A 144179-nucleotide genomic window follows, 5' to 3' on the forward strand; every position below is an offset into this window, starting at 1 on the left:
CTGGTCACATTCACATTGAATGGGATCTGAGCTGCAGTACCCCAGCACGGCCACTACAACGCATACTGAGCTGTCCCTGCATAGAAATGGCGCTGTGGCAGACTTAAAGAGGACCTTTCACCAGGATACATGTATTGAAATAGTTATATTACCTTACAGTGCAGCCCCCAGTGATGTCTTTCTGCTTTATTTTTTTTTTTCAAAGGATCCCCCCTTTTGTCCGCTGTGGTCGCTGTTTGTTTTGGCGCCTCATATGCTAATGAGGCAATTCGGTTCAACTAGGTGAGGACTTGAATTTGTCCTGGGCGCGGTTATCTTCCTGGCTGCGAGCGCATCCAATCAGAGCGCCCCGCTCTTAGCCAGGGAGAAGTCGCTTAAGTTCTTGCGAGATTCGCAAGAACTTGAGCTTTTACACATCCCGAGCCGTGCGCCATCTTGGAGTCCCCGGCGGAGAGCATCGCAGCGGCAGCAGCATCCTGTGGGTAAGTATGAAAAACAACCCTAGAAAACGAGCAACTTGTTCAACCTTTACTAATACTCCCCCTAGGCAAACAAACATGATGTTAGTTTTACAAATTTACCTCCCACCACCCCCTAAGGGACTCCAAGATGGCGCACGGCTCGGGATGTGTAAAAGCTCAAGTTAATCTCGCGAGAACTTGAGCTCCTTCTCCCTGGCTAAGAGCGGGGCGCTCTGATTGGAGGCGCTCACAGCCAGGGAGAAGATAACCGCGCCCAAATTCGAGTCCCCGCCTAGTTGAACCGAATCGCCTCATTAGCATATGGGGCGCCAAAACAAACGGGGACCACAGCGGACAAAAGGGGGGGTCCTTTGAAAAAATATAAAAATAAGCAGAAAGACATCACTGGGGGCCGCACTGTAAGGTAATATAACTATTTCAATACATGTATCCTGGTGAAAGGTCCTCTTTAAACAGCTGATTGGCCAGGGTGCCAGGAGTCAGACCCCCACATATCTGATGACCTTGCCTGAGGATAGGTCATAAATATCTGTGACCCAGTGGACCCTTTTAACCTCGCCTGAGGCAGAGCCTAATAGGCTGCTTCTTAGTAAAGGTACATTCACACAAGGCAGGAAATCTCCATGGTGATCTCACATAGGAGCAGTCAGAACATGGAGGATTAACCACGGCTGGCAGATAAGTGGAGCACAGAGCCGGTGGTGTCACAGTGGAGCAGGGTGACGTCACTCATCACTGCAGACGTCACTGTACAGCTATTTATAGTCTCTACAACTCGGGAACACCAAGCAAACGCAGCTGCCCTCTTCTCGCAGGACGACGAGCGCCCCCTGCTGGAACCTAGTCGGTAATGTCACCTCAGTGTTCAATAACAGCTCATAGCGCTGCAGCATAGGCGAGCGACGGTAATGTCCGGCAGAATACGTGCTGTATATACCGGAACTGTAATCCTGCCCTCCCCGTTTCCCATACGCCGTAGTATATAAAGGACTCGAGGAAAGTGGGCGGAGCCGCATCGTCCGGTCAGACGGCTTGTGGTACATAGGCCTGAGCACCGCACAGGTATACGGCTGCCCTATGTGCGCGCTTCTTATCCGCGTGCCTACCTGTAGTTCTCTGCTCTGCCATTGTGGGGCGCTACAAGCCTTACATAATCATTTACAGCACTGTGAGTTCTCGGTTATGGTTGATTCCACAGGACAGTAGATGCTGCAGATCTGGTTTGCAGTTAGAGGAATGTAAAAAAAAAACAAAAGCCAAGTACAAATGTGTTATTACCAGAGGGAGCAGTTAGATTTATTTTTTTTTGTCAGAAAAAAGGTTTTGCCCTCCTAGAAGCAAAGAAATGATTGGCCGTGAAAGATGGCAGGTAAAACCTGGCGCTTTTCTGTACTGTGATCATGCAGTGTGTTCTGTAGCTACACTGGTAAACCTGGAGCTGTTCTGTACAGTACACCGTATTCTGTAGCTACAATGGTAAACCTGGCGCTGTTCTGTACAGTACACCGTATTCTGTAGCTACACTGGTAAACCGGGCGCTGTTCTGTACAGTACACCGTATTCTGTAGTTACACTGGTAAACCTGGCCCTGTTCTGTACAGTACACTGTATTCTGTAGCTACACTGGTAAACCTGGAGCTGTTCTGTACAGTACACCGTATTCTGTAGCTACAATGGTAAACCTGGCGCTGTTCTGTACAGTACACCGTATTCTGTAGCTACACTGGTAAACCGGGCGCTGTTCTGTACAGTACACCGTATTCTGTAGTTACACTGGTAAACCTGGCCCTGTTCTGTACAGTACACTGTATTCTGTAGCTACACTGGTAAACCTGGAGCTGTTCTGTACAGTACACTGTATTCTGTAGCTACACTGGTAAACCTGGAGCTGTTCTGTACAGTACACCGTATTCTGTAGCTACACTGGTAAACCTGGCGCTGTTCTGTACAGTACACTGTATTCTGTAGTTACACTGGTAAACCTGGAGCTGTTCTGTACAGTACACCGTATTCTGTAGCTACAATGGTAAACCTGGCGCTGTTCTGTACAGTACACCGTATTCTGTAGCTACACTGGTAAACTGGGCGCTGTTCTGTACAGTACACCGTATTCTGTAGTTACACTGGTAAACCTGGCCCTGTTCTGTACAGTACACTGTATTCTGTAGCTACACTGGTAAACCTGGAGCTGTTCTGTACAGTACACTGTATTCTGTAGCTACACTGGTAAACCTGGAGCTGTTCTGTACAGTACACCGTATTCTGTAGCTACACTGGTAAACCTGGCGCTGTTCTGTACAGTACACTGTATTCTGTAGTTACACTGGTAAACCTGGAGCTGTTCTGTACAGTACACCGTATTCTGTAGCTACACTGGTAAACCTGGAGCTGTTCTGTACAGTACACTGTATTCTGTAGTTACACTGGTAAACCTGGCGCTGTTCTGTACAGTACACCGTATTCTGTAGTTACACTGGTAAACCTGGAGCTGTTCTGTACAGTACACCGTATTCTGTAGCTACACTGGTGAACCTGGAACTGTTCTGTACAGTACACTTTATTCTGTAGCTACACTGGTAAACCTGGCGCTGTTCTGTACAGTACACCGTATTCTGTAGCTACACTGGTGAACCTGGAGCTGTTCTGTACAGTACACTGTATTCTGTAGTTACACTGGTAAACCTGGCCCTGTTCTGTACAGTACACCGTATTCTGTAGTTACACTGGTAAACCTGGAGCTGTTCTGTACAGTACACTGTATACCGTAGCTACACTGGTAAACCTGGAGCTGTTCTGTACAGTACACCGTATTCTGTAGCTACACTGGTAAACCTGGCGCTGTTCTGTACAGTACACTGTATTCTGTAGTTACACTGGTAAACCTGGAGCTGTTCTGTACAGTACACCGTATTCTGTAGCTACACTGGTAAACCTGGAGCTGTTCTGTACAGTACACTGTATTCTGTAGCTACACTGGTAAACCTGGAGCTGTTCTGTACAGTACACTGTATTCTGTAGCTACACTGGTAAACCTGGCGCTGTTCTGTACAGTACACCGTATTCTGTAGTTACACTGGTAAACCTGGAGCTGTTCTGTACAGTACACCGTATTCTGTAGCTACACTGGTGAACCTGGAGCTGTTCTGTACAGTACACCGTATTCTGTAGCTACACTGGTAAACCTGGCGCTGTTCTGTACAGTACACCGTATTCTGTAGCTACACTGGTGAACCTGGAGCTGTTCTGTACAGTACACTGTATTCTGTAGCTACACTGGTAAACCTGGCGCTGTTCTGTACCGTGATCATGCACTGTGTTCTGTAGCTACACTGGTAAGGCCCAGTTCACGCTTTAGTTATTTGATCAGTTATTTCCATCAGTTATTGTGAGCCAAACCAGTAGTGAAGCCTAGACAAAGATCAGGTGTAATGGAAAAATCTGCACCTGTTCTGTGTTTTTGACCTGAACCTGGTTTTGGTGCTGTTCTGTAGTGTGAACCGTTTTCTGTAGCTACACTGGTAAACCTGGCACTGTTCTGTACAGTACACCGTTTTCTGTAGCTACAGTGGTAAACCTGGAGCTGTTCTGTACAGTACACCGTTTTCTGTAGCTACACTGGTAAACCTGGCGCTGTTCTGTACAGTACACCGTATTCTGTAGCTACACTGGTAAACCGGGCGCTGTTCTGTACAGTACACCATATTCTGTAGCTACACTGGTAAACCTGGAGCTGTTCTGTACAGTACACCGTATTCTGTAGCTACACTGGTAAACCTAGCGCTGTTCTGTACAGTACACCGTATTCTGTAGTTACACTGGTAAACCTGGCCCTGTTCTGTACAGTACACCGTATTCTGTAGTTACACTGGTAAACCTGGAGCTGTTCTGTACAGTACACTGTATTCTGTAGCTACACTGGTAAACCTGGAGCTGTTCTGTACAGTACACCGTATTCTGTAGCTACACTGGTAAACCTGGCGCTGTTCTGTACAGTACACTGTATTCTGTAGTTACACTGGTAAACCTGGAGCTGTTCTGTACAGTACACCGTATTCTGTAGCTACACTGGTAAACCTGGAGCTGTTCTGTACAGTACACTGTATTCTGTAGCTACACTGGTAAACCTGGCGCTGTTCTGTACAGTACACCGTATTCAGTAGTTACACTGGTAAACCTGGAGCTGTTCTGTACAGTACACCGTATTTTTGTAGCTACACTGGTGAACCTGGAACTGTTCTGTACAGTACACTTTATTCTGTAGCTACACTGGTAAACCTGGCGCTGTTCTGTACAGTACACCGTATTCTGTAGCTACACTGGTGAACCTGGCGCTGTTCTGTACAGTACACTGTATTCTGTAGTTACACTGGTAAACCTGGCCCTGTTCTGTACAGTACACCGTATTCTGTAGTAGGGATCGACCGATTATCGGTTTGGCCGATATTATCGGCCGATATTGAGGATTTTGAACGTTATCGGTATCGGCATCTATTTTGCCGATATACCGATAACGTATTGGGAACACAGAACGCGCTGCTCTCAGCGCGTTCTGTGTTCCCTCCGCAGCACAGGGGAGAAGGAAGCAGTGTCTCCTCCCCCTGTGATGCTGCTGCCGCTGCCTCCAATGACAGGACGGAAGACAAGAGGAGGGGAGGGGCTGTGGCCGCTGCGCCACCAATGAAGATGAGTCTTTCATTAATTCAAATACAGGAGGCGGGAGCTGGCTGCAGAATCACATAGCCGGCTCCCGACCTCTATGAACGACAGCTGCGGTCCGCGGTAGTTAACCTCTTAGGTACCGCGGATCGCAGCTACCGCTCATAGAGGTCGGGAGCCGGCTATGTGATTCTGCAGCCAGCTCCCGCCTCCTGTATGTGAAAGAGAGGTATCTTCATTGGTGGCGCAGTGCGCCCCCCCCCCTCAAGCCCCCTAGTATTAATCATTGGTGGCGCAGTGCGCCCCCCCCAAGCCCCCCAGCATTAAAGGGAATCTGTCACTAGCAATGTTTAAAAATTTTTTTTTCATGGATCCATGTTTAATAAAGTACCTTTTTTCCATCTGTGTTCTTCTTTTCCATGTCAGTCTTGTCCTTTCTTCTAAAAATCGATTCTTAGGATATGCAAATGACGCTGTAAGGAGCCCAGAGGGGCGTTTTTCTTTCTCCACGGTGCCCAGGAACGCCCCTCTGAAGTGCCGTGCCCGCCTAAATATGAAAACTACTAACGCCTCCATGTTTAGCTGAATCGCCTCCCAGAGGCGCGGCTAAGTCCTCAACACCCCCCCCCTCCTCCTCCTCAGCGCCGCGCTCTGCGAACACCCGATCCTCCTCTCGTCGGCGTCCCAAATCCCGCGCAGGCGCAGTGCCGGCGATTGCCTGCGCTCTGATAATACGGCTGAGGGCAACAGCTTCAACATCGTCACTGGGCTCGGCGCATGCCCAGTGACGATGTTGAAGCTGTTGCCCTCAGCCGTATTATCAGAGCGCAGGCAATCGCCGGCACTGCGCCTGCGCGGGATTTGGGACGCCGACGAGAGGAGGATCGGGTGTTCGCAGAGCGCGGCGCTGAGGAGGAGGAGGGGGGGTGTTGAGGACTTAGCCGCGCCTCTGGGAGGCGATTCAGCTAAACATGGAGGCGTTAGTAGTTTTCATATTTAGGCGGGCACGGCACTTCAGAGGGGCGTTCCTGGGCACCGTGGAGAAAGAAAAACGCCCCTCTGGGCTCCTTACAGCTTTATTTGCATATCCTAAGAATCGATTTTTAGAAGAAAGGACAAGACTGACATGGAAAAGAAGAACACAGATGGAAAAAAGGTACTTTATTAAACATGGATCCATGAAAAAAATTTTTTTAAACATTGCTAGTGACAGATTCCCTTTAATCATTGGTGGCGCAGTGCGCCCCCCACCCCAATAGTAAAAACATTGGTGGCGCAGTGCGCCCCCCCCAGTTCTAATCATTGGTGGCAGTGGCCACAGGATCCCCTCTCCCCTGCTCCTCCGATCGGAGCCCCAGCAGTGTAAGCCTGGGGCTCCGATCGGTTACCATGGCAGCCAGGACGCTACTGAAGCCCTGGCTGCCATAGTCAGCTCCATGCTGCTGTGTGCACAGAGCACAGGGCAGCAGGGAGAGTGCGAGATCCTATTCACTCTGATAGAGATCTATCAGGGTGAATGGGACAAGGGTTCTAGTCCCTAAGGGGGCTAAAAGTTAGTAAAAAAAAAAAAACAAAAACACAAAAATATTAAGTATAAATGAAAAAGATTTACAAAAAAAATAAAATAATAATACACGTTAACAATAAACATTAATTTTCAGCAGATTTGTGTAGGAAATTTTTTTTTTTTCCTCAAAAATAAAAATACCCAGAAAATCGGTATAAATTATCGGCTATCGGCCTGAAAGTTGACAAATTATCGGTATCGGTATCGGCCCTAAAAAATCAATATCGGTCGATCCCTATTCTGTAGTTACACTGGTAAACCTGGAGCTGTTCTGTACAGTACACTGTATTCTGTAGCTACACTGGTAAACCTGGAGCTGTTCTGTACAGTACACCGTATTCTGTAGCTACACTGGTAAACCTGGCGCTGTTCTGTACAGTACACTGTATTCTGTAGTTACACTGGTAAACCTGGAGCTGTTCTGTACAGTACACCGTATTCTGTAGTTACACTGGTAAACCTGGAGCTGTTCTGTACAGTACACTGTATTCTGTAGCTACACTGGTAAACCTGGAGCTGTTCTGTACAGTACACTGTATTCTGTAGCTACACTGGTAAACCTGGCGCTGTTCTGTACAGTACATCGTATTCTGTAGTTACACTGGTAAACCTGGAGCTGTTCTGTACAGTACACCGTATTCTGTAGCTACACTGGTGAACCTGGCGCTGTTCTGTACAGTACACCGTATTCTGTAGCTACACTGGTGAACCTGGAGCTGTTCTGTACAGTACACTGTATTCTGTAGCTACACTGGTAAACATGGCGCTGTTCTGTACCGTGATCATGCACTGTGTTCTGTAGCTACACTGGTAAGGCCCAGTTCACACTTTAGTTATTTGATCAGTTATTTCCATCAGTTATTGTGAGCCAAACCAGTAGTGAAGCCTAGACAGAGATCAGGTGTAATGGAAAAATCTGCACCTGTTCTGTGTTTTTGACCTGAACCTGGTTTTGGTGCTGTTCTGTAGTGTGAACCATTTTCTGTAGCTACACTGGTAAACCTGGCACTGTTCTGTACAGTACACCGTTTTCTGTAGCTACAGTGGTAAACCTGGAGCTGTTCTGTACAGTACACCGTATTCTGTAGCTACACTGGTAAACTTGGAGCTGTTCTGTACAGTACACCGTTTTCTGTAGCTACACTGGTAAACCTGGAGCTGTTCTGTACAGTACACCGTATTCTGTAGCTACACTGGTAAACCTGGCGCTGTTCTGTACAGTACACTGTATTCTGTAGTTACACTGGTAAACCTGGCGCTGTTCTGTACAGTACACCGTATTCTGTAGCTACACTGGTAAACCTGGAGCTGTTCTGTACAGTACACCGTATTCTGTAGTTACACTGGTAATCCTGGAGCTGTTCTGTACAGTACACCGTATTCTGTAGTTAAAGTAGGTATGTGTTGGGCGAGCACTCTAACATCAGGCTTTAGCTCAAGCCTGACGTTAGAGTTCTCGCCCAACACATACCTACTTTAGTCATCTCTCTTTTTTGGAGAGGCAGGGTGTCCTCTCAATTGGGTTGGCAGCACCATACTATAGGTAATAGGGAGTGAGCCACCACCACAATAGAATATCACTCTAGTATTCTGTAGTTACACTGGTAAATCTGAAGCTGTTCTGTACAGTACACTGTATTTTCTAGCTACACTGCTAAACCTGGTGCTGTTCTGTAGGGTGCACTGTATTCTGTACCTACACTGGTGAACCTGGAGCTGTTCTGTACAGTACACCGTATTCTGTAGCTACACTGGTAAACCTGGCGCAGTTCTGTACAGTACACTGTATTCTGTAGCTACACAGGTAAACCTGGCGCTGTTCTGTACCGTGATCATGCACTGTGTTCTGTAGCTACACTGGTAAGGCCCAGTTCACACTTTAGTTATTTGATCAGTTATTTACATCAGTTATTGTGAGCCAAACCAGTAGTGAAGCCTAGACAGAGATCAGGTGTAATGGAAAGATCTGCACCTGTTCTGTGTTTTTGACCTGAACCTGGTTTTGGTGCTGTTCTGTAGTGTGAACCGTTTTCTGTAGCTACACTGGTAAACCTGGTGCTGTTCTGTACAGTACACCGTATTCTGTAGCTACACTGGTAAACCTTGAGCTGTTCTGTACAGTACACCGTATTCTGTAGCTACACTGGTAAACCTGGAGCTGTTCTGTAGGGTGCACCGTATTCTGTAGCTACACTGGTAAACCTGGAGCTGTTCTGTACAGTACACCGTATTCTGTAATTACACTGGTAAACCTTGAGCTGTTCTGTAGTGTGCACTGTATTTTGTAGCTACACTCCTAAACCTGGTGCTGTTCTGTAGGGTGCACTGTATTCTGTACCTACACTGGTAAACCTGGAGCTGTTCTGTACAGTACACCGTATTCTGTAGTTAAAGTAGGTATGTGTTGGGCGAGCACTCTAACATCAGGCTTTAGCTCAAGCCTGATGTTAGAGTGCTCGCCCAACACATACCTACTTTAGTCATCTCTCTTTTTTGGAGAGGCAGGGTGTCCTCTCAATTGGGTTGGCAGCTCCATACCATAGGTAATAGGGAGTGAGCCACCACCAACAGAATATCACTCTAGTATTCTGCAGTTACACTGGTGAACCTGGAGCTGTTCTGTACAGTACACTGTATTCTGACACTGGTAAACCTGGCGCTGTTCTGTACAGTACACCGTATTCTGTAGCTACACTGGTAAACCTGGAGCTGTTCTGTACAAGTACACCGTATTCTGCAGCTACACTGGTAAACCTGGAGCTGTTCTGTAGGGTGCACTGTATTCTGTACCTACACTGGTGAACCTGGAGCTGTTCTGTACAGTACACCGTATTCTGACACTGGTAAACCTGGCGCTGTTCTGTACAGTACACCGTATTCTGTAGCTACACTGGTAAACCTGGAGCTGTTCTGTACAAGTACACCGTATTCTGCAGCTACACTGGTAAACCTGGAGCTGTTCTGTACAGTACACCGTAATCTGTAGTTACACTGGTAAACCTTGAGCTGTTCTGTAGTGTGCACTGTATTTTGTAGCTACACTGCTAAACCTGGTGCTGTTCTGTAGGGTGCACTGTATTCTGTACCTACACTGGTAAACCTGGAGCTGTTCTGTACAGTACACCGTATTCTGTAGTTACACTGGTAATCCTGGAGCTGTTCTGTACAGTACACCGTATTCTGTAGTTAAAGTAGGTATGTGTTGGGCGAGCACTCTAACATCAGGCTTTAGCTCAAGCCTGATGTTAGAGTGCTCGCCCAACACATACCTACTTTAGTCATCTCTCTTTTTTTTGGAGAGGCAGGGTGTCCTCTCAATTGGGTTGGCAGCACCATACCATAGGTAATAGGGAGTGAGCCACCACCACAACAGAATATCACTCTAGTATTCTGCAGTTACACTGGTGAACCTGGAGCTGTTCTGTACAGTACACTGTATTTTGTAGCTACACTGCTAAACCTGGTGCTGTTCTGTAGGGTGCACTGTATTCTGTACCTACACTGGTGAACCTGGAGCTGTTCTGTACAGTACACCGTATTCTGTAGCTACACTGGTAAACCTGGAGCTGTTCTGTACAAGTACACCGTATTCTGTAGTTACACTGGTAAACCTGGCGCTGTTCTGTACAGTACACCGTATTCTGCAGCTACACTAGTAAACCTGGAGCTGTTCTGTACAGTACAACGTATTCTGTAGCTACACTGGTAAACCTGGAGCTGTTCTGTACAGTACACCGTATTTTGTAGCTACACTGGTAAACCTGGAGCTGTTCTGTACAGTACACCATATTCTGTAGCTACACTAGTAAACCTGGAGCTGTTCTGTACAGTACACCGTATTCTGCAGCTACACTGGTAAACCTGGCGCTGTTCTGTGCAGTACACCGTATTCTGTAGCTACACTGGTAAACCTGGCGCTGTTCTGTATGATGCTTCGTATTCATATTCTGTAGCTAAGCAGTTTTTTTTTCCGTTATTTCACTCTAGGTATAAAACATATTAGTATTATTCTATATGTTATGATAGTGAATATGCAGATATAAATATGCAACATATAAGTAGTTCATTTTTTAAACTAGAAGATTTCACACAGGAAAATGGGGGTTGTATGTTTTTTCTATTGAACATTTTTTTAGCCCCTTTAGGGAACTTGCACTTCCAGTTCATTGATCGCTGATATAATACAATGCACTACTCCTGTATCGAGATCTACTGTGCCCACCAGGGCCTAACAGGCTCATATTCAGGGAAAGCCTGGGGGTGTTTGTTATGCCCACGACTGCCAGGTATCATGACAAGCCTCTCCCTCTGTAAAGCCACTTATGTGCCACAGTTACTATTGACTGCAGCATCTAACTGGTTATAGTGGACCCTGTGGCTGGCAGTGTGATTGTGACTGGGTCTGTTGTTCTAAGTAACCTAACGAGGCTGCCCAGCTTTTTAACACTTTTTAGTCCTCCCTCCTCTGGACCTGTGGAAGTAAGCCTACTTACCTGCATTCACTGCTCTTCAATCCCTAATTGTAAACTTTCCTCATGGACTGGAGTAAAATTTGTAAGATTTTAGGATTTGAAAGATAAAAACGAATTTTTCAATAAATGTCTTTTGTAGTGACCATGAAGCTGATGTTCTTCAGATTTGGCGTAGTCATCACTCTCAGTCACACAGACACTGAACTCTTGGTGCTTGGATCAAGGGCAGAGATGGGAGCCTGGGACCCGCAGTTTGCCGTACCAATGAAGCCCACACGATGTCCTCTGTCCACTATTGAGCCATCTCTCTGGGTGGGAGAGGTACTATTGGAGGAGCCATTCACTAACAAATTTTGGTTCAAATTTATCAAAAAGGAAGCTGGAGTGTTAATTTGGGAAGGTAATGTATGAAAAGCTCTGGCGAAGTTGCATTGTGCATGCTCAAAGTGTTGTCTGAAAGGGCATCTGTCAGCAGATTTGTACCTATGGAACTGGCTGACCTGTTGGATGTGCACTTGGCAGCTAAAGGCATCTGTGTTGATCCCATGTTCATATGTGATTGCATTGCTGAGCAAAAACATGATGTTTTAATATATGCAAATGAGCCTCTAGGAGCAACGGGGGAGTTGCTGTTACACCTAGAAGCTCTGCTGTCTCTGCAACTGCTGCTTTCTCTGCACTTTGACAGAGCCAAGCAGTAAAAACATAATCACGTCTGCCTGCCCCTGTCAATCAAAGTGGAGAGGACACAGCAGTTGCAAGGAGAGAAGAGCTTCTAGGTGTAACGGCAACGCCCCCATTGCTCCTAGAGGCTCATTTGCATATATTAATCATATTTCTCAGCAATGCGGGCACATACTGTATGAACATGGGACCAATGCAGATGCCTTCAGCTGGCCAGCGCACATACAACAGGTCAGCCAGTTTCATAGGTACAAATATGCTGACAGATGTCCTTTAACCACCTGCCATCTGGGCCATTTGCCCCCTTCCTGACCAGGCCAAATTTTGCAAAACTGACATATCTCACTTTATGTGGTAATAACTTTGGAACGCCTTTATTTATCCAAGTAATTCAGAGATTGTTTTCTCGTGACACATTGTACTTCATGATAGTCATAAATTTGAGTCAAAATATTTCACCTTTATTTCTGAAAATATCCCAAATTTACCCAAAAATTCGAAAAATTCACAATTTTCTAAATTTCAATTTCTCTGCTTTTAAAACAGAAAGTGATACCTCATAAAATGTTTATTATTTACCATTCACCACATGTCTACTTTATGTTGGCATCATTTTGGAAATGTCATTTTATTTTTTTAGGACGTTAGAAGGCTTAGAAGTTTAGAAGCAATTCTTCAAATTTTTAAGAAAATTGCCAAAACCCACTTTTTAAGGACCAGTTCAGGTCTGAAGTCACTTTGTGGGGCCTACATAGTGGATACCCCCATAAATGACCCTATTGTAGAAACCACACCCCTCAAGGTATTCAAAACCGATTTTACTAACTTTGTTAACCCTTTAGGCGTTCCACAAGAATTAAAGGAAAATGGAGATCAAATTTTTAAATTTCACTTTTTTGTCAGATTTTCCATTTTAATCAATTTTTTTCTTTAACACATCGATGGTTAACAGCCAAACAAAACTCAATATTTATTACCCAGATTCTACGGTTTACAGAAACACCCCACATGTGGTCATAAACTGCTGTATGGGCACACGGCAGGGCGCAGAAGAAAAGGAACTCCACATGGTTTTTAGATGCCATGTCCCATTTGAAGCCTCCTGATGCACCCTTACAGTAGAAACTCCCAAGAAGTGACCCCATTTTGGAAACTAGGGGATAAGGTGCCAGTTTTATTAGTACTATTTTTGGGTACATATGATTTTTTGATCATTCATTATAACACTTTATGGGGCAAGGTGACCAAAAAATTTAGCTCAGTTTCTATTTATTTATTTTTACAGCGTTCACCTGCGCGGTTCAGTCAAGTGACATTTTTATAGAGCAGATTGTTACGGACGTGGCGATACCTAATATGTATACTTTTTCTCATTTATTAAAGTTTTACACAATAATAGCATTTTTGAAACAAAAAAAATTATGTTTTAATGTGTCAATGTATTTTTTGAGAGATTTTCTTATGTAGGGGCTCATTTTTTGCGGGATGAGGTGACGGTTTTATTGGTACCATTTTGTGGGACATATGCGTTTTTGATGTTGCACCTTTTGTGATGCAAGGTGACAAAAATAGCTTGTTTTGACAGTTTTTTTTTTATTTATTTTTTTACGGTGTTCACCCGAGGGGTTAGGTCATGTGATATTTTTATAGAGCTGGTTTTTACGGACGCGGCAATACCTAATATGTATACTTTTTTTAATTTGTTTCACTTTAACACAATAATAGCATTTTTGAAACCAAAAAAAAGATGTTTTAGTGTCTCCATGTTCTAAGAGCTATAGTTTTTAAATTTTTTGAGAGATTTTCTTATGTAGGGGCTCATTTTTTGCGGGATGAGGTGACGGTTTTATTGGTACTATTTTGTGGGACATACGCGTTTTTGATCACTTGGTGTTTCACCTTTTGTGATGCAAGGTGACAAAAATTGCTTGTTTTGACACAGTTTTTTTTTTACGGTGTTCACCCGAGGGGTTAGGTCATGTGATATTTTTATAGAGCTGGTTTTTACGGACGCGGCAATACCTAATATGTATACTTTTTTTTATTTTTTCTATTTTTAACTTTTTTTTTTCATTCCTTACTTGGGGACTTTTTTTTTTTATATGTGAAACTTTTTTTATTTTTTTATTTTCAACCTTTTATTTTTTTATTTTACACTTTTCGTCCCCCATAAGGTCATACAAGACCTCTGGGGGACATTTACTTCACTTTTTTTTTTTTTTTTTCACTGTTGATTTCTCCTGTAACTGGGGCTGACATAGTAGCCCCAGTTACAGGACAAATACACCCCTAGAGAGGCTGTACAGCAGCAATCCAGTGCTGTACAGCCTCAGAGCAGGGCTGATCGAGGTCTCTGAGAGACCTCACACAGCCCCTGCACTCTCCGGTCATGGCGGTCACATGACTGCCGGGCCGGAACAGGAAGCGCAGTGAGCGCTGTGTCTGCAGCGATCCAGAAGGCAGGGACACCTGGGCACTGTCCCTGCCTTGTCTTAGGGTTGCCCTGCTGTCACTGACAGCGGGCAACCCGATCAGCAGCTGCACGATTAGCGTGCAGCTGCTATTTCTGAAAGGACGTTTTAAAACGTGCTTTCAGAAATAGAGGTCCACCCATAGGACGTTTATATCCTATGGGCGGACGTAAAGCGGTTAAAGGGAGTCTGTCAGCAGTTTTGTTGATTCAGATTGCAGTGCTTTAGGCTAAGTGTATGAGCAGCTCCACATCTTCTCCCCTCTGCTGAGAATGACGTCTGTAGCACTGCAGCCCCGCCCCTGGTGCACTTGCGGGAGTGGCACCCATGATATTTAAAATTCATTTTTATAGCACTCAGTGGATTAAAAGCAGGCACATGGGTATGTATTACCACGTGTCCCCTGCCCCTACCTATTTCTGTCAGCAGTTTTGCATCAACAAAACTGCTGACAGGCTCTCTTTAAGGCCTCGTGCACACGGCCGTTGTTTTGGTCCGCATCCGAGCCACAGTTTTGGCGGCTCGGATGCGGACCCATTCATTGCTGTCCGCATCCGTTGCTCCGTTCCGTGGTCTGCAAAAAAAATATAACCTGTCCTATTCTTGTCCGCTCTTTGCGGACAAGAATAGGCAGTTATATTAAAGGCTGTCTGTGCGTTAAATTGCGAAACGCACGCGAAACGCCATCCGTGTTTCGCGGATCCGCAATTTGCAGACCGCAAAACACAACGGTTGTGTGCATGTAGCCTAAAGATTAGATATTTTCAAGGCCCAATATGTGAACCTCTTTCACATGAGATTCAGGAGATCTACTTTTTTATCCAAAGGATTAGATGTCATTACAAGAGAGAAGGGATGAACATGGATATGTGAGAATAATTTATTACTATTTGAAGACCACAGTGTAACAAGGTCAATAGAAGATGTAGACCCACAAGCAGATTTGACTTAGGTCTAAACCAGGAAATGGAATCTAAAGGACTCTGAGTTCTTCACCCTTAACTCCCCACTAGGGGGTATAGGCTTCGCCATTAGGAAGCTCTAGATTTCTACATCCAGAGTAGTCTTCATTAACAGGCAGCACCTAGATGGAGAGTAGACACCAGGACAAGGTGCCAGGGTTGTAGTATTCATAGTCTAGGAAGGCATGCTGTGTTCCTTCATAACTAATAGTCAACCAAAGATCAGGAAAGACAGCAGATGGGTAGATGTAGTCAAATATACAAGCTGGGTCTGTAACAGAATAACCAGGAGCAAACATCTTTGCATAAGGCGGGAACCAAATGGACCTTAATTCTCAAACATAGAGCAATGAGATGGTCCTGTATAGAGGCTAGGGCTAGGGGAGAGCACTATTGCTTTATGAAAATGGGAGCCAGAACATGCTTGCAACCCATCAGTATTACCACAATAAAGAACGATATAGCGAAATCATGAAATTTTTCAATTGAGCAATGTATGCAAATAGAATACTTATGAACCTACCCTTTGTACTGTATTATGGCTCTGTAGTTATGGGCTCATTCCTTTCCTTTGTATATGTTAGATAGGCAGCCTGTGTCCATCACTGCTCTGCTGCTTATATTAGAAAAATTTCTCAATGAACTACTTCTCCTTTCACTACCACTCACCTCCTCTCCTTGGTCTGTGTGCTGCTTCTACTTACTGATCAGCTTCTGCTATAACTCTGTGCTGCTGACCTTGTTTCCTTGCCTGGGCAACTTGCTATGTTCTTTGCAGAGGTGTACTGTTTTCCTGTTGTCTGTCCGTGTACTGACCTTTGCCTTTCACCCTCTGCTGCCAGCCCTCACTTTGGACCTGTTTCACAGATTCATACATACTCTGCCTGCCCTGACCTCGGCCTGTTACTTACTACGTGTTCCTTCAGTGCCTTCCACAAGTGTCTGACACCTGTAGGTAAGCTTTTAAGCAAACCAGGGCTACTCAAAGAGGTAGCGGTCTGATGGTTCCTTGCAGCGAAGTCCATAGAGTGTATAGAGGTCGAAGGGTGAATACCAGGGTGTCACCAGGATAATGCTCTTAGGTTTAGCTCAAAGTCAATCCAATCAGTTGACACAGTGGTTCTACACCATACAAAGGTTTTTCCGCTCAGAGCCATACAGAATTTAACCAGAAAATAAATGTGGTGCCATTGGATGCAGTATTATAGAGACATTCTGTCACGGGTGAAGTTGCAGATAGCTGGAACTTATAAATAAACGACCGACTGGCTTTATCCCAAACTAAGTTTGCATATAGGTATATATAAAACCTATAAGAGCTCTCCCTGACTGCTAAGCACATGCAAGGGTCTCAATGGTAGACGATTGCATGCCCACGTACCTAAGACTGTGTGACACCTGAAAATCCTATAATAGCGAGGGGACACGACCACCGGCTCCCTGCACTTAATACGGACGAAGTCAGGGTCACCTGGAATCAAGCCAGCAAGGAAACACAATAAAGGAAAAGACTTATCTGAGCAAACAGCATCAGCAGCCTCCAGCAGTGAACACTTCATCCAGGAAGTAGTATAAACCGCAAAGTGAGGCAAAGTGAGGCAGTATGGGAGGGAATATAAAGGAAGACAATTAGTCTAAATAAGTGACACCTGTCAGAAGGAAAGGAGATAAAGTGAAACCAAAACAAAGAACGTCATACAAGAGGTAGAGAAGAACGTCTGTCAGACCTTCTTACAGAACTGGCGGTGACACATTCTTGTCGGATGCATCTGTTGCAGGGGATGATAGAGTGCCAGGCTGAAGCACCATACAACAAAACACTGAGGGGGTCATTTATCAAACTGGTGTAAAGTAGAAGTGGCCAATCAGATTCCACCTTTCATTTTCTGAATGAGCTGTCAAAAATGAAAGGTGGCATCTGATTGGTTGCTATGGGCAACTAAGCCAGTCTTACTTTACACCAGTTTGATAAATGACCCCATGAGTGCCTAATGCCATGCTGCTTCCATTGATGGTTAAGTTGCTTGTTTAACAGAACATTGTGCTTTTTCTCTAGTTCTTCTATGCGTGCGCTTCCTCTCTGGTGTCAGCCAGCGCATGAACATCCAACTTTAATCTTATTGGACTGTCGGGTCGGTTATGGGCTTCCCATTAGTTACTGGATACTCCCACACACCACCACTAGGGACAGAGTGTAATGTCCTGTATAATCTCTGCTGTCTCTTCCATATAGACATGTGCTGTGAGAACTCTGTAATCCTTGCAACCACCTGTCTGTGTGTTTTCCACAGCTTCCCTTCCTTGACTGTAAACTGACCTACTGCTACTTTTGGCATTAAAAGGTTAATGATATCTTTTCTGACAGCATTGTAAATCCTCCCGCCTCCTCAGTGTCTCAGATTTACAGTATCTTTGATGCCAGAAATCAAAGGAAACCAGAAAGGAGATCAAATAGTGCGATGAGGGGGCCTGCTGCATCCCCTATAGTTACGCCATTGATTATAATCTAAATATATGATGCTCCTAATGTGGAACCCATATGAAAAATGGCAATTTACATGGGTCGATCATTGCCTTGTCTAAACATGCGGCTGATTGCTTACCGTATTTCTTGACCTATCGCATCTTTCATGCACATGTCTGGAGCACCTCGCCCTGTGTGAAAAGTTGGATGAATGATCGTATTACCGATTGTTTGTCCCCTAGTACTGAAAATGCATGTAAATGCAGGTAACAAGTGCTGGTCAACATGATTGATTGGCTCACATTACTGGCCAGAATACCTGTGCGGGTGAAAGGGCACTTAAGGGGCATAATGGAAATTTGTGACTGGGTATTTCTGTTTCGTTTGCAAATGTGTGGTTCATTCTGTGAAGGACATTAATCACTCCGATTCCTGTTCGATTTATAGCGATGAGCGCAAAACCATATCATATACAAGGACATTTTTAGATTCTATTTGCAATTGTGGAAATTCTGTACCTAGTTTTTCCAGTTTTCTTTTTTAAGTGTGATTCATCAACCTGTATGCTTTTTTTATTTACTTACCGTATTTTTCGCCCTATAAGACGCACTTTCCCCCCCCCCAAAAAGTGGGGGGAAAATAGCAGTGCGTCTTATGGGGCGAATGCTGCATTTTTCAGAATTTTAAATGATACGCAGCGCGGCGGGTGTATCAGCTGAGAGGGAGGGGGGGGCTGGGGGCCGGCATCTGCTTTTATAATGACAGCGGGGCCCGTGCAGTGACTGTATTCTACTACACGGGCCCCGCTCACTGTATATAATCTTATCTATAATTGTAGGCATTGTTAATATATAAAAGTTCATGGTTATTCCTAATCTCCTGCTCTTCCTGCCCATCTGCTGATGATTGACAGTTCTCTCCTAGAGAGAAAGGGAGAAAACTAGGTAGAAGACTGTCAGTCATCAGCAGGTGGGCAGGAGAGCAGGAATTCATGAATAACCAGGACTCTTCTCAGGTGGCCGTGACTCTTTTCCAGGCCTAGTCTGCAATATTTGTGATGCTGGTTCTCGGCAACCACTTACTTTTAACTAATAAATGACAGACCACTGAAATCAACTCATCTGTCTCTACTTCATTCTGTCGTTAGTATGGGCAGCATAAAGTTGATGACAGGTTCCCTTTAAAATGAAGCTATCTTAGCAAACCTCATGTTTAACGTGTCCCCTCTTGACCTGTATTGCTTATAACATCACATGTTGTCTACTTTTCATGCATCAAAGCGCTGCATTATTTTGGGATGCTGATTCCCAGAGGCTCTTGAAAATGTGAACATTGGGGTACATTCAAAGGACCATATCATGTTCTATTCTATTTGCGGCATGGTTTCAGAATGCAGACAGCACACAGATAACAACTGTTTTTTTGCGGCTCGATAGAAGTGAAGGAGCAAAACAAGCGGATCAGACACGGACCAAAATACTACTGTCTGAATGAGGCGTGTGAATGTAAAGTATTTAATAAATATTAAAATAAATATTTTGTGGTGATGTGGCCAGTAATAATTGCTGAAAGACGCGTATATCCCACCCAGATACCTCAGCTGGGTGAGATAACTGAAATCCAGAAGGCTGCAGTGGTTTCAGCAAAGTGTAGTTTGCTGAGACAGTTTTGTCTAGATCAGGCATGCTCAACCTGTGGCCCTCCAGCTGTTGAAAAACTACAACTCCCAGCATGCCTGAACAGCCTACAGCTATCAGCCTACAGCAGGGCATTGTGGGAGTTGTAGTTTTACAACAGCTGGAGGGCCGCAGGTTGAGCATGCCTGGTCTAGATGTTGTTCTGGGCTGGATTTCATGTGGACTGGGGGATAGGTTTGGTAGTAGGATCTGCCAGTCTATACCCTTCCACTACATGTATTGTCTTTTGCCGGAGGTGATCGCAGGTGAGGCCTGCTGCTGTAATCACGGAGGGATAAAGCAACCTTCTGTGTATGACTTGGAGAAAGAAAGGCTGAGGAAGCCTGAGAGGCTCTGTGTGGTCTCCGCCAGGAGGCCACAAGGTTTTGTAAAGCCTGAAGTTTGGGGGGCCCAGCGACGCCTAAAGAAAGAGGGTTGCACGGTCAGAGTCGGTTGGACTTCTGGACCATCTACCCCCAAGGGTGCTGGTGTGGTCACAGCCTGGAGGCTGCTGGACCGCATATGGCTGAGGAAGTCCGATCGAATTCTGTGTGTGAACTGCACTCTATAGGTGAGGTAGAGACAACACGTGTATTAGGTAGAGCCAAGACGGGCAGGTGTTTATTTTCGATGTCTGTTTGTGATGGTGCTGAAGTACCAAAATAATGCACCTTTGTCAGAGGAGAAGTCTGTGATTGCGACCCCCTGAGAGAGATCGATCCCTTACAATTTATAAATATTTTATTTATTTATTATATAATTAAAATGTATTCTTGAGGCTTCCTTCACACATGGAGGAAATTTTTTTTATTAGTTTTTATTGAATTTTTTTTATTTTATTTGTAACAATTCGGAACCGGGTTACAAGTATGAGTTAGGGTGCATTCACACGTCCGCAAATGGGTCCGCATCGGTTCCGCAATATCGGGAACGGGTGCGGACCAATTCATTCTCAATGGGGCAGGAATCGATGCATAGAGCACACTATGTGCTATCCGCATTTCCAGAGTGCGGCCCCGAACTTCCGGGCTTGTGGACAAGAATAGGCAGTTCTATGGGGGGTGCAGGCTGGGTGTATTGCGGATCCGCAATACACCACGGACGTGTGAATGGACCCTTAGTGTTGCAAAAAATATAAAAATTGATTTCCATATAAGGTGACTAAGATGAAGAATATATGAAAAGCCTGACACACCAGGCTTACAAAGGAAGCAACTTTTTTCTGATGCATCAATCCATGTATAATGGTTTAATGCCCACACTGTTTCAGAAACAAGCCCATAACTACCAACAGGTCGAGTGTTGGGTCTAAAAACTTCAGAACTTCATAATTCTGGCTTCAAAAAGTCATAAAATCGGGTTTTTCGACTTTTTGAGCTTATTTGTGCAAACATTTTGCAATATTTTGCATTAACAAATCGGGTCTGACTCATGATAAAATTGTGTCAAATTTATGACGAGACATGCACATCCTCCATGCAAGACGGCAGTCTATGAAAAATGTCTTATCAGAGTGAGAAAGGCATAGCAAAAATGTGTATTTTTGGAGAAAGTGACATGTGGCGCTTTTCATCCTGTTATAAACCTTAAAGGGGTATTCTGAGACTTTGTAATTGGTAATATATCCTCTGGAGTGGGGTCTGACACCCGGGACTGCCACCGATCAGCAGTTTGAGAAGGCAGCAGCGCGGGCAGCAGTGCCACAGCCTTCTCTCAGCTTTTCCTAGGCTAGAGTCGACCCGTTCATGGGTCACGTGGCCTAGACGCAGCTCTCTCCCATAGCAGTGAATGGGGCTGAGCATGATACCAAGAACAGCCGCCATACTATGTACGGCACTGTGCTTGGTGAGCACGGAGAAGGCAGCGACGCTTCTCAACAGCTGATCGGTGGTGGTCCCAGGTGTCGGGAGGATAGGTTATCAGTCCTAAAGACTTTCAGATGTACTATAAAATACGAATAGTCTGCATTCGAACAATTTGGCATTATGTGTAATTTTTATTTTTTATTTTTTCCAACTTGAGCAATCATAATGCAGAACTATATGGACTCTTTCACACGGGCGTTGCGGAAAAAGGTGCGGGTGCATGTTCCCGCAACGGGAACATGCACGAATTTTCTGCGCGAGTGCAAAACATTGTAATGCGTTTTGCACTTGTGTGAGAAAAATCGCGCATGTTTGGTACCCAAACCCGAACTTCTTCACAGAAGTTCGGGCTTGGGATCGGTGTTCTGTAGATTGTATTATTATCCCTTATAACATGGTTATAACGGAAAATAATAGCATTCTTAATACAGAATGCATAGTAAAATAGGGGCTGGAGGGGTTAAAAAAAAAAAAAAAAAAAATTTAACTCACCTTAATCCACTTGCTCGCGAAGCCCGGTATCTCTTCTGTCTTCTTTTTTGCTGTGTGCAGGAAAAGGACCTGTGGTGACGTCACTCCGGTCATGACATGGTCCATCACATGATCCATCACCATGGTAAAAGATCATGTGACGGACCATGTGATGACCAGAGTGACGTCACCACAGGTCCTTTTCCTGCTCACAGCAAAAAAGAAGACAGAAGAGAAGCCGGGCTGCGCGAGCAAGTGGATTAAGGGGAGTTTAATTATTTATTTATTTTTTAACCCCTCCAGCGCTATTTTACTATGCATTCTGTATTCACAGAAGTTCGGGCTTGGGATCGGTGTTCTGTAGATTGTATTATTATCCCTTATAACATGGTTATAATGGAAAATAATAGCATTCTTAATACAGAATGCATAGTAAAATAGGGCTGGAGGGGTTAAAAAAATTATAATAATAATAATTTAACTCACCTTAATCCACTTGCTCTTACAGCCCGGTATCTCTTCTGTCTTTTTTTTTTTGCTGTGTGCAGGAAAAGGACCTGTGGTGACGTCACTCCGGTCATCAAATGGTCCATCACATGATCCATCACCATGGTAAAAGATCATGTGACGAACCATGTGATGACCAGAGTGACGTCACCACAGGTCCTTTTCCTGCTCACAGCAAAAAAGAAGACAGAAGAGAAGCCGGGCTGCGCGAGCAAGTGGATTAACCACCTCAACCCCCATGGCTTAAACACCCTGAAAGACCAGGCCACTTTTTACACTTCTGACCTACACTACTTTCACCGTTTATTGCTCGGTCATGCAACTTACCACCCAAATGAATTTTACCTCCTTTTCTTCTCACTAATAGAGCTTTCATTTGGTGGTATTTCATTGCTGCTGACATTTTTACTTTTTTTGTTATTAATCGAAATTTAACGATTTTTTTGCGAAAAAATGACATTTTTCACTTTCAGTTGTAAAATTTTGCAAAAAAAACGAGATCCATATATAAATTTTGCTCTAAATTTATTGTTCTACATGTCTTTGATAAAAAAAAAATGTTTGGGTAAAAAAAAAATGGTTTGGGTAAAAGTTATAGCGTTTACAAACTATGGTACAAAAATGTGAATTTCCGCTTTTTGCAGCAGCTCTGACTTTCTGAGCACCTGTCATGTTTCCTGAGGTTCTACAATGGCCAGACAGTACAAACACCCCACAAATGACCCCATTTCAGAAAGTAGATACCCTAAGGTATTCGCTGATGGGCATAGTGAGTTCATAAAACTTTTTATTTTTTGTCACAAGTTAGCGGAAAATGATGATTTTTATTTATTTTTTCTTACAAAGTCTCATATTCCACTAACTTGTGACAAAAAATAAAAAAATCTAGGAACTCGCCATGCCCCTCACGGAATACCTTGGGGTGTCTTCTTTCCAAAATGGGGTCACTTGTGGGGTAGTTATACTGCCCTGGCATTCTAGGGGCCCAAATGTGTGGTAAGGAGTTTGAAATCAAATTCTGTAAAAAATGACGAGTGAAATCCGAAAGGTGCTCTTTGGAATGTGGGCCCCTTTGCCCACCTAGGCTGCAAAAAAGTGTCACACATCTGGTATCTCCGTATTCAGGAGAAGTTGGGGAATGTGTTTTGGGGTGTCATTTTACATATACCCATGCTGGGTGAGATAAATATCTTGGTCAAATGCCAACTTTGTATAAAAAAATGGGAAAAGTTGTCTTTTGCCAAGATATTTCTCTCACCCAGCATGGGTATATGTAAAATGACACCCCAAAACACATTCCCCAACTTCTCCTGAATACGGAGATACCAGATGTGTGACACTTTTTTGCAGCCTAGGTGGGCAAAGGGGCCCATATTCCAAAGAGCACCTTTCGGATTTCACTGGTCATTTTTTACAGAATTTGATTTCAAACTCCTTACCACACATTTGGGCCCCTAGAATGCCAGGGCAGTCTAACTACCCCACAAGTGACCCCATTTTGGAAAGAAGACACCCCAAGGTATTCGCTGATGGGCATAGTGAGTTCATGGAAGTTTTTATTTTTTGTCACAAGTTAGTGAAATATGAGACTTTGTATGAAAAAAAAATTAAAAAACAAAATCATAATTTTCCACTAACTTGTGACAAAAAATAAAAAATTCTAAGAACTTGCCATGCCCCTCACGGAATACCTTGGGGTGTCTTCTTTCCAAAATGGGGTCACTTGTGGGGTAGTTATACTGCCCTGGTATTCTAGGGGCCCAAATGTGTGGTAAGGAGTTTGAAATCAAATTCTGTAAAAAATGGCCAGTGAAATCCGAAAGGTGCTCTTTGGAATATGGGCCCCTTTGCCCACCTAGGCTGCAAAAAAGTGTCACACATGTGGTATCTCCGTATTCAGGAGAAGTTGGCGAATGTGTTTTGGGGTGTCATTTTACATATACCCATGCTGGGTGAGAGAAATATCTTGGCAAAAGACAACTTTTACCATTTTTTTTATACAAAGTTGGCATTTGACCAAGATATTTCTCTCACCCAGCATGGGTATATGTAAAATGACACCCCAAAACACATTCCCCAACTTCTCCTGAATAAGGAGATACCACATGTGTGACACTTTTTTGCAGCCTAGGTGGGCAAAGGGGCCCATATTCCAAAGAGCACCTTTCGGATTTCACTGGTCATTTTTTACAGAATTTGATTTCAAACTCCTTACCACACATTTGGGCCCCTAGAATGCCAGGGCAGTATAACTACCCGACAAGTGACCCCATTTTGGAAAGAAGACACCCCAAGGTATTCCGTGAGGGGCATGGCAAGTTCCTAGAATTTTTTTATTTTTTGTCGCAAGTTAGTGGAAAATGATGATTTTTTTTTTTTTTTTTTCATACAAAGTCTCATATTCCACTAACTTGTGACAAAAAATAAAAACTTCCATGAACTCACTATGCCCATCAGCGAATACCTTGGGGTGTCTTCTTTCCAAAATGGGGTCACTTGTGGGGTAGTTAGACTGCCCTGGCATTCTAGGGGCCCAAATGTGTGGTAAGGAGTTTGAAATCAAATTCTGTAAAAAATGACCAGTGAAATCCGAAAGGTGCTCTTTGGAATATGGGCCCCTTTGCCCACCTAGGCTGCAAAAAAGTGTCACACATCTGGTATCTCCGTATTCAGGAGAAGTTGGGGAATGTGTTTTGGGGTGTCATTTTACATATACCCATGCTGGGTGAGAGAAATATCTTGGCAAAAGACAACTTTTCCCATTTTTTTATACAAAGTTGGCATTTGACCAAGATATTTATCTCACCCAGCATGGGTATATGTGAAATGACACCCCAAAACACATTCCCCAACTTCTCCGGAATACGGAGATACCACATGTGTGACACTTTTTTGCAGCCTAGGTGGGCAAAGGGGCCCATATTCCAAAGAGCACCTTTCGGATTTCACTGGTCATTTTTTACAGAATTTGATTTCAAACTCCTTACCACACATTTGGGCCCCTAGAATGCCAGGGCAGTATAACTACCCCACAAGTGACCCCATTTTGGAAAGAAGACACCCCAAGGTATTCCGTGAGGGGCATGGAGAGTTCGTAGAATTTTTTATTTTTTGTCACAAGTTAGTGGAATATGAGACTTTGTGAGGGTGAGAAACCATCGACTCCTATGTCTAATGTATGCAACAAAAAAGATAAAGTGAAGTCTCAAAGGATGCAGCTGTTGCTGGGTGATTCAATCATAAGAAGTGTGGAGCTTAAAGAAAATGGTTTTGTGAGATGTCTCCCTGGGGCTACTGCTAGAAGAGATAGAAGACGTATTATTAATATTGTTAAGCAAGCAAAGCAGGAAGGGGACGTGGATGTTCTTGTCCATCTAGGGACAAATGACCTGGCTTGCAATGAAGTGTCAGAGGTGAAAAAATCTTTTATCACACTTGGTAATGACGTACAGGATTTTGCATCCACCATTTCTTTTTCTGAAGTTCTGCCTGTGCATAATGTTCAGAATGATAGGCAGAGGCGCATAAAGGAGTTCAACATATGGCTTGGTAAATGGTGTCAAGAGCAAGGATTTGGCTTTGTTTCTCATGATAGCTCTACTTGGAATAGAAAGGAACTGTACAAAAAAGATGGTTTGCATCTTTCTCTCAAAGGAACAAATGTACTTAGTGAACAACTCCAAGAATTTGCGAAAGAGTATTTAAACTAGGAAGGGGGGGCAAAAGAGTGAAAATAAAAGAGTCCAATTGCCCCCCGAAACAATGCCAGAACAGGTCAGAAGCACAGAGGTTAAGAAATGATAAGCTCAGAGTCCTGTCTACAAATGCTCGCAGTTTAGGTAAAAAAATCAATGAACTTGGGTCAATAATGGCATCTGAGAATGTAGATTTAGTGGCTGTTACGGAGACATGGTTTAATGAAAGAAATGACTGGGACATAACCATACCAGGGTACTCTTTATACAGAAGAGACAGAGAAGGCAAGAAAGGAGGAGGAGTGGCCCTGTATGTGAAAGATAGCATTAAATCTAACCTAATACAAGTTGGTGAGGCCAACATAGAGTCAGTTTGGGTTACGTTGCAGTTTGCTAACCATGCAGTAACTCGTGTAGGTGTGATATATAGACCACCTGGTCAAGTTAAAGAACTAGATGATCTACTAGTTGAAGAAATAGCTAAAATGACAATGAAAGGTGAAGTTATCATTATGGGAGATTTCAATCTTCCAGATATAAACTGGAAAACCAAAATAGCAAGTTCTACCAGGAGTACAGATATTCTAAATTCCCTACTGGGGTTATCTCTACAACAAGTGGTTGAGGAGCCAACCCGGAGGGAGGCCATTTTGGATTTGGTATTCACAAACGGGGATTCGGTATATGATGTCATTGTAGGCGAAACCTTGGGATCTAGTGATCACCAGTCAGTGTGGTTTAATATAAGAACTGTGAAAGAGTCCCACCACACAAAAACAAAAGTTTTAGATTTTAGAAAAACAGACTTTTCAAAAATGAAATTAGTCATAAATGAGTCCTTATCAGACTGGAACGGATTACATGGAGTCCAGGAGAAATGGGACTACTTAAAAGGTGCATTATTGAAGGCAACAGAAAATTGCATTAGACTTGTCAGTAAAAGCAAAAAAAGGAGGAGACCAATGTGGTACTCAGCAGAAGTGGCCCAAATCATTAAAAATAAAAAGCTAGCATTTTGTAATTATAAAAAAACCCAGAGCAATGAAAATAAGGAAATCTACAAGATTAGGCAGAGAGAGGCCAAGCAAGTTATAAGAACTTCTAAAGCGCAGGCAGAAGAAAAACTAGCTCAGTCTATGAAAAAAGGGGATAAGACATTCTTCAGATATATAAATGAAAAAAGGAAATTAAAACAAGGAATAACTAAATTAAAAACAAAGGACGGAAGGTATGTAGAAGAGAATAAAGGGCTAGCCGACTGCCTTAATGAATACTTCTGTTTAGTTTTTACAAAAGAAAAAGGAGAAGGACCTCCACTAGAAAGAATGACTATTAAATCGTTTGATGCATGTATCTTTACAGAGGAAGATGTTCTAAGTTTGCTGTCTAAGGTGAAGACAGATAAGTCACAGGGGCCTGATGAGATACACCCAAAATTATTAAAAGAGCTTAGTGGTGAGCTGGCAAAACCGCTAACAGATTTATTTAACCAATCATTAGTAACAGGAGTCGTCCCGGAAGATTGGAAATTGGCAAATGTCGTGCCCATTCACAAGAAAGGTAGTAGGGAGGAATCGAGCAACTATAGACCAGTGAGTCTGACATCAATAGTAGGCAAATTAATGGAAACCCTATTAAAGGATAGGATTGTGGAACATCTAAAATCCCATGGATTGCAAGATGAAAAACAACATGGGTTTACTTCAGGGAGATCATGTCAAACAAATCTTATAGATTTTTTTGACTGGGTGAATAAAATAATAGACGGTGGAGGTGCAGTAGACATCGCATATCTAGATTTTAGTAAGGCTTTTGACACTGTCCCACATAGAAGACTTATCAATAAACTGCAGTCATTGAGCATGGACTCCCATATTGTTGAGTGGATTAGGCAGTGGCTGAGTGACAGACAACAGAGGGTTGTAGTCAATGGAGAACATTCAAAACAAGGTAATGTTACCAGTGGGGTTCCACAGGGATCTGTACTGGGACCGATTTTGTTTAATATCTTCATAAGTGATATTGCAAAAGGCCTCGCTGGTAAGGTTTGTCTTTTTGCTGATGACACAAAGATATGTAACAGGGTTGATGTTCCTGGAGGGAAACGCCAAATGGAAAAGGATTTAGGAAAACTAGAAGAATGGTCAGAACTCTGGAAACTGAAATTTAATGTGGATAAGTGCAAGATAATGCACCTGGGGCGTAAAAACCCAAGGGCAGAATATAGAATATTTGACACAGTCCTGACCTCAGTATCTGAGGAAAGGGATTTAGGAGTAATTATTTCAGAAGACTTAAAGGTGGGAAGACAATGTAATAGAGCAGCACGAAATGCCAGCAGAATGCTTGGATGTATAGGGAGAGGTATAAGCAGTAGAAAGAGTGAAGTGCTTATGCCGCTGTACAGAACACTGGTGAGACCTCACTTGGAGTATTGTGCGCAGTACTGGAGGCCATATCTCCAGAAGGATATAGATACTCTAGAGAGAGTTCAGAGAAGAGCTACTAAACTAGTACATGGATTGCAGGATAAAACTTACCAGGAAAGGTTAAAGGACCTTAATATGTATAGCTTGGAAGAAAGAAGAGACAGAGGGGATATGATAGAAACTTTTAAATACATAAAGGGAATCAACTCGGTAAAGGAAGAGAGCATATTTAAAAGAAGAAAAACTACCACAAGAGGACACAGTTTTAAATTAGAGGGGCAAAGGTTTAAAAGTAATATAAGGAAGTATTACTTTACTGAGAGAGTAGTGGATGCATGGAATAGCCTTCCTGCAGAAGTGGTAGCTGCAAATACAGTGAAGGGGTTTAAGCATGCATGGGATAGGCATAAGGCCATCCTTCATATAAGATAGGGCCGGGGGCTACCCATAGTATTCAGTATATTGGGCAGACTAGATGGGCCAAATGGTTCTTATCTGCCGACACATTCTATGTTTCTATGTAAGAAAAAAAAAACAAAAAAACAAAAACATCATTTTCCGCTAACTTGTGACAAAAAATAAAAAATTCTAGGAACTCGCCATGCCCCTCACGGAATACCTTGGGGTGTCTTCTTTCCAAAATGGGGTCACTTGTGGGGTAGTTATACTGCCCTGGCATTCTAGGGGCCCAAATGTGTGGTAAGTAGGTAAATGACCTGTGAAATCCGAAAGGTGCTCTTTGGAATGTGGGCCCCTTTGCCCACCTAGGCTGCAAAAAAGTGTCACACATGTGGTATCTCCGTATTCAGGAGAAGTTGGGGAATGTGTTTTGGGGTGTCATTTTACATATACCCATGCTGGGTGAGAGAAATATCTTGGCAAAAGACAACTTTTCCCATTTTTTTTATACAAAGTTGGCATTTGACCAAGATATTTATCTCACCCAGCATGGGTATATGTAAAATGACACCCCAAAACACCTTCCCTAACTTCTCCTGAATACGGAGATACCACATGTGTGACACTTTTTTGCAGCCTAGGTGGGCAAAGGGGCCCAAATTCCTTTTAGGAGGGCATTTTTAGACCTTTGGATACCAGACTTCTTCTCACGCTTTGGGGCCCCTAAAATGCCAGGGCAGTATAAATACCGCACATGTGACCCCATTTTGGAAAGAAGACACCCCAAGGTATTCAATGAGGGGCATGGCGAGTTCATAGAAACAAATAATTTTTGGCACAAGTTAGCGGAAATTGATTTTTTGGATTTTTTTCTCACAAAGTCTCCCTTTCCGCTAACTTGGGACAAAAATTTCAATCTTTCATGGACTCAATAAGCCCCTCAGCAAATACCTTGGGGTGTCTTCTTTCCAAAATGGGGTCATTTGTGGGGTGTTTGTACTGCCCTGGCATTTGAGGGTCTCCGCAATCATTACATGTATGCCCAGCATTAGGAGTTTCTGCTGTTCTCCTTATATTGAGCATACGGGTAATGAGATTTTTTTTTTCCGTTCAGCCTATGGGCTGAAAGAAAAAAAATGAACGGCACAGATTTCTTCATTCGCATCGATCAATGTGGATGAAAAAATCTCTGCCAAAAAAAGAAAAAGGAGGGGAAAGGCGTCTGCCAGGACATAGGAGCTCCGCCCAACATCCATACCCACTTAGCTCGTATGCCCTGGCAAACCAGATTTCTCCATTCACATCAATCGATGTGGATGAATAAATCATTGCCGGGATTATTTTTTTTTTATATATACAAAGTGTTTGCCAAAGTATATGAACACCGCCACCTCCTCAGCTCATATGCCTCGGCAAACTTATCTTTTACTGCAGAGGAGAAATCTCGTCTTGCAGCGCCGCATACACCGACTTGCGTGTAATCTGACAGCAGCGCAATGCTTCTGTCAGAATGCACATCAGTGCTGCAGCTAGTCGATCGGTTGGTCCACCTGGAAGGTAAAAAAAACAAAACAAAAAAGAAAAAACCAGGCCGCAACGCAATAACTTTATTAACTTTAGAACAGAACATATTAACTTTTTTTTAACTTTTTTACTTACCGGTAATTTTTTTTTTGTTTAGTTTTTTTTACCTTTATAGAACAAACCTCTCCTTCCCCATGGGACAATGTGCAAAGCGCAAATCGCCCAAAGATGTGGCGAAGTACGTTATGCACTTTATCCCAGGTGAAAGGAGAGGTTTGCAGCAGCTGTGAGTAAAAGGGCCCTAATAGCCCTGTGTGCCTGTCCTGTGAGATGCAATCCCTATGCTAAGTGTACCTGTGTGTGGTACTTCCGGAAACACTCACCAAAGCATAGGGCAGGGTGGTCAGGACAGTCAGGACAGAAATAGCGGGTGTCACGCCTTATTCCACTCCTGCTACAGACACGACATTTTTTTTCGGGGTGGCGGTTGGGTTGAGGTACCAGCAACGACACTGGGGAAATGTCGCTCGTGTAGACGGCTAACTACACTGGTGGATGGGGCCACGGAACCTCCTGGATACAGGAGGTTCTCGATGATCTCTTCCTGGAATTTGAGGAAGGATCCTGTTCTCCCAGCCTTACTGTAGAGAACAAAACTATTATATGCAGCCAATTGAATTAAATATACAGACACCTTCTTATACCAGCGTCTGGTGCGTCGGGAAACTAAATAGGGAGCCAACATCTGGTCATTGAAGTCCATCCCTCCCATGAGCGCATTATAGTCGTGGACTGAGAGGGGCTTTTCAATGACACGGGTTGCCCTTTCAATTTGGATTGTCGTGTCTGCGTGAATAGAGGAGAGCATGTAAACGTCACGCTTGTCTCTCCATTTCACCGCGAGCAGTTCTTCATTACACAAGGCAGCCCTCTCCCCCCTTGCAAGACGGGTGGTAACGAGCCGTTGGGGGAAGCCCACGCGACTAGTTCGCGCGGTGCCACAGGTGCAAATCCGTTCTAGAAACAAATGCCTCAAGAGGGCCACACTTGTGTAAAAATTGTCCACATAAAGATGGTACCCCTTGCCGAATAAGGGTGACACCAAGTCCCAGACTGTCTTCCCACTGCTCCCCAGGTAGTCAGGGCAACCGACCGGCTCCAGGGTCTGATCTTTTCCCTCATAGATCCGAAATTTGTGGGTATAGCCTGTGGCCCTTTCACAGAGCTTATACAATTTGACCCCATACCGGGCACGCTTGCTTGGGATGTATTGTTTGAAGCCAAGGCGCCCGGTAAAATGTATTAGGGACTCGTCTACGCAGATGTTTTGCTCGGGGGTATACAAATCTGCAAATTTCTGGTTGAAATGGTCTATGAGGGGCCGAATTTTGTGGAGCCGGTCAAAAGCTGGGTGGCCTCTGGGACGGGAGGTGGTGTTGTCGCTAAAATGCAGAAAACGCAGGATGGTCTCAAATCGTGTCCTGGACATAGCAGCAGAGAACATGGGCATGTGATGAATTGGGTTCGTGGACCAATATGACCGCAATTCATGCTTTTTAGTTAGACCCATGTTGAGGAGAAGGCCTAAAAGCTGCACTACCTGAGCCACTTGTGTGGGTTGTAGACTCCGTCTCATGCTACCACTAGAGTGAAAGCACCGGCAGCATTCAAAAGTGACCAAAACATCAGCCAGGAAGCATAGGAACTGAGAAGTGGTCTGTGGTCACCACCTGCAGAACCACTCCTTTATTGGGGGTGTCTTGCTAATTGCCTATAATTTCCACCTGTTGTCTATCCCATTTGCACAACAGCATGTGAAATTGATTGATTGTCACTCAGTGTTGCTTCCTAATTGGACAGTTTGATTTCACAGAAGTGTGATTGACTTGGAGTTACATTGTGGTGTTTAAGTGTTCCCTTAATTTTTTGAGCAGTGTATGTATGTGTGTGTGTGTGTGTGTATATAATATATATATAATATATATACACACTGCCCGTCCCAAAAAAAAGTCACCACCAAAAATATTTTGTTGGACCGCCTTTAGCTTTGATTACAGCACACATTCGCTGTGGCATTGTTTCGATAAGCTTCTGCAATGTCGCAAGATTTATTTCCATCCAGTGTTGCATTAATTTTTCACCAAGATCTTGCATTGATGATGGTAGAGTCTCACTACTGTGCAAAGCCTTCTCCAGCACATCCCAAAGATTCTCAATGGGGTTAAGGTCTGGACTCTGTGGTGGCCAATCCATGTCTGAAAATTATGTATTGTGCTCCCTGAACCACTCTTTCACAATTTGAGCCTGATGAATCCTGGCATTGTCATCTTGGAATATGCCCGTGCCATCAGGGAAGAACAAATCCATTGATGGAATAACCTGGTCATTCAGTATGTTCAGGTAGTCAGCTGACCTCATTCTTGGAGCACATACTGTTGCTGAACCTAGACCTGACCAACTGCAGCAACCCCAGATCATAGCACTGCCCCCACAGGCTTGTACAGTAGGCACTAGGCATGATGGGTGCATCACTTCATCTGCCTCTCTTCTTACCATGATGTGCCCATCACTCTGGAGCAGGGTATATCTGGACTCATCAGACCACATGACCTTCATCCATTGCTCCATAGTCCAATCTTTATGCTCTCTAGCAAATTGAAGCCTTTTTTTTGTTTGCCTCACTGATTAGTGGTTTTCTTACGGCTACACAGCTGTTCAGTCCCAATCCCTTGAGTTCCCTTTGCATTGTGTGTGTGGAAATGCTTTTACTTTCACTATTAAACATAGCCCTGAGTTCTACTGTTGTTTTTCTTCGATTTGATTTCAAACGTTTAAGTGATCGCCGATCACGATCATTCAGGATTTTTCTCCGCCACATTTCTTCCTCGAATACGATGGGTCCCCACTATCCTTCCAGTTTTAATAATGCGTTGGACAGTTCTTAACCCAGTTAGTAGTTTCTGCAATCTCCTTAGATGCTTTCTCTGCTTGATGCATGCCAATGATTTGACCCTTCTCAAACAGACTAATATCTTTTCCACGACTGCGAGATGTGTCTTTCGACATGGTTGTTTAAGAAATGAGAAGCAACTCATTGCACCAGTAGAGGTTAAATAACTTATTACCAGCTGAAAGATAATCGCCCATGCAGTAATTATCTAATAGGAGGCTCATAACTATTTGCTTAGTTAAATCCACGTGGCGATTTTTTTTTTTTGGACAGGCAGTGTATATTTAATATGTGACCATTAGGTGTCACCATTTACCCTTATATTGTGTGCTGTGCTCCAAGAAGCCTCTGTAGCAATATCCAACTCAGGCTACTTTCACACTAGCGTTTTTAATGGATCTGGCAGGGTTCAGCAAAAACGCTTCCGTTACTGATAATACAACTATCTGCATCCGTTATGAACGGATCCTGTTGTATTATCTTTAACATTGCCAAGACGGATCCGTCATGAACGCCATTGAAAGTCAAAGGAGGACAGATCCGTTTTCTATTGTGGCAGAGAAAACTGATCCATCCCCATTGACTTGCATTGTGGGTCATGACAGATCCATCTTGCCCTGCATCCCAGGATGGAAAGCAAACTGTAGCATGCTGCGGTTTTCTCTCTGGTATGAGAACGGAATGCATTTTGGAGCGCTCCGTTCTGTTCAGTTACGTTTTGTCCCCATTTGCGGTATTAAGCCCCTATGACTGATCTCAATACCGGAAAACTAAAACGCTAGTGTGAAAGTAGCTTAACCACCTCCGGACCGCCTAACGCAGATTCGCGTTCCGGAGGTGGCAGCCCTGCGCAGAGTCACGCATATACGCGTCATCTCGCGCGAGCCGAGACTTCCTGTGAACGCGCGCACACAGGCGCGCGCGCACACAGGCGCGCGCGCTCACAGGAACGGAAGGTAAGAGAGTTGATCTCCAGCCTGCCAGCGGCGATCGTTCGCTGGCAGGCTGGAGATGTGTTTTTTTTAACCCCTAACAGGTATATTAGACGCTGTTTTGATAACAGCGTCTAATATACCTGCTACCTGGTCCTCTGGTGGTCCCCTTTGTTTGGATCGACCACCAGAGGACACAGGTAGCTCAGTAAAGTACCACCAAGCACCACTACACTACACTACACCCCCCCCCCCCGTCACTTATTAACCCCTTATTAGCCCCTGATCACCCCATATAGACTCCCTGATCACCCCCCTGTCATTGATTACCCCCCTGTCATTGATCAACCCCCTGTAAAGCTCCATTCAGATGTCCGCATGATTTTTACGGATCCACTGATACATGGATCGGATCCGCAAAACGCATCCGGACGTCTGAATGAAGCCTTACAGGGGTGTGATCAATGACTGTGGTTATCACCCCATATAGACTCCCTGATCACCCCCCTGTCATTGATTACACCCCTGTCATTGATCAACCCCCTGTAAAGCTCCATTCAGATGTCCGCATGATTTTTACGGATCCACTGATAGATGGATCGGATCCGCAAAACGCATACGGACGTCTGAATGAAGCCTTACAGGGGCGTGATCAATGACTGTGGTTATCACCCCATATAGACTCCCTGATCACCCCCCTGTCATTGATTACACCCCTGTCATTGATCAACCCCCTGTAAAGCTCCATTCAGATGTCCGCATGATTTTTACGGATCCACTGATGGATGGATCGGATCCGCAAAACGCATACGGACGTCTGAATGAAGCCTTACAGGGGCGTGATCAATGACTGTGGTTATCACCCCATATAGACTCCCTGATCACCCCCCTGTCATTGATTACACCCCTGTCATTGATCAACCCCCTGTAAAGCTCCATTCAGATGTCCGCATGATTTTTACGGATCCACTGATAGATGGATCGGATCCGCAAAACACATACAGGCGTCTCCCTGGAGCCTTCCAGGGGGGGTGATTACCCCATTCAGACTCCCTGATCACCCCCCTGTCATTGATCACCCCCCCCTGTCATTGATCACCCCCCCCTGTCATGCTGCATTCAGATGTCCGTATGATTTTTACGGATCCACGGATACATGGATCGGATCCGCAAAACACATACGGACATCTGAATGGAGCCTTACAGGGGGGTGATCAATGACAGGGGGGTGATCACCCCATATAGACTCTCTGATCACCCCCCTGTCATTGATCACCCCCCTGTCATTGATCACCCCCCTGTCATTGATCACCCTCTGTAAGGCTCCATTCAGACATTTTTTTGGCCCAAGTTAGCGGAATTATTATTTTTTTTTCTTACAGTCTCATATTCCACTAACTTGTGTCAAAAAATAAAATCTCACATGAACTCACCATACCCCTCACGGAATCCAAATGCGTAAAATTTTTTAGACATTTATATTCCAGACTTCTTCTCATGCTTTAGGGCCCCTAGAATGCCAGGGCAGTATAAATACCCCACATGTGACCCCATTTCGGAAAGAAGACACCCCCAGGTATTCCGTGACGGGCATATTGAGTCCATGAAAGATTGAAATTTTTGTCCCAAGTAAGCGGAACGGGAGACTTTGTGAGAAAAAAATAAAAAATATCAATTTCCGCTAACTTGTGCCAAAAAAAAAAAAATTTCTATGAACTCGCCATGCCCCTCATTGAATACCTTGGGGTGTCTTCTTTCCAAAATGGGGTCACATGTGGGATATTTATACTGCCCTGGCATTCTAGGGGCCCCAAAGCGTGAGAAGAAGTCTGGTATCCAAATGTCTAAAAATGCCCTCCTAAATGGAATTTGGGCACCTTTGCGCATCTAGGCTGCAAAAAAGTGTCACACATCTGGTATCGCCGTAATCGGGAGAAGTTGGGGAATGTGTTTTGGGGTGTCATTTTACATATACCCATGCTGGGTGAGAGAAATATCTTGGTCAAATGCCAACTTTGTATAAAGAAATGGGAAAAGTTGTCTTTTGCCAAGATATTTCTCTCACCCAGCATGGGTATATGTAAAATGACACCCCAAAACACATTCCCCAACTTCTCCTGAATACGGCGATACCACATGTGTGACACTTTTTTGCAGCCTAGGTGGGCAAAGGGGCCCATATTCCAAAGAGCACCTTTAGGATTTCACAGGTCATTTACCTACTTACCACACATTAGGGCCCCTGGAAAATGCCAGGGCAGTATAACTACCCCACAAGTGACCCCATTTTGGAAAGAAGACACCCCAAGGTATTCCGTGAGGGGCATGGCGAGTTCCTAGAATTTTTATTTTTTGTCACAAGTTAGAGGAAAATGATGATTTATTTATTTATTTATTTTCATACAAAGTCTCATATTCCACTAACTTGTGACAAAAAATAAAAACTTCCATGAACTCACTATGCCCATCAGCGAATACCTTGGGGTCTCTTCTTTCCAAAATGGGGTCACTTGTGGGGTAGTTATACTGCCCTGGCATTCTAGGGGCCCAAATGTGTGGTAAGGAGTTTGAAATCAAATTCTGTAAAAAATGACCAGTGAAATCCGAAAGGTGCTCTTTGGAATATGGGCCCCTTTGCTCACCTAGGCTGCAAAAAAGTGTCACACATCTGGTATCGCCGTACTCAGGAGAAGTTGGGGAATGTGTTTTGGGGTGTCATTTTACATATACCCATGCTGGGTGAGAGAAATATCTTGGCAAAAGACAACTTTTCCCATTTTTTTATACAAAGTTGGCATTTGACCAAGATATTTATCTCACCCAGCATGGGTATATGTAAAAAGACCCCCTAAAACACATTCCCCAACTTCTACTGAATACGGAGATACCAGATGTGTGACACTTTTTTGCAGCCTAGGTGGGCAAAGGGGCCCATATTCCAAAGCGCACCTTTCGGATTTCACTCGTCATTTTTTACAGAATTTGATTTCAAACTCCTTACCACACATTTGGGCCCCTAGAATGCCAGGGCAGTATAACTACCCCACAAGTGACCCCATTTTGGAAAGAAGAGACCCCAAGGTATTTCGTGATGGGCATAGTGAGTTCATAGAACCTTTTATTTTTTGTCACAAGTTAGTGGAATATGAGACTTTGTAAGAAAAAAAAAATAATAAATAAATCATCATTTTCCGCTAACTTGTGACAAAAAATAAAAAGTTCTATGAACTCACTATGCCCATCAGCGAATACCTTAGGGTGTGTACTTTCCGAAATGGGGTCATTTGTGGGGTGTTTGTACTGTCTGGGCATTGTAGGACCTCAGGAAACATGACAGGTGCTCAGAAAGTCAGAGCTGCTTCAAAAAGCGGAAATTCACATTTTTGTACCATAGTTTGTAAACGCTATAACTTTTACCCAAACCATTTTTTTTTTTACCCAAACATTTTTTTTTTATCAAAGACATGTAGAACAATAAATTTAGAGCAAAATTTATATATGGATGTCGTTTTTTCTGCAAAATTTTACAACTGAAAGTGAAAAATGTAATTTTTTTGCCAAAAAATCGTTAAATTTCGATTAATAACAAAAAAAGTAAAAATGTCAGCAGTAATGAAATACCACCAAATGAAAGCTCTATTAGTGAGAAGAAAAGGAGGTAAAATTCATTTGGGTGGTAAGTTGCATGACCGAGCAATAAACGGTGAAAGTAGTGTAGGTCAGAAGTGTAAAAAGTGGCCTGGTCTTTCAGGGTGTTTAAGCACTGGGGGCTGAGGTGGTTAAAGAGGCGTCTGAGCACTAGGTAAACTATCTATCTCATTTAGGAGGATCTGGCCACTTTCATGTAAGCGTATTTTTTTTTATCAGTATAAGGTCTTATTCAGACGGGTTTAATGTGGGCATATTTTACTTTACATATTAAAGCTGGAAAGCTCTACTGATAACCAACAATACAATCTATGATGCTGTAAGTTCGGATCATTAGACCCCTGGTCAGGCCAATATTTATCGCTGTAATATGGATGCTATAATTTGCCTACATTTCAGCCGGTTAAATAAGGCCTTGCATCCGTATTTTTTTCTTATCTGTAGTATGTAGTTTAACCCAATCTATGAGGCTGTATACATGGGAGTGTACAATATGGCCGTATTTGAAAAATGCAACACGTTACTTTCTTCTGTTTTGTAGATGGAAAATGCCCTAAAGTAGGGATGCATCTGTACTGTATGTCATCAGTTTTCCAAAACCAGACCTGCTGATAGAGCACCCAACAGGGTTTGCCTGAGGAATCCCAACAGGAAAAGGTGGTAGAACCAATAAAACAGAGATAACCAAAATTGGTGTTACAAATGCCAGTGTTAGTATAAAGTCCATCGGGCAGTCCGTACGCCAGAAGTTTAAATCTACTTTATTTATGAGCTGGCATAGATTTGAACTATCATTTATGTCAATTTCTGACATAAATTATAGTACATCTGTCAGGCTGTGGAGGCAATGCCCCCTCTCAATAAACCTTGCCCACTTTTCCTACCACTTTAAAAAAAATCACAAATTATGGCGCAAATATTGGGTGTGTTCCCTAATTTAATGTATTTTTCAAACTATAAGATGCACTTTTTCCCCCAAAAGTGGGGGAAAAGTGGCACTGCGTCTTATAGTCCCAATGCTAATGAACGCTTCTATTATGGAAGTTGTCATCAGCATGTAGGAGGTGTGGTAAGTAGTGAGAGAAGCGCTGTGCTGACTCTACTTACCCTCCCTGATTTTCCTCCAGGTCCTGCTCTGCACTCTGTCCTGACTGCATACAGCATCAGGACGTAGTGCATGTAGGCGCACACTATGACTAGATGCTGTGCGATGTCAGGTCACAGTGCAGTGCAGGCCAGAAGAAGACCAGGGAGGGTGTGTGAATCTGCAGAGTGGCAGCAGGAGAGGTACGTTTTTTTTTATTTTAATGTCTGATCTGACATCTGATGGAGGGGTCCGATCTGAGGCTGATGGAGGGGTCCGATCTGAGGCTGATGGAGGGGTCCGATCTGAGGCTGATGGAGGGGTCCGATCTGAGGCTGATGGCGGGGTCCGATCTGAGGCTGATGGCGGGGTCCGATCTGAGGCTGATGGCGGGGTCCGATCTGAGGCTGATGGCGGGGTCCGATCTGAGGCTGATGGCGGGGTCCGATCTGAGGCTGATGGCGGGGTCCGATCTGAGGCTGATGGGGGTCTGAGCTGAGGCTAATGGGGTTCTGATCAGAGGCTAATGTAGATCTGAGCTGAGGCTCATGGTCTGATTTGTGGCTGATAGGTCTGATCTCATGCTGATGCGTCTTATAGTTCGAAAAAAATGTGCCAGTGCGTCTTATAGTCAGAAAAATATGGTACATCTTTTTATGATATGATGGCATAAACAGTTTTATAAATGCCTCTCACTGTGTATTTGCTACTGCAATTTTACATGGCATTATGCGCAGTATTTTATAGTGTCAGTAGAATGAATGTGTTGTTAAAAAATGTCATCCCCACACTGAAAATAAATCTGCAGTGTAGATCGATCGATTTTAAATCTGCATCATGTCAATTTATGCTGCAGATTTCCAGTGCAGATTTCACCCTTTGCAAAGCATGCAGCAAAATCTGAGACACATCCATATGGATTATAGCATATGTGACCACTGAGGCCTGTGATTGGCAGCATTTTCCAGGCATTAATTAAGTTTGCTGCAAGGCTGGACAACCCGATTAACCCCTTCAAGACCATGCTACTTTTACCTTCAGGACCAAGCCACATTTAGCAAATCTGACGTTTCACTTTATGTGGTGATAACTTTAAAACGCTTTTACTTATCAAAGCCATTCTGAGATTGTTTTCTCTTTACATATTGTACTTCATGACAATGGTAAATTTGAGTCAAAATATTTCATTTTTATTTATGAAAAAATACAAAATTTACCAAAAATTTGGAAAAATTAGCAATTTTCACAATTTCAATTTCTCTGCTCTTAAAACAATTAGTGATACCTCCTAAAATAGTTATTACTTTACTTTTCCCATATGCCTACTTCATGTTTGAATCATATTGTAAATTCAATTTTGTTTTTTTGGGACGTTAGAAGGCTTAGGGTACTTTCACATTAGCGGCAGGGGAGTCTGGCAGGCTGTTCCGGTGGGTGAAAAGCCTGTCGGATCAGTCCTGCCGCTAGTTTATGTGTGCCCCTGGACTGCACTCCATCCCCTCTGACTATAATGGGGGTGGGGCAGAGTTCCGGTGGCAGCACGGCAGAGCACGGTGAGAGGCAGCCGGACTAAAAGTACGACGTGCAGTACTTTTAGTCTGGCTGCATCTCGCCGTGCGCTGCCGTGCTGCTGCCGTAACTCCACCCTCGCCCCCATTATAGTCTGCCGGACTCCCCTGCTGCTAGTGTGAAACTAGCCTTAGAAGTTTAGAAGCAAATCTTAACATTTTTAAGAAAATTTCCAAAACCCAATTTTTAAGGACCAGTTCAGGTCTGAAGTCATTTTGTGGGGCTTACATAATAGAAACCACCCTTAAATGGCCCCATTTGAGAAACTACACTCCTCAAGGTATTCAAAACTGATTCTACAAACTTTGTTAACCCTTTAGGTGTTCCACAAGAATTAAAGGAAAATGTAGATGAAATTTCTGAATTTCACTTTTTTGGCAGATTTTCCATTTTTTTTTCCAGTAACAAAGCAAGGGTTAACAGCTAAACAAAACTCTATATTTATTGCCCTGATTCTGTAGTTTACAGAAACACCCCATCTGTGATTGTAAACTGATGTAAAGGCACATGGCAGGACGCAGAAGAAAAGGAACGCTATATGGTTTTTGGAAGACAGATTTCACTGGGATTAAGTTGCCATGTCATATTTGAAGACCCCCTGATGCACCTCTAGAGTAGAAACTCCAAAAAAGTGACCCCATTTTGGAAACTACGTGATAAGGTGGCAGTTTTGTTGGTACTATTTTAGGGTACATATGATTTTTGGTTCCTCTATATTACACTTTTTTGTGAGGCAAGGTAACAAAAATTAGCAGTTTTGGCACCATTTTTATTTTTTGTTATTTACAATGTTCATCTGACAGGTTAGATCATGTGGTATTTTTATAGAGCAGGTTGTTGCGGATGCGACAATACCAAATATGACAACTTTTTTTGTTTGTTTGTTTAAGTTTTACATAATAAAGCTTTTTTTTTTTTTTATTCTTTTTTTAGTGTCTCCATATTCTGAAAGCCATATTTATTTATTTTTTTGGGCGATTCTCTTAGGTAGGGTCTAATTTTTTTGCAGTATGAGATGACAATTTGATATGATTTTGGGGTGCGTATGACTTTTTGATCGCTTGGTATTACACTTTTTGTGATTTAAGGTGACAAAAAAAATGCTTTTTTTATACACTTTTTATTTTTTTACGGTGTTCATCTGAGGGGTTAGTTCATGTGATTATTTTTATATAGCATGTTCTTACGGACGTGGCGATACCTAATATGTATACTTTTATTTATTTATTTATACACATTAACACAGGGCTTGACAAATTTCCTTGGAATCTAGGAGCCAGCTAAAAAAGTTAGGAGCCGTTTTTTTTTTTTTTCACCTTTATAAAGCCTTATTTTCAGCGACAAAAATAACACCTCTTAAATTAACATATAAAGAAGTCTAGAACCAAACAACATGGGCATTGTTTATTATCAGTGTACTGTGACATCACTGTGTGCCGCATCTCCTCAGTGTTTATCAGTGTACTGTGATGTCACTGTGTGCCGCATCTCCTCAGTGTTTATCAGTGTACTGTCACGTCACTGTATGTATAATCCCTGCGCTGTGACGTCACTGTGTGTATAATCCCTGCGCTGTGACGTCACTGTGTGTATAATCTATGTGGTGCAGCTGACAGAACTGAGATCCCTTCCCCAGGATGTTTGGTCCGGGCTCATCATTCATCTCATAGAACTGCAGCTATGAAATCCACAGCGTATTGCAGCAAATACCAGCAAAATGGATAAGATTTTACCAAAAATCCTCACACTTCATAAAATCCACACGGAAATGAACCTACTGTGCACATTTCAAATCCGCACCGTGGTAATATATGATTTCCCCATGTGTAAGGCTGGGTTCATACCTGAGCGTTTTACAGCGCGTTCCTACGCGCTGTAAAACGCTCAACAGGCAAAAACCAATGGCTCCCTATGGGCATGGTTCTCACCTGAGCGTTTTACAGCGCGTATGAACACGCGGTTTCCAGTGTTCGTGTAGTTTGCAGTTCGGCAGACTGGTGCTTGCAGTAGCTGCCTGTGCATTGGAAAGGGGAATATCGTCTGAACGGAGTTGTGTGCTGAAAGGTCCGTTACAGCCCTACGCCCAAAGAAGTACAGGAGCTTCTTTGGGACATATTGTCGCGCGTATTGTGGCAGTTTTTCATTGGATTAATCACATAAACGCGCGTACTACGTGCGTTTCCAAAATACAAAAACGCCCCAAAATACGCCTCAAAAACGCCCGATAAAAACGCCTGTAAAAAGCGCTTATCTGATACGCTCAGGTGTGAACCCAGCCTTACTGATCGTGGCTGAATTCCACAGAAAATCCACACGCTACATGTAGAGTTTGATAAAAATCCACAACAGGTAATCCTCTGTGGAAAATATTTCCATTGGAATTACCCTAGGAATACTGCGGGGCCTTCCAGCTCTCTCATGGATTGTCACCCAGCTTTCCTGGTCTCCTAGTCCTGAGGAGAACATATCTCAGTACGGGAACATATAGAGAAGTTATCAGAGGATTTAGCCATTCAGGAGTCTTATGGCAGCTCCTAGGAGAACTGTGTGGTATACAGCCTGTCACCCAGCTTTCCTGAGGAGAATATATCTCAGTATGGGAACATATAGAGAAGTCATCAGATGATTTGGCCATTCAGTAGTCTTAGTTCTCATAGGAGCTGCAACCTGGCTTTCCAAGACTTCTGAATGGGTAAATCATATGATAACGTATCTAAATGTTCCTATACTGCAGTGCTTCTCAAATAGTGGGGCGCGCCCCCCAGGGGGGGCGCCAGGCTCCGTAAAGGGGGGCTCGTTCAGGGCCGGCCTTTGGGGTGTGCGGCCGCACAGGGCGCCATAGCAACAGGGGCGCTGGGCGGCCGACAGCTCGCAGTGTAATATGCGGCAGGGAGATGAGCGCTTCCATTGTGGAAGCGCTCATCTCCCGTCTGATCAGAGGCCTGCGCAGGCGCTGGACGCGATGTATGCAGCGGGGGCCGGGGGAGGGACTGGGAGGAGGAGCTGGGGCCGGCAATAGCGGTGGGGCGGTGCGGTCACTGTACTATAGCCCCGCCCCACCGCTCCCTCCGGTATACTAATATAAAATGTATTATTGAATTAAAAGTTATTAAACATGCCCCCCTCACTCCTAATAGTACCGTATATCCGAATTTCTTCTGTATAATGCCGGCAGGCAGGCCGGGCGGCCGGCGCGTCCCTCAGTGATGTCACGTGCCTGCGCCGCCTGCTTTATGAATGAAGCAGGCGGCGCAGACAAGTGACGTCACTGAGGGACGCGCCGGCCGCCCGGCCCGCCTGCCGGCATTATACAGAAGAAATTCGGATATACGGTACTATTAGGAGTGAGGGGGGCATGTTTAATAACTTTAAACGGCGGCGGGCACACGGAATCTGTGGTTGGCACAGTTAAGGGGTGGGGGTCTGTGGATGGCACTGTTATGGGCTGGGGGGGGCACTGTGGATGGCACTGTCTGTTATGGGGTGGGGGTCTGTGGATGGCACATATAGTGCCAGACACAGATCCCCCTGCAACAGTGCCAGCCACAGATCCCCCCCATAAGTGTCCGTCATCCACAGATCCCCCCATAAGTGTCCGTCATCCACAGATCCCCCCATAAGTGTCCGTCATCCACAGATCCCCCCATAAGTGTCCGTCATCCACAGATCCCCCCATAAGTGTCCGTCATCCACAGATCCCCCCATAAGTGTCCGTCATCCACAGATCCCCCCATAAGTGTGTGTCCGATCCACATTTCTTTCTTTTTTTATTCTCTTATACTTTAAGGCCTCCTGCACACGACCGTTGTGTGCACCCGTGGCCGTTGTGCCGTTTTCCGTTTTTTTTCGCGGACCCATTGACTTTCAATGGGTCCGTGGAAAAATCGGAAAATGCACCGTTTTGCAGCCGCATCCGTGATCCGTGTTTCCTGGCCGTGAAAAAAATATGACCTGTCCTATTTTTTTCACGGCCAACGGTTCACGGACCCATTCAAGTCAATGGGTCCGTGAAAGAACACGGATGCACACAAGATTGGCATCCGTGTCCGTGATCCGTGGCCGTAGGTTAGTTTTTATACAGACGGATCCGAAGATCCGTCTGCATAAAAGCTTTTTCAAAGCGGCACATGAAGGGGTTAATTGTGCTGATCACGGCCCCCTGTAAGAGATCAGGGCTGCCAGGCAGCAGGGGGCAGACCCTCCCCCCCCTCCCCAGTTTGAATATCATTGGTGGCCAGTGCGGCCCCCCCCCCTCTATTGTAATAATAGGTTGGTGGCACAGTGTGCGCCCCCCCCTCCTCCCTCCCTCCCTCTATTGTAATAATTCGTTGGTGGCACAGTGTGCGCCCCCCATCGGCCCCCCCTCCCTCTATAGCATTAACAACATTGGTGGCCAGTGTGCGGCCTCCCATTTCCCCCCCTTCCCCCATCATTGGTGGCAGCGGAGTTCCGATCGGAGTCCCAGTTTAATCGCTGGGGCTCCGATCGGTAACCATGGCAACCAGGACGCTACTACAGTCCTGGTTGCCATGGTTACTTACTTAGCAATAGTACAATAGTAGAAGATTCATACTTACCGGCTGCTGCGATGTTCGTGTCCGGCCGGGAGCTCCACCTACTGGTAAGTGTCATTGCTAAATGAACTGTCACTTACCAGTAGGAGGAGCTCCCGGCCGGACACGAACATCGCGGCTCGCAGGTAAGTATGAATCTTTTACTATTGTACTATTGCTAGTAACCCGCTGACACCAATGATCGGGGGGGGGGGGGGGGGGAGATGGGAGGCCGCACACTGGCCACCAATGTTGTTAATGCTATAGAGGGAGGGGGGGCCAATGGGGGGCGCACACTGTGCCACCAACGATTTATTACAATAGAGGGAGGAAGGGGGGGGGGCGCACACTGTGCCACCAACGATTTATTACAATAGAGGGAGGAAGGGGGGGGGGGGGCGCACACTGTGCCACCAACGAATTATTACAATAGAGGGAGGAAGGGGAAGGGGCGGGGGGGCACACTGTGCCACCAACGAATTATTACAATAGAGGGAGGAAGGGGGGGGGGGGCAGGGGGGGGCACACTGTGCCACCAACGAATTATTACAATAGAGGGAGGAAGGGGGGGGGGGGCCGCACTGGCCACCAATGATATTCAAACTGGGGAGGGGGGGGGGGGGGTCTGCCCCCTGCTGCCTGGCAGCCCTGATCTCTTACAGGGGGATATGATAGTACAATTAACCCCTTCAGGTGCGGCACCTGAGGGGTTAATTGTGCTGATCACGGCCCCTGTAAGAGATCGGATGCTGCTAGGCAGCAGGGGGCAGTCATGTACACAGTTTGTAGTATATTCTAACTAGAAGCGTCCCCATCACCATGGGAACGCCTCTGTGTTAGAATATACTGTCGGAAATGAGGTTTCACGATCTAACTCATATCCGACAGTATATTCTAACATAGAGGCGTTCCCATGGTGATGGGGACGCTTCAAGTTAAAATATACCATCGGATTGGAGAAAACTCCGATCCGATGGTATAAAAGGGACTCCAGACTTTACATTGAAAGTCAATGGAGACGGATCCGTTTGAAATGGCACCATATTGTGTCAACGTCAAACGGATCCGTCCCCATTGACTTGCATTGTAATTCAGGACGGATCCGTTTGGCTCCGCACGGCCAGGCGGACACCAAAACGACTTTTTTTTCCATGTCCGTGGATCCTCCAAAAATCAAGGAAGACCCACGGACGAAAAAACGGTCACGGATCACGGGAAAACGGGACCCGTTTTTGCGGACCGCAAAAAAATACGTTCGTGTGCAGGAGGCCTTAATAAGGATACAGTGTTATGCAGAGGTGTACTTATAACAATTTTATAGACAAATGATACCATTTACAGTCGCACGGGGGGCACGAAATGTTTTCTTCTTCCTAGGGGGGGCATGACAGAAAATAATTGAGAAGCACTGCTATACTGAGATATATTCTCTTCAGGAGACCAGGAAAGCTGGGTGACAGACAGCCTGTATACCACACAGCTCTCCTAGGAGCTGCCACCCGGCTTTCTGTGTGGTATATAGGCTGTCACCCAGCTTTCCTAGAAAGGGAAAGAACTAAGAAATGGCCGAATGGTAACTGCAGGGATGGACCACGGTGCATGAATGGCCACCAGTTGTGGCTAGCAGGAGCTCCGGCCTAATGACGGCAGCAGATATGCAGCTCCCCGCTGGGTTCATGGCCGTGCTCGAGGCCAACTTGGCTGTAGCAGGCAGACATTACAAACTTTGAGCCTGGCGGATAAGTGCAGAGTGCATCATTTACCGCCGCAGAGACGGCCGTGCAGGGACCTGGCAGCACTTGGTGTCCTGGGATCATCGGATGTTGCGCTGCCCGATCATGTCTTCTGCTGTATACAGCAGGAGGAATGATGATGGGCTGATTGTCTTCCCTCCACTTGTCAGCGAGTGCAGCGCCGCTGCCTGTGCTCCCGCTCTGCCTCCCCTGCACTAACTCCTCTTCCCCCGCCTAGGCTCTCTCACCGGGACACGGGCTCTGATGTCTGCCGGAGAGTTATCACATAAGTACCGGCCGGGATCAGGTAAAGGCTTCGCCATTTTTAACTGCCCTGGAGATGACGCACGGCGACATGAGCACGCTGCAACCGATAGACGGCGAGAGAGAGTGGCCAAACCACGATGGAGCCGAAAGCTGAGGGGTCTGGGCAGGGTGGCAGTCCGAGCCTGGGCGCAAGTGATTAAAAAAAAAAAAGGTTTAATTTTGCTCGCGGTCCTAACCCTCCAGTGGCTGCGCCCGGCTGCTGGTGTGCTGGGCCTATTTTCAAGCAGGGGCAAATACCCAGGCGCCAGGACAAAATTCCTAGTCGCCATGGCGACCTGGTGCCTGGGATTTGTCGAGCCCTGCATTAACAGCATTTTTGAAACCAAAAAAATCATGTTTTAGAGACTCCATATTCTGAGAGCCAAATTTTTTATATATTTTTTGGGTGATTTTGATCCCTTGGTATTTCACTTTTTGTGATGTAAGGTGACATTTATTTCAGTTTTACATAATAAAAGCATTTTTGAAGAAAAATAAATCATGTTTTAGTGTCTCCATTTTCTGAAAGCCATATTTTATTTTTTATTTTTTGGGTGATTGTCTTAGGTAGGGTCTCATTTTTTGCGGGAATAGATGACGGTTTGATTGGTACTATTTTGGGGTGCATATGTCTTTTTGATCGGAATCACACTTTTTGTGATGTAAGGTGATAAAAAAAAATTGAATTGTTTTGCTCAGTTTGTATATTTTTTTTTTTACAGAGTTCACCTGAGGTGGTAGATTATGTGACATTTTTATAGAGCACGTCTTTACAGATGCGGCAACACCTAATATGTCTGTTTTTTATTTATTTTTTATGTTTTTTTAAACACTATTTTATGGTGATATACTTGAAACTTTATTTTTTTATTATGAAAAAACACTTTATTTCACTTTTTTACTTTTTATATTTGTCTCACTGTGGGACTTCAACTTTTCAGGGTTTGATCCCTGTTTCAATTCAATTTATAAGAGAGAGAGAGAGAAAGTATGAGGGTCAAACGGATCTCTTGGAATGGCTTTCCACTAGATCTGAAAGACTTGAGGCGCCTCGGGTGGATAGGAGCAGGGTGGAGAGAAAGTTGGGTGATAGATGCTAGAGGCTGCTCCGGGTTTGGTCAGGTCGACAAGGAAGTCTGCCTGTATAGGATGAGGTAGTGAGCCAAAAAAAAGGGGGACTGGTGGGTGGGGATACCCTCCAAATCTCGCCTCTTTTTTAATAAACCCTTGTGGGCGCTTCTAGAGTTATAACGGATTTTTTTACATGCAAATAAAGACCTTTGAAGAGAAGCACCCGTGTTGTTTGGCTGCCTTCATCCGTTATAACTCTAGAAGCGATCCAGGCTGGGGGGGTACTCGGTTTACAGGTGTATTATGCTTATCCTGGTAAACCTCCCCCCTCGTGAAGTGAGTAAACTTACTTCTGATACCACAATATTATAATATATATGTCGGTATTTTTAAACACAGAAAACCTTTTATCCATTGTTCTATCCTACTGTACCACATCATACTGTGTACGACGCTGCAGAACACGACCTCTTAGGCAATAGAGACTGTATGCAGTGATCCCACTTTTATGTACAATCTATTTTTTATTTTTTTATTCTTTTATTCTCTCAGCAGATTTTATATGTGTATACTATCACTCGCTCTTTGTATGCAGATTTTGTTTATTTCGCTTGTTAACATATTTTTTTACATACATGTATGTACAATTTTTTCCTATACATTTGATATCCCTTTACATATTACTATAACATAACGCTAACGACAAGCTATCACACACTCTAGCAGCCCAACACAAATCCACCATTCCCAACATCCACCACTATTGGCGCCCACAAGGGTTTATTAAAAAAGAGGCGAGATTTGGAGGGTATCCCCACCCACCAGTCCCCCTTTTTTTGGCTCACTACCTCAAATCAATTTACACAGTGAGACGCTGACAGTTGTTTAGGCGACCCAGCCTAGAGACCCAGAGTAGCCTAGCATGACTTGCGTGGCCCCGCAAAGAAGTTAGAACATGTCTTATTCTTGTCTGTAATTGCGGAAAAGAGTTGGCATTTCTACACAGGAGAAAGACGGTCTCAACTGCAAAATGTGGAACGCACATGGCCAGTATCCGTGTTTTTGCAGATCCGCAATTTGCAGACCGCAAAAATGTATACGGTCGTGTGAATGAGTCCTAAGGCTAAGTTCACACCTCAGTTATTTGGTCAGTTATTGCCATCAGTTAGGGCTCATTCACATGACCATATCCGTTTTACAGAGTTAAAATTGCGGATCCGTAAAACACACATACCGGCCATGTGCGTTGCACATTGTGGAACGGAAAATCCTTCTCCATGATAGAAATGCTTATTCTTTTCCGCAAATACGATCAAGAATAGGACATTTTTGCAGGGGGCCGCAGAATAGACATACGGATGCGGACAGGATAGGGTGTGCTGTCCGCATCTTTTGCAGCCCCATTGAAATTATGGGTCCGCAACTGATCCGCAAAATGGGGATGTGGACAGAAAAATACGGTTGTGTAAATGAGCCAAAACTAGTAGTGAAGCCTACTGAGAGATCAGGTGTAATGATTTGATTTGCACCTATTCTGTGTTTTTGACCTGCACCTGGTTTTGGCTCACGTTAACTGATCGAAATAACTGAAGTGTGAATTCAGGGTAAGGGCTCATGTACAAGACCATATGTATTCAAAACACGGATACCATCCGTGTGACCTCCATGTTACATCTGCTTTTTTTTTGCGGATCCATTGTAACAATTCCTGTCCTCCGTAAAACGGACAAGAATAGGACATAAAGTATAGAATAGGACATAAAGTATAATAGCGAGTTTACATGGCCCGAGGAGCAGCTTCCTTCCTGACAACTGGCTGCTCGTTCAATGAAAGTGAAACTCTGCATGAGAACGAGCGATGGCTGCTGTGATCGCTCGTCCACATTCGGCTGCATTGTTTCTGGGCAGCAGAGTGCTGTATAGACAACACAATCTTCTGCCCAGAAATGATAATTTACTTGCTTGCACAAACAACTTTTTTACCTTATGAATGAGCATTTCGCTCGTTCATCGGGTGATCGGCTGCACCACTATTTGAGCAGATTGTCGGGAACGAGCGTTCGTAGGAACATTGGTCCCCAATAATCTGCCCGACAACGGGGCTGTGTAAACCCGCCATAAGTCCTCCCTTCATAATTCCCTTATAGGGCTTCTGTCACCCCACTAAACTGTTTTTTTTTTTTGGTTACTTATAATCCCTATACTGCGATTTATGCATACATACTGTAATTAATCATTTTGGTTCTGCAGATTCTGTTAAAAACGTACTTTTAAAATATGCAAATTACCTTGCTACCAGCAAGTAGGGCGGCTATTTGCTGGTAGCAGCCGCATCCTCCTATCCTAAAGACGCCCCCTCCGCATGTTGATTGACAAGGCTAGCGGACGGGATCTTTCTCTGCTGGCCCTGTTTGCATTCAAAATCTGGCGCCTGCGCCGTACCTGTCTTCAGTCGGTGCAGGCGCACTGAGAGGAGGGCGCTCGCTCGGCCACTCCTTCCTCAATGCGCCTGCGCCGGGTGTAGATGTGACGTCATCAGCCCTCTTTAAAGGGGTTATCCGACCCCTGAAATGCCTCCCCATATGCCGGGGCCCCTCACACACAATGTACTTACCTCACTCCCCGGCACCCGCGTTGCTCCTGGTCCCCGCATGGCCTCCACTACAACTCCCTGTCGCGCAGATAAAAACATCCGGAATGAGCCTCCCTAGCGTCGCCCAAGTGTGTGAGGGGCCTGGGCATATGGGGGGGGGGGGCATTTCAGGGGTCGGTTAACCCCTTTTAACTTTTGAATCCCCTTCAGAAAACTGTACCAAGCTTACTATATGAATGGCTTGTAGGATTCTGTGTATACAATAGAGAGGCCTTGGGGCTGATAGGAGAGTGAGGGAAATAAAATGTTCATCTTAAAATGAGATTTACCAAAATGTACTTTCTATGTTCCACTTTCCTCCCACATTTCACAGTTAATGATGGCAGTTTCTGAACAATGCTGTGGCACAATATAAGCAACAAAAATTAAAGGGGCTATCCTGGAATTGATTATAACCTATCCTCAGGATAGGTCTTCATTATCACATTGGAGAGGGATGAATCAGCTGTTTCAGGGAGCTGCTGCCCTCACTGAAGCTCTGGTGAGTGCCGCGGGTTCCTGGCAGCATTCTGAGCACATCACCATACATCATATAGTGGCTCTGCTTGGCATTGTAGTTAAGCCCCATTGACTGGGGCCGAGCTGCAACTAGGATACGTAACTGATGTACTCTGACGTCACATGGTCTAGGAAGAAGCCTCGGCACTCAGAGTGCCAGCCTCTTCTAACGGCTGATCGGTGGGGATCTCGGGTGTCGGACCCCCACCAATTGGATATTGATGACCTATCCAGAAGATAGGTCATCAATATAAATTCCCGGATAACCCCTGTAATTAAAATGTCAGAAAAGGAGCATGGATGTAAAGTCCATAGAAGGAAGCTTGGAAGAGGAGCTTGGAAGCTGAATAGGTCAAGTCTTAATCAATGGGGATGTTGACGTTGCCCAAGATGAATGTAGGTGCTTTGTAACATAGGCAGTGAAAGGACCAAACAAAGAATTAATAGAGAGTAAATGACTAGCACTCGTAAAGAGAATAGCGTGAGATACATTTATGGTGCAAAGCCTGCAGCAGATGAACAACATGATTGACTGTCCATACACAGCCACTGAAATAACTGCTTCAATTTTCCTATTAACCAGTTATCCCATCGCTTACCAGTTGGACATGCGTGATATGTCTTCTTACCTTTTCTGTGGCACATGTTCTGTGAACACTGGCAGGTCTTCTACTTCAAATGTCTGTATTCCTTGAAGCAACCCCAATAGAAATGTCACAATAAATGCATAATGCGTACTTAAAAATATCTAGTTTTCAACTTTTTTAAAAATCTTTTTTTACACGGTTCCTCTGTTTCCTGGTCCACTTTTCATTTCTGTAAAATAGCCTCTAGCTTCTCAGGCTAGTCCATGCGCACTGTGTGAGCTTGAGACTCTCCCATCCTGCTCTTGGATGTTCTTGATTGAGAGTAGGGGGGAGTATCTCAGAATACCAAAGCCCAGTGTGGATAGAGTTGTCTCAGATGCTTGTGGCCATTTTACAGAAATAAAGAGGGGGTTGAAAATTGGAGAAACGAGACCAAAAAGAAAAAAATAAAGATATTGGGTATTTTACCGATGAATTATGCATTTATTGTTATTTTTATTTTTGAACTGGAGGCTTCACTTTAAAGGGGGTTTCCAAGACTTTTATACTGTTTGAGAAGGCATCGACACTCGCAGTAGAGCTGTAGCCTTCTTGCATCTTAGCCTAGGCCATGTGATGTCACGTTCATCGGTCACGTGGCCTAGGTGCAGCTCAGCCCCATTGAAGTGAATGTGGCTGAGCTACAATACCGAACACAGCCACTGTAAAATGTACGGCGCTGTGCTTGGTGAGCTGAGAGTTGGCCGCAGCACTACTGGATGTTGGACCTCCACCGATCACATACTGATGACCTATCCAGAGGATAGGTCATCAGTATAAAAAGTCTTGGAAAACCCCTTTAAAGTTTGAAAATTGGTCCTCTTGATGTAACCAAAAGCTTAGCGTCATGAGTTCAGCTATATACTTTTTTGCTAAGAAATACTATTCTGATGAAGTAATGGTAAGGCTGAGTCCACATTTGTACCATGGCTTCTGTTTAAAACACGAGCGACCGCCCTGACTTACATTGGGTTCTATTGGCCTACCATTGAGGGTTCTGTTGTTCTGAACAGTAAGTATTATTTTTAATGACTACCAGTAAGTCACCAGCTCTATCTCTCCTCTATGAGCTGGTGATGAGGTGCTGTGCTGTTAGGAGACATATTTATTTAGCTTTTTACTTTAACAAGCAGAATACTTTTATGAAACTTTTTTTTTTCCAAGCACAAGAGCCAAAATGGTGACCTTTTTGCAGTCAATAAAAAAAGACAGATTATCTGCATGCATTCTTCCACTATATTTATTTTATCTCATTAAGTGCTATTAATGACAGGATATGCTGAACAGAAATTTATATGCACTTGGATAAAAATGTAAAAACGGATAAATAATTCCTTTTACCCTGGCCAAATGGAAATAACTCTGCTGTGTTCTGTCATTAGAATATCCAGGGAAGCAATAGTTTTGGATGTTGCATTAGCTGCATCTTGCATACCAAGCATCTTCATTTTTTCTTCTTCTGTCCTTTGGGCACTTTTTAAAGTGCATTTATGCAAACACGGTTACAAATTATCAAAAGGTTACACGATTTCCATCCATCATAAAGTTTGCATAAAGAAGCACATTAAGTTACACTTAATATTTGTTGCTGTAAAAGTACCGTATTTCTGAACACAGATAATCAGACTTCTAGCTATCATTGCCATAAAACAATTTAAGGGAGTTATCCTGCAAAAAGTATTATTATGCAATGAAAAGGGCAATGCAAATGAATTATTATTGCAATGTACATGCAATAAATTTAGCCTTACATTTTCTTACCTGGTAGCGCCCCCTATTGTTTCTCGTATCATTGAAATTCTGGTCCATCTCCAGTAGCTTTCCTGCTCTCTTCCCCTCCCCTCACTGCTGGTGTAGTGATGTCATAGTGAAGCAGGTGCAATGGCCCAGACACTTTTTTCATTCATTCATCCATAATTATGAATTCATAGAAATATATAGCTATAACTCTGGGTGGACCATTACATAACAGGGCTTTTTATTAGTAGAAGTGCTGAGGGGCTATTTTCTATAAAAGGGAGGAAGGTCTTAACGAGAGCGGACTGTATTGCATCCTATGAGATGCAGGTGCTTGGTTGTCACATGGTATGACTTGCTACCCACCCATAGAAATGAAAGAAACAAGAGCTAAAAAGAGGTGAGTAAAAAGAGAAAGAAGATGAAAATTACAACGTAAGGCAGCATGTTTTGCATTGATCTAGTTGAAAAAATGAAAAAAAAATTACTCCAGATACTTTTTATTCGCCAGATAATTCCTTCCCAACTGCCACCATGCATGTATGGCGGAAGTCGGGCCTATATAGATGGTGCCCCTTCGCAAACATAGTGGCCGTCATAACTGCTGGGTTTCTGCTGTTTTAAGCTGCAGACACCCAGGGCTAATGTCTGCGATCAGTGACCACGCCAGTCAGAGACATGTAACCCTTCAGATGTCATTGTCAGTTGTGATCACAGCATCAGAGAGTGGAAGACCCGGGAGCGCTGCACACCTGGGCTTGAATGGCTCTCCTGCGGGGTGATCGGGGGAGCCATTCTTTGTGAAGAAACCAGGGCTTTTAGAGCTGTAGTTCCTATGTAGCCCTGCAATGCAATGTATTATAGAAGCAATATAGTGATTGCTTATTATATACATCTAGGGTAACTTACAGCTTCCCACTACATTGTATGTAATATTAAATAGTGCCATTAGAAAGTACAACTTGTCCCACACAAAAACAAGCCCTCATACAGCTATGGGAGCTGAAAAATAAAAAAGTTATGTATTCGGGAAGGCAGGGAGTAAAATAACGCAAAATGGAAAATCCTCCAGGGCTGAAAGGGATAGTAAATACACAAAACGGCAAACTCCAATAGTATCAAAAGCTACAGGGCCAGATTTATCATTACTCTGACAGCTCACTTCACTTTCACATATGGCTAAAGTCAGTTTTAGCCTAGTCAGATTTATGATCGGCCCTTTAAGACTGTGATAAATGTGGTTTGAGGTAACAGTTTATTTGTCAGTAAGCGGCTTTAGAAAAGTCGCACGTCTTTACAAAAAGTTGCATAAGATAAGCATGGTCCGTACTGGAGTGATTTTGCGCATTTTTTTGTGACTTTTTTGAGACTATAGTAATAGTAAATCTGTCCAGAGATTCATTTACATAAGAAAACTGGCGAGCATAGCGCAGAGCTAATAAAAGTCTAAAATTTTTGCGCAGTTTGAGCAATTGCGCAAAAATTTGTGACTTTTTCACGCCATTATTCTGACGAGCCAATGATAAATCCGGCCCACAGTGTATGGACCCATAGAAAGTAATATGGGATTCGTATTCATATGCTGGAAAAGCCTGTGATGGGTCAATGAAATCTGAAGGTGTAGAGTGCTCTGAGAAGTGCTGTTGGACCTTCTTGGTCTCATTAAAGATTAATCATCTAATTTTCAATTTCAACAGAGATGGGGCCAAAGGGTTTGGGAGAAATACTGCAGCACTCGATGTCTTAAATGCAATTCCTAATTTATTCACCAAGAAAGCATTGTGAATAAATAAGGAATTGCATTGAAGACATCGAGTGCTGCAGTATTTCTTCCAAATCCTTTGATTGTCAGGGGCCCGCTGGGCTAGGGCCTAACAGTGCTGGCACCACCACTCTATGGACTGTCTAATTTGGACCCAACAGTACTGCTGTTAAATTTTGGATATGTTGGGGCCAGATCAATACATTGTGTTCGGTAGGGTAGGCACATCCTAATATGTGTCTGAGCAAAATACAGATGCGACCCATGTGCCTTCCACATTTTTTTTGCGATCCATTGACTTCAATGGGTCCGCGGTCCGCGTTTTGTGGACATATTCTGTCTTTTTTCCAAATTGACATACTGATGCAGAAAGCACACGGATAATCTGTGCATCTGTATGTCAATTCCACAAAAAGGTAAAACCTGCCCTATATTTGGCCACAAAATGCGGACAGGGGGTACGTGGGTAAAACCATACGAGAACTCCGCAGACGTATTGGGGAACACCTCAGCGACATAGCGAAAGCTAAGGACACCCCTGTCGCCAACCACGTCCACAGTGAACATAACGGTAAAGCCCGCATCTCTGTAATGGGGATTGATCGCATCCTGCCCCCAAAACGTGGAGGTGATTGGGACCGCGCAATATTGCAGCGTGAACTACGCTGGATATATTATTTGAAAACCATGGCCCCCATGGGTTTGAACGAACAGCTCAACTTTAGCTGTTTTATTTAGACCCTATCCTTTTCTCATCTCTTGCGCTCTCACTATGCCAGTCACTCTTCTCCTGCGGCTGGTGTCCCTTGAGAGCCTGCCTCTAATAGTCTGGCTTATTAAATGACTATCTGTTACCTTGGGAACCCTCTAACCATAGGTTCCTCCGGCAAATATGTTGGTTTGCATTTACTTTGCACCAACATCTTTGCCTGATGCTTAATTCCGCCCCCTGTTTAAACCATATACCCGTTCCCACCCTGGGGCACGAGCGGTGGGCGTTCCTTCCTGGGTTTGACGTTGTCTGTGGCCAGTTTTCTGCTCATGCAATTTGCATGAGGCGTGACGTCACTCCCTGGCGCCGCGCACCACGGCCGGCGTCTCCCTTGGAACGCACGCTCACTTCCTTGCGTTCCACCGCACATGTGACTTCCTCTTACCCTAGTCACGTGACCGGAAGTGGGGCGGTACAGGGCAGACTGGCGCGATTCTATGCATCCTTAAAAGACGCTGACAGGTGAGCATACTCTGCTGACAGCCCCCTGGATTCTGACCATCCTGCGGTCATTTTCTGTCCAGATTAGCTGGCACCCACTGGTGCAGCTTTATCCCAAACGGGAGGTTGCTGTTGTAGTCATTTGGGTGGTTACGTCTGACTGACCTTACACCCTTGTTTTCTGACATATATTGACCATTATACTGCCTCCTCTACCATCTATTTCTTTATGGTTATACAAGCCCCATCCATAGTCTTGTTATTTCCACAATCTCCCCTGATGATTTTCCTTCACGAATTGAAATGTGACACGTAGGGAGCACCCTTTTTAGGGTTTACTAGGAATTCCGCCCCCAACAGGGCCAGGCATCCGGACAGGGGCGCTCCTTGCGGGGCAAGTTCCCCGTATAGATAGGTAGGGCGTACTAGCCCCTGCCCCTTACTTAGGGTTGTTTAGGGCTACCTGACCCCACCACCCTATCAGTCAAAGGGGCACCAACGCCTGGTACCTCCAGTATGGTGAACTATCTACACGGGTCCGTCCTCCTTCTCAAGAACCTCTGAGAGAACCTTTGATCCACATCTAGAATCGGGTGAGAACGTTCCTGTATTTTATTTCTACCACCGTCGCCATACTGATTGTTTGTTGTTCAGTCTAGGCCCGTAGGGCTGTTATTTATGTATATGTTGCAGAGGCTCCTCCTCTAAGTGTCCACCTATTTTAGTTTTTTGTTCACATTAAATGTTAAGTTTTACCCCTCTGTCCCCTAGGGGATCAGTACATAACTACTACAATTTTTGGGAGTAATTAGGTCCGGTCGTCAAACCCGGCCTCTTCGTGTTTTCACAAAATGCGGACCACAGACCCATAGAAGTCAAAGGGTTCGCAAAAAAAACAGCGGATGCAACACAGACAGTATCCGTATTTTGCGGATCTGCTACTTGCGGACTGCAAAATACATATGGTTATGTGCATAGAAGAAAAATGTGATCTAATTTAAAGGAGTTATGTCAAGATTGATAAAACAAATTAAAATCAGACATCATATAGTACTTGACTAAACCTCTCTAACAAAGCTAGAACCAGCCCTGTACCTTACATGAGTCCAGAGATCTCCACATTCACTGCTCCATTTGTTCTGCTAGATTATCTTCAGTCCACCAGCTCAGGGGGTGTGTCCTTTCTGCTGCAACTCTTTCCATTGTACTGCCACATCTTCTAACAGAACATATGGATGGTGGCAGTTGACGATTTAAACTGAGCATGTTCGACCAGCTCAGTGAGACAGACAGAAAATAAGAAAAGCAGGTGGTGCTATACAGATAGATTTTATTGAATAGCTCAGTGGCTATACTAAATTTTTAATTACATACAATTACATAAGTATTCAGGTCCAGGTGCTGGTTTCAAAAATGTAGAATATGTTTTGTGACACAACCCCTTTAAATGCATGACACAGTGTTAAAATTATTATTGCATTCAGCATGGAAGAGACTTATCCAAAATTCTAATCACCACCGCAAAAGGCATTAGTGTAAGAAATTGCATTATCAGCAGTTCGCAAATGTATACCTATTACAAAATAACTCCTTTCAAAGGAAGTAGAGATTTGGATAATAGAGCTGGGCTCTAGTCAATTCACTAGGAGGTTAAATAAAGTTGAATTTTCTAATATCAAAGAATACAATGAACCCAATAACCTCTCAGTAAATCAAACAAAGCGTGTATTTTGTATGAACTTTAAATCATCAAGGTCAAATCTACAACATGGAAACACTGATAACCGAGTTGCCTGATAATCCCTAAAATGTAAGGTACATGAAGCCATTCTTTCCCATTTCTGCTGTGAAATCTGCTTAGATAAATTTGAAAACCGCTGTGTACAAAGTCCCTTTCGTAAGCCATTCACACTTATACAAAAGTTCATTGAGAATCATACTATAATGAATAAGGTCTGATGATGATGATGATGTACAGTCGTGGCCAAAAGTTTTGAGAATTACATAAATATTGGAAATTGGAAAAGTTGCTGCTTAAGTTTTTATAATAGCAATTTGCATATACTCCAGAATGTTTTGAAGAGTGATCAGATGAATTGCATAGTCCTTCTTTGCCATGAAAATTAACTTAATCCCAAAAAAACCTTTCCACTGCATTTCATTGCTGTCATTAACCCCTTAAGGACACAGCCTTTTTACACCTTAGGACCAGGCCATTTTTTGCAAATCTGACCAGTGTCACTTTAAGTGCTGATAACTTTAAAACGCTTTGACTTATCCAGGCCGTTCTGAGATTGTTTTTTTCGTCACATATTGTACTTCATGACCCTGGTAAAATGAAGTCAAAAAAAATATTTTTTTTACACCAAAAAATACCTAATTTAACAAAATTTGGGAAAAATTAGCAAATTTCAAGGTTTCAGTTTCTCTACTTCTGTAATACATAGTAATACCCCCAAATTGTGATGACTTTACATTCCCCATATGTCTACTTTATGTTTGAATTATTTTGGGAATGATATTTTATTTTTTGGGGATGTTATAAGGCTTAGAAGTTTAGAAGCAAATCTTGAAATTTTTCAGCAATTTACAAAAACTAAATTTTTAGGGACCAGTTCAGGTCTGAAGTCACTTTGCGAGGCTTACATAATAGAAACCACCCAAAAATGACCCCATCTAAGAAACTACACCCCTCAAGGTATTCAAAACTGATTTTACATACGTTGTTAACCCTTTAGGTGTTGCACAAGAGTTATTGGCAAATGGGGATGAAATTTGAGAATTTCATTTTTTTGTCTAATTTTCCATTTTAACCCATTTTTTTCCACTAACAAAGCAAGGGTTAACAGCCAAACAAGACTGTATCTTTATTGCCCTGACTCTGCTGTTTACAGAAACACCCAATATGTGGCCGTAAACTACTGTACGGCCACACAGCGGGGCGTAGAGTGAAAGGTGCGCCGTTTGGTTTTTGGAGGGCTGATTTTTATGGACTGGTTTATTTACACCATGTCCCATTTGAAGCCCCCTGATGCACCCCTAGAGTAGAAACTCCCTAAAAGTGACCCCATCTAAGAAACTACACCCCTCAAGGTATTCAAAACTGATTTTACATACGTCGTTAACCCTTTAGGTGATGTACAAGAGTTATTGGCAAATGGAGATGTCGGTCCTTTCCTTTTGCGGCCTCCCTTTTACTGATACAGCAGTTTACGACCACAAATGTGGTGTTTCTGTAAACTGCAGTATCAGGGTAATAAATATTACGTTTTGTTTGGTTGTTAACCCTTGTTTTGTTACCGGAAAAAACGGATTGAAATGGAAAAGTGCCAAAAATAGCGGTTTTGGCACAGTTTTTTTTTTTTTTTTTTTAACCGTGTTAATCTGGGGGGTTAGGTAATGGGATATTTTTATAGAGGAGATTCTTACGGACGCGGAAATACCTAATAAGTCTACTTTTTTTTTACAATTATTTAGGTTCTTGACTATATTATCTTTTTTGATACAAATCTTTTTTTTGGGTATCTCTAAAGTCTAAGGGTCATTTTTTTAAAAATTTTTTTATCCAATTATCTCATGTGGGGGCTCATTTTTTGCGGGATGAGTGGACGGTTTTATTGGCACTATTTTTGGGGCTATATGACTTTTTTATAGCTTGCTATTAAACTTTTCGTTATGTAAGGTGACAAAAAAATTCTTTTTTTGCACCTATTTTTTTATTTTTTTTTGACCGTGTTAATCTGAGGGGTTGGGTCATGGGGTATTTTAATAGAGGAGATTCTTACGGACGCGGCAATACCTAATAAGTCAACTTTTTTTACAATTATTTAGGTTTTAGACTATATTATCTTTTTTGATACTAAATTTTTTTTGGGTATCTCTAAAGTCTAAGGGTCATTTTTTTTTTTTTTTTAGCCAATTATCTCATGTGGGGGCTCATTTTTTGCGGGATGAGCGGATGGTTTTATTGGCACTATTTTGGGGGCTATATCACTTTTTGATCGCTTGCTATTAAACTTTTTATCATGTAAGGTGACAAAAAAAAAAACTTTTTTTGCACTTTTTTTTTTTTTTTCCTTGACCGTGTTAATCTGGGGGGTTAGGTCATGGGGTAGTTTTATAGAGGAGATTACCGATGCGGCGATACCTAATATGTCTACTTTTAATAAATTATTTTAGTTTTTTTGGGTGTCAAGTCTGAGAACCATTTTTTTTTATCCGATGTCAGTGCTAAATTGGGATATAAATTTAGTACTCCATGGAAGTGTGATACTCCCTGAAGCAACCGTCAATGCAGAGGCCCGGATGATCGGGGCATGTGTTGCACTGAGTAGTCGTGTCCTTCCGTATCCCCCTCCTGCGACACACTCTGCACTTTTTTTGGGTTCGTCCCTTCTTTCCAGTATGGGGGACCACACCTGGAAAGTGTTGGCCAGGGACGATCCGGGCGCCTACAGTTCCCGAGGTACTCCGGCCTGCTCTTTCCCGGTGCGAAAAGATCAGGGCCTTGAGGACTGCCTCATAGAACTGGAGGAATGTCCCTGTGCTGCCAGCGCTTCGGGATAGTACAAAAGAGTTGTACATGGCAACCTGCACCAAGTAGACCGCAACTTTTTTGTACCATGCCCGTGTTTTGCGCATGGCATTATATGGCTTGAGGACTTGATCAGAGAGATCAACTCATCCCATATACCGATTGTAGGCGACGATACAATCGGGCTTGAGGACCGTTGCCGCGGTACCTCGCACAGGGACAGGGGTGATGCCGTTACCATGAATTGTGGACAGCATAAGGACATCCCTCTTGTCCTTATACCTGACCAGCAACAGGTTTCCAGTGGTAAGGGCACGGGTCTAACCCCTGGGGATGAGTACCTGGAGGGGGTGGGCAGGGAGGCAGCGTTGATTTTTCCGCACGGTCCCACAAGCGGACGTGGATCTGGCGGCAAGGGACTGGAACAAGGGGATACTGGTATAAAAGTTATCCACGTAAAGGTGGTAACCCTTATCCAGCAGTGGGTACATAAGGTCCCACACAAGTTTCCCGGTAACACCCAGAGTGGGGGGACATTCTGGGGTTGAATCCGGGAATCTCGCCCCTCGTACACACAAAATTTGTAAGTGTACCCTGAGGTACTCTCACAAATTTTGTATAGCTTCACGCCATACCTCGCCCGCTTGGAGGGCACATACTGGCGGAAAATGAGTCTACCCTTGAACGCAATGAGAGACTCATCAACCGCGACCTCCCTTCCAGGTACATAGGCCTTCATGAATTTGGCCCCAAAGTGATCGATGACCGGCCGTATCTTATACAGACGGTCATGGGCAGGATCACCTCTGGGGGGACATGCTGCATTATCGGAATAATGCAGACATTTCCGGATGGCCTCAAACCGGGAGCGTGTCATGGCTGTACTGTAAAGTGGGGCCTGGTATAGGACGTCCCCACTCCAGTACAGCCTGACACTGGGTTTTTTGACCAGGCCCATATGCAGCACGAGGCCCCAAAATGTCCTCATTTCGGCTGCACTGACCGGCGTCCAGCCACCGGGCCTGGCCAAAAAGGAGCCCGGGTGTTGAGCGACGAACTGTTGGGCGTACAGATTCGTCTGCTCCACCATCAGATTTACCAGTGAGTCACTGAAAAAATGACAAAAAAAGTAATATTCAGTGTAGCCCACTGTGGAAATCTGGATTCCTGATTGGCCTACAAAATCAGGAATCACGGGCTCGTATCGCTCTGGGCTACACCAGACAAGTTCACCGGCAGGGGGCTCTGGTGGATTTAACTGGTGGGCCGGGAAACCAGTACGAGCCCCAGAGCTGCTCGTACTAGTGTGGGCCACAGGGTCCCTAACATGGCGGTCCCCTTGCTCCGCCTGGCGGCGTCTCCGCCGCCTTGGGGGCTCATCATCATCGCTAGATGATGAGGAGGATGCGGATGACAACAGGAATGTGGGGTCATCCTCATCCTCACTGGGACTCTCGGAGTCGGAGGCAAGCTGGGCGTATGCCTCCTCAGCCGAGAACGTCTGGCGGGCCATAGGGGAGTGTGTGTCTGCGTGTATATGTGCGTGTGTGTAACTCTTTTATTTTGTGTGCGTGTGTGTGGGGGCACGGGTGTTCACGAACTCACCCTAAAACTAACAGAAAAAAAAATAAAATAAACGAACTAAAAAAAGGGCAAAAAATGTGGGGAAAAAAATTCAAAACCGCTGATCAACCGTCCGAAGTTGATCAGCGGTGGGGTGTGCGATGCGCTAACAGTGGCCGGACACTAAGTGCCGGCCGCAGTCAGCGTACACAAAAAATAAAAAATAAATGCACCCCAAAAAAGGTGGGGGGGGGGGCTGCAAGTGGCAGCACCCCTGGGGGGTCTATGGTCACACAGCTGTGCTGTGGACCCCAGACACCCTAACTTAGGGTTATGCAATCAAAGTTCTGAAAAGTTCAGAAACTAACTTTCCCTTTTTTTCCCCTGCCTAAACCAAACTTTCCCTTTGCTGTCCCTATGTACCTGATGGGGGGTGCTGGGGCACAGATCGGGTCCTGGGGGCACAGATCGGGTCCTGGGGGTGCTGGCAGCGATGGTGGACACACGTGCAGGCAGCTCCTCTCTCCTCAGGCTCCGGAACACAAAAGGAGGAGGAGAGGAGCGCCTGCCTCTTTTGAATCTGCCGCCGGACCGCCCACAGACCAATCAGAAAGCGATCCTGAGTGGTGATGTCACCATCACCACTCAGGATCGCTGGATGGCGATTGGTGGGGTGAAATCACACCACCATCACCATCCTGTTCCGGGTTATCGGGTCTTCAGAGACCCGAACAACCCGGAAACGCAGAAAACCGCAGGTCTGAATTGACCTGCGGTTTTCTGCGATCGCATACATGGGGGGGGTCACCGGACCCCCTGGCGCATTTGCCCCAAGTGCCTGCTCAATGATTTGAGCAGGCACGGGGTTCCGATCACCGCCCGCCGCCCTTAAGTACCAGGGCACAAGGGCGTACCTGTACGCCCTATGTCCTTAAGAGGTTAAAGGACCTGCTGAGATCATTTCAGTAATCGTCTTGTTAACTCAGGTGAGAATGTTGACGAGCACAAGGCTGGAGATCATTATGTCAGGCTGATTGGGTTAAAATGGCAGACTTGACATGTTAAAAGGAGGGTGATGCTTGAAATCATTGTTCTTCCATTGTTAACCATGGTGACATGCAAAGAAACGCGTGCAGCCATCATTGCGTTGCATAAAAATGGCTTCACAGGCAAGGATATTGTGGCTACTAAGATTGCACCTCAATCAACAATTTATAGGATCATCAAAAACTTCAAGGAAAGAGGTTAAATTCTTGTCAAGAAGGCTTCAGGGCATCTAAGAAAGTCAGGATCGTCTCCTAAAGAGGATTCAGCTGCGTGATCGGAGTGCCACCAGTGCAGAGCTTGCTCAGGAATAGCAGCAGGCAGGTGTGAGCGCATCTGCACGCACAGTGAGGCGAAGACTTTTGGAAGATGGCCTGGTGTCAAGAAGGGCAGCAAAGAAGCCACTTCTCTCTAAAAAAAACATCAGGGACAGATTGATCTTCTGCAGAAAGTATGGTGAATGGACTGCTGAGGACTGGGGCAAAGTCATATTCTCCGATGAAGCCTCTTTCAGATTGTTTGGGGCATCTGGAAAAAGGCTTGTCCGTAGAAGAAAAGGTGAGCGCTACCATCAGTCCTGTGTCATGCCAACAGTAAAGCATCCTGAGACCATTCATGTGTGGGGTTGCTTCTCATCCAAGGGAGTGGGCTCACTCACAATTTTGCCCAAAAACACAGCCATGAATAAAGAATGGTACCAAAACACCCTCCAACAGCAACTTCTTCAACAATCCATCAACAGTTTGGTGAAGAACAATGCATTTTCCAGCACGATGGAGCACCGTGCCATAAGGCAAAAGTGATAACTAAGTGGTTCGGGGACATTTTGGGTCCATGGCCTGGAAACTCCCCAGATCTTAAGAAACCTTGGCACGGTGCTCGGGCTCAGACATGTCCTCCAAGTAGGATATGTTGGCTAATCTCTCATTTTACACCAGTATGAGGGTTAGTAATACCGCAGAGTGCACCTGTCTTTGTTATTGTTATAATACTTTCTAAGGGCACCATGTAAAATTGCTTACATTGTAGTGAGAAGCCGGAAAATTCTATTCCGCCTAAAGTTTTATGGATTTCCTTTTTACGACATTCTTTATGCGGTAAAACTGACCTGTTACCATAATTGTCCAGGTCAGTATAATTATAGAGATACCACATTTACAATGACAGACAAAAGGGTAAAAATATTTTAAACTTTTGCCTTTCAGGCTCCATATGTCACCATCCACAACAGCTTCAAATGTGAGACTACCATCATTTTATAGACAATCATCTTGGCTATCTCATACATAAATTGGACTTGCAACTATTTAGCACATAATTAGTTATGCAGATTCTAGTCATGTAACTGCATTGTTACTGTTTTGCGTCAAAAATTCTTCATTCTAGTTTCAATTATTTTGTTAGTATTTTGTAAATCCACTTTTGGCTTTCAAAGCTGCCTGAATAATCAGATTAAAGCATGTCTCAACCGAAATCTGTTCCCAGGTCTATTCTACACGTTTCCAATGTTGGTGCATACTGGTTGACTCACTTGGGTACGAATACAGCTTTTTCTTGAACTCTGTCCACAAGTGTTCGATTGGGTTGAGGTCTGGGGACTGTGGGGGCCAATCCAGCACCTCTACTTCATTGTATTTGTATCATTTCCGTTTGCTTTGAAATGGATGGATGGACTTCATTTCGTATTATTCCAACTGTCATGGCACTCACATGATGTAGTTTGGCATTTTTCTTGGCCGAGATACTGCTAACGATTAGCTGGATGAAGCTGTTTCTCTTTTCTTGGGAAATCTTCTTCATGGCTGCTCCTGGATTTGAACCAGTGACCTTTCACTTAGAAATCAACCTAATAACACACGGAGCTATTAGGGAATGCGTGAACAGGTCGGAATTTGTAGTAAACAAGAAGAAAAAGATTGTTCCACCACCAGGAGCAAAACAGTAATAATACAGTTACGTGACAAGAATCTGCATAACTAATCATATGCTAAATAGTTGCAAGTCCAATTTATGTATGAGATAGCCAAGATTGTCTATAAAATGATGGTAGTATCATGTTCGAAGCTGTAGTGGATGGTGAGATATGTTATCGGTATCGGCATTTATTTTTCAGATATGCCGATAACGAATCGGGAACATGTATCGCGCTGCTCTCAGTGCGCTCATGTTCCCTTAGCAGCACAGGGGAGAAGGAAGCAGTGTCTCCCTCCCCCCTGTGCTGCTGCTGCCGCTGCCACCAATGAGAGGAGAAGAGGAGGGGAGGGGCTGTGGCCACTGCGCCACCAATGATGTTAACGCACTCACTCATTCAAATTTAACAGGAGGCGGGAGCTGGCTGCAGAATCATAGCCGCCCCTGACCTCTATGACAAGTAGCTGCCATCCGCAGCAGTTAACCCCTGCCGCACCTGAGGGGTTAACTGCCACGGATCGCAGCTACTGCTCCCGCCTCCTGTATATGAATTAATGGGCGAGTTATCTTCATTGGCGGCACAGTGCCCCCCCCCCCCCACCCAACCGCAGTATTAAACACATTGGTGACGCAGTGCGCTCCACCAGCCAAGCCCCTTGTTCTTGAGATATTCCCAAAAAATGCATCAGCCAATAGAAGCTCGCAGGTCCTCCAGTCTCCACATACACAGTTTTACTTCAGGTTTCCATAACAACCCAGCCATTTATCTTCACTGCTGTAGGAGAGCTTTAAAGGAAATCTGTCGGAAGGATAATTGCTATTAAAGGAAAGCCATGGCCTAATAGCACTTAGTACCTTATTTCAAGATGTGCCTTTGTTCCAGCAATAGATGTTTTTATCCTCTGAAAATCCAGTTTATTTAGTATGCAAATGAGCCAGTAAGGTGCCCAAAGGGGTCTCACTCTTGCAGGAAGGAGCCCAGACACACCCCCTGCCACAATGTGTCCACCCTCAAATAATTTAACCCCCCGCCCTCAGGTCCAGCTAAGCCACGCCTCTGATCTGGTTAGGCCACGCCCCCTCCCACTCCTGAGCCGACGGGGATTGAAAAAATTAAGGTAAAAATCAACTTCTGTCAGCTGCAGGGGTGGGAGGGAGGGTGACTTTCTCTCTGAAGCTTACACTCAGATAGCACAGTGCTGTTGTCTTAGAGTGAGCTGTTCAAAAGAACACTCCCCTGATCCAGTTAGGCCACGCCCTCTCCCACTCCTCAGCCGACTGAGATTGAAAAAATGAAGTTAAAAATCAACTTCTAGGTCCCGCTAACTCATGCCCAGATCTGATTAGGCCACGCCCCCTCCAACTCCTGAGCCGACGGGGATTGAAAAAATGAAGGTAAAAATCAACTTCTGTTAGCTGCAGGGGTGGGAGGGAGGGTGAGTTTCTCCCTGCAGCTCACACTCAGCTAAGGGCTCTTTCACACTTGCGTTGTTCTGTTCCTGCATAGAGTTCCGTCGTCGGGGCTCTATGCCGGAAGAATCCTGATCAGTATTATCTCCATGCATTCTGAATGGAGAGAAAATCCATTCAGAATGCATCAGGATGTCTTCAGTTCCAGAAAGGAACGTTTTTTTGGCCGGAGAAAATACCGCAGCATGCTGCGCTTTTTGCTCCGGTCAAAAATCCTGAACACTTGCCCGCAAGGCCGGATCCGGAATTAATGCCCATTGAAAGGCATTAATCCGGATCCGGCCTTAAGCTAAACGTCGTTTCGGCGCATTACCGGATCCGACGTTTAGCTTTTCTCTGAATGGTTACTATGGCTGCCAGGACACTAAAGTCCTGGTTGCCATGGTAAAGTGTAGTGGGGAGCGGGGGAGCAGTATACTTACCGTCCGTGCGGCTCCCGGGGCGCTTCAGAGTGACGTCAGGGCGCCCCACGCGCATGGATGACGTGATCGCATGGATCACGTCATCCATGCGCATGGGGCGCCCTGACGTCATTCTGGAGAGCCCCGGGAGCCGCACGGAGTGACGTCAGGGCGCCCCACGCGCATGGGGCGCCCTAACGTCATTCTGGAGCACCCCGGGAGCCGCTCCCCACTACTACTATGGCAACCAGGACTTTAATAGCGTCCTGGGTGCCATAGTAACACTGAACGCATTTTGAAGACGGATCCGTCTTCAAATGCTTTCAGTTCACTTGCGGTGTTACGGATCCGGCGGGCACTTCCGGCAAATGGAGTACACGACGGATCCGGACAACGCAAGTGTGAAAGAGGCCTAATACAGTGCTGCTGTAGAGTGAGCTGTTCAAAAGGACACGCCCCCGATCCAGTAAAGGCCACTGTTAAGGGGGCGGGCCCCTGTGGAGGTGACTGTCAAGGGGGTGGTATGCTGTGAAAGTCACTGTTAAAGGGAAAGGCTGCTGTAATGGTCAAAACTAAGGGGGTGGGCTGCTGTGGAGGTGCAATTTTAAGGGACGGGGCACTGTGGGGAGGTCACTGTTTTGGGAGTGGGGTGCTGTAGATGTCACTGTTCTAGTGGATAGTGTTGATATCTTTTAACAACACATACAAACATTAAATGAAATAGATTAAATATACCTGAGCGAAGCCGGGTCCTTCAGCTAGTCTAATATATAAAGCTGAGCGTGTGTGTGTGTGTGTGTGTGTGTGTGTATGTCTGCTAAAGGAATCCACACCGTCGCATTTACAATCACAAAATTTGGCACACAGGTACATCAGGTGTCCGGGAAGGTTTTAGACCAGGTCTCAGCTCTCTAGGACATACCGTTCCTGAGATATTCCAAAAAAATGCATTAGCCAATAGAAAGCTTGGTCACATGACCCTTATCAGCCACTAGAAGCTCGCAGGTCGTTAGCCCCCACATACACAGGTTTACTTCAGGTTTCCATAACAACCCAGCCATTTATTTTCACTGCTGTTGGTGAGCTTTAAAGGTAATCTGTCACCAGAATAATTGCTATTGAAGTAAAGCCATGGCTTAATAGCGCTCTTATTTCAAGATGTGCCTTTGTTCCAGCAATAGATGTTTTTATCCTCTTAAAATCCAGTTTATTTGGTATGCAAATGAGCCAGTAAGGTGCCCAAAGGGTCATCACTCTTGCAGGAAGGAGCCCAGACACGCCCCCTGCCACAATGTGTCCACCCTCAAATGATTTAACCCCGCCCCCAGGCCCAGCTAAGCCACGCCCCTGATTCAGTTAGGCCATGCCCCCTCCGACTCTTGAGCCGATGGGGATTGAAAAAAATTAAGGTAAAAATCAACTTCTAGGTCCCTCTAAGCCCCGCCTATATCTGGTTAGGCCACGCCCCTCCCACTCCTGAGCCGACGGGGATTGAAAAAATGAAGGTAAAAATTTACTTCTGTCAGCTGCACGGGTGCGAGGGAGGGTGACTTTCTCTCTGCAGCTCACACTCAGACAATACAGTGCTGCTGTCTTAGAGTTAACTGTTCAAAAGGACACGCCCCCGAACCAGTTAAGTCCACTGTTAAGGGGGCAGGCTTAAGAGGGTGGTATGCTGTGAAAGTCACTGTTAAAGGGGAAGGCTGCTGTAAAGGTCAAAGTTAAGGGGGTGGGCTGCTGTGGAGGTCCAATTTTAAGGGACAGGGCACTGTGGGGGGGGGGGGGGGTCACTGTTTTGGGAGCGGGGTGCTGTAGATGTCACTGTTATAGTGGATAGTGTTGATATATTTTAACAACACATACAATCATTAAGGCCCCTTTCACACGGGCGAGTTTTCCGCGCGGGTGCAATGCGTGAGGTGAACACATTGCACCTGCACTGACGCCGGGCTGTGCACATGAGCGGTGATTTTCACGCATCACTTGTGCGTTGAGTGAAAATCGCAGCATGCTCTATTTTGTGCGTTTTTTCACGCAACGCAGGCCCCATAGAAGTGAATGGGGCTGAGTGAAAATCGCAAGCAAGTGCGGATGCGGTGCGATTTTCACGCATGGTTTGCTAGGAGACGATCGGGATGGGGACCCGATCATTATTATTTTCCCTTATAACATGGTTATAAGGGAAAATAGCATTCTTAATACAGAATGCATAGTACAATAGGGCTGGAGGGGTTAAAAAAAAAATAATTATAATTTAACTCGCCTTAATCCACTTGTTCGCACAGCCCGGCTTCTCTTCTGTCTTAATCTTTGCTGTGCAGTAGGAAAAGGACCTGTGGTGATGTCACTGCGCTCATCACATGGTCTGTCACATGATCCATCACCATGGCGATGGATCATGTGATGGACCATGTGATGAGCGCAGTGACATCATCAAAGGTCCTATTCTACTGCACAGCAAAGATGAAGACAGAAGAGCAGCGGGCTGCGCGAACAAGTGGATTAAGGTGAGTTAAATTATTAATATTTTTTTTTTAACCCCTCCAGCCCTATTGTACTATGCATCTATATTTAGATTGTATTATTTTCCCTTATAACATGGTTATAAGGGAAAATAATACAATCTACACAACACCTAACCCAAACCCGAACTTCTGTGAAGAAGTTCGGGTTTGGGTACCAAACATGCCGATTTTTCTCACGCGCGTGCAAAACGCATTAAAATGTTTTGCACTCGTGCGAAAAATTGTGCATTTTCCCCGCGACGCAACCGCATCTTATCAAAACCATGACGCCCGTGTGAAAGAGACCTAAATGAAATAGATTAAATATACCCGAGCGAAGCCGGGTCCTTCAGCTACTACATACAGTCGTGGCCAAAATTTTGAGAATGACACAAATATTAGTTTTCACAAAGTTTGCTGCTAAACTGCTTATAGATCTTTGTTTCAGTTGTTTCTGTGATGTAGTAAAATATAATTACACACACATTCATACGTTTCAAAGGCTTTTATCGACAATTACATGACATTTAGGCAAAGAGTCAGTATTTGCAGTGTTGGCCCTTCTTTTTCAGGACCTCTGCAATTTGACTGGGCATGCTCTCAATCAACTTCTGGGCCAATTCCTGACTGATAGCAACCCATTCTTTCATAATCACTTCTTGAGAGTGTCAGGAATTAGTGGGTTTTTGTTTGTCCACCCGCCTCTGAGGATTGACCACAAGTTTTCAATGGGATTAAGATCTGGGGAGTTTCCAGGCCATGGACCCAAATTGTCAACGTTTTGGTCCCCGAGCCACTTAGTTATCACTTTTGCCTTTTGGCACGGGTGCTCCATCGTGCTGAAAATGCATTGTTTCTTCACCAAACTGTTGTTGGATTGTTGGAAGAAGTGCTGTTGGAGGGTGTTTTGGTACCATTCTTTATTCATGGCTGTGTTTTTGGGCAAAATTGTGAGTGAGCCCACTCCCTTGGATGAGAAGCAACCCCACACATGAATGGTCTCAGGATGCTTTACTGTTGGCATGTCACAGGACTGATGTAGCGCTCACCTTTTCTTCTACGGACAAGCCTTTTTCCAGATGCCCCAAACAATCGGAAAGAGGCCTCATCGGAGAATATGACTTTGTCCCAGTACCTCAGCAGTCCATTCACCATACTTTCTGCAGAGATCAAATCTGTCCCTGATGTTTTTTTTGGAGAGAGAGTGCTTTTTTTGCTGCCCTTCTTGACACCAGGCTATCTTCCAAAAGTCTACGCCTCACTGTGCGTGCAGATGCGCTCACACCTGCCTGCTACCATTCCTGAGCAAGCTCTGCACTGGTGGCCCTCCGATCCCGCAGCTGAATCCTCTTTAGGAGACGATCCTGGCACTTGCTGGACTTCTTGGACGCCCTGAAACCTTCTTAACAAGAATTGAACCTCTTTCCTTGAAGTTCTTGATTATCTATAAATTGTTGATTGAGGTGCAATCTTAGTAGCCACAATATCCTTGCCTGTGAAGCCATTTTTATGCAACGCAATGATGGCTGCACGCATTTCTTTGCAGGTCACCATGGTTAACAATGGAAGAACAATGATTTCAAGCATCACCCTCCTTTTAACATGTCAAGTCTGCCATTTTAACCCAATCAGCCTGACATAATGATCTCCAGCCTTGTGCTCGTCAACATTCTCACCTGAGTTAACAAGACGATTACTGAAATGATCTCAGCAGGTCCTTTAATGACAGCAATGAAATGCAGTGGAAAGGTTTTTTGGGATTAAGTTAATTTTCATGGCAAAGAAGGACTATGCAATTCATCTGATCACTCTTCATAACATTCTGGAGTATATGCAAATTGCTATTATAAAAACTTAAGCAGCAACTTTTTCCAATTTCCAATATTTATGTAATTCTCAAACTTTGGCCACGACTGTACATATATATCACCTCTGCATTCCACTCTGCGTTGATACAATTTTTTCGCATCATTTTACCATATCTTTTATCTGAATGTTTAATGCAACATTATGTGATTTTTATTTGAAAGCCTATTATTCACAGCTGTATTTACTTTGAAGTTCAGGTGTACCAAAGTATGCTGTGTTCTTGGCAATTATTCTGAAGGTAGGTTAATGACACTTTGGGTAATGTAAGTTTATTACACCTTGGCATCTCTCCCTGTAAAATTACTTTATCAGATTGCATTGGTTATCAGGTGAGTATTTAAATAATGAACCTTGAGCTTCTATTTTCCATGGAAGACCTTTTCGAAAGAGCTTTTAAGTTTGGATGACCTTGAGCGGCAAGTTTAATCTTCCAGAGCTGGAGGCAAGAAATGTTATTGACCTTGATCTAGTTTTTGTTACCGTTTTAATGTGAACTTCCATCAAAGCTATCATTAAGGGTTGTTATTTTTTTTCTCAAACATTTTGCTGTCTCTGTAAATGTTGAACGTTTATAGCAGTAAAATTGTCTTCCAGGCAAAAAGTGTACGTCATTAAAATTCTTTATTTATTTTTTGTGAATTCATATCTGTCTACTTTTTGTCTTCTGGGCAATAGCCGTAAGCATGTCAGCCACCTTGACAGCATTCATCGTGTTGGTACATTGCTGCCAATATTGGTTTATAGCTTAAAGGGATTGGCCACTTTCTGGTTATTGTTGACCAATGTGTTTATAAGATGAGAATTTCAACAAGGGCTGTATTAGTAAGTGCCATATAATCATCTTACAAATACATTGGTTAACAATTACCAGAAAGTGGCCAATCCCTTTAAAGGGTTATTCAGGATTAGCTTGTTATTTTTTAATTCTACCCCAACCCTTCCTGTGAAGTAAATAACACTTGCTTGCTCCAAGCCACTTGGTTCCAACTCCATGGGTCCCAAGCTTCTTCACTGCACTTCGGACCCTGCATGTAAACCATTGGCATAGGCGGGGTCATGTGTGCTGCGGTAGCAGTGACCTCAGCAGTGACTTGTCCCCAAGTGACACGTCACTGCTGGTCAACTTCCATGTTTCTACATTGCACAGCGTTTTAAAGCACCATGATGAAAACATTGGAAGGTCAGTGAACAGTTTAAATTTTTTTTAATTCTGTCCCAATTTATATTTATTTTTGGAAAATTATGCAAGTTAGCCTCCTCCAGAAAAAAGGTTAGGTGGCACTAAGAGACACTGTTTTCTTTCTTTCAGAGAAAAGAAGCTACTTTGCATTATTTTCCCACAGGTAGCATTGCCCTGTAAGACTGCCTACCTCCAGCTGCATCTCCAAAAAGAACCAGTACTTACCAAGGCTTCATGGAAAACCCAACTCAGTCCCTATGGGCCAGTCACTTGTGCAGTTTGTTATACTACTTTCTACATTATTTGCCTTTTTTATACTATAAGCAATGCACCCACACAGATCCTTCACTTACCAGTAGGAGGAGCGCCCAGCCGGTCACAGACATAGCAGCTCGCAGGTAAGTATAATGCTTCTAAAAATTGCTAAGTAACCCATGGCAACCAGGACTGCAGTAGCGCCCTGGTTGCCATGGTTACCGATCGAAGCCCCAGCGATTAAACTGGGACTCCGATCGGAACTCTCCGCTGCCACCAATGATAAGGGGGGAGATTTTAATTAGGAGGGGGAGGGAGGGGGGGCCCACTGGCCACCAATGAATCTACAGTACTACAGGGGAGGGAGGGGGGGCCCACTGGCCACCAATGAATCTACAGTACTACAGAGGAGGGAGGGGGGTCCCACTGGCCACCAATTAATCTACAGTAATACAGGGAGGGATGGGGGGCCCACTGGCCACCAATGAATTTAAAACTGGGAGGGAGGGGGGGTGCCCCCTCCTGCCTGGCAGCACATGATCTCTTACAGGGGGTCTATGATACGCACAATTAACCCCTCAGGACCTGAGGGGTTAATTGTGTGTATCATAGCCCCCTATAAGAGATCGGGTGCTGCCAGGCAGCAGGGGGCAGTCATGTACACAGTTCAAAGTATATTCTATCTTGAAGCATCCCATCACTATGGGAACGCTCTGTGTTAGAATATACTGTCGGATATGAGTTTTTCACGATCTAACTCAAAACCGATGGTATATTCTAACATAGAGGCGTTCCCATGGTGATGGGGACGCTTCAAGTTAAAATATAACATCGGATTGGAGAAAACTCCGATCCGATGGTATAATAGGGACTCCTGACTTTACATTGAAAGTCAATGGGGACGGATCCGTTTTGCAATTGCACCATATTGTGTCAACGTCAAACAGAATCCGTCCCCATTGACTTGCATTGTAATTCAGGACGGATCCGTTTGGCTCTGCACGGCCAGGCGGACACCAAAACTACTTTTTTTTCCTGTCCGTGGATCCTCCAAAAAATCAAGGAAGACCCACGGATGAAAAAACGGTCACGGATCACGGACCTACGGACCCCGTTTTTGCGGACCATGAAAAAAAAACGGTCGTGTGCATGAGGCCTTATAGCGTTTACAAACTATGGTACAAAAATGTGAATTTTCTGCATTTTGAAGCAGCTGACTTTCTGAGCACCGGTCATGTTTCCTGAGGTTCTACAATGCCCAGACAGTAGAAACACCCCACAAATGACCCCATTTCGGAAAGTAGACACCATAAGGTATTCGCTGATGGGCATAGTGAGTTCATGGAAGGTTTTATTTTTTGTCACAAGTTAGCGGAAAATGATTATTTTTTATTTATTTTTTCTTACAAAGTCTCATATTCCACTAACTTGTGACAAAAAATAAAATTTTACATGACTCACCATAACCCCTCACGGAATACCTTGGGGTGTCTTCTTTCCAAAATGGGGGTCACTTGTGGGGTAATTATACTGCCCTGGCATTTTAGGGACCTAAAGCGTGAGAAGTAGTTTGGAATCCAAATGCGTAAAAAATGCCCCGTGAAATCGTAAAGATACTCTTTGGAATTTGGGCCCCTTTGCGCACCTAGGCTGCAAAAAAGTGTCACACATGTGGTATCGCCGTACTCAGGAGAAGTAGGGCAATGTGTTTTGGGGTGTCTTTTTACATATACCCATGCTGGGTGAGATAAATATCTCTGTAAAAGACAACTTTTCCCATTTTTTTATACAAAGTTGTCATTTTACAGAGATATTTCTCTCACCCAGCATGGGTATATGTAAAAAGGACACCCCAAAACACATTGCCCTACTTTTCCTGAGTACGGGGATACCACATGTGTGACATTTTTTTGCAGCCTAGGTGCGCAAAGGGGCCCAAATTCCAATGAGTAACCTTTTAGGAGGGCCTTTTTAGGGCATTTGGATTCCAGACTTCTTCTCACGCTTTCGGGCCCTAAAATGCCAGGGCAGTATAAATACCCCACATGTGACCCATTTTGGAAAGAAGACACCCAAAGGTATTCCGTGAGGGGCATGGCGAGTTCATCGAAGTTTTTTTTTTGGCACAAGTTAGCGAAATTGATTTTTTATTTTTTTTCTCACAAAGCCTTCCTTTCCGCTAACTTGTGACAAAAATTTCAATCTTTCATGTACTCAATATGCCCCTCAGCGAATACCTTGGGTGTCTACTTTCCGAAATGGGGTCATTTGTGGGGTGTGTTTACTGTTCTGGCATTTGGGCGGGGCTAAATTGTGAGCAACCCTGTAAAGCCTAAAGGTACTCGTGGGACTTTCGGCCCCTTTACGCACCTAGGCTGCAAGAAAGTGTCACACATGTGGTATCGCCGTACTCAGGAGAAGTAGGGCAATGTGTTTTTGGGGTGTATTTTTACATATACCCATGCTGGGTGAGAGAAATATCTCTGTAAATTGACAAACTTTGTATAATTTTTTTTAAAAAGTTGTCATTTACAGAGATATTTCTCACACACAGTATGGGTATATGTAAAAATACCCCCTAAAACACATTGTCTACTTCTCCTGAGTACGGCTATACCACGTGTGACACTTTTTTGCAGCCTAGGTGCGCAAAGAGGCCCAAATTCCAATGAGTACTTTTAGGATTTCACAGGGCTTTTTCTACGCATTTGGATTCCAAACTACTTCTCACGCTTTAGGGCCCCTAAAATACCAGGGCAGTATAAATATCCCACAAGTGACCCCATTTTGGAAAGAAGACACCCAAGGTATTCCGTGAGGGGCATGGCGAGTTCCTAGAATTTTTTTTTTTTGGGCACAAGTTAGCTGAAAAAGATTTTTTTTATTATTTTTTTTTTTCTTACAAAGTCTCATATTCCACTAACTTGTGACAAAAATAAAATTTTACATGAACTCGCCATGCCCCTTCCGAATACCTTGGGGTGTCTTCTTTCCAAAATGGGGTCAACATGTGTGGTATTTATACTGCCCTGGCATTTTAGGGGCCCTAAAGCGTGAGAAGAAGTATGGAATATAACTGTCTAAAAATTTTATGCATTTGGATTCCGTGAGGGGTATGGTGAGTTCATGTGAGATTTTATTTTTTGTCACAAGTTAGTGGAATATGAGACTTTGTAGGAAAAAACAAAAAAAAAAAACAATTTCTGCTAACTTGTTGCCAAAAAAAAAATCTTCTATGAACTCGCCATGCCCTCAAACGTGATCTTCATAGCGCCGCAGCGATTTACGGTGTTTTTGCAGCGATCAGAAAAAAAAAAATTCTGTCACTGCGGTGGGGGCGGACTGAACGCAAGTGTGCGCACAAGATCAGGCCTGATCGGACCGAACACTGCGTTTTTTGTAGAGCCTATAAAACATGTCCTATTCTTGTCCGCAATTGCGGACAAGAAAAGGCATTTTCTATATAGTTCTGGCAATGTGCGGATCCGCAAAATGCGGAAAGCACATTGCCGGTGTCCGTGTTTTGCGGATCCGCGGTGTCCGTGTTTTGCGGATCTGTGGATCCGCAAAACACATACGGACGTCTGAATGGAGCCTTACAGGGGGGTGATCAATGACAGGGGGGTGATCAGAGAGTCTATATGGGGTGATCAGGTGGTTAATAAGTGACGGGGGGGGGGGGTTGTAGTGTGGTGATTGGTGCTACTTACAGAGCTGCCTGTGTCCTCTGGTGGTAGATCCAAGCAAAAGGGACCACCAGAGGACCAGATAGCAGGTATATTAGACGCTGTTAACAAAACAGCGTCTGATATACCTTTCAGGGTTAAAAAAATCGCATCTACAGCCTGCCAGCGAATGATCGCCGCTGGCAGGCTGTAGATCCACTCGTTTACCTCCCGATCCTGTGAACCGCGCGCTCCTGTGTGCGCACCTTCACAGGAATCTCGCGTCTCGCGAGATGACGCGCCGATGCGTCAAGGAGGAACAAACCGACTGCCCGCAGGACGCATCCCTGCGTTAGGCGTTCGGGAAAGCGGTTTAAGGTGGTCTTGTGTGCACAAGGCCCTGTACGTTGAAGTCTGTGTGGATATGTCATAAATGTTTAATTGGTAATAATTCTTTAAATGGGTTCACCTTTTTGAAGTGTTCAGTAGGCCCCCCTCCTGGTCAGACCTGTAAAAAAACAATGCTTACCTGATCCCCACCGGTGGTCCCCAGGCTCCGTCATGTCCACCGCGTCAGCTGTCAACATCTGCTTTGACACTGCCGCACCCAATGACTAGCCACTGCATTGACCCACCCCCCTTGGCATCACATGAACAGTTAACATTAAGCCAGGGGGACACGTCACCACTGTGACCAGTCACTGGCTGCTGTGGTATTATAGTGGATGTTGACAGTGAGGGACCTGAACGAGGTGGCATGGAGCAGGTAAGTCTGCTTATCGTGCCTGTCTGGCCGGAGGAGGAGGGTCTGCCCAAAAATGTCCAAAAGTGAACAATCCCTTTAAAAGGAAAACAACACGATTACTTAGAAGCCTTCTGTTAAATGTAACAATGTGCTGGGTTGTTGCACCTGAGAATAACAGTCATGTTAGGCCTCATGCACACGACAGTATTTTTTCACGGTCCGCAAATGGGGTTCCGTTGGTCCGTGATCCGTGACCGTTTTTTTTTCGTCCGTGGGTCTTCCTTGATTTTGGAGGATCCACGGACATGAAAAAAAAGTCGTTGTGGTGTCCGCCTGGCCGTGCGGAGCCAAACGGATCCGTCCTGACTTACAATGCAAGTCAATGTGGACGGATCCGTTTGACGTTGACACAATATGGTGCAATTGCAAACGGATCTGTCCCCATTGACTTTCAATGTAAAGTCAGGAGTTAATATACCATAGGATCAGAGTTTTCTCCAATCCGATGGTATATTTTACTTGAAGCGTCCCCATCACCATGGGAACGCCTCTATGTTAGAATATACCATCGGATTTTGAGTTAGATCGTGAATCTCCTAACCGACAGTATATTCTAACACAGAGGCCGCACTGGCCACCAATGATGGGGGATTCGGAACGTGATTTTAACTGGCCACCAATGAATATAATATTGGGGAGGGAGGGGGTCTGCCCCCTCCTGCCTGGCAGCACCTGATCTCTTACAGGGGGCTATGATACTCACAATTACCCTTTAGCCTCTGTGTTAGAATATACTGTCGGATATGAGTTTTTACGAAGTGAAAACTCATATTTGAAAAAGCTTTTATGCAGACGGATCTGTGATCCGTCTGTGTGAAAGTTGCCAACGGCCACGGATGCAGATGACAATCTTGTGTGCATCCGTGTTTTTTTCACGGACCCATTGACATGAATGGGTCCGTTGAACCGTTTGTCCCGTCAAAAAAATAGGACAGGTCATATTTTTTGGACGGGACGGGAAACGCGGATCACGGCCGCGGATGAACAACGGTGCATTTTTCTGAGTTTTCAACGGACCCATTGAAAGTCAATGGGTCCGCAGAAAATCATGGAAACGGAACAACGGCCACGGATGCACACAACGGTCGTGTGCATGAGGCCTTACTGTGTCATCTTTATTTTCTGTTGGCCATTTGACATTGTTAGTTTGCTTTATCCTGTAATTGTAAAACCAGGAATGTAACTTCCTTGAAAGCCACCATAGAAATGAAGTTGTCATCAGCCATTCATTGAAGATAGCCAAGCAACGGCAAGGCAGAAGTTTTCAAAATCATTCCCCAGTTGTTTTAAGCAAGCTGTCAAGCAGCATTGAGAAATGACTTTATGTTCAACATGAAATGCCTCTGGCAAGATTTGCTTGTCTCTTTGCCCAATGATTTGGTTAGCAATTAACGCTCATTCTCTTCTAATCACTTTAGGGGTGGAAAAAAATGTAAGGTTTACTGTGTTATAAACCCAAAATGAATCTTTACACAACCCAATGACTACACGTTGTCAGTACTGCCATGTTTTATTCTTAGGGAACATTTTATATATATATATATATATATATATATATATATATATATATCTTGGACTTGAGTCAGCTTTACACCTTTGTAAATATTCAGGAGTGAAATTCATTGATGTCACTGCCTAAGAGCAGATGATAAATGATCAATTAACTAGAGATCAGTAGTTGAAGTATATTTCTTATCCTTCTGGCCAGAACCTTAGAAACCAATTGAGTGAAACTGTTGTCAAGTAAGCTTTTGAATATGCTTTTTGTTTAATACTGAAATATTTTTATTCTGAATGAAGGCAAATTTTGTTGCCCAAAAGAACATATCCTTACTGTTTGCTTGAATAAGAAGCTGAAAACCAAACCATTTTACTGCTCTAGGAGCCCAAAGGTTTCTTCTCAACACTATTAACATAATGTATAGCCAAAATAGTTGGTACTGTGTTTGCCAAAATATCTATGTGATGTTAAATAACTTTGTGTTAAAAAAGACAAAAGTATTATAGCAGTGACTACCTTTATTGTCTAACCCCAAAAAATTCTGTTTGCAAGCTTTAAGAGCAGAGAGGCTCCTTCGTCAGGGGAATTTGAGCCTCTGTGCTCAGAAAATTTTTTGGTTAGCCAATAAGGTGTCACTGCTATAATATGTTTGTCATTTTTTAAAACAAAAAGTGTTTAACACTCATAACAATTGATATCAAAACACTAGACATAATAGTAGTTTGGTTCTCCCTTTACTGCTCGTTATGCACTGCTGAGCTAGAGGTTGATGGGAGTTTGGACCCCTTCTGTAGAACAGAGCCCCCAACGTTAAAAACAAGAGCGCACCTCACATGTGCAGCCACCCTCTATTTCATTTTTATGGAAGTTCTGAAAATAGCACTCGGCTATTTAGGAGGTCCCATGGAAATAAAAGGAGTATGCAATGCACAAGCACAGCCACTGCCTCCATTTACTTCTATGGGACTGCTGGAAATAAAAAAAGCTCCCGTGTGGTTGGCTCTTGTCCACTTTGAAGACCTGATCTAGAGATAAGTGTGGGTCCCACCTCTGGTACTAGCACCTACCTGACATTGGTCGCAAATCCTAGCAAAAAGCCACCAATATGCGAAGTGAAAAGGGTTGTTCCCCTTCGTAGAGCTTTTCTACAGACCACCCCAGTATAGCATACCCATAGAAGTGAATGGAGCATTGGCAGGCTTGCGCAGTGTGCGGTCTCCATTCATTTCTAAGGGACTAGCCAAGCACTATCTCTAGAATGGGCCACCCAAAGTGAGCAAGGAGCGCACCGCAAATGCGCGGGATGCTCTCCATTCACTTCTATGGGAGTCCAAAGAGCAAGCACACTCGGCTATTTTCAGAAGTCCCAAAGAAATGAATGGAGAGCTCACCATGCAAGGAGCGGCCACTGCTCCTTTCACCTCTGTTGGACCTGCTGGGAAATAGCTAGTCAGCACTTTTCGGAATAATTATAGAGATGGGTGCTGGTCTCACCTCTGGGACTAGTACCTTTTTGACATCGGTGAAAAATCCTAGCGATATGCCACCCAATGTGCAAGGTGAAAGAAAACCCATTAAAGTGCTTGTTCACCTTTTGTAGAGCTTTTTTACAGAACCCACAGCATGCCAGACCCACGTGGGTTAAACCATACTTAACTAATCCCTGCTGCTGGGTTCTAGCTACATCACTACCCCATGGTGACACGTAATGCTGTGTCCAGTCATTGGCTGCAGCGGTCACGTGACCAGACAAATTGGATGTTGAAGAGACCGATGGTGGGCAGAGTTGGAGTCGAAACCCAGTGGCAAGGGACTAAGGTAAGTTTGATTACCATCACAGGTCTAGCCATTCTATCTGTAGAAAAGCTCTATAAAGGTATCTTTAAAAAAAAGCCTGTGATTATCTCAGTAGACTAATGTGTAAGGCTTGTCCATGTTGGAGTTGGTACCAATAAGTATGCTGTTAGAATTTATCTCCACATATTCAAAAAGCAGCATTGATGTTCCTAGGGATGTGTTATGCTCAGTTTGTAGACCGATGTGAGCGGGCGAGTGTTAAAGGGGATATTAATTATTGATATTTATGCAACTTCCCATAATTAATATTCATATATATAGGCGAGAGTCGTCTAGTGATGACTCCGCCTATTTATACCTAAATAAACATAAAACACTAATGATTGCCTTACACTAATCACTAATCTAGCTGCATGCGCCTTACTATCACCTATACTACGGCGGCGACTACTAAAAACACCATACACTGCCATTATGAACAATAAGGAATATTATTACACAATACAATTATACACGTCTAGCAATACGCTAATATCTATACCTAATCATGGATCAATGGATATGAATATATATACATATAGACGTACACACCGCAGTACAGAAACAGTACTACCCATAAACACAATACAAGCCTAACTACACTACACAACACAATCCCACATTCCACCCCACACACTATCTATACAATACAATAATACATTCGCATACACACAAATATCAGTAACAACCCCCACCAGTCTGTACTCACTGTCCCTACAGGGTAACAAGAGGGTTAATTACACCAATATTGTTTGCAGAGCAGAAGCATGCTCTACAGAGACACCCAAGGCAGGGAACCAGGGTAACCACCAGGGGTTAATCAGGGCCACCAGGGTAAAGGGGGTTAATGCAGGCAGGACAGGGGAACAGGGCACGGACATCAGGGGGTACAAAGTTCCGGGGACCAGGGGGAGAGATACCAGGGGTAATGCCTGGCAGGGAAAGGGTTAATCAGGGGAGAGTAAGGGAACATGGCCACTGAAGGGGTTAACATGGGACTGCTGGGGTATGTTGGGACAACATGGGACAGGGGCAGTGTAGGGGTTACTGCTGGAGGTCTGCCAGGGTCTCAGCCGGGGTTAATGTGGCATAACAGGGGTACAGGGCCTCAGGGGTTAAGGAGGAGCAGGGACAGGGGAAATTCGATACTTAGCCAGCAGCTGCTCTGTCCTTCTGCTTTCCTCCTCTGGGCTCAAACCTGCTCTGGGCTCAACTGCTCTGGGCTCTCCAACTCTCTTCTCTTGTTCGGGTACAGGGGCCTCAGTGTGCCTGCGCTCTCTCCTCTCTGGCTGGTCATTTCTTCAGAGCGCAGCACATCGCTGCCTGCGCTTCTCCTGTCTGGAGGGGGTCCCGTTCTGCAGCACAGGATCCGCTCATCTTCAGGGGGGGGGGGGGGATCTGCCAGAGTGCAGTGCTGCTGGGGTATTTAAACCCTGCAGCGCTCGCTGCCCGTTTTGCCCGCCCTGCGCCAGCCCGCTCTTCCCAGGCAGGGGATCCTTTGATCCTCCCCGCCTGTTGGAGATATCGCACATCTCCGGCGCAGTAATTACAGCGCTGGAGGTGAGCGGCACAGAGGGGCAATGGGAACTCTGTTCCCATGTCCCTGTTAGGCATACCATCTCCAGCCGCTGCCGGAGATGGTGACAAAGGGCAGAGGATCTTTTTTGTTGTCTCCTCTGTCCTTTGTAGAGGCCGACCGCTGGACATAATTGTCCAACTGTCGGTCTCCTCCACCCACCCAGCAGGCGCATTGTGAGCGGGAATCCGGCCATATATGCCATAGATGCTTGGGGCACATCTATAAGCATATATGAACGGACATTATTCACATAGGGGCAGGAATAAGCCTTCCTATATAGCTGTATAGGGGCACATATATATATGATAAGGGGGCATATATTAAGGGGGATTATCTAAGGGGCCACATTCATATATAAGGGGGCACAGATAAGGGGGCACAAGCCCCTACAATATAAGAGGGCACAAGCCCGCTACGATATAAGAGGGGCACAAGCCCCTACAATATAAGAGGGCACAAGCCCTACAATATAAAGGGGGCACATATTTCCCACAGGGGCCACCATGAGCCCCTGGGGATCACCATGGGCAGACGTGCGCAGATGCTGCGCACATCGTCCCATGATGCTATGGCTAATGTATGCATATATATACCATACATGCTTGCACGTGTTTGCAGGCATGCATGGATATATATGCATATGTCTCAACCGTTCCTACACCAGCGAGTATGAGATTAAGCTGTGGAACAGCATTTACTGGTTGTGAAGAGGACCTTCAATAAACCCTGCGTGTATAAAGAAATGTTGAGGCAAAGTCTTGCTTAAATTCGAGAGTCTAGTGGGAAAAACAAAACCAGAATGCAGAATGCTCCAATTTGCTCTGAACGGATTATTGGTCCATGAAAAAAAAAACTGACCTGTGAATTGGTCCATTGACTTGTATGTGTCAGTGTTCAATCTGTGTGCTGTCTATTCTAAACTTGGACAGCACGCAGGCATGAAAATCACTAGTCTGAGTGAGACCTAAGAGGTTTTTATTTTGCCTGTGTATGGTTTTATTCCATTTTATTTACATTGATAGGTAATGGACCACACCATGACCGCTGCTGTGTTTACGAGGAAAGTAACATAGTAGATGGTGTTTATTGCGATCCAATAGGGCATTGGATTGAAACCACTGGACATACTGATGAATGAAGCACACCACAGACTTCTACTTCCACATTGCAGATAATCAGGCCATGCATTTCTCCAGTACACTATAACATTCTCTTCTACTGCAGCATTGCGTTAAAGGGTTGTCCCAGGATTAGAAAAACATGGCTGCTCGCTTCCACCAACAGCCACACATGGGTTGTGTTGTGTATTGCATCTCAGCTTCACTGAACTCAATGGCACTGACACTGCAATACCACCATACAACCTATGGACAGGTGTGGGCTGTTTCTGGAAGAAAGCAGCCATGTTTTTCTAATCCTGAAAATGTTTTTCAACCCCTATAATGTCTCAGTCTTCTATATATTGAAAGGTTCTCCTTGTTATTACTGTTAGCTAGACATGTAATCCTATGTATAGGCAGCCCATTTTACCATGTGCCCTTTCACTGTCAATATAAATGTTATAGCACATGCTATGCTTTATACTTATACATGTTGTTTGTATTCTTGTAGTTTTACCAAACAATCCGGTTTTACCAATCAATCGTATATAATCAATCAATCACATATGTACGACCTGTTGACCAATAAACAAGTTAGACTACAAAGAACAGTCCTGTTATTTGGAAGACAGGTATATACAGAGCGAGCACTCTGTACAGTATTAGAATGTATTGGCTCTTATGAGCCAAAGTTATTGCTTCGCAAAGTCTCGCGAGACTTCGGTTAATAACTTCATAAATTGATTTCTACTGTAAAAAAACATTTCCCGAGCTTGGGTTCGCTTCCAAGGTACCACTTGGAATCAAACCCGAGTTCGGGAAATGTTTTTTTTTACAGTAGAAATCAATTTATGAAGTTATTACCCGAAGTCTCGCGAGACTTCGCGAAGTAGTTATTTCGGCTCATTGAAGCCAACACATTCTAATACAGTATTGAAACAAAGTTTCATCCGAAGTCTATTCGCTCATCCCTATTGATGACCTATCCTGAAGATTGATCATCAACAGCATAAGTGAATTTTCTCAATTGTTTAAGAATTACCAATTTTATTTCTACGCTGCACAGGATTCGTAACAGAAAAGGTACATAATGTATTCACATACACGACAACATCATATGGAAAAGGAGAACCTGAGGATAAGTCATCAATAATAAAAAGTGGACAACCCCTTTAAGGTTCATTTGTGAATATGATTTTTTTTTTTTTTATCCTTTTTCATGAAAATGAAGCTTAAAGTCAGGTCATTTCATATTGATGACCTGTCCTCAGGGTAGACTATAAATATCTGATTGGCAGGGATCTGCCAACCCGCATCCCTGCCGATCAGCTGTTCTGCAGGAACTCTGGTTCCAGAACTACAGCTCTGTCCATTGTGTATAGTGGACAGAGCTGGTTACTGTAGTAGTGATTATCTCTGTCCTACACTTTTGGTGCACTGCTGAACTGTGCTGCGCAATTGGCAGTGGTGCAAAGTAGTAGACTCCTTCCAATTAGAGATTGATGGCTTATTCTGAAAATAGGGTGTCAATTTAAAAGGACCAAAATATGAAACCCCTTACATAACTTGACCTGTGGTATAGATTTTAAATCCGCAGCAGGAAAATCTATGCTGTGGAATTTGGCCTTGAATTCAACCTTAAAGGGGTTCTCTGGGAATTAAGAAAATGAAAATACTTAAATGTTACTTTATGATAAATATATTCCCAAATACCTTTCATTAGTTATAATGGCTTCTTTTGTCTAGGGAGCAATAATTAGGACAAATAAAATGGCTGCCATCCTATTAGTACACACAAAACCTGTCCTAATCATACAGGAGGACAAGTTACTTCACAACACTGAGGTAAAGAGCTGCCTCATCCTCCTCTTTGCTCTACTTGTCAGTGATTATGATCCTGAATACAGCTGAATGTGGGTGTGTGTGGGTATGTGGCTAATGAGCAGCAACACGTGTATGCAGTCTCCATTACCACAGACCCACATTACCACAGTCTGTTCTGTCTATCCTCTCTGTATTAAATTCCCCAGAGATAAGGCTAAAGCTATATTCAGGATCATAATCCCTGACCAGTAGGGTAGAGAGGAGGATGGGGCAGCTCTTTACCTCAGTGCTGTGAAGTAACTTGTTCTCCTGTGTGGACAGGTTTTGTGTGTACTATTAGGATGGCGGCCATTTAGTTTTTCCTGATTGCTGCCCAGACAAAACAAACCATTATATTTCATTATATATAATGAAAGTTATTTGGGAATATATTTTGTATAAAAGTAATATTTAAGTATTTTAATTTTCTTAAATGCCGGAGAACACCTTTAATGCAAAGGGTTAAATCTGTGGCAAATCTGTAGCATTAATGCACCTAAATCCAAAATCTTCATGAATTGGTTCAAATTTTGCAGCTGCAGAGTTGGGCCCAATGCACTGTTGTACATGTGGTCGTACCTTTAAAGATACACTAATTCTAAGGATTGAAATTTAAAATGGGACATTAAAGCTATATTTACCTGCTCTTGTTGGAGAAATTCTGCAACTATTATAACTTAAAGGGGTTATCCAGAGATTACTACAAACACATTCATTGAACATAACTTGCCTGACATTTGTAATATACCTATCATTCGGAAATTGCATAGATCAGCATCCTGGGAACCCAATCACATGACACTCTTCTGAAAATCCAGTTTATGTCAATATCACATCCTTTACCAGGTTTCTGACCTGGGATATGAATGGGTCATCAGTTCTGCTGTGTACAGGGCCAGAATTGTTGTTCTTCCTGCTGCATGTGCAAAGTCCTGAATCCACCTCATTAGCACATATGCCAGAGAGAGGAATAGTTCTGGTCCCCTCCACAGCGGAAGTGACGACCCATCTGTAGCCCAGGGTAGAAATCTGGTAAAGGACATGACATCAGTGGAAGATGGGTTTTCAGAACAGGAGTGTCACGTGACTTGGTACATGGGATGCCAATACAGACAGATTCGGAATGATAAGTATATTATAAACTATCTCCTGTAGATGTGTTTTGTGTTGTTAAGGTGGGTAAACAGGACCTGCTAAACAAGCGGTCTGCTCACAGCTATTGAAAATATATGGGCATCTTAAGGCTTGTAACTTGCATTTTTACTTATCTTACCTATTCCTATTTAGTAAAATGAATATTCCTTTTTGATTACAAGGCAATTCTGTGACAATAATGTCAAACAAGTAATAGTAGTAACATAAAAATACATACAGTTGCAAGAAAAAGTATGTGAACCCTTTGGAATGATATGGATTTCTGCACAAATTGGTCATAAAATGTGATCTGATCTTGATCTAAGTCACAACAATAGACAATCACAGTCTGCTTAAACTAATAACACACAAAGAATTAAATGTTACCATGTTTTTATTGAACACACCATGTAAACATTCACAGTGCAGGTGGAAAAAGTATGTGAACCCCTAGACTAATGACATCTCCAAGAGCTTATTGGAGTTAGGTGTCAGCCAACTGGAGTCCAATTAATGAGATGAGATTGGAGGTGTTGGTTACAGCTGCCCTGCCCTAGAAAAAACACACACCAGTTCTGGGTTTGCTTTTCACAAGAAGCATTGCCTGATGTGAATGATGCCTCACACAAAAGAGCTCTCAGAAGACCTAGGATTAAGAATTGTTGACTTGCATAAAGCTGGAAAGGGTTATAAAAGTATATCCAAAAGCCTTGCTGTTCATCAGTCCACGGTAAGACAAATTGTCTATAAATGGAGAAAGTTTAGCACTGCTGTTACTCTCCCTAGGAGTGGCCGTCCTGTAAAGATGACTGCAAGAGCACAGCGCAGACTGCTCAATGAGGTAAAGAATCCTAGAGTGTCAGCTAAAGACTTACAAAAGTCTCTAACATATGCTAACATCCCTGTTAGCGAATCTACGATTTGTAAAACACTAAACAAGAATGGATTTCATGGGCGGATACCACGGAGGAAGCCACTGCTGTCCAAAAAAAACATTGCTGCACGTTTACATTTTGCACAAGAGCACCTGGATGTTCCACAGCAGTACTGGCAAAATATTCTGTGGACAGATAAAACCAAAGTTGAGTTGTTTGGAAGAAACACACAACACTATGTGTGGAGAAAAAGAGGCACAGCACACCAACATCAAAACCTCATCCCAACTGTGAAGTATGGTGGTGGGGCATCATGGTTTGGGCTGCTTTACTGCGTTAGGGCCTGGACGGATTGCTATCATCGAAGGAAAAATGAATTCCCAAGTTTATTAAGACATTTTGCAGGAGAACGTAAGGCCATCTGTCCACCAGCTGAAGCTCAACAGAAGATGGGTGTTGCAACAGGACAACGACCCAAAGCATAGAAGTAAATCAACAATAGAATAGCTTAAACAGAAGAAAATACGCCTTCTGGAGTGGCCCAGTCAGAGTCCTGACCTTAACCCGATTGAGATGCTGTGGCATGACCTCAAGAAAGCAATTCACACCAATCATCCCAAGAATATTGCTGAACTGAAACAGTTCTGTAAAGAGGAATAGTCAAGAATTACTCCTGACCGTTGTGCACGTCTGATCAGCAACTACAGGAAACGTTTGGTTGACGTTATTGCTGCCAAAGGAGGTTCAACCAGTTATTAAATCCAAGGGTTCACATACTTTTTCCACCTGCACTGTGAATGTTTACATGGTGTGTTCAATAAAAACATGGTAACATTTAATTCTTTGTGTGTTATTAGTTTAAGCAGACTGTGATTGTCTATTGTTGTGACTTAGATGAAGATCAGATCACATTTTATGACCAATTTGTGCAGAAATCCATATAATTCCAAAGGGTTCACATACTTTTTCTTGCAACTGTACAGTATGTAAAGTGTAGTCTTAAAATCTTTGTCATCATCATGTTGAGCATACAAATGATTTACATGCTTGTGAGTTTGCGGGTATATTATTTTACTCTTGATATATATCTGTGTATTTTTTAAAATTAGAATACTGCCTAATATATGGCTTGGAAGTTGCCCTCGGCAGCTGGAGCACATTACGATCAAGATGAAACATGAATTAGGAGTGACTGCTGTCCTGAACTTCCAGACAGAATGGGATGTTATTCAGAACTCCAAAGGCTGCAATAAGTATTCTGAGCCCATGAGTCCAGACACCATGTTCAGGTTATATAATGAAGCTGGAATTACATATATATGGATTCCTACACCTGATATGAGTACAGAAGGTATGTGCTCTTATGTATTTCAGACACAATATAGTCACGTGATGTCATCATCACTTATACAGTGGCCCCAGTTTCAGATAAAATTGTCAAGCTGGCATATTTTACCTTGAGCTGTACATCTCCAATATATTTTACTAACTATTATGCAACTCTTCTGTAAAAAAGAGGCAACAGGTTTCTCAGCATCACTACAGCAGTGTTTGTAAAGATGAACATACATACTTTCTAATGATCATTTTTAAAGTATACCAGACACCAGCTGTATGCAACAATAAAGCAACTGAAGCTGTCTTTAGAACCTAGAACATATCTGTCTCCAGCTAGATCTCTGTCTTTCAGAAGAGCTGAAGACCACTGTAATGCAAGTCTTTTGACCTTCTTGTACTCTCCAAAGTAAAGGTGATAAGTGACAATGGTCGAATCTCCCTGGGCTTGGAAGGCATTTTCATAGGTGGATTTCAGTCCATTTTCTCTAACAAAATCCAGTTTAAAAAAAGGCTTGTTTCCTGGCTATTACTACCAACAAGGAAAATATGGCAAAGGTTGGCAGGAACAGGGTTAACCACCCTGTTCCTCCCCTCTTGGTGGGAGTGGGCTGGTCCTGCTTCCTGCCAAGAGAGGGGAGTTCTTGTCTAGAGACAGAGTGGAGAGGACGCAGACTGCAGTGCTCCTGCTCCTACAGGGCGTTATCACAAAATTTCCTCAAGTAAAGCCTCGAGAAGATAAAGACAGCAGAATGAACTGCTATATTCAGCTTCTACAGCTATATAGTCAGCATATACAGCTATAACTTTTGTGTTGCCCTGATTGGATTTGGTTATTCATGCCATGTGGGCGGCTTAACTCTACCAATAGCCTGGCTATATGTGTGCACTTTTTAGTCATTCTGTGTTTTTTACTTTTAATAAGTTTTTATTGATTTTAAGCAAGGGTATTACAGTAATCCAGACGTAGTCTGGACAGAAAAAAGCATAAACAACAACAGCAACAGGCATGTAGGAGCATTGTGTATATCAGTCCACATATTTAAGATTCGGTGGTTCAACCGTAACTGGTTCTTCATCTGTAGACCCTGCAGAGTTCGGGCGATGGGAAAGAAAGGGAATAAAGGAAATAAAAGAAAAAGAAAGTGGAAGGGCATTTACAGAATGGGATCTGGTATTGGGGAGGCATGTGAGCTTGAGAGCCATGGCAACCACTGATTGTGAGCACGGATCCTGGATTGCAGAGTGGGTGAATAAACTAGTTCATGTTGGTCTATAAGATATTGGACTTCAGATATTAGGGGAGTGATCCCTTGTTTCCAGTGTCGGGCTATGACCTTGCATGTAGCAGTTACAATGTGTGCTACTACCCATCTCATGTTCTGTGGGATATTAGATCCCATACATAGTATAGCGAGTTCTGGTGTTAGGTTGAAGGATTCCCCAGTTACTTCTGCTATTAGATCTAATCACTTTTTTCACAAAGGTGAGATTTTAGGACAGAACCACCACATGTGTGCAGGATTTCCTCTGTGCCCACATCCATGCCAGTAGGAGGTTGGGTAGTCTCCCTTCATATGTGCCAGTCTGTCTGGTGTGAGGTACCAGCGCAATTGAATGTTTCTATTCTGCTCTGCATGGTTGATACATTTGGATGGTTTAATTGCCCATAGTAATGCTTCATGCGACTCCGGAAGTGGAAATGTGGTTCCTAGTTCTTGTTCCCATTTGAGCATAAAGGTGAGTTTAGATGGGGTGGGGGGTGAGGATAAGGACATGTAAATAAGGGACAGGCTTTTTTATGCGCCGAAGGTATAGTTAAAGAATCCGGTGAGCGTTGTGGTTGGGATGTGGGTGTGAATATTAGAGAGGGAAGTTAATAGGTGGCGGATTTGGAGGTATTTGTAGAAGAGTGTGTTGGGCAGGGCAAATCTGGTATGTAGTGTTTCAAATTGCAATAGAGAGGTCCCATCATAGCTTTTTCCAATGGTGTCTATTCCTTTTAGGATCCAATGAGTCAGGGATAGATTAGGTATGTGATATTCCAGTGACATCAAGGGGAATTGGTTTCTATCTAGATTGAGCAGGGTGGATGGGGAAGAGAGCAAATGTCGCCAAGCCTCTGAGGTGGCCACCATGGTGCTTAATGGTAGATCACAGTTAAATTGCTTTAACGCTTGTGCGGCTAGGTAACCCCTAAGAGTGGCTCGTCTAATGAGCGATTCTTCAATTTTCAGCCATCTTTGGGGGCTAGAAGAGTGCCACCATTCTTTGGCTTGTGCTGTTAAAGGCGCTCAGTAGTATTTCCTCACCCCCGGGACCCCCAAACCTCCCATTCTCATGGAAGGATACAGTGCGGATTTGCATATTCTGGGTCTGGTAGGGCCCCAAATAAACTTTAGCATATCTGCCTGGAGTTGCCATTCTGTGTTTTTTGATAGTATGTAAGGGGATAATGATGTCACAAAGGGATGCCATGCATGTTCTATTAATGTGTGCTATTGGTTGGTTATGTCACAGAAACTCTTTGTCGATTTTCTACCAGGCAAGCGTCCTAAATCCTCAAGTGAAGTTGCAGTGGCTTGGTTTGAGGTGGTCACAGCTCTACGCTGAGTCCCCCGGACAATGTGGAGGTGTCACCACATGTTGCTACTTTCTGGAAGGGATGGTACTCCATGGTGCGCCCCAATGGGTAATAAGTTCAGAGAGTCAGGGTTTGCAGTAAACCATTCTGTTTCTTTACTGGAGGAACTGAAGTGCAAAACAATAAAGGCAAGGCACTGAGCTGGCTTCTCCAGTCTCCTCCCAGAAGGTTTTGTGCTGAGGAAATGCCTGAGCTAACGGTCTCTCTCTCAAAAAGCTGGTACCCTGGTCAAAGGGCGGATGACCTAGATTCAGCGGCAGAGTATCTCCGTCTTAGGCCGAATGCACACGGCCGTGTTCTGCGGCCGAGAGCGGTCCGTGGTAACCCGGCCGGGATTCCTGCTGAGAGTAGGCGCGCACGGCGTCATTGGTTGCTATGACGCCGTGCGCTTCATGCAGCCGCTGCTGTACAGTAATACACTCGTATGATCTATACCAGTGTATCACTGTACATCAGCGGCTGCATGAAGCGCACGGCGTCATAGCAACCAATGACGCTGTGCGCTCCTGCTGTCAGCAGGAATCCCGGCCGGGGTACCACGGACCGCTCTCAGCCGACGAACACGGCCGTGTGCATGAGGCCTTTAAGGTGCATCTCTGGGCTGAGCAGGATTTGTAAGGGCATTAACAGGGACAGACATATTATATCTTGATTCTCTGTCCCAGATGTATTTTTTTGTCCTCATTTTTTGCTAACCATCCATTGTATTTGACAACTTTTTGTACTATAGTTATCATAGTCCAGTTTGGACCACATTTATCTTTTGTCTTTTAATTGTATGTAGATTAAATATAAAGTTTTAGGAAGTTGCCCTCAGTGATTTATGCTCAGTGTGTTGCTATCAATTCTCTAGCTAAATGTCTTGAGACAAATGGAGTGTTTGGCTACTTTTACATGGATCTGCAAAAACACTTCTGTTACCATAATACAACCGCATGCATCCGTCACAAACGGATCCGGTTGTATTATGTCTTCTATAGCCATGACGGATCCGTAATGAACACCATTGAAAGTCAATGGGGGATGGATCCGTTGTGTCAGAGAAAACAGATCCGTCCCCATTGACTTACATTGTGTGCCAGGACAGATCCGTCTTGCTCTGTACCACATGGCGGACAGAAAAACGCTGCAGGCAGCGTTTTGGTGTCCACCTCCAGAGCGGAATGGTGACTGAACGGAGGCAAACTGATGCATTCTGATCGGATCCTTATCCATTCAGAATGCATTAGGGCAAAACTGATCCGTTTTGGACCGCTTGTGAGAGCCCTGAACGGATCTCGGAAACGAAAAACCAAAACGCCAGTGTGAAAGTAGCCTTAGTGTGCTGGTGATTACTGAGAAGAGGGGGCGTGACCGGACTGTATATCAGGCAGCCAATCAATAAACATAAACACTGATAGCAGGAAAGCTAGGGATTGTGGGGATTGTAGTCTTTGGAGTTTTGTGAGGGAAGATCAGGCGCCATGATACTCTGTGTTGCAGGCTCACACAGGAGCTGGACAAACGGATTGCAAGGTAAATTGAAGCTCTGGTTATATGTATAGGAATGGGTTCTGGTTGGGTCACAGCTCGCAGCCTTAATGCAGTTTTTCAAAAATTAAGTTACTTTACCGGAATAACCCTTTAAGTGTTTTTTTTCAGACATAAACAACATAACAAAACCAGACAGTCAAAAGGCCAGCGTGTCTGTTTTTACATAGTTACATAATTAATACAGTTGAAAAAAGACATAAGTCCATCATGTTCAACCAAGGGATAGGTGGGGACACGAATTTTAGAAAAAGGGGAGTGAGACCAAGATTTCTACACATTTTCATAAGCATTAAAGGGGTTGTCTCACTTCAGCAAATTATTATGTAGAAGAAATTAATACAAGCCAGTTACTAATGTATTGTTATTATCCATATTGCCTCCTTTGCTAAATGGATTCATTTTTCCATCACATTATACACTGCTCGTTTTCATAGTTACGACCAGCCTGCAGTCCAGCAGTGGTGGTCATGCTTGCACACTAGAGAAAATGCTGTGTGGCCCCACAGTCATAGCCATCAGAGAGGCTGGCGCTTTTTCCTAGAGTGTGCAAGCACGACCACCACTGATGATTTTAAGGTTACACCGGGTATCGAATTATCGATACCCAATCGATACTTTTGTACCAGTATCGATTTGATACCGGGGTTTGCCTTTTACCGATAGTATCACAGAAAATGGCACGCGCTGCTCTCAGCGCACGTCATGTTCCCTCAGTAGCACAGGTGAGAAGGAAGCAGTCTCTTCCTCCCCCCAGTGACGCTGCTGCCGCTGCCACCAATGAGAGAGGGGCGGAGGAGGGGAGGGACTGTGGCCACTGCACCACCAATGATAAGTTACCCATTAATACAGATACAGGAGGCGGGTGCCGGCGGGAGAATCACATAGTCAGCACCTGACCTCTTTGACAGGGAGCTGCCATCAGCGGCAGTTAATCCCTCAGGTGCCACACACATGAAGCCCCGCCCCTCTCCTGAGAAACCCCACCCCTCACGGACATCTCTCTCTGCGGTCATGTGATCAGCCATGAGTGTGGGAGGAGTTAGGGGAACACAGGCTCCCAGTAGGACTGTGCTGGTGGAGAATGCAGAGGTACTCATGTATGGAAAGTGTGTATAAAGCAGGGCAGTGTAACCAGTCTATTGTACAGTTTTCTGTGTGTAATGTGCATACAGTAGTTCTATCTGTGTAATGGGCATGTGGTAGAGCCGTGTATGTAATATGTATATAGTAGAGTCATGTGGGCGCTGTGTATGGCAGCGTCAGGTGGGCGCTGTGTATGGCAGCGTCAGGTGGGCGCTGTGTATGGCAGCAGGGGTCTTATGTTTAGTGTACGATGTTGGATAAATGTAAAATTGTCTACATTTATTTCTGCATGGGAGACTAGCAATGGTTTCCCTGCAGAAATATCAGCCATTATGTGGGCCTATGCATTATATATATATATGAATTTTGCAAAATTCATGCACTTCCATGGCTAAAAATACTCCTCAAAATTGAGGAGTATTTTTACTCTTCTGGAAAAAATGTAGTGCAACCTCTGGTCCCCTCCCCTCTATTCATTGGTGGCAGTGGCAGTTCTGATCGGAGCCCCAGCAATGTAATCACGGGGCGCCGATCGATTACCATGGTAGCCAGGACGCTACTGAAGCCCTGGCTGCCATGGTAAGCTCCCTGCTACTGTGTGCACAAAGCACAGGGCACCAGAAACAGTGTAAAGTCCTATTCACCATAATAGAGCTCTATTAGGGTGAATAGGACAAGGGATTAAAAGATCCCAGGTTCTAGCCCCTAAGGGGAGAAATAGTTATTAAATAAAAAGTAATTTAAAAAAAGGTAAAATAAAACAACAAAATATTAAGTATAAATCAGCCCCTTTCCCAAGTTTACATATAAAATACATAAACAATAAATAAATAAACATATTACATATCACCACGTCCGAAAAGTCCAAACTATAAAAATATTAAAAACGCTATAACAGAGAAAAAAAATTATAAAAACTGCGCTATTCGCCATTTTTTTTTGTCACCTTGTCCCCCTAAATAATAGGATAGGAATGTTCAATGATAGGCTGGACATTCAATAAAATGTGGAATGCATGCGGCTTATTTGTTGTTTTATTTTTTTTTAATGGTATAGAGCAGGGGTAGGCAACCTCCGGCACTCCAGCTGTTGTGAAACTACAACCCCCAGCATGCATACTTGCTCTGCTCTTCTAAGAACTCTCATAGAAAGGAATGTAGCATGCTGGGAATTGTAGTTTTACAACAGCTGGAGTGCCGAAGGTTGCTGATCCCTGGTGTAGAGTATTGCAATACTTTTTTATGGTATCGAAATCGAATCAAAAGTTTGGTATCATGACAACCCTAGATGGATTGCAGCGTGGTTGTGACCATGGAAATGAGCAGTGTATAATGTGATGGAAAAATGAATCCAGCCAGCAAAGGAAGCAATATGGACAATTGGAATACATTAGTAAGTGGCTTGTATTAACTTTTTCTACATAATAAATGCAATTTTCTGAAACCCCTTAATGTCATTTACTTTTAAGAATTAATCTAAGTTCTTTTTTAAACTGCCTATTGACCCTACTGTGACCACGTCCTGAGGTAGAATATGCCATAGATTCACAGTTCATACAGTAAAGAAGCCTTGATGCCTCTGGAGACTGAACTTTTTGGTGCTGATCCAGGGACTCTATTTAAACCCCTTCCTGGCCATACCCCAGTGCCAGTAATAGTCTTGTTTGAGCTCACTAGCTAGGTTCCTGGTTCTTGTTCCTGTGCTGATTTGAATTGCTTATGTTTCTGACCTCGGCTTGTCCTTTGACCAATCTCGTTCTCTCATTTTTGTACTGTGTTGTCCTCCTGGTTCTGACCGATTTACATCATACTCTGTCTTTGTGTTGTTTGTCTCTGGGTGTTTGTCTCTGCACCTTAGTAGCATAAGGACTGTTGACCAGTTGCGGTCTTGCTACCTGGGGCTTGCACTGCATGTACAGTAGGTAGGGAAAGTGGAGTGGGTTCTAGGTTGGGGCTCGCTGTCCGTGTTTGTCCCTACCTTCAGCTGTTACACACTGGCTCCACCACCAAATCTATATAATAGCAAGTTAATGTACCTGAAATGAAGACTACAGGGGTTCTACTACCATACATTATGCCACCCCGCATCACATTCCTGGAAGTAGAACCATTTGGTATTTACTTGTCAAGGCCTTTTTATGGCATTGCCCAGGTGGTCTCCAAACCAATCTCCGGCTGTGATCAACATCAATTGCGGCACCTGAGGGAATAAATGACGGGTTTCAGCAGCATAGCTTTTCCGTGTCATTTTGGATAGGTGCTGGCTGTATGACACAGACGGCACCTGCCGCATATGGAGTGAGCTCACCGCAGCAGCCCGCTCCATAAATTTGCATTTAGGGGTTAATTATTTTCATTGGTGGCACAGTGGCCAGAGGCTAGAGCCCCCCCCCCCCTCAGTATTTTCATTGGTGGCACAGTGGCAGCTTCTGATTGGAGGCCCAGCAGTGATATTGTGGGACACCAATCGGTCTCCCTGTTGCTGTGTGCACAACAGCAGCAGGAACAGTGTAAAATCCTATTCACGCTAATAGATTTCTAATAGGATGAATAGGAGAGGGGGTCAAAAGATCCCGGGCTAATAGTTATTAAATAAAAAGTAAAAAAAAAAAAAAAACAGCAATATATTAAAAGTTTTAATCCCCCCCCTTTCCCAATTTTACATTTAAAAATATATAAACAATAAAAATATAAACATATTAGATATTGCCACATCCGAACTATCACAATATTAACCCCTTCAACCCCGGGCCTGTTTTCACCTTCCTGCCCAGGCCATTTTTTGCAAATCTGACATGTGTCACTTTATGTGGTGATAACTTTAAAACGCTTTTACTTATACAGGCCATTCTGAGATTGTTTTCTCGTCACATATTGTACTTCAGGCCAGTGGTAAAAATAAGTAAAAAAAAAACATTTTTATTCATAAAAAAAATACCAAATTTACCAAAAATTCTACTTTTATAATAGATAGTAATACCTTCAAAAATAGTTATTACTTTACATTCCCCATATGTCTACTTCATGTTTGGATCATTTTGAAAATGACATTTTTTTTTTTGGGACGTTAGGCTTAGAAGTATGGAAGCAAATCTTGAAATTTTTCGGAAAATTTACAAAACCCACTTTTTAAGGACCAGTTCAGGTATGAAGTCACTTTGTGAGGCTTACATAATAGAAACCACCCAAAAATGACCCCATTTTAGAAACTACACCCCTCAAGGTATACAAAACGGATTCTACAAACTTTGTTAACCCTTTAGGTGTCCCACAAGAATTGATGGAAAATGGAGATTAAATTTCAGAATTTCACTTTTTTTGCAGATTTTCCATTTTAATCCTTTTTTTCAAGTAGCAAAGCAAGGGTTAACAGCCAAATAAAACTCAATATTTATTACTCTGACTCTGCAGTTTACAGAAACACCCCACATGTGATCGTAAACTGCTGTACGGGCACACGGCAGGGCGCAGAAGGAAAGGAACGCCATATGGTTTTTGGAAGGCAAATTTAGCTGAACTGGTTTTTAGATGCCATGTCCCCCTGATGCACCCCTACAGTAGAAACTCAAAAAATTTACCACATTTTGGAAACTACGGGATAAGGTGCCAGTTTTATTGGTACTATTTTGGGGTACATATGATTTTTTATTGCTCTATATTACATTTTTTGTGAGGCAAGGTAACAAAAAAATGGATGTTTTGGCACAGTTTTTATTTTTAATTTTTACAGCGTTTACCTGAGGGATTAGGTCATGTGACTTTTATAGAGCAGATCATTATGCACGTGGCAATACCTAATATGTATACTTTTTCTTATTTATTTAAGTTTTACACAATAATAGCATTTTTGAAACCGAAATAATGATATTTTAGTGTCTCATAGTCTGAGAGCCATAGCTTTTTTATTTTTTGAACGATTGTCTTAGGTAGGGTCTAATTTTTTGGAGGTGACGGTCTGATTGGTACTATTTTGGGGGGCAAACGCCTTTTTGATCACTTGCTGTTGCAATTTTTGTGATGTAATGTGACAAAAATAGCTTTTTATTTTTTTATATCTTTTTATTTTTACGGTGTTCACCTGAGTGGTTAAGTCATGTAATATTTTTATAGAGCTGTTTGTTACGGACGTGGCGATACCTAATATGTATTTTTTTTTTTATGTATTTCACTTTAGCACAATATTAGCAGTTTTGAAAAAAAAAAAAAAGATGTTTTAGTGTCTCCATGTTCTGAGAGCTATAGTTTTTTTTATTTTTTTCATTTTTTGCGTGATGAGGTGATTTTTTTTATACCATTTTGGGGGGAAAACAGCTTTTTGATCGCTTGGTGTTGCACTTTTGGTGATGTAAGGTGACAAAAAAGGCTTTTTTTACACTGTTTTTATTTTTATTTTTTTATGGTGTTTATCAGACAGGGTGGATTATGTGATATATTTATAGAGCCGGTCATTACGAAAGCAGCGATACCTAATATGTGTGGGTATTGTTTGTTTTTTCTGTTATTTATTATAAAATAAGGGGAAAGGTGCGTTTTTTTCTCTTTTTTACTTTATTAATTTTATTACTTTATTAATTTTATTAAAAACACATTTTTTTACTTTATTTTATTTATGACATTCACTTTTGGGGGTCTGATCCCCTCTGCAATGCATTACAATACATCTGTATTGTAATGCATTGCCTGTTAGTGTATGACACTGAGTCATACACTAACAGGTTGCCTAGGAGACCCAGCCTGAGGCTGGATCTCCTCGGCTCCCGTAGAAGGCAGTTCCCGATGCCGTGCAAGACATTGGGCAGCCTCGTGTCGCATCGGGTCCCCGCCACAGCAGTGCGGGAACTCAATGCGATTGTTCACCTGACACAAACCTCTTCTATGTAGCGGTCATAGAAGGGGTTAATCTGCCGGCATCGGCTTTTACAGCGATGCCGGCGGATACAGCAGGGGCCCGGCTACCACGGACTGCCGGGCCCCTGCAGTGATCGCGCGCGCTCCGGTGCCCGTGCGATTACTATTACGTCAAATTGCGGGAACTCAGTGGTTCCCATGACGTAACAGTACGTCAAAGGTCGGGAAGGGGTTAAAAGATATCTCCTATGCCGTGAATACCGTAATGGAAAAAAATAAAAAACATACAATTCACAATTTTTTTGTCACCTTGACCCCCAAAAAAATAGGATAGGACAGCTATGTGCTGGGTGTTCTGAAAAAATGTGGATTGCACAAGGTTTTTTTTTTTTTATTTTGCGTGGTATCGAATGGTATTGAGATACTTCGCGAAGTCTTGCGAGACTTCGGTTAATAACTTCATAAATTAATTTGTACTGTAAAAAAAAACATTTCCCGAACTCTGGTTCGGTTCCAAGTGGTACCTTGGAACCTAACCCGAGTTCGGTAAATGTTTTTTTTTTCAGTATAAATTAATTGTTATTACCCGAAGTCTCGCGAAACTTCACAAAGCAATAACTTCGGCTCATCGGAGCCAATACATTCTAATACTGTACGGAGCTCCTGCTCCGTACAGTATTGGAACAAAGTTTTATGCAAATCGACTTTGGATGTTTCATCCCTAGTCTTAATCGCCGTTCTGCGGTGAAGTTACATTGTGCTACAGCCATTTACGGGGTGTATTTAAGGGGAAAAAAACTAATTCCTATTATTTGTTCTGCAGGAATTGTGATTGTTATCTTTTTTTTTTGGGGGGGGGGGGGGGGGGAGTTAATTAATCAGAAAAAAAAAATGTCTTAATTGCCGTTCAGCGGTGAAGTAACATTGTACTACAGCCATTTACATGGTGTATAAAAAGGAAATGTACGTACGTCCCATTAGCCGTTCTGCGATGAATTGTGATTGTTATATTTCTTTTTTTGTGGTGTAGAAATAGTAAAAAAATATGTCTTAAAGAGGACCTTTCAGTAGTTTAAAAACTAAAAACTAACTATATCAGTGGGCAGAGCGGCGCCCAGGGGTCCCCCTGCACTTACTAGTATGTCTGGGCGCCGCTCCGTTCGCCCGGTATAGGCTCCGGTATCTGCAGCTCCCTCTGTTGTATGGGGCGGAGTTTTTGTATTAGGGTTGTCCCTTGCTGCAGCGCTGGCCAATCGTAGCGCACAGCTCATAGCCTGGCTATACAGCACTATTAAAACATGGCTATACAGCACTATTATCAATCATTTGCTGTGCACTATTAGGAGGCATTAGTATACAGTTTGATCAAAGAGCATAGGCCCACTTACCGCGACAAGGTTGCCTCTTTTAAGTGGGGACCTACTCTAACTATGGCGCGGCGCTGTGCGGCGACCACCGCGCCTCCACACCGCTCCAGCAGGCAATGGGATCCAGCAGCCGCACAGCGGCTCCACTGTGCGGCAAAGCCACCTGGGCCCCGCGTCCCATCACTCCACCAGCACAGCACAGAAGCAGCGACGGCCACCGTCCAGCGCCGCATGGTCCCCACTTGAATGAGGCGACCTTGTCGTGGTAAGTGGGCCTATGCTCTTTGATCAAACTGTATACTAATGCCTCCTAATAGTGCACAGCAACACATTGATAATAGTGCTTCACCGCCATATCATGCTGTATTTTTAAACAGTCGTTATATCAAAAGCATAGGAATGAGGATGTGCGATTTAGATTTTCTTCTATATTGTAAACATTGGTTTTAATGTAACTTTATTCTTTCATGAGTTATTTACAAGTTTCTGACCACTTATAAAATGTGTTCAATGTGCTGCCCATTGTGTTGGATTGTCAATGCAACCCTCTTCTCCCACTCTTCACACACTGATAGCAACACCGCAGGAGAAATGCTAGCACAGGCTTCCAGTATCCGTAGTTTCAGGTGCTGCACATCTCGTATCTTCACAACATAGACAATTGCCTTCAGATGACCCCAAAGATAAAAGTCTAAGGCCCCTTTCACACGGGCGAGTATTCCGCGCGGATGCGATGCGTGAGGTGAATGCATTGCACCCGCACTGAATACCGACCCATTCATTTCTATGGGGCTGTTCACATGAGCGGTGATTTTCACGCATCACTTGTGCGTTGCGTGAAAATCGCAGCATGCTCTATATTCTGCGTTTTTCACGCAACGCAGGCCCCATAGAAGTGAATGGTGTTGCGTGAAAATCGCAAGCATCCGCAAGCAAGTGCGGATGCGGTGCGATTTTCACGCATGGTTGCTAGGTGACAGTCTATTCACTGTATTATTTTCCCTTATAACATGGTTATAAGGGAAAATAATAGCATTCTGAATACAAAATGCTTAGTAGGTGATCAATTGAGGGTTAAAAAAAAATAAAAAAATTTAACTCACCTTCTCCTCTTCTTCACGTAGTTCCCGGTCTCTTCTTTACTTCTTTAATGATGAACTACCAGCAAGGACCGGTGGTGACGTCAGATCACATGCTCCAATCACATGGTCCATCACCACGGTGATGGACCATGTGATTGGAGCATGTGATCTGACGTCACCAAAGGTCCTTTAGCCCACAGCTCATCATTAAAGAAGTAAAGAAGAGACCGGGAACTACGCGAACAAGAGGAGAAGGTGAGTTAATTTTTTTTTAACCCTCAATTGATCACCTACTAAGCATTCTGTATTCAGAATGCTATTATTTTCCCTTATAACCATGTTATAAGGGAAAATAATACAATCTACAGAACACCGATCCCAAGCCCGAACTTCTGTGAAGAAGTTCGGGTTTGGGTACCAAACATGCGCGATTTTTCTCACGCGAGTGCAAAACGCATTACAATGTTTTGCACTCGCGCGGACGAATCGCGGGTGTTCCCGTAACGCACCCGGACCTTTTCCCGCAACGCCCGTGTGAAAGAGGCCTAAGGGGGTCAGATCGGGAGACCTTGGGGGCCATTCAACTGGCCCACGACGACAAATCCACTTTCCAGGAAACTGTTCATCTAGGAACCCATAATGTGGTGGTGCACCATCTTGCTGGAAAAACTCAGGGAATGTGCCAGCTTCAGTGCATAAAGAGGGAAACACATCATCATGTAGCAATTTCGCATATCCAGTGGCCTTGAGGTTTCCATTGATGAAGAATGGCCCCACTATCTTTGTACCCCATATACCACACCATACCATAAATTTTTTTGTTCCAACAGTCTTGGAGGGATCTATCCAATGTGGGTTAGTGTCAGACCAATAGCGGTGGTTTTGTTTGTTAACTTCACCATTCACATAAAAGTTTGCCTCATCACTGAACAAAATCTTCTGCGTAAACTGAGGGTCCTGTTCCAATTTTAGTTTTGCCCATTCTGCAAATTCAGTGCGCCGATTTGGGTCATCCTCGTTGAGATGCTGCAGTAGCTGGAGTTTGTAAGGGTGCCATTTGTGAGTAGCTAATATCCGCCGAAGGGATGTTCGACTAATGCCACTCTCCAGTGACATGCGGCGAGTGCTACGCTGTGGGCTCTTGCTGAATGAAGCTAGGACAGCCACTGATGTTTCTTCATTAGAGACAGATTTCATGCGTCCACATTTTGGCAAATCCAACACTGAACCAGTTTCACGAACCAGTTTGCTAACTGTAGCATGGGAGATGGGTGGTCTCGTAGGGTGTCTTGCATTGAAATCTGCTGCAATGACCCGGTTACTGCGTTCACCAGACATCAACACAATTTCTATCCGCTCCTCACGTGTTAACCTCGGCGACATGTCAATGGCTGTAAACAAAGAGAAACTTGTAAATAACTCATGAAAGCATAAAGTTACGTTAAAACCAAGCACACCATTGTTTTTCTTGTGAAATTCCCAATAAGTTTGATGTGTCACATGACCCTCTTCCTATTGAAAAAACAAAAGTTGGATTCAAAATGGCCAACTTCAAAATGGCCGCCATGGTCACCACCCATCTTGAAAGTTTCCCCCCTCACATATACTAATGTGCCACAAACAGGAAGTTAATATCACCAATCATTCCCATTTTATTAAGGGGTATCCATATAAATGGCCCACCCTGTACTTACAGGATAAAAGAAGGTAACATGCGGAGTATAAAATTTTTTATTCTCCGCTTGTTACCTTCTTTTATCCTGTAAGTACAATAAAACCTTCGCAGTTCAACCCATGTGGCTGTGCTTCACTATTTGTGGCAACCTTCATCTTTCACAGAGGTTCGCAAAGGAGAGGGGAAAGTGAACCCAGGTGACCTAAATGCTTTCCCATATCCAAGGAAGCCTGTGTGATTTGGAAAGGAGGATCTTTCTGTTTACTCTGGAGCAGCGCGGTCCATTTGAACAAACGCAATTGAGCCTGTCAGTGTCTGCCAAAGTGCACGGCAGCGCCGTCGTGTGCAGCTGTAACTACAGTCAAGGACAATATATATCCTTTACAGCCCACTGGGTAATTGTGGTTCCTACCCTGCCACACCAGCAACTTGGCCAGGTGACGCCGCTTACGCCTCTACGTTCTCATGCCGTTGGTCCTGCGACAATGTCTGCCTCGGCCTCCTCATCCTCCACTGTGTCCTCAGCCTCTACTGCAGGGACAATTTACAGTGCTCCACCAGCATACCACATGTGCAGGGCACGGCGGTGTCACGCTGTTCTTAACCTAGTTTTCCTGCGCGAACTGAGTCACACAGGGGAGGAACTGCTCCGCGTCCTACATCAAGAAATCGGATCCTGGCTTTCTCCTCGACAACTCAAAATCGGAACCGTGGTGACCAACAACGGAAAGAACATGGTGTCGCCGCGGCATCAAGGAAGGCTGAGCCATGCACCCTGCATGGCGCACGTGTTCAATCTGGTTGTAAAGCGGTTCCTGAAGTCTTCACCCCATCTGCCAGACATCTTGAAAATGGCCAGGAAACTTTACATGCACTTCAGCCACTCGTACACCGCAAAGCACACCCTCGGCGTCCCCTAACATAAGCTGATATGTGACGTTTCCACCTGTTGGAATTCCACCCTCCATATGTTGGACTGATTATATGAACAGAGAAAGACCATAAACAATTTCTTGATGATACAGGCGGACAGAGGTACTCCCCTGTGTAACTTCGATGTTAGCCAGTGGCAGCTCATGTGTTTGCTCGGGCCCTTTGAGGAGGCCACTTTATTTGTCAGTCGCCAGGACTACAGGATGAACAATGTCATTCCACTGATTCATGTCCTGGAACAGATGCTGCCAAATCTGGCTGGCCAGGGGCAGGTGACGTGGCGACTACATCTCACGGCTACATCAGCCCTTTGGGGGCTAAACTAGAGGAGAAGGAGGAGGACATTCAAGCACAAGCAATGAGTAGAGAAATGGCTGTTTTTTTCTACACAGGTGAGAGTAGAGGAGGAGCAGGAGGAGCTACAGGGCAATGAGGAAGACGAGGCAGATGTCCCAGACACACTGTGGCAGTATGCAGTGGAGATGGAGGCAGGGAGTCCCTCCGAGTCACTTGCGCAAATGGCCCGATGCATGCTCAGTTGCTTGCGTAGTGACAGCCGAATTGTGACCATTTGGCAGAGGGATGATTACTGGCTCTCCACCATGTTAGACCCTCGCTACTGGTCCAAAATGGGTGCTTTTTTACACCCGCTGAGAGAGAGGACAAACTAAACTACTATCGAGACATCCTATGTATTCATTTGGCCGCTGCCTATGTGCACCATCGCCAATCCTCACGCAAGTCTGACCTGGCGGGCCCTCTGCGCTCACGTTCCACTGCCATAGAAACTACTCACCATCAGCGGCTACGCATAGAGCAGAAACTGAACCAGCAGGTGGTGGCATACTTGGAGTGCACCCTGCCACCCCACATCGAAGATCCCCTGGACTACTGGGCAGCCAAACTCTATTTGTGGCCGCAACTGGCCAAGTTTGCCCTGGACAAGCTTTCCTGCCCAGACAGCATTGTGGCATCAGAGCGGGTGTTTAGTGCGGCGGTGGCCATAGTTACCCCAAGGAGAACTCGCCTGTCCACCCAAAATGTGGAGAAACTGATCTTTGTGAAGATGAATCAGGCGTGAATCAGCCAGGATTTTCAAACACCAGTGCCTGATGCATCAGACTAGATCATCCATGGTGCCACACCTACACTTTGACAAAAGAGACCTGTTTCTTCTGGCTACCTGCTTCAGCTACTATTCTGATGCTGCCATCTGCCTGATGCCACTCCTACTGCCAGGTGTTCCTACAGCCACCCACCATCTTCAGCTGGTACTGGTATTGCCCCCCCCCCACCTCAACACTATGTCACTGGGCCACTCTGTGGTCTCCTCATGCTGCCGCCACCTCACCACTATGTCACTGGGCCACTCTGTGGTCTCCTTATGCTGCTGCCACCTCACCACTCTCTGGTCTCCACATGCTGCTACCAGCTCACCACTATCTCACTTGGCCACTCTGTGGTCTGCTCATGCTGCTGCCACCTCAACACTATGTTACTGGGCCACTCTGTGGTCTCCTCATGCTGCTGCCACCTCAAGACTTTGTCACTGGGCCACTCTGTGGTCTCCTCATGCTGCTGCCACCTCACCACTATGTCACTGGGCCACTCTGTAGCCTCCTTATGCTGCTGCCACCTCACCCCTCTGTGGTCTCCTCATGCTGCTGCCACATCACCACTCTGTGGTCTCCTCATGCTGCTGCCAACTCACCACTCTGTGGTCTCCACATGCTGCTGCCACCTCACCACTCTGTGGTCTCCACATGCTGCCGCCACCTCATAACTATGTCACTGGGCCACTCTGTGGTCTCCTCATGCTGCTGCCACCTCACCACTATGTCACTGGGCCACTTTGTGGTCTCCTCATGCTGCTGCTACCTCAACACTACGTCTGTCACGACTGTGACTGATCCAGACAGGTCTGGGAGGAGAAGGTCGCAGCGACTTGCTACTCGCGATAGCTTGTGAGTTTGCTTCGTGGTTCAGGGTATGTCATCCGGGTTTTGCCTTGTGAACCTTTTTGTCCTGACTGGGAGTTTGTAGGCATCCTTCTCAGGTGAGTCCTGTCTGCCACTCCCAGCTACTATATTAGTTTCAGTTTCACTTGCAGTCATTGCCAGATATAGTCCTTACTTCCAGTGCTAGTCTGACCTTTGAAGGAGATCGTTTGACGGTGTTGCTGTGGAGCTCTTGTCCGGCGTGGACTGTCGTGTTTGGGATCGCCTTCTCTGCTCGTGACTGGATAAGTCTATCTCTGCTATAGATTGTTTGTTTGTTGCTGTCTTCCCCTGTTGTTCTCCTAGATGTGAGTGATGGTGACTAGTGCTCCCATCTGCCGTTCCCCAGTCTAGTCTTGTTAGGGTGACTGAGGGTTTAGGCATCCTGCTCGCCGCACGGGTTCACACCCCGTCTAGGGTATCAGGGCAGACAGGTGCCAGCTTAGGGTTAGTCAGGGGTGGCCATTCTATTTCCCATCCGTAGATAAGGGTCCTCCTTCCCCTCCGTCTGGTGCGACACGACTGCTGCTGGGATAGCGGTCGTGACAATGTCACTGGGCAACTCTGTGGTCTTCTCATGCTGCTGCCACCTCACCACTCTATCATTGGGCCACTCTGTGGTCTCCTCATGCTGTTGCTACCTCACCACTTTGTCACTGGGCCACTCTGTGGATTTCTCATGCTGTTCCCACCCTCCCCACTCCATGACTGGAAGGAAGGAAGGAAAAATGAGACGCACAACGGATCCTGTCTATGTAGCAGCTGTAAGGCCTGTATGACATGGTCCCTATTTTGCATCAGCATTGGCTTATGATTTTGTAGCCAAAAGCAGGAGTTGGTACAAAACCCAGAAGACATGCAAAGGGTCCATTCACGTGTCATCTCTGTTTTGGATCCACTCCTGTTTTTTTTGGGGGCTTTAGCAATACTGATGGATTACTGACCAAATGCTGACCGAGTGAAGGCGGATGCTCGACAGACAGGATCCGTTTTTTGGGGGTTATTTTTCTGACTGATCAGAGGAAGGGCAAAATAATCAGTGATGTCAACACAAATTTCCTGCTGACACCCGCTCCACACTGTCAGGGGGGGACTCTACTTGTATAAGCATTTACTAGAACAGGTTCTGTAGACATCTATGTGGAATCAGCTGACGATGGTGTAAAAGGAGTGCGATCTTTCACGCTATAGTAGAATCTTGGGCCTTGCCTTGGTTCTTTATATGTGGTGCTAACATTGAGCTGTAAGGCTGAGTTCACACTTGAGTTATTTGGTCAGTTTTGGCCCCATAATTGACCAAATGAGTGAAGTATGAAGTGATTCTAAGGCTACATTCACACGTCCGTATTTTTCTACATCCCGATTTTCGGTCTGTTTTTTGCGGATCCGTTGTTCCTGAAAATGTTTCCGTATGTCATCCGTTTTTTGCGGATCCGCAAAAAACGGAAACATATGAAAACTCAAATCCGACAGTATATTCTAACACAGAGGCGTTCCCATGGTGATGGGGACGCTTCTAGTTAGAATATACTGAGAACGGTGTCCATGACTGCCCCCTGCTGCCTGGCAGCACCCGATCTCTTACAGGGGGCTGTGATCCGCACAATTATTGTGCGAATCATAGCCCCCTGTGAGAGATCAGGTGCTGCCAGGCAGGAGGGGGCAGACTCCCCTCCCTCCCCAGTATTAAATGTGCCCAGTGCGGCCTCACCTCTCCCCCCCATCATCGGTGGCCAGTGCGGATTCCCAGTATTAATAAATGTGCCCAGTGCGGCCTCACACCTCTCCCCCCCCCCCCCCCATCATTGGTGGCAGCGGAGAGTACCGATCGGAGTCCCAGTTTAAATCGCTGGGGCTCCGATCGGTTACCATGGCAGCAAAGATGCTATTGCAGTCTTGGCTGCCATGGTTACTTAGCAATAAATACAAGCATTATACTTACCTGCGACTGCGAGCTGCGATGTCTGACCGGCCGGGAGCTCCTCCTACTTGTAAGTGAAAGGTCTGTGCGGCGCATTGCTTTTAGCACAGACCTGTCACTTACAAGTAGGAGGAGCTCCCGGCCGGACACACATCGCAGCTCGCAGTCGCAGGTAAGTATAATGCTTGTATTTATTGCTAAGTAACCATGGCAGCCAAGACTGCAATAGCGTCTTTGCTGCCATGGTAACCGATCGGAGCCCCAGCGATTTAAACTGGGACTCCGATCGGTACTCTCCGCTGCCACCAATGATGGGGGGGGGGGGGGGGGGGGGAGAGGTGAGGCCGCACTGGGCACATTTATTAATACTGGGAATCCGCACTGCCACCGATGATGGGGGGGGGGGGGGGGAGGTGAGACCACACTGGGCACATTTATTATTACTGGGAATCCGCACTGGCCACCAATGATGGGGGGGGGGGAGAGAGGTGAGGCCGCACTGGGCACATTTATTAATACTGGGAATCCGCACTGCCACCGATGATGGGGGGGGGAGGTGAGACCACACTGGGCACATTTATTATTACTGGGAATCCGCACTGGCCACCAATGATGGGGGGGGGGGGAGAGGTGAGACCGCACTGGGCACATTTAATACTGGGGAGGGAGGGGGGTCTGCCCCCTGCTGCCTGGCAGCACCCGATCTCTTATAGGGGGCTATGATATGCACAATTAACCCCTCAGGCGCAGCACCTGAGGGGTTAATTGTGCAGATCACAGCCCCCTGTAAGAGATCGGGTGCTGCCAGGCAGCAGGGGGCAGTCATGTACACCGTTCTCAGTATATTCTAACTAGAAGCGTCCCCATCACCATGGGAACGCCTCTGTGTTAGAATATACTGTCGGATCTGAGTTTTTCACGAAGTGAAAAATCAGATCTGTAGAAAACTTACTGGGAATCCGCACTGCCGCACTGGCCACCAATGAATATAGAGGGAGGGGGGCACATTTAATACTGGGGAGGAAGCCTAATTTCCAGGAACGGAATCCGCATAAAACGGATGACATACGTAATGACATACGAATGTCTTCCGTTTTTTGCGGATCCATTGACTTTGTATTGGTCCAGGATCCGATTTTTCAGGACAAGAATAGGACATGTTTTATATTTAAACGGACATGCGGAACGGAACAACGGAAACGGACAGCACACATTGTGCTGTCCGATTTTTTCCAGGACCTATTGAAAATGAATGGGTCCAGATCTGGTCCTGATCTGTTCCTGAAAAAACGGAACAGATCAGGAAAGAAAAAACGGACGTGTGAATGGACCCTAAGAGCGATGTCATCTTCGTGTCATACTAACTCACAGTATTGTTTCACTACCACAGCAGACTCCCTATGCGTGTTACTGCAAGACGCAGTGTTCTACACCACTTTACAGGCTCTCTGCAGCCAGGAAATAGCTGTTTTTAACGCGATTCACCACAAATAAATTCAGATCAAATCGAATCTTTTTGGAAAATTCGGCGAACTGACCAAATCGAATGTTTGAGAAATTCGCTCATCTCTATATATAGCGGTATGGGGTAACTGATATTTTTGTAACTTGGATGCCATGAGGCAGAACTGCCTAGTGTCACAGCAAGTTATAACATTTTTCTTTCTTATATTCAAAAAGAAAAGCAGGGACATTTCTGTCATTTAGTAAATTGAAAAGGTTATTGTGACTAATAGTTCCCATTTTCTCTAAACAAGCTATCAGGGTTTCCAAAGATTCCTAAGAGTGTTCCATAGATCAAATTGTAGATCCAAAAAAAAATGGAATATTTGTGCAGTCCCAGACGTCACCAGTATACCACTTAATTTATTTGGGGTCTTTCTGGTAATTTACATCATATTTTAGGAAAAAATTGACTTTGCCTACAGTAAGAGAATGGCATAATGATACAGTTAAATAGTCTTTTTTATATTGCATTAACTTTGAAATGAAGTTAGGACTCATGGTGACTAAGACATGAAAACATATTAGCTTTTCTCTACTCTTCCTAATGAGCATATAAAAAAGAAATCATTGCCGGCATCGATCATTCTCCTTGAGCATTTTGTCCCACTGGTATGTGCCATTCAACATGAAAAATAAATTACTTTTATTTAGAGTAATTTACTTCATTTTCCAGGTTATTGAAACATGACTTTTAAATTATAACAAGATGAAATGTCAGGACAAGCAATAAAATATTTTCTGAGATCAGTTGTTCCTCTGCATCTACTGTATATAACATATGAGAGTAAAAGGGCTTTCCAGGTTCAGGATATCGACGGCCTATGCCAGTAATGGACAACCTGAGGCTCTCCAGCTGTTGCAAAACTACAACTCCCAGCATGCCCAGACTGTCTACAGCTGTCATAAAAAAAGGTTTGTGTATTAGATTGCGTGCTGATATTAGCTGCAGTCCCTTTGTAGAAGTAGGTCCCTACTTCTTTCAGTCCAAAATTTCTAAAAAGGGGTTAGGAAAGCTTATGGGTAACACAAAAAATCACTAATTCTTTTTATGCTGCTCCTCCAATCTCCTCCTTATCCTTCCTCTTTTGCAGCTTCTTAGTCTCTGAACCAACGAGGGGTAGTGGGTTTGCTTCTCACGCCTTCAAATAGAGTATCAACATAGCACAGACCCCCATGTAAAATAGTTTGCGCTTCTTTATTATACTTACAAGATCGTAATCTTGAACATCACATAGAACTTATGATAAAGTCCAACCCGGGGTTCGCTCCTGCTTTGTCAGGGACGTTTCATTTTCACTTTCGGGTATGGGTGGTATTTATCACCACGTCACATCCTCTCACTCTTTATCTCATTGCTAAAAATCCCCTTATATTCCCAATAATTTAAATACTGTCAGATTGCGAGGGCATCTCCTGTGCACAGCCCTCTTTAGATAACCCTACAGATGTTCAATTGAATTCAGGACTTTTGGAATTATGGTTTTATCAGACCATAACACCTTTTCCCACATGCTTTTGGGAGACTTCAGATGTGTTTTTGCATAGCCCAGACATATGAAGAATATGGGAGATTGTTGTCACATGTACCACACAGCCCGTACTTTCCAGATATTCCTGCATCTCCTTTTAATGTTGCTGTAGGCCTCTTGCTAGCCTCTCAGACCAGTTTTCTTCTCGTCTTTTCATCAATTTTGGAGGAACGTCCAGTTCTTTGTTATATACCGTATTTTTCGCCCTATAAGACGCACCGGCCCATAAGACACACCTAGGTTTTTGGGGAGGAAAATAAGAAAAACATTTTTTTTTAACCAAAATGTGTGCTTTTGGTGGGTTTGGAACTAATGGTGGTCTGTGGATGGCACTATTACTGGGGATCTGTGAAGGACACTGTTATGGGGGGATCTGTGGATGACGGACACTGTTATGGGGGGATCTGTGGATGACGGACACTGTTATGGGGGGATCTGTGGATGACGGACACTGTTATGGGGGGATCTGTGGATGACGGACACTGTTATGGGGGGGATCTGTGGATGACGGACACTGTTATGGGGGGATCTGTGGATGACGGACACTGTTATGGGGGGGGATCTGTGGATGACGGACACTGTTATGGGGGGGATCTGTGGATGACGGACACTGTTATGGGGGGGGGATCTGTGGATGACGGACACTATTATGGGGGGATCTGTGGATGACGGACACTGTTACGGGGGGATCTGTGGATGACGGACACTGTTACAGGGGGATCTGTGGATGACGGACACTGTTACAGGGGGGATCTGTGGATGACGGACACTGTTACAGGGGGGATCTGTGGATGACGGACACTGTTACAGGGGGGGATCTGTGGATGACGGACACTGTTACAGGGGGGGATCTGTGACTGGCACTATTACAGGGGGGATCTGTGGATGGCACTGTTACAGGGGGGATCTGTGGATGGCACTGTTACAGGGGAGATCTGTGGATGGCACTGTTACAGGGGGGGATCTGTGGATGGCACTGTTACAGGGGGGATCTGTGGCTGGCACTGTTATATATGTGCCATCCACAGACCCCCCAGCCCATAACATACCTCGGTTGTGACGAGTGCTTATTTCAGTCAACGTTGCTCTTCTATCAGCTTGAATCAGTCGGCCCATTCTCCTCTGACCTCTAGCATCCACAAGGCATTTTTGCCCACAGGACTGCCGACACACTCAAAATTGCTTAAATCACCTTTCTTTCCCAGAAGTATACTTAGCCATGAAATGGGCAAATGGGCAGTCTTCTTCTTTGTTCTTGGCTTGATCCGTTTGGGATATCGGAATAATGCCTACTGGACTTTTTGAGCACTACAACCTTTTTGTCTGCCACTTATACCTAAAACCTCTGTGCACTAGCAGACTTATGTATTACTAGGAGAGCTGATAATTTGCCAACTGTTCATTATTACACTACTGACTCATAGGGAATATGTTTGGGTATTGCCAGCAATCATCCAGATTATAATTTCTCTAAAATAGAAAATTATAGTAGAAGTTTATTAATGTCAGTTGCAGTTATTATTGCAGTGAATTTATATGTTTATATAATAGTGAAATAACAGTCACAATAATTAGCTGGGCAAATGAAGAAAAGCTTAAGTTGTAAAAGAATATGGTCGTAAAGATAATATTCTATACTATAAAACTATGAGTTACTAACTTCTGAAGGCGATTGTCCTTTTGTATGAAGAAAAAATGTGACGTTTACAGCTAGCATAGAGTTATCTGCTGAATTTATCACAATTAAACTGACTGGTTACAAAGAATGTATTGACTTTTTAAAGCAGTATATTAATCGGCAAACACTGTGCGATTGGATTCCCCGCAGAGCTGAGACTTTAGTCACAAATATAACTTCATATTTATTGTAAAATAACATTCAGTTTTCAAGCAGACTGATAAATGTAAAAGCTACTATTTTTTTCAGATTTGTTTTTGGTTGTAAAAATGCCATCGTTTTCATGTGTTTGTTTTAAGCATTTTGAGATGGTTTTTTTTTCATTACCTTAAGAGAAACTCATGGGTAAATGCAAGTAAAAACACCTAGAGCATGCTGCATTCTGAAAAAACAGCACATACTCAAGAAAGGCAGCAAAATTGAAGAAAAACACTACACAAAGAAAGCATTGTGCAAATATCTGTTAATATTAAAATTAAATATAAATATTATATATTCTAATAAATATAAAATTTTAATATAAATTATATATCATGAAACAATGGTATAAGTAGGAAACAAAACAATTAGTATTTCTATATAATTTTTCAGTTGCTTTCAAATGTCTGAAGGGTTAGCAGGTGTCTGAATGGGTCTATAGCTTGGAGCTCTGACCAATCAGATTCAACTTTGTATTTCAGGTGATATGATTAACTAAGCAGCTGGTTAAAAAGAGGACTGTGCCCTTTAAGAGTATACATCAGCTGCTATTTTGTTAAATGAGTTATCCCATAACTAATGTAAAAAATGAAAATCAGAAATCATATAGTACATGACAATCTTTCTAACAAAGATGGAACCAACCCTGTACCTCACATGAGATCTCCCCATTCATTACTCTGCTAGATTTATATCAAGCTGACAGCTTAAGGGGAGTATCTTTTCTTCTGTAGCTAAAGGGTGTGTGTCCATGCTTTCCCTATCAGAAGGAGGCAGTTGAAGGATGAAACTGAGCATGTGCGGCCATCTCAGTGAGCAGGACAAAGAAATAAGAAAAACAACAAACAGTAGGTGGTGCTATACAGATACATTTGATTGAATAACTCAGTGGCTATGCTAAATTTTTAATTAGATGCAAATACAAAAAATTCTGATCCAGCTGCTGGTTTGAAAACTGTAAAATATTTTTTGTGGGACAACCCCTTTAAAATATATAGTTACAGCGCAGGACAGCGGCAGTGTAAGTTACTAGACGAAAATCATAGTCACATAGGGCAGAATATTTTCATCATATGATTCTATAAATTCTGGTGCAAGTACATAGAAATAGAGTATTTTGGTGATGCTTTTTAAGATGTAGCTCACTATGGCATCTTGAAGGCATATGTAATTCATATGGTTTGCTTTAAATATGTTTACTGGATGTTTAATGCTGATGGCCTAACTATAGGTCAGTATGTGATTGGTGGGTTTCTGACACCACCACCAATTAGCTGTTTGACTAGGATGTGGTGCTGCAGTGAGCCCTGCGCCTTCTTTACAGCATACCAAGCACAGCGCCACACATGTATAGCGGCTGTGCTTGGTATTGCAGTCCAGGACCATTCACTTGTATGGGACTGAGCTGCTGCTAGGCCATGTGACCTATGAGCCTGGTGTCATTGGCTTAGGAAGAGGCTTCTGCACTCACTGGAGCATTGGAACCTATTCAAACAGCTGATCGACAGGGGTGCTGGGCGTCAGACCCCCCACCAATCTAATATTAATAATCTATCCTGAGGATAGGCTATCAATATTAAACTCCTGAAAAACTCATTTAACCACTGGTAACAATTTTATCTCAGTATTTGCAGTGGCTGGGTTTGGGGTGGCCCAGAGACCGTTGAGGTGTCACCACGTGTTGCTGCCCTCCGGAAGGGATGGTAAGGCATGGTGCACCCCAATGGGTAATAAGTCCAAAGAGTCAGAGTCTGTAGTAAACCAGTGTGCTTCTTTTCTGGAGAAATTCAGGTGCAAAACAAAAGAGGCGAGGCATAGGGCTGGCTTCTCCAGTCTCCTCCCTGGCAGAAGATGGGTTTGTTGCCGAGGAAAGGCCTGGGCTAGGAAAGGCCTCTCTCTCTCTCTCGCTCTCTCTCTCTCTCTCTCTCTCTCTCGCTCTCTCTCTCTCTCTCTCTCTCTCTCTCTCTCAGAAGACTGGTACCCTGATCAAAGGCTGGAGGCCCACAGTCTGAAGCTCAGTAGTTTGGGTGGCTACTTGGTCACAAGGCTGGTGACCCATGGTCTATGGCACAGTGTCCCCATCTCATCGTCGTTTTCTAGTGACTCATGCAGACTGGCATGAGTGTCCCACTCCTAGCACTGGTCCCAAACTGCAGAACACTTGGGGCTCTGATTGCTCTCCTGATATACAGTTTCTGGCTGAACTAGAACCTTCTAGTGGGAGGAGTGGAAAAACTCAGCAGAAACAAATGCAATGTTACACTTCCTGTCTGTCATAGACTTACATTAGAGCTTCAATGATACTCAATGGCACTGACACAGCAGTTTTTCCAGAAACCAACAGGTTTTCAGACATAACAATAGAGCTAAACCAGAAATGCAAAAGGTCAGTCTGGTTTTGGTGGTAAAAAAGTCTGGCCTTTTCCCTCCAAAACATGCTCTTCTTTAAACTCTATGGTAGCTGTGGAAAATTAGCAGGTTTTCATTCAAAGTCCCAAAAGTCTGTCAGTATTCATTAACCCTTTCCACAGTGCCATGTAAACACTGAGCAAATGAACAGGATATATATCACAACATATAAAATGCAGTTATGCAGTATTAAACAGTGCAAGTTAACCCTTTCAAGTGAAATAAAGTTGATGTCTTTGCTTAGGGGGGACAGGGCAAATGCTCACAAATGTCCAGACTTCAAAGTACCCCTGCTCCAGGGCACTACATATTGACACCCTCATTTCTTTAAATAGACACTTTTAAAGAGAACCTTTTACCACAAAATGCAGTGTAATCTGCTGGCAGCATGTTATAGAGCAGAAGTGGTTGAGCAGATTGATATATACCGGTAGTTTTGTGAGAAAAGATTCAATAAAACCTGTAATTTATACATTTAAAGGCTGTGAACACCTTTGAGGGCAGACTCTTCTATCATTGCATTTTACTCATTTTATCCTAAAAATATTTTTTTCAGTCAGTCTTTATTACAAATTTTCTAATGTTTTTGTTCTACAGTCTTCACTTTCATTGAATCTTGCTTTCTGTTCTAGGCAGCTTCTCAGATGGCTGTCTGTGAAACCCTCATCTCTGAACTCGTAACAGCTCATAAACACTTATTTAAACTAAATTCTTATTGAAATGGTAAGAATATGGCTTAAATAACCTTTAGATGTCTGCTCTTTCTGAGTTCGTTTGTACATTGGGGCAGTTTTATCAGTGATTGATAGCATTTTCTGTGTATGTGTGTATACTTAAACACAGGGGCAGTAGCAAGTCCATAAAGAGCAGAGGTTTATATTAATAAATTACATGTTTTGCTGAATATTTTCCTACTAAACTGTATATTAATATGCTCAGCTCCTTTTGCTCTTAAACCAGGGTATCTGCAGATTGCACTGCATTTTGTGGTGACAAGTCCTTCCTAAAGACTAATTGTAATAGAAAATAAAAAATTTATGTGTCACAGAGACATGCTAGATGTTTTGATTTGTGGGGTTCCCATTGCTGGAGTTGACAGACAGTTACTTTTTGACACAGAGATGTGAAGCTTTGAATCAGCTCTGCATGGGAATCATCCAAAACAAATAGGACATAATTGGAAAAAAGATGTATGAAAACTAACATTGTTTCTAAATGTTATTAAAGGGAGCATGTTAAACTGCTGACAGCACTAGGTAGAGGCTGCAGTGCAAATATATATTTTATGAAGCTTTTATTAAGAGGACTAGTGGATATGAAGTTTTATTCTAAGTTCTGCAAGTGCACAGGAAGCAGAGCTTCAGTATGAAGTGCTTTCTGCATTGAGCTGCTTCACAGCCCCCCTGTTTGGATGCTACAGTTGTCACTCAGAGCAAGTGGATGGGCTGTGAAGCAGCTCAATGCAGAGAATGTAGTGCAGTGAAGCTCTTCCCCTAGTGCACTTGCTGGAGCAAAACCTTGCAGAATAAAACTTCTTATTCACACTGCTCCTGACGATAAAAGCTTCACGGCTTCAGTTATGTTTGTACTGCTCTCCCCAGCCCCTACGTAGTACTGTCAGCATTTTAGCATGGTCAAAACTAATGGCAAACTTCCTTTAAATTATTGAGACAGACAAAATTTATTGATTCCAAGTAAAAGAATGAATCACCCTATATCAGTTTGTTCTCGACAAAAAAGCAGTCTTTACACTTCAGTGGTAAAATCTGTTTTTCTTGTTTTTTTCTATAGGTAGAGTTCGGATGCTGCCACAAGCTGTATATCTTTTATTTGGACTTTTAGAAAATGGCCACACTGTGTACGTGCACTGCAATGCTGGTGTTGGTAGATCTACGGCTGCACTGTGTGGTTTTCTCATGTATGTGATTGGTTGGAGTCTCAGAAAAGTGCAGTACTTTCTAGCATCAAGAAGACCGGCTGTGTACATTGATGAGGAAGCCATGATGCGTGCTGAGGTAGATTTCCATCAGAAGTTTGGTCATCTCCGTTCTACAGTGTGTAGAATTTAGTTTAGAGTAGTCACTGCATTGACTATAGAGATTTTTTTGTTTGCTTGTATACAGTACATTTGGAAAGTCTTCAGACCCTTTAACTTTTTTCACATTTTGATGTGTCGTGGCCTTGTGCTAAAAAAAAAAAAAAGTTTTTCCCTAACCAATCTGCACTCATCCCATAATGACAGAGGGAAAACAGAATTTTTCTAATTTATTAAAAAGGAAAAACTAAGATTTCACATGAACATAAGTATTCAGACCTTTTGCTATGACATTTGGGATTTAGCTGTAGCATTTATCATCTTTAAAGGGAGTCTGTCACCTCCATATGGCCATATACAGTGCTTACATGGCTCTGTAGCACACCTATACAGGATTGTAACGGGACCTTTGTTCTTTTCTTTAGACTTGCACCAGCAGGAAAAACGAAGTTTAATTCATATGCAAATGAGCACTCGCAAGTGCCCAGGGGCGGTGTTCAGTGTGTAAGTGCCCAGGCTGCTCTGCCTTCTTTTCACTTTACTCCTCCCCAGCCTCTTCTTTTGCCCGCCCTCCAAGTCTCACAGTTGACAATGCATATCAGAGCAAAAACCAAGGCATGATGAGGAAAGAACTGCCTATACAGCACAGAGACAGGATTGTGTGGAGGAACAGATACTGTATTGAGAAGGATACAAAAAAATGTCTGCTGTATTGAAGGGTTTCAAGAGCACAGTAGCCTCTATTATTCTTAAATGTAAGATGTTTGGAACAAATAGGACTCTTACTAGACAAGGCTGCCCCACCAAACTAAGTAATAGGGGGGAAGAGCATTGGTAAGAGAGGTGACCAAGAACCCAATTTTCACTCTGGCTGAACCCCAAAGATCCTGTCTGCAGAAGGGAAACTTCAAGAAGGTCAACCATCACTGCAGCACTCCACCAATCTGGGCTTTTTGTTATCGTGTCCAGAAAGAAGCCTCTCTGCAATAAAGGACACATGAAAGCTCACCTGTCGTTTGCAGAGAAGCACCTAAAGGACTATTTCTGGTCTGAAGAAGCCAATATTGAACTTTTTGGCCTCAATTCTAACCATCATATCTGGAGGAAACCAGGCACTGCTCATCTCCTACCAATATCATCCCTACAGTGAAGCATGGTGGTGGCAGCATCACGTTGTGGGGCTGTTTTTCAGTGACTGGGACAATAAGACTGGTCAGGGTTGATAGAAAGCTGAAAAGAGCAAAGTAAAGAGATATTCTTAAACATAATCTGATCCACAGTTCTCTGGACCTCAGACTTGGACAAAGGTTAACTTTCCAAAAAGACAATGAACCTTAGCACACAAACAAGACAACACGGGAGTAGCTTAGGTATAACTCTGAATGTCCTTCAGTGACCCATCCAGAACACTGCCTTGAACCCAACATTTCTGGAGAGACCTGAAAATGGCTGTCCAATGATGGTCTCCATCCAACCTGACAGAGCTTGAGAAGATCTGCAGAGAAGAATGGCATACATTCCCCAAATCCAGGTGTGCAAACCATATGGCATCATACCTAAGAAGACTGGAGGCTGTAATTGTTGCCAAAAGTGGTTCAACTCAGTAATGAGTAAAGGGTCTGAATACTTATGTCAATGCAATATTTTAGTTTTTCCCTTTTGTAATAAATGAAGCATTTCAAACATTTTGTTTTCAAGTTGTCATTACGGGGTATTGAGTGCAGAATGATGGGGGTAAAACTAGAATTTTTTAAAATTTTAGCACAGGACTGCAACATAAAATGTGAAAACAGTGAAAGGGTCTGAAGACTTTCAAAATGCATTCTATATTTCAAAGATTTTAATTACCTGTTTGATAAAATGTGATGTTAATTTTAGAGGTGCTAAATACCTTTCAGGTACTGTTCAGCAAATCTAGGTACAGTACGATTAGCACTAGCTCTTCATGTATATGAGGTGTCACCCGCTGCTGATACTTCCAGGCTAGTGTAGGTTAGTGATAGTATGCGGTATAGGACAATTTATCACTTGCTTCTTCATTTTAACCATAATTTATTATATTTAATCATGCAATGTGTCTTCTCTATTCACTAATATCAGTAATGACCACTACAAAACTATGTCTAATAATACAAATAATAAAAATGGCCTTCTCTCTCCTTGATCATGGAATTACGTTGTACTTAAAAAGAGTTTGTCACCTCCAAAATTAGTTGCAAAGTAAACTTACCACCATGATAGGTAGATGCTCTAAAACATAATCATACCTTCCTTGTTAAAATCCTGTGCGCTGATCCTAAGAAATGCTTCTTTTTATGCAAATAAAGTTTTGGTGCCGTTGCTCTGCCAGTAATACCACCTAGAGCCATCCATATTTTTGATTGACAGTCCTTGAGATTTCCGAACCTATAGCCATAACACAGGGGATGCCAGGTACACTGAATAGAGAGGCCCTACCTATGGTGCACTGAAAAAACATATTTGCTTAAAAATAAAAATAAGCATTTCTCAGGATTACAGGACGATATTTTTACAAGAAAGTGTGACTATGTTATGAGGCACCTAACGTACACAGTGGATTGCTCACTTAGAAACAGATTTTGGAGATGAGAGATTCCCTTTAGGCCTCAAGCACACGACCGTTGTGTGTTTTGCGGTCCGCAAACCGCTGATCCGCAAAACACGGATGGCGTCTGTGTGCGTTCCGCAATTTGCAGAATGACACGGACAGTCTTTAATATAACTGCATATTCTTGTCCGCAAAGCGCGGACAAGAATAGGACATGTTATATTTTTTTTGCGGACCACGGAACGGAGCAACGGATGCGGACAGCACACGGAGTGTGCGGCTCGGATGCGGACTAAAACAATGGTCGTGTGCATGAGGCCTTAATGAGTTTTTTGACAGATCAATGGAAAATACACTTGAAAGTATGGTAGCACATGGCTGATATGCTGCCAAATTTGTCATGGCAATTCTACACATCTGAACGAGATTTGTAAAATTCCACACTTAGGCCTCATGCACACGGCCGTTGTTTTGGTCCGCTAATGAGAGGTGTTATCAGTGATTAATAGCATTCTCTGTGTAAGTGTGTATACATAGAAAGATGTCAGTCCTTGATAGTTGTTGTGGCGAAACCAACCTCGCCACTGGGTTTTGGAGAGGCCTGGCTGCTGGCCTCTTGCCCCAGGATTATGGGCCATATACTAACTTTTAAACCCCTGAACCTATTCAAGTGATTTTTGGATAGGTTTGTCCCCAAGTTATACTGTTTAAATTGATGTTAGATATATGTATGGCCAATGTAAACTCACAAAGTTGTAACAATTTATAATAAGTGTAACTTGTCAGCTTGGGAGGAAAATGCTGGGTGTGTTTCTATTGTGCCATTGTCCCATTGTGTGTTTTAAAGGGTGATGTCTGTCCTATTGTCTGCACATGTGTATTGGTGATCTCCCTTTGTCCTGAGAGATAATTGGATTACGCCTCAGTTGTCTCCGGGACAGAGAGGAGGAAACCATGATGCATTGTGGGCATATGTTGTATCTGTCCTATGTCACAGTCTTCATTCTGGTCCTCTGGGGGTGTGAACGATTGGTTGCTGTAGTTACATTGTATGTGTTGTAAATTACTGATTGGTTGTATTTCAAACCCCTGTGGGCAGTACTATGTTTGTGGTTTATGAATAAAAGAGGCTGTACGTGAAGTACAGTCAGACCACTGCTTGACCCTCAACACGGAGCCTTGTCTAGTTATTGGGGGGATTCACTGTATGCTGTTAGAAGACCGATTGCCAGAAGTGTAAGCTGATCCCTGTCCGTCTGCTAGCAGCTATTCGTGAGGTTCCAGTTTGGAGTGCTATTTTGTATCCAGTTCGGGAGTTTGGTGTATCCTGCAGTAGCTGTGCCTGTCTCTCAGAAAGGGGCTTATCACCTAAATGGATTTTAACCCCTTGTCTGCTGAAACGGACCGTTACAGTTGTACACATTGGAGTTGTTATTAGTGATTAATAGCATTCTCTATGTAAGTGTGTATACAAAGATAGCTGTCAGTCACTGATGACACCTCCACCATGAACAATTAAATCAGAAATAGAGATTTAAATGTATAAATTACAAGTTTTCCTGAATGTTTTCCCACAAAACTATATGACAATTTGCTCAGCTCCTCCTGCTCTATAACATGCTGCCTGTAGATTGTATGTAATTTCGTGGTGACAGGTAGAGATGGCCTTGCGGTTCGCGGTGAACTTTGCTCGTTCGCGATTCGCCGGACATGCGAACATATGGCAATATTCGCACACGGCATATTTTTTTTTGCATAGCGCCGAATTTTGACCCATGACACATCCATCAGGTGGGACAGGGGTGCTATATACCTGTTTCCGCCAAATACTGATTGAGGGGTGCTATATACCAGTCTCCGCCAAATACTGATTGAGGGGTGCTATATACCTTCTTCCACAAAATCCTGATTGAGGGGTGCTATATACCTGTTTCCGCCAAATAGTGATTGAGGGATGCTATACTGATTGAGGGATGCTATATACCAGTTTCTGCCAAATACGGTGCTATATACCTTCTTCCACAAAATACTGATAGAGGGGTGCTATTGCTATATACCTGCTTCCACATAATACTGATTGAGGTGTGCCATATACCTGTTTCCGCCAAATACTGATTGAGGGGTGCTATATACCTATTTCCGCCAAATACTGATTGAGGGGTGCCATATACCTTCTTCCACTAAATACTGATTGAGGGGTGCTATTGCTATATACCTTCTTCCACCAAATACTGATTGAGGGCTGCAATACACTTGCTTTCACAAAATACTGATTGAGGGGTGCCATATACCTGTTTCCGCCAAATACTGATTGAGGGGTGCCATATACCTGTTTCCGCCAAATACTGATTGAGGGATGCCATATACCTGTTTCCGCCAAATACTGATTGAGGGGTGCCATATACCTGTTACGCCAAATACTGATTGAGGGGTGCCATATACCTTCTTCCACTAAATACTGATTGAGGGGTGCTATTGCTATATACCTTCTTCCACCAAATACTGATTGAGGGCTGCGATACACCTGCTTCCACAAAATACTGATTGAGGGGTGCTATTGCTATATGCCTTCTTCCACCAAATACTGATTGAGGGCTGCGATACACCTGCTTCCACAAAATACTGATTGAGGGGTGCCATATACCTGTTTCCGCCAAATACTGATTGAGGGGTGCTATATACCTTCTTCCACTAAATACTGATTGAGGGGTGCTATTGCTATATACCTTCTTCCACCAAATACTGATTGAGGGCTGCGATACACCTGCTTCAACAAAATACTAATTGAGGGGTGCTATTGCTATATACTTTCTTCCACCAAATACTGATTGAGGGCTACGATACACCTGCTTCCAAAAAATACTGATTAAGGGGTGCCATATATCTGCTTCCACAAAATACTGATTGAGGGGTGCCATATACCTGTTTCCGCCAAATACTGATTGAGGGGTGCCATATACCTTCTTCCACTAAATACTGATTGAGGGGTGCTATTGCTATATACCTTCTTCCACCAAATACTGATTGAGGGCTGCGATACACCTGCTTCTGCCAAATACTGATTGAGGGGTGTCATATACCTTCTTCCACAAAATACTGTTTGAGGGGTGGCATATACCTGTTTCCGCCAAATACTGATTGAGGGCTGCAATACACCTGCTTCCACAAAATACTGACTGAGGAGTGCTATTGATATATACCTTCTTCCACCAAATACTGATTGAGGGCTGCGATACACCTGCTTCTACAAAATACTGATTGAGGGGTGCCATATACCTGTTTCCGCCAAATACTGATTGAGGGGTGCTATATACCTGTTTCTGCCAAATACTGATTGAGGGGTGCTATATACCTGTTTCCACCAAATACTGATTGAGGTTAGCCATATACCTTCTTCCACCAAATACTGATTGAGGGCTGCGATATTCCTTCTTCCACAAATACTGCTCTTCTCTACGGACTTAGGCAGAGGGTCATTTAGAAAATGAGAGGAAGAGGTAGACCGTTCTGCAGGGATGGTAGGGGTCGGGCAGGTGCACCAGGCCGGAGCCTAAGTGGGAAGTTGGAGAAGGCGCGTGTGATAACTTCAAAGGGCGCACCAGAGTTGGTTCATTGGCTCACTCAGCCTTCCGCTTATGCACTCTCCTCATCCTCTGTATCTGCACTGTCCTCACTCTCTGCTGTGTGCACCCCCAAAACCACCACCATAGCCCCTCCACGAGTCAAAGGAATTATTTGCACATCCATTCCCAGATCTTACCGATGTGCAGTCATTCTTGGCATCGGATGAGGAAGAGGAGGTAGCAATGGCCGCCACCCAGCGGTCTGACGACAGTACCCAGATCAGCCCAAGGAGGATGGTCCCCGCTGTTGCTGCCTACTCCGAGATCTCTAATGTCAGTGGTGGTGAAAGTGACGATGATGACGTGTCAGTGGATGTCACGTGGGTGCCAACAAGAAAGGAAGAGGAAGGGAGTTCAGAGGGAGAGATGGAGCAGCAGATAGAGAGGAGAAGCAGGCAGAACTCGCATTGCACAGGAGGCAAAAAGCAGACTGCAAATGTATCTGGAGCGAGTCATCCACCATGCACGGTCACATCTTGCCCTCCCAGGACGCCATCACATGACTCCGCAGTGTGGGCTTTTTTTTTAGCGTGTCAGCCGCTGATAATAGTGTTGCAATCTACAGCCTGTGCTGTCAACGCATAAGTCACAGTAAGCCCAACACTCACCTAGGGATGACCGCCTTAAGAAGGCACCTGGCCTCCCATCACCGAGCCCAGTGGGAGCAATGCTATTTGAACCCACAAAGCCACACTCCCGGCACTCCACGTCCTGCCTCTTCTCCTTCTCCTCTCTCCTCCCATTTGTCCTCCACTCCACCTTCCACTGTGCCTTCGTCGCGTTTATCTAGCACAAGGCAGGCTTCTATGGCCCAAATGTTTCAGCATAAAAAAATGATGACGCTGGATAATCCTCTTGCCCAACGGCTGACCGCTGGCTTGTCGGAACTGCTAGCCCGCCAACTACTGCCATATAAATTGGTGGATTCGGAGGCCTTTAGAAAATTTGTGGCAAAGGCACACCGCAGAAGGGCATCCCTGAACTATATGGCCACGTTCAGCGGCAAGTTAATATATCTCTGGCACACAGTGTCGGTGCCAAGATACATCTGACCACAGACACGTGGTCTAGCAAACACAGGCAGGGAAGGTACATAACTTTTACTGCCCACTGGGTGAACCTTCTGACGGCCGTCAAGCATGTAACCCGTGGCACTCGTGTGAATTTGGTGTTACCACCACAGATTGCATGCAGGCCTGCCTCTTCTTCTCCTCCTCATACTCCATCCTCGTCTCCTCCTCGGCTGACTCCTCCTTTTCCACTGCTACCGCCTCTTCTGCTGCACCCCCCAAGCTCCCCAGAACATATTCGACGTGCCAGGTGAGACGTTGCTATGCTGTGCTGCGGCTGTTGTGCCTAGAAGCCAAGAGCCACACACAGGCAGGGAAGGTACGTAACTTTTACTGCCAACTGGGTGAACCTTCTGACGGCCGTCAAGCATGTACCCTGTGGCACCCGTGTGAATTTGGCGTAACCGCCACAGATTGCATGCAGGCCTGCCTCTTCTTTCATGGTAGAAAAAAAATTTACATTAACGTATGCATTTTTTTAATGGACTCTGCAGGATACAAAAACGTGGAGTGCTGCACATTTGTATACATCAAACCGATAGGAAATACAATTTTTCGAGGCTCCAGCAAGGCACATTTTTGAAAATTTCCCTTTAAGACGCATAAAAATGGCCCCTGATTATAATAAATATTTTTTGTGGGAATTTTTGCCAATGATCCCCCTCTGGTATATCATTGTCCATGTTGTGGGACTATTTGTGTACTTCTAGTAAGTGTTTGCTGGTTGCAAATATGACCTAAAGGTTTTTTCAGGTTTGCCTTCCATTAAAGTGAATGGGGCCCGCCGCAAATGCGCGGTTCGCGAACATTTGATCGTAAACGCGCGTTCGCGAATTGTACCGGCCGATGTTCAGCCATCACTAGTGATAGGTTCTCTTCGAGAAATGTGAAGAATTCCTTTCAACATGCTGTAAATAGCTCCTGAAATGATCCATCATTTTTACTGATGTGATCCCAGTCACCTGGTGTCTGTACCCCTGTACTGTTTAAAGAGATTGTCCGCTTTATTTATATTGATGACCTATCCTTGGGGTAGGTCATGAATTTCAAATCGGCGGGTTCTGGCACCCGGCACCCCCAGTGATCAGCTGTTTGAAGAGAAGGCTGCACTCGTATAGCCTTTCATCTTTTACCTACTCACCATCGAAACTGCAGCGGTGAGCAGGTGTAATTACACCTAATCCGTTCTATTCATTTCAATGAGATGGCTCCTTCCTATTCAAGTGTATAGGAAGGAGCCATCCCATAGAAGTGAACTGAATGGCTTATCAGTGGTCGTGCTGAGTGTCAGACCTTCGCCAATCTTATATTGATGACCTATCCTGAGGATAGGTCATCAATATAAATAAAGCAGACAAACCCAATCAGTCAACCCTTTTAAATTATAATATTGTATTGGGTGTGATTTAAAACAAAATTATATTCAGCTGGTTAGTTTTCTTTTTTTAAAGGAACTGTTATATGGCAAAATAACAAGACCATGCATCATGTAAAACGGGAACATAGGGACAACAAATTAACATATTGTTGATGCATAGACAGCATATACATAAATACTGCAATGGAGCAAATGATCCAAGGTACAAAGGATACAGAGTGTGGCGAAACCAACCTCGCCACTGGGTTTTGGAGGGGACTGGGTACTAGCCTCTTGCCCCAGGATTATGGGCCCTCTCATCAGCCCATGCAAAACTTAAACCCCATGGCGATTTGACTGTGTTTGTGGCCTCTGAGCGCTCAGATCCAAGCCATATGGGGACATGTGGGGTTTTGAGATGTGTGACAGAACCATCTGTCTGTGTAATTGTATTTTATGTTATGTGAGGGTACCCAGTTAGCTCATTTTATTGTATTCATGTTGTCTGAGTGTCATTCACCTAATAATATGCACTCAGACTTGAGCTGTCTGGGAATGGGTTAAATGTCTATGTGTATTGTGTGGCCTGCAATTGTACCCTGTAATTTGTCTATTGGGTAATTTCCGTGGGATTGGTGTCTGGAGATAGTTAAGTTATACAGTGTCTGGACTAACTGTCTCCAGGCAAACAAAGGGATAGACCAAACTGTAAAGCATGTACTATTGGTTGTCTCTTGCCTCCCCCTTGCATGGGGTACAGTATAAATACAAGTTCTGTTCAATAAAAGAGTTCCTGTTTTACCCTTTATCATGTTGAGGCTGATATTTGGGTAACTGATCGACGCGGGGGATTGCTATACGCTGGGAGATTTGCTATACTCCCCTGGCTATAACTACTAGCTCTTGTAAGAGCTTGTTCCTGGTTCCTGCTCTCTGGATGTAGGAGAGGTTCACCCACTGCTTCCTGGAGCCTTGTCGTAGGTCCAGGGTGGGTAGGAGACGGTGAGACCTCAACCAAGCTTCGGCGGTTCGTGGGGTCTGCAGGGCGTACGGTGTCAAGTGGAGTGCTTGGAGTCCTCGGAAAGCACTAGGAGCATCTATTCAACGGAGGTACCCGGTCGGGGTGCTAGGCGTTCCGTTACACAGAGTATCTTGCAAGCATAAAGAAACCTACAATAGACCTCAACTTCTCTTTGCTAGAAAAAAAAGAGATTTAAGAACATTCTCCTCTAGAGGAGGAGAGTTAAGGTGGGGAGGGGAAAAAGAGAAAGAGGCAAACTCAATTAGGAGGGAGGGAGGAAGGGGGAAAGATATATGTCACTATCTTTAAGAATCTAGTGACTCAGAATTGGTAGCAGGTAGAGTTGAGCGGACACCTGGATGTTCGGGTTCGGCCGAACTTCACAAAAAAGTTCGAGTTCGGGACCCGAACTTGACCCCGAACCCCATTGAAGTCAATGGGGACCCGAACTTTTGAGCACTAAAATGGCTATAAAAATGTCATGGAAAGGGCTAAAGGGCACTCCACGTCCTGCCTCTTCTCCTTCTCCTCTCTCCTCCCATTTGTCCTCCACTCCACCTTCCACTGGGCCTTTGTCGCGTTCATCTAGCACAAGGCAGGCTTCTGTGGCCCAAATGTTTCAGCATAAAAAAATGATGACGCTGGATAATCCTCTTGCCCAACGGCTGACCGCTGGCTTGTCGGAACTGCTAGCCCGCCAACTACTGCCATATAAATTGGTAGACTCGGAGGCCTTTAGAAAATTTGTGGCCATTGGCACACCGCAGAAGGGCATCCCTGAACTATATGGCAACGTTCAGCGGCAAGTTAATATATCTCTGGCACACAGTGTCGGTGCCAAAATACATCTGAGCACAGACACGTGGTCTAGCAAACACAGGCAGGGAAGGTACATAACTTTTACTGCCCACTGGGTGAACCTTCTGACGGCCGTCAAGCATGTAACCCGTGGCACTCGTGTGAATTTGGTGTTACCACCACAGATTGCATGCAGGCCTGCCTCTTCTTCTCCTCCTCATACTCCATCCTCGTCTCCTCCTCGGCTGACTCCTCCTTTTCCACTGCTACCGCCTCTTCTGCTGCACCCCCCAAGCTCCCCAGAACATATTCGACGTGCCAGGTGAGACGTTGCTATGCTGTGCTGCGGCTGTTGTGCCTAGAAGCCAAGAGCCACACCGGTCCTGCACTCCTTTCAGCTCTGCAGTCACAGGCCGATCAGTGGCTAACACCGCTCAATTTGACAGTTGGTAAAGTGGTGTGCAAAAACAGTGCCAATCTGCTGTGTGCGCTGAAACAGGGCAAAATGACACACGTGCCATGCATGGCACACGTCCTGAACTTAGTCGTGCAGTGATTTGTTGCCAAATACCCCAGGGTTCAGGACGTCTTGCGGCAGGCCAGGAAAATCTCTGGCAATTTTAGAAGATCTTATACGGCCATGGCTCGCCTTGCTGACGTTCAGCGGCGACACCACTTGCCCATCAGACGTCTGCTTTGTGACTGCCCGACATGCTGGAACTCCACCTTGTATATGCTTGATAGGCTGCTCAGGCAGAAACGTGCCGTTAACGACTACCTGTACGAACTCTGCATCAAGACAGGTTCTGGGAGCTTGTTTTTTTTTCACCGCGCCAGTGGCTACTCTTGCGCGACGCATGCAGACTTCTGCGGCCATTTGATGAGATCACCAAACTGGTCAGCCGCAGCCAGAGGGCCATCAGTGACATCGTACCTTACGCCTTCTTTCTGGAGCGTGCATTGCGTCGTGTCATTGATCAAGCCGTCGATGAGCAGGAGCTGGAAGATGAGGAAGTTGCAAAGCTGAATGAATTCCCAGGGGGGCTACTCCATCTGAGACAAGTCAGCAGGAGTCTGAAGAGGAGTCAGATAAAGATGGTGGCTGGGGGGAGAGGGAGGAAGAGCAGGCTTTAAACTTTCGGGGATCCCTGGTGTTGTCCGTGTCTGGGGGGAGGAGACCGAGGATGACATTCTCCTGGGCGATGAGCAGAAGCCAGGGTGCTCCACTGCTTCCAATTTAGTGCAAATGGGGGCCTTCATGCTCCAGTGTTTGAAGAGGGACCACCGTATAAAAATCATAAAGGTCAAGGACCTGTACTGGGTGGCAACGTACTTAGACCCCCGGTACAAACACAAAAGGGCGGACATGTTACCAGCATCACAGAGGGCTGTCAGAATGCAGCATTTCCAGGTCTTGCTGTGAGAGATGATGCATTCTGCTGTTGCAGGCACTGGCAGAGGAATTTCCACCCACAGCGAAACAGGTGCAGGTACCAATTCTATCGCGCCTGCAAAAAGAGGGCGGTTTGAAGATGTGTTGGTCACTTCAGATATGAGATCATTCCAGCCTCAGGGAACGCCTAGACCGACAGGTTTCCGACTACATCGGGTTAACGGCCAATGTGGATGCTAGAAGCGATGAACCCCTTGACTACTGGGTGTGCAGGCTTGACCTGTGGCCAGAGCTGGCACAATTTGCCATGGAACTCTTGGCTTGCCCCTCGTCAAGTGTCCTGTCGAAAGGATGTTCAGCTCAGCAGGGGGGATCGTGACTGATAAGCACACTCGCCTAGCTCACAACAGTTTGGACTACCTCACATTTTAAAAATGAATGCGGCATGGATCTCGGAGGAATTCAACACCTGTGATAACCACGTGTAATTGAATTTCCTCATGCCGACCCACACATATCCGCCACTACCCAGAACAAACAATGGTCCTTGCCTTATGTATACACAGCGGCATAAAAGGCCTTTTATGTCAGGTGAATGCCTAATTTTTGGGGCCTGTACTGGCCGACAGTTCCATATTTATCCTTTGACCGCCTAATGTACCTCCAGCCACAGAATCCAAAGTTCTTTGCTGTCAGGTGAATGCCTACTGCCTAATTTTTTAGGCCTGTAATGGCCGACAGTTACATATTTATCCTGTGACCACCTAATGTACCTCCAGCCACAGAATCCACAGTTCTTTGCTGTCAGGTGAATGCCTATTGCCTAATTTTTGGGGCCTGTACTGGCCGACAGCTACATATTTATCCTGTGACCTCCTAATGTACCTCCAGCCGCAGAATCCAAAGTTCTTTGCTGTCAGGTGAATGCCTATTGGCTAATTTTTGGGGCCTGTACTGGCCGACAGGTTTTTATCTCTAGCCACATAATAACACCCCTGTCTCACTCCTCTGCCTCTCATTATGGTGGCGTATGAACTGCATTCGCCATAAGGACCTTCTAATGTCACAGGGTCATGTGAATGTGCCCCTCACCCCGTACTGTGCCCCCTTATACCCTGCATTGTGCCCTCTTACCACACCCTTTGCAGTCCCCCTAGTAATTTCCTGTACTGTGCCCTTATACTCTTTTTTATCCGGTCACTGTACAGAGGTGTTATCCGGTCACTGTATGGCAGTGGTTTCCAATAACTGGATGGCCATAACTGTATCCCTTTCCCTGCCCACGCCATCCTTTTTTAGACCTGGCATAAGCGGGAAAAATATGCAGATTGCGGTGCTAAGGAACTTTGTCAGAAATACGCCTAACATGACCAACTAATAGTATTATTATTCGGGGGTGGGGCTAGAATCTTTATATTATATAGATTTTAGTGCATTATACTGTGCCCTGTATTTCCCAGTAGAAAATAATCCTTGGGAAACACAGTCCTCGTCCCTGACCACCAGGACCAGGTAGCGCTCTGTCAGTACATGGCGGCCTCGCCTCTCCGCCACTCTGCTCTGCTGTGTACTGGTGATTATTCTGACACTAGGGTTGGGTTCACATCCTATTTCACATCCTATAATATGTATGCATTAACAGATGCCTCAGACTGATGCCGTACAGTGGCATCCGTTCACCATACAGTTTCATGGTAGAAAAAAAATTTACATTAACGTATGCATTTTTTTAATGGACTCTGCAGGATACTAAAATGTGGAGTGCTGCACATTTGTATACATCAAACCAATAGGAAATATAATTTTTCTAGGCTCCAGCAGGGCACATTTTTGAGAATTTCCCTTTAAGACGCATAAAAATGGCCCCTGATTATAATAAATATTTTTTGTGGGAATTTTTGCCAATGATTCCCCTCTGGTATATCATTGTCCATGTTGTGGGACTATTTGTGTACTTCTAGTAAGTGTTTGCTGGCTGCAAATATGACCTGAAGGTTTTTCAGGTTTGCCTGCCATTAAAGTGAATGGGGCCGATGTTCGGCCATCACTGGTGACAGGTTCTCTTCGAGAAATGTGAAGAATTCCTTTCAACATGCTGTAAATAGCTCCTGAAATGAGCCATCATTTTTACTGATGTGATCCCAGTCACCTGGTGTCTGTACCCCTGTATTGTTTAAAGAGATTGTCCGCTTTATTTATATTGATGACCTATCCTCAGGGTAGGTCATGAATTTCAAATCGGCAGGTTCTGACACCCAGCACCCCCAGTGATCAGCTGTTTGAAGAGAAGGCTGCACTCGTATAGCCTTTCATCTTTTACCTACTCACTATCGAAACTGCAGCGGTGAGCAGGTGTAATTACACCTAATCCGTTCTATTCATTTCAATGAGATGGCTCCTTCCTATTCAAGTGTAGACCTTCACCAATCTTATATTGATGACCTATTCTGAGGATAGGTCATCAATATAAATAAAGCAGACAAACCCAATCAGTCAACCCCTTTAAATTATAATATTGTATTGGGTGTGATTTAAAACAAAATTATATTCAGCTGGTTAGTTTTCTTTTTTTAAAGGAACTGTTATATGGCAAAACAACAAGACCATGCATCATGTAAAACGGGAACATAGGGACAACAAATTAACATATTGTTGATGCATAGACAGCATATACATAAATACTTGGAGCAAATGATCCAAGGTACAAAGGATACAGAGTATCTTGCAAGCACAAAGAAACCTACAATAGACCTCAACTTCTCTTTGCTAGAAAAAAAAGAGATTTAAGAACATTCTCCTCTAGGGGAGGAGAGTTAAGGTGGGGAGGGGAAAAAGAGAAAGAGGCAAACTCAATTAAGAGGGGGGGGGGCAGGAAGGGAGAAAGATATATGTCACTATCTGATTTTAACTGGCAGAAAAATAATAAGCAACACATTCCCTTTAAGAATCTAATGAATCAGAATTGGTAGCAGGTAGAGTTGAGTGGACTATAGGTAATGTTATCCAGCTCACCTGGTCGGCGTGTAATATCCCGTGTGCACGGAGTCAAGCCAGCAAGTTCCTGGACGTAGACAAAGTGAAAAAGAAAAAGACGATTCCGGCACTTATTTTTCTTCCCATAAAATCTTCCTCTTTATTAAATCACATCATATGCGGGACAGTATCACAGACAAGCTGTTTACGCGTTTCAGAGACCTTCTCCTTAGTCGTAACCGACTAAGGAAAAGGTCTCTGAAACGCGTAAACAGCTTGTCTGTGATACTGTCCCGCATATGATGTGATTTAATAAAGAGGAAGATTTTATGGGAAGAAAAATAAGTGCCGGAATCGTCTTTTTCTATTTCAGAGTTGAGCGGACACCTGGATGTTCGGGTTCGGCCGAACTTAACAAAAAAGTTTGAACTTTGAGCACTAAAATGGCTGTAAAAATGTTATGGAAAGGGCTAAAGGGCTGCAAATGCCAGCAAAACGTGGTTAAGAGCATGACAAGTGCTCTGCAAACAAAAGTGGATAGGGAATGACTTTAAATAACATAAAATACATACAAAAAATAATAATATCTTGATCTAGGAGGACGAGGTCCATATGGAGTAGGAGGTTGAGGAGGCGGTGGAGGAGGAGGTGGTAGCCTACACTGCTTTTTGGTTTTAAATTTATTTGTATTTTTTTTAATTAGGGTACACCCCAAAACATTGGGAAATATAACCTGTGATAACCCCGTCCAGTCGTGCTAAACACACATTCAGACAATACACTGGCTGCAGGGCAGGCCAGCACCTCCAAGGCGTAAAGGGCAAGCTCAGGCCATGTGCCCAATTTGGAGACCCAGAAGTTAAAGGGGGCAGACCCATCATTCAGTACGTGTAGGCGTGTGCATACATACTGCTCCACCATGTCGCACGTCCCCGTGATGCCCACGATCCAATTGGATATCTTCTCTATCAACTTTCGATGTTATTTTATGCGCCTACCATGGTGATCACAGGTGGCGTGGATTCAGGGTTCCAGGCCGGAGAGGGAGCCTGAGATAGGGATACCACATCCAAGGGAGGTCAATGGATGAAATTAAATGTAATCGAGCGGAAATGTGGGATAAAGTATTGAAGCATAAGCTTCCAAGTTAAGGAGGGGGCGCGCGGCAATTACCCACTCCCGACTCGGGGAGGTAGTGACGATAAATAACAATACAGGACTCTTAAAATGCCCTGTTATTGGAATGATTAATTAAAAATTACAGGGAATGTCACTGCGGTATTTTGGATTAGGAAACGTTAGACAGCTGCCGCTTTGTTGACTCTAGATAACTTCTGCCTGATCTCACGTCCCTGTGACGTCCACCATCCATTTGGATATCTTCTCTATCAACTTTCGATGTTCTTTTCTGAGCCTACCATGTTGATCACAGTTATCAGCGAATCAGGGTTCCACGCCGGAGAGGGAGCAGGAGAAAGAGCGACCACATCCAAGGGAGATAAATGGATGAAATTTTATTTTGATCAAGTGGAAATATGGGAAAAGTTATTGAGGCGCAAATGTAGGACAAATTATTGAAGCGCAAATGTGGGACAAATTATTAAAGCGCAAATGTTTGAAAAGTTATTGAGGCGCAAATGTAGGACAAATTATTGAAGCGCAAATGTGGGACAAATTATTAAAGCGCAAATGTGGAACAAATTATTAAAGCGCAAATGTGGTACAACTTGTTAAAGTTTAAGCATTGAATGAAAGGGGGTGGCACGCATCAAGTAAAGAAGAATTTCTGAAATTTTATTCCCTGTCACCTATGCAGAGCAGGGGTTTCTATCTGGCAAAATTGGTAAAATGTCACCTGACAATGTAACAGACGATTTTTTGAAATTTATGTTCCTGTCACCTATGCAGAGGTGCCCCCGTGACGTCCTCCATCCATTTGGATATCTTCTCTATCAACTTTCAATGTTCTTTTCTGAGCCTACCATGTTGATCACGGTTATCGGCGAATCAGGGTTCCATGCCGGTGAGGGAGCGTGAGAAAGAGAGACCACATCAAGGGAGATAAATGGATTAAAAAATGTGCTCAAATGTGTGACAAATTATTAAAGCGCAAATGTGTGACAAATTATTGAAGCGCAAATGTGGGACAAATTAATAAAGCGCTACGCTAATGTGGGACAAATTATTGAAGCGCAAATGTGGACCGCGCCGGCATCCTCCATTGTACGCATTTTTTGCTGGGGATGGTCGTTTGCTGCAGTCCACATGCGGTGGGACTGCTCCCTTAATGAGAAACACGCTACAGTGTTTGGGGTTTGAGCAGTTCCCCCCCATATTTGCCACTATATTTCTGTGATTTTGTTTTATATGTATTAAATGTGCCTTTACCTGGCATTTAAACATTCTGTAGTGTCCCACTAGGTAAATGTGGGCACTACACAAGGGTCAATTGGGCCACGTTGTTCTCCACCTCCTGTGGAAAAGTGGCATTGTATTTTACAGCACATTTTAATGTGTATTGCTATGCTTTTATGTGTATTTTTCCCTGTTCATCTGTGTATCAGGCCTGTTAGGGTGTAATTCCTCCTCCAGGACAGTAGAGGGAGCTAGGGAACCCCTAATATATATAGTCAGGTCCTGTTCAGGGAAAGGAGTGTAGAGTCAGAAGTGAGTGTGGACTTTAGCTAGGCAGCAGCTGAAGTAAGCTTCTGACATGCAGCTAGACAGCCCAGGCTTCTAGTTGTCCCCAGGGGAAGAGTTACCTCCAGAAGAAACCTGCAGTTTCTACAAAGTACAGTGCAGAGCAGAGCAGAAGTGTTTCCAGCCAGACAAGAGAGCTGAAGGACCGAAGGATCTATTGAACGCAAGGATATATATACCTGAGGAAGTTTCCCTAACCAAGGATAAAGCCAACAATAGGGCATACGGGCCTTGGGATAAAGACAGACAGGAGTTCTGAGGAATAGTGCACAGGATTTCTGAGGAAAAGTGCAGCCTGATCTGTAAATGTTTTAACCCTCAGAGTATCTTGCAAGAACATTGTGCCTGCCATTGGATGTAAAGCCTGCCTGTTACTTTCTTGTACATGTGGAACTGAACAAAGAACTGTAAATAGTTAACTGCTTCAGTAAACAGAAGTTTTGGTTCACTGCAACTTGTGTTCCTCACTTATTACTGCTATAAATCGGTGTGCCACCGTTACCGGCACTGGCGTCACGAACTTAAAGGGATCTTGCCACCGGCACATTAAACCTGCAACACCCAGGGCACCTCACCTACCACCGGCCTGGTCCCTGTAAGGCAATTTAGACTCTTTGCCTATTGTGTCCCTGACACAAGACTTTCGGTAGCAAGCTTGAATTAAGTATTTTCTGGTACCAGGAGAATGAATCAGATTGAACATCAAAACACGTGTCTTTGTTCCAATCCACTCTGGTTTATTCCTTGCTGGCAAACATTTAATATAGGGGAGGGTTGACCCTCCTTTACATCCAATCATATGTTAGCATTTTAATAATATATATTAAGAAAAGCTCTACCAGCAAACTACTGGAGCCCAGCCTATCAGTTACCGACTGATAAAAGAGCAAATTTAAAATAATTTAGGCTGTCTCACAGTATTTTTGCGTACATGAATTTATTACTCATTTAAAATACACTTAAATTAGTGTCAACATATCAGCATAATTACATGTATAGACATAAACAGTGCGGAGCTCTCGCACACACCTATACGACTGGAGTACTCCAAAATGTATAAGACCTTTGACTAGTGTTATTGGCGTTTTTCTGCAGACTTCAAATATATGATTAAAAAGTTTAGTACTGATGTACTATTTTACTGGTTGTTGGTACAAAGATGGTTCAAGGAACGTCCTTTTTGCGGTTATTGGTGTGGAAGAGGCTGTATTCAAATCTCGCCCGCTGGTGTTAATACCCCCGCCTCCACCTGATGTTACTCCACCGGCTCTCGTTGCGGAATGGGCTCCGAACTCGCTCTACACAGAGTCTCACGTGACCTCCCGGAAGGTGGTTTGTTGGTCGATGGCGCAATGGAAGCTGATGCAGCAGAGTTCTTTTGGTATGCGGTCCGATTTTGATCATAAAGTTAATTACTAATATGCAGTTAGTTACATGCCTAATATAGGTAACTAACTTTGTGAATATAGCCACAGTATCTAAAGTGTGTATCTCACAATGACATTTACAGCAAAGGCTGCAAAATTAAGTTTTTGGCCCAAAATGGGTGTTTGTTTAATAACAGAATATGACAGCAGTATATAAACCTTGAATTTCACACGTTCGGATGCAGCAAGGGCTATAAAATTGTGTATTTTGCCCAAAAAGAGTGTTTTATTAATAGAAGAATATAACCACAGTATTTAAAGGGTGTATCTCACACGTACTGATCCAGACTAGGCCGGAATTTAAGTTTTGTTCACAAAATGGCTGTTTTTTAAATAACTGAATATAACCACAGTATCTAAAGTGTGTATCTCACAATGACATATGAAACAAAGGCTTCAAAATTAAGTTTTTTGCCCAAAACAGGTGTTTGTTTAATAACTGAATATGACAGCAGTATATAACCCTTGAATTTCACACGTGCTGATGCTGCAAGGGATGTAAAATTGTGTATTTTACCCAAAAAGTTTTTTTTTTTTAAACCAAGAAAATTATGTCTGTATTTCTAGCTTAAATTGCACACTGAATTATCCTGCAAAGGCACCAGATGTTGGATATTGCCAAAAATTTGTATTTTTTCAAAGCCAGAAAATTATTAAATTTTTTAAAACTTGTTTTTAACAATCACAGATGCAGCAAGGGCTGCAATATTAATATTTTGCAAAAAAAGGTAGTTTTTTTAATAACAGAATATGAAAGCTGTATATAACGCTTAAATTTCACACGTGCAGATGCATCAAGGGCTGTAAAATAGTGTATTTTGCAAAAAAAGGGTGTTTGTAAAAACCCAGAAAATTATGGCTGTATTTCTAGCTTAAATTGCACACTGACTAATCCTAAAAAATGCACCAGATGTTGTATATTGCCAAAAAAGATTATTAGTGCAGTATTTCAAGCTTGGATTTGAATGTCACAAAAGCTCAGATGCAGTGCTGGTGCACTGAGCTTGCATAAAATGGCCACCGCTGCCGCCCACCTAACTAACAGACTGATAAAAGTTATTTTTTTCTGTCACTGGGCTCAGGGCAGGGTAAAAAGATTGTGCACTGCACCCACACAACTAAATCTATGTAGATCGCTGAGTTAAGTTGGAGTTCTGATCACAGATTCTGTCCTATTCTCTCCCTGAAAGCACTAGCAGCATCCTCTTCCTACACTAGTAACAGCAGAGTGACGTGCAGCGCTACGTGACTCCAGCTTATATAGAGGCTGGGTCACATGCTGCACTGGCCAATCACAGCCATGCCATTAGTAGTCATGGCTGTGATTGCTTCTAAGGTCACACAGTTAAACGCTTGTTGATTGGCTGCTCTGCAGCCTTTCAAAAAGCGCTAAGAAATTGCCGAACACCGAACCCGAACTTTTACTGAAATGTTCGGGTTCCGGTCCGGGGTCCAAAAATCCTAAAGTTCGGTACGAACCCGAACTTTACAGTTCGGGTTCGCTCAACCCTAGTAGCAGGCTAGGGCTAGAAGATCTTGTCAAACTTCTCTTGGCTAACCACAGGACATATAAGTAATGGTGGGTTTACACGGTCAGATTCCCGGGAACGAAGCGGTCCTTCCTGACAACTGGCTGCTCGTTCAATGGGGTTGAAGCACTGCATTTACATGCAGTGATCACCTCCACAGTATGAGAATGAGTGATCGTTATTGTGATTGCTCGTTCTCATAAAGCTGCATTGTTTCTGACATTAGATCACTGTTTAGACAGCACAATCTTCTTCCCAGAAACGATAATTGATGTGCTTGCAGGAACGACAGTTTCACACGATAATCCCCTGCACCTTTAGACGGGCAGATTGTCAGCAAAGAGCGTTCATATGAACGTTCATCCCTGATAATCTGCAAAACAATAGGGCCGTGTAAATCCGCCATAAGTTTATACAATGGGAGCACATTATTGAACTTGCGGAACCATGCTACTTTGGCAGACCTTTTAGGGTTTCCAATAGCATAGTATAATAACAGTTTATATAAAGTCTGCATGGCCATGCCAATTGAAAATTTGTCGACCAGCCCAAATAGACAGACTCTAGGGCGCATTAAGAGTGCTGAAATGATATTCCATAAATTCAAGGATCTCACACCAGTAGTTCTGCAAGACTATACACTGCTAGAACATATGTAACATCATGTCATCAGCTACCCAGCACCTGGGGCACATTAATAAGACTGACATACCCATGACAAATAATGCAGACAGGGTATAGTATATTCTGCATTTGGTACACATTCTGCCCTACAAATTGGACATGTTTGAATTAAAGGGAGTTGTCCAGGGATTGAACATTGAGGACCTATCCTCAGAATGGGTCATCAGATTGATGGGAATCTAACTCCTGATAGATTATCAATATTAAAGGGGGTTGTCTCACTTCAGCAAATGGCTTTTATCAAGGCACTTACTAATGTATTGTGATTGTCCATATTGCCTCCTTTGTCGGCTTGATTCATTTTTCAGTCGCATTATACACTGCCCGTGTCCAGGTATTATGACCATCCTGCAATCCAGCATGGATGACTTTTTTTTGCAATAAAATGTTGCTTTAGCCCCAAATTTTTCATTTTCATAAGGGGTAACAGAATTCCTTACACTTTTTTCCTGAATATGGCAACAGCCCATACTGTATGTGGTCGTAACCTGTTGTAATGGCACACTGCAGGGCTGAAAAGTGAAAAAGCACCAGTTGGCTTTTAGGGGGCAGATTTTTCTGGAAAGGCTTTAGGGCTCCATGTGGCAATGGAAGTACCCCTTTAGTGGAAACCCCCCAAAAGTGACTTTGTTTTGTAAACTAAACCCCTCAAGTAATTTATCGAGTGGTGTAGTGAGTGTTTTAACCTCACAGGTGTTTTACAGAATTTAGAAACACTTGGCTGTGAAATTGAAAAATTACATTTTTTCCAATGTTTCTTTAGCCCAAGGGGTAGCAGAAGAAAAACCAACCCAAAATTTCTTATTAATTTAATCCTGAATTCAGCAACACCACCTATGTGGTCATAAACTGCTGCATAGGCGCACCACTGGTCTCAGAAGGGAAGATGTGCCATTTGGCTTTTGGAGGGCAGATTTTACTTGAATGGTTTTTGGGTGCCATGTCACATTTGCACAGCTCCTGAGGTAACCGTATATTGTAAAAACTAAAATGTACCACATTTTGCTAACTAAATCCCTTAAAGGGGTTTTCCTGGATCTTAATATTAATGACCTATTGTCACGGCTGAGGATGGGGGAAACCCTCAGCCGTGCGATGCCAGAAGATGTTTGGTCGCTACTCAGCCAGGACCACAGGATCAGGGAGCAGGTCACCTCCTATCGCGTCCCTAATACTGACCCTGACTCCTAGTTGTATGAGCCGACCCTGATGGTAGGAGGGCTCATACTCCGGAACCTTGGGGTCCCTACTAGCCCTCAGGGTGGCCCTGAACTAGGAGCAGGGTAAGACGACCTGTTCCTCCTAGGCACGGACGAACAGGAGTCTCACTGGCCAAGCTGCAAGGAGATGGGGAACATAAACAGACATATGGATATGACAGGTGAACCAAGCAGTTCCGCACTAACTGCCACAGCCTTGCTGACTGGAACCCGTGCTCAAATATGCTGTCCACACAAACACAAGGGAGACAGCACACACATCAAAACACACAGGTAACCAGGACATCCATAGCTGCAATAAATATCAAGAGCATAAAAACATCAACTTAACATCAGACATTCTTTTATGACCGCAAGGGTGGCCCTTACTGGAAAGATGGTATATGAACCAGGAGGATGACTCCAGCAAAACGCATGGCTGAAGTACCCCTCAGCAACTGCCTTCCAGCAGGAAGCTAAATAACCCAAGCGGCCACACCCACACCCACACTAGGAAAGGAGTTAACCCTTCCATCACCAAACAAGTGTCACTTAAAGGGGAAGTGTACAATAAACAATTACACTGCAGCTGTTACCGCAGGCAACGACATGCGTGGCAACCATGTCCTGGGAGTCAGCCCGAAGGCCGAGACACTGCCACAACATGTACACAATACCACACATTGCCATGGGCAGCCACAAGTGAAGGGAAGTGTCACAGTGCACACCTACATAAACCTTGTGCACACCAGACATAGAAAGTGAACACTAAAACCACACATTACCAGAGGCTACCGCATGCCGTGACAGCAAGCGCCTAGCAACCGCTCAGGCCGCTCCACTGCCAACAACTTAATGTTGCCAACGGCAACCACACGTGAGGCAAGATACAGAGCCCACACCTGTGTATGACAACATAAAACAAACCACTGACAACTGCATGCGAACCAAGGAGTCACGACCACAACCATGGTCGTGACACCTATCCTCAGGATAGGTCATCAATATCGGATTAGCAGGTGTCTGACACCCAGCACTACCACCGATCAGCTGGTTGAAGAGAAGGCCGCACTCCGTGCGAGTGCAGCCTTCCCTTCATTGTTTACCTACTTCCATGGGACAGCTCGTTCCTATACACTTAAAGCTTGATGGCTTGTAATTACACTGCTCACTGCTACGATGTCAACGGCGAGCAGGTAAACAATAAAGGAAAGCTTGCGCTCGCACGGACCTCGGCTTTCTCTTAAACCATCTGATAGGCGGGGGTGCCAGGTGTAAGACTCCTGCCAATCTAAAAGGGGAGGATGCAGAATCTGTATGGCTCTGACAAGATAGAAGAGGTGCAAGGGCTGAGAACTGACCTGAGGGATGCACTGCTCAGAATGAGCTAACGCTATCCAACTATGCACCTGTCGCCCCTCCCCCCCGCATATAAAATCTTAGGAAGAGCGCTGTTTGCCTGTATTACTTGTATGGCTGTTACCTTTACCAGCAAAAAATAAATTTTTATGGCTTAACACTTATTATATACTTATTTTCAGTTTTAATAAAACTAAGAAGGCACACATCAAGAAGGAGATTTTTGAATCTAATGAAACGTTCTATGTGTCAATGTAATGATGATATATGTAAGTGATTACAATATTAGAATGAAAGGATAAGTTCATTGGGGAAAACAGCATAATTAAAAGGAGGCTCTATTACCCTGTTGGGCCCCCTCTAACCTGGATACAAGATGAGATACAGTAGGGCATGGAGGCATCCAGGTTCCATATGGTATCCTGTAGAACATTTGCCCACAGATGTTACAGCTGGGCCTGTAGATCCTGCACACTCATAGGTTGGTCCCATAAATGCTCGACTGGCAATAAATTTAGTGCCCATCTGGCTCAGACATCTCTGGGAAACCTTTGCGGTTTGTGGGCGAACATTATGCTGATGAAAAATGTCAGTTGGAAGCTCAACCATGAGACCCAACACATAAGGACCCAGGATGTCCTGCACATATTTGCTGGGATGTTAGTGTTCCTCGTATCACTACTAGGGGTGAAAGACTGTCATATGCGATGGCTCCTCAGATTATTACACCAATAGTTACGGCAGTGTGTCACTCCACAACAAAGGCAGGCTTAAAACGCTCACCATGAGGCCTCCATAATCGAACCTGAACATAATCGAATCCCAAACAGAACCTGTATTTGTGGCAAAAGACAATATGTTTCTAGTCTATAGCAATCCAGGTTTCTCGTTCTCAACACCACTACAAATGAAGGTGACGGTGGCTGTCTGTCAATGGCAGGACATGTAATGGGAGTCGTGACACCAAATTTCTTTCTGATAAGCACCTAGAAATGGAACGACCAGCGACAGAGGTGTGTAATGAAGATGGCACGTGTGTCTGGATGGTGTTTGTTTGCCATGTTTATGTGCCTTCACATATCCACTGCTCCCAACTAGGGAATAACAAATAAATTTTTACAAATCGATTTATTCATCTGATAGCATTTACATTTGTGAGGGAGCGTCCTCATAGTTGTAGACGCTCCCTCTGCTGGCAGATTAACATAGCTGCACATCTTGCATGGCCTTGGTAATCTCACTCATGTGCCATTACTGCGAGTCCCTCACAGGTGAAAAATTTGTTCAGATCAACCCTAAAGATCCAGTATGGACAGGAGTTACAATGGAACCTGTAATCTTTATTGATGTCTGTGTGTTTGGTTTGACTAATCTGACACTGTGATCTGGGTGGGATGTTGACAAATGTCTGCATTGTAGCGCAAATAAAATGGCCTAATTAGGTGCTGAGGGGTGATTAGATGGCAAGAGCTCATCTTTTCACTTCTTTTCTTGAAAAAAAGAACCCCACCATATGTGACAATCAGAGAGCAAGTATGCCCTCTAATTGATTAGGCTGAGTTCACATATGCATTGACTTTTACATTCTTTTTTTGTCACCTCCCAGAAAACTGGTTTTCATCATGTTTTCGTCATTTTGGAAGGAAGGAAATAAATGTCCTGTAAACAGTACTTTTTCTCCCATGAAAAATAACAGAAACATGTTGGGACAGAAACAAACTGAGCATAAATGATGATAATATTACAGAATTTAAATAAATTGTGATGCAGGCTAGGTTGGCAGTTTACTGGCCAGATGACAACCCTAATTAAGTGAGAGATGCATCCTTTCAACTGACCCCTCCTCAGTCCCCCTTCCTGTGCACTGTGGCCTGATTGTACCCTTTCTATATTGTTCAGACTTTTAAGATGGTTTGGGCAACTATGGCCCATATTACTTTAATTTATTGTTTTTTTTGTGCAGGATGATGTTATATTTAAATTTCACATACAGTACTGTGCATAGGTTGTAGAATGTTTTAAGAATACAGGACTTAAGTTTGTTTTTATTAATTAACAAAATGCAAAGTGAATGAACAAAAAAAAAAATCTAAATCAACTAAATATTTGGTGTGACCACCCTTTGTCTTTAAGTAAACATCACTAGGTAGACTTGCATACAGTTTTTGAAGGAACTTGACAAGAAGGTTGTTCCAAACAACTTAGAAAAGTAACCATATATCTTATGTTCGAAGGTGCTGAGATCAGGGCTCTTTGAGGCCATATCATCACTTCCAGGACTTCTTCTTCTTCTTTACACTGAAGATCGTTATTAATGACATTGGCTGTATGCAGTTGCGTAACTAGAAATGACTGGGCCCCACAGCAAATTTTTGAACGGGCCACCACTCAACTTCTTCACAACTCACACTCCTGTGGCTAGTCAAGATCGCATTCGCAGAGGAGGCCCAGCAGCCGCTTAGTCTGTTTCCCGTGTATACTGTATATACTAGTTTAGTGCTCTCATTAAGGGAAACAAAATAAGAGTATTGCAGGTTTGATACCTTTTAATGGCTAACAAAAATAGAAGTAATGATGTTACATAGCTAACTTTCGAGACATCACCAGTCCCTTCATCAGGCATACTACAAGAATATATGAAGAAACAGCACTATATATACAATACGAACAGAGCCATGGGGTAATGAATGGACGTTTGAAAAACAACAGAACATCAAAGATCTTGAGAATGAGTCCTTAATTATCTTACAGATAAGGGGTGTGAAAGTTTTATGGTCTCTAAATTGATGTTATATCGGAGACCTGGTGCCCCGACTATGTCTACAGATAACTCTTTAGATCTTGTGGTGTGTCATAAATCCCGGGGAGAAATTCAGTCCAGTATTCAAAGTGTCAAGCAGTGTTATAAATTTGTATTCCTAAATTCTTCTGGCTCTTTGAGATTTGAAATTACCTTT

The 144179-nt window shown here is 44.0% G+C and overlaps 1 protein-coding gene across 1 annotated transcript; it reads left to right on the forward strand.

Moving 5' to 3' along the window:
- Positions 1-1568: 1568 nt before the first annotated feature.
- On the forward strand, positions 1569-117841 carry EPM2A (EPM2A glucan phosphatase, laforin). The gene is given in 6 exon segments (XM_040429567.1): positions 1569-1851; positions 11317-11577; positions 83799-83906; positions 83909-83969; positions 88855-89099; positions 117277-117841. Coding segments are annotated over 6 exon segments (960 nt in total). The 5' UTR covers positions 1569-1844; the 3' UTR covers positions 117555-117841.
- Positions 117842-144179: the final 26338 nt, after the last annotated feature.

The sequence above is a fragment of the Bufo bufo genome, chromosome 4 (genome assembly GCF_905171765.1).
Source record: "Bufo bufo chromosome 4, aBufBuf1.1, whole genome shotgun sequence".
NCBI classification, from domain to species: Eukaryota; Metazoa; Chordata; class Amphibia; order Anura; family Bufonidae; genus Bufo; species Bufo bufo.